This window comes from Cheilinus undulatus, linkage group 1 (genome assembly GCF_018320785.1).
Source record: "Cheilinus undulatus linkage group 1, ASM1832078v1, whole genome shotgun sequence".
NCBI lineage: Eukaryota > Metazoa > Chordata > Actinopteri > Labriformes > Labridae > Cheilinus > Cheilinus undulatus.
The window spans coordinates 35,507,387-35,651,565 of NC_054865.1; the positions used below are offsets into that span (position 1 = coordinate 35,507,387).

The 144,179-nt window shown below is 37.7% G+C and overlaps 4 protein-coding genes and 2 long non-coding RNA genes across 14 annotated transcripts; 2 read left to right on the forward strand and 4 right to left on the reverse strand.

The window, feature by feature from the left end:
• Nucleotides 1-15,302: 15,302 nt before the first annotated feature.
• LOC121512510 lies at nucleotides 15,303-21,196 on the reverse strand. The gene is made up of 3 exons (XR_005992119.1): nucleotides 21,084-21,196; nucleotides 17,606-17,694; nucleotides 15,303-17,481 (listed from the first exon to the last, which is right to left on the reverse strand). It is a non-coding gene; the product is annotated as an uncharacterized LOC121512510 (long non-coding RNA).
• A 160-nt stretch (nucleotides 21,197-21,356) lies between these two features.
• Nucleotides 21,357-88,382, forward strand: tead1b (TEA domain family member 1b). Of its 8 annotated transcripts, XM_041798264.1 has the most exons (15): nucleotides 21,357-21,508; nucleotides 21,972-22,094; nucleotides 39,537-39,789; nucleotides 63,925-63,989; nucleotides 66,144-66,206; nucleotides 66,297-66,359; nucleotides 69,781-69,792; nucleotides 70,595-70,726; nucleotides 71,016-71,062; nucleotides 71,169-71,230; nucleotides 74,375-74,499; nucleotides 78,858-79,031; nucleotides 81,330-81,470; nucleotides 81,566-81,718; nucleotides 85,268-88,382. In XM_041798264.1, the coding sequence occupies exons 3-15, from the start codon at nucleotides 39,633-39,635 to the stop codon at nucleotides 85,379-85,381; spliced, it is 1,308 nt and encodes a 435-aa protein (XP_041654198.1). In that variant the 5' UTR covers nucleotides 21,357-21,508; nucleotides 21,972-22,094; nucleotides 39,537-39,632; the 3' UTR covers nucleotides 85,382-88,382. The 8 variants fall into 8 exon arrangements, with proteins under 8 accessions (XP_041654198.1, XP_041653982.1, XP_041654263.1 ...); XM_041798048.1 differs by having other exon boundaries at nucleotides 66,144-66,359; XM_041798329.1 differs by lacking the exon at nucleotides 69,781-69,792.
• Nucleotides 73,966-109,465, reverse strand: LOC121517200. The gene is made up of 3 exons (XR_005992541.1): nucleotides 109,245-109,465; nucleotides 74,558-74,686; nucleotides 73,966-74,472 (listed from the first exon to the last, which is right to left on the reverse strand). It is a non-coding gene; the product is annotated as an uncharacterized LOC121517200 (long non-coding RNA).
• rassf10b (Ras association domain family member 10b) lies at nucleotides 92,906-94,457 on the forward strand. The gene has a single exon (XM_041798694.1). The coding sequence runs from the start codon at nucleotides 92,987-92,989 to the stop codon at nucleotides 94,307-94,309; it is 1,323 nt and encodes a 440-aa protein (XP_041654628.1). The 5' UTR covers nucleotides 92,906-92,986; the 3' UTR covers nucleotides 94,310-94,457.
• A 13,928-nt stretch (nucleotides 109,466-123,393) lies between the features above and the next one.
• Nucleotides 123,394-131,220, reverse strand: btbd10b (BTB (POZ) domain containing 10b). 2 transcript variants are annotated; one of them, XM_041792244.1, is made up of 9 exons: nucleotides 131,111-131,220; nucleotides 130,579-130,730; nucleotides 128,725-128,918; nucleotides 128,010-128,325; nucleotides 127,743-127,845; nucleotides 125,778-125,898; nucleotides 125,360-125,557; nucleotides 125,155-125,265; nucleotides 123,394-124,454 (listed from the first exon to the last, which is right to left on the reverse strand). In XM_041792244.1, exons 2-9 carry the CDS (start codon nucleotides 130,677-130,679, stop codon nucleotides 124,123-124,125), a joined length of 1,476 nt encoding a protein of 491 aa, XP_041648178.1. In that variant the 5' UTR covers nucleotides 130,680-130,730; nucleotides 131,111-131,220; the 3' UTR covers nucleotides 123,394-124,122. The 2 variants fall into 2 exon arrangements, with proteins under 2 accessions (XP_041648178.1, XP_041648167.1); XM_041792233.1 differs by having other exon boundaries at nucleotides 128,725-128,921.
• Nucleotides 131,221-132,931: 1,711 nt separating this feature from the next.
• On the reverse strand, nucleotides 132,932-133,317 carry pth1b (parathyroid hormone 1b). Its single transcript, XM_041779377.1, has 2 exons — nucleotides 133,232-133,317; nucleotides 132,932-133,097 (listed from the first exon to the last, which is right to left on the reverse strand). Exons 1-2 carry the CDS (start codon nucleotides 133,315-133,317, stop codon nucleotides 132,932-132,934), a joined length of 252 nt encoding a protein of 83 aa, XP_041635311.1.
• Nucleotides 133,318-144,179: the final 10,862 nt, after the last annotated feature.

The following is a 144,179-nucleotide window of genomic DNA, read 5'->3' on the forward strand; positions in this document are numbered from 1 at the left end:
TAGCGCCCTACATGCCCAAAGCTTATGCACATTACTGTACTTTGTGTTAGAATTTAGCAGAATGAGAGAGCCATGTAAAGAGCACAGGTAGGGCAGACACCTCACGTACAGGGGCCCCTAACTTGGGCTGAAAGATTTGCAAAAATAATCTAATTTCAATTTTTTCCCCCAATATTGCGATTGTGATTTAATGTGTGATTATTGTTATGTCAATCTTAAGTATTTTTCAACAATTTCAAAAAAATAAATTATTTCATAAGTAAGACCATGTGCATTTAAAACAATGAAATTACTTCAGAAGCAACTAATACATAGTAGCATGAATCTGAATATGGGGGTGCAACAAGCTTTAAGCTATAAAGAAGGCAGCTGGGGTGGAGGAGGTGAAGATGGCTAGCAGCTGATTGCAGCTGGGATATGACTTTGTGAAGTAATGTTGGACCTCATCAGTTTTATTTAGAATGAGCTCACTATTTTTGCTCATATTGCAAATGTGATGTCATTTGCTTTGTTTAAGGACATTAGCGCTTTTATGTCACTCATTTTGATTAAGAAAAACATACATAAAACACGAAAAGGAGGATTTTTGTAAACCATTATAAAAAAATGACACTTGAATGCTTGCATAATGTGCATAAAATCTCTGCCGCTGCCAAAAAAAAAAAAAAAAAAAAATTAAACTGGTATTTTGACACATTTCAAGTTAAAGAAATATTGCAACTTCTGCAATTTGTAAATTGCAGCAGGCAATATTGTGATTTAGCCTAATCTAATTTGCAATAAATTTCCTATCCCTACTGTTAACTCATCAGCTGCAGATGTGACCTATCTCGTAAAAGCTCTTTGAGTAGCCAAGCAACTAGGAAAAGCTAAATAGAAGCCCACTTACCATTACCATTCAGTCCATCTACTTGGATCATCATTTTTTATGCAGAGGTGTCTATAAAAGACTGAACAAGAGATCTACTGTGAGCCATATCTTCAGATCTCAAATGAGATGTCAAATCAGAAATACAACTTTAGCATGTGCAGGTCAGGTCAACAAAGAGTTAAGATGTACCATTTTGTCTACGGGAGGCACCACTTTGAGTGTACTTCATAGGAGCTTTAATCATGTTTATAGGGTGTGGAAAGTCCTGCCCTACAAATTGTTGTTCAGATACAGAAAAATTTGCAAAAAGAAAAGTAAAAAAATCAAGGGAACCAAAAAAAAAACACTTCTATCACCATCACAGAACAGTAAATACAAAATGACTAAACCTGTTATCACTGAAACAAAGCATTTCCATTTCATACATTTTGCTAACATGTTATTTTCCTTTGCATGATGATTGTTAATTTTTTAAGCCACAGCATACATGTATAAAATATGGTGCCTTATTCTTAGAAAAAAACTAATATGCAAAATATAATCAGCAAGAGTTAGCACAAAGTTAAAGGACTCAGTCAAATGCTACTCATAAATCAATACATAAGGAATAATATAGGCTGCTTTATAAAAGTGCAACAACAATGTGAGACATTTTTCTACCATTAAAGGACTCTATATATATTTGGATTATAATACTCAACTAAAGTAATATAAGTTTAGTAACATTATATTTTTCCACTACATAAATAAAAAAGCCTTGTAGGAACACATGAATATTTTAAATTCAGAAAATATTTTAGGGAAAACATGAAAAATGATTGTGAATAAAAGAAAAATAGATTACGACCTAACTCGTTACACCTGGTGTTAGTTTTAAGCCCCCCCTGCATATCCTGTACAGTCTTTTGTCAGTTTTGCTGCTCTATAGCTGCACACTGTATTCACATTCTTTCCTTTTCAGACCCAATCCCTCTAAATGTGCAGATATGCAGCAATGTTTGTTGCCATCATTCCTTAAACCAGCAGGGTACATTTTATTAACTGAAAGAATGTCGTTAAAGATCCTTGAACGAGTCGTACGCTGCCTTTCTCAATTTAACTGGTGCTCTGAGCATAATGCAAACACTTGTAATTGAATTTTTTACACGCCATACAGGAACGCTTTCAGTACAATCAAGATCCCTCAAATTTTTGCTTTTATATGAGTCTCTAAGTTCCATCAGCCTTCTCTAATCGAGTCACAGCGCTTCTTCGTTGGTTGGATGTTTTCATACATTTTTGGTAGTATTTTTCTGATGCATCAGGCACTTATTATTATCATAATTCTTGTTATTGTTTCCTACACTTTTATTTGGAAGCTCTTAAAATGTTGAGAAAAGAGGCCGAACTAACTATTGCTCTATACCATTTGGATGAAAACACAAATCTGTTTTTCTGTGTTTGATTTTAGTGAACTGGTCCTTTAATAGGAAAACAAAGGATGCCATTCTCATTGGTTGAATTCATACAGATAATTTCATTCAGATATCTCATAGTGACAGTGACATGGACCAGACGTCTCTCAGATGTCATTAAGAAATACTCTGAATGTAGGTCTGCTGCTGTTTGATTATTTGAAGTATCAGGAAACCAAAGAGGGCTGTGAATCGAAAATGAAAACATCTTCCAGTAAAAAGAAAAATGAATACAACATCCAAAAAAAAAAAGAAGTAAACGGTGATGCGGAGAGAATAAGAACAGCATTCTTGTTGCACACATGACAATTTTATTTCCAGTTAAACTCATCTGTTGTGAGGATTTCTTCCTGGAATCGGCTTGGTTGGAATAGAGCAGCTGCATAACACAATCACATATGAAAGCTCTGATGAAATGGGTAAAGCTTAAATCACTATTCTGGTAAATCAATTGGAAATAAGAAATAGAAATCAATTTGGAAAAAATGCCACACTATTACTTTAACAGCATTCCAAATACAGGCAATTTAGGCGCAGTGGGACAAGAAAAAACATTTTTTAATCTGCTGGGCTGCAATCTGTATTAATTTTATCCCTAGTATGCCTTTGATAGCATGAACTAAACTACTGTTCCTTCAGTACATTATTTTTATTTCAGGGTCCATTTTCATATAAAATGAAACATAATGAGGGAAACATTCAATAATGCTGCAGCCTGAAAAAAGAAGAAAAACATGTAAAAACTCTCTCGGACATCTGTAGCTTTGTGGTTGTTTAAGCTTGCAAAATGTACAGAGGTATATTTCCATGAACCATGCAGCCCAAGTTAAAGTATGACCTGTGGCTCTTTTCCCACATGTGATTCCCCAATTTCCCTCTCTTTCCCCAGTCTCCAGCTCTAGCCACTGTAAAATCCGAATAAACAAGAAAAGACAAATAAATAGTCTGACGGGAGAGCAACCCATTGGATTCAGAGGACACCTCTTTTTAAGAGAAATGAAACAATTTAAATCTGGAATTATGGCTATGAAAAGTATTCACCCCTTGGACTCTTTACCCTTTTATTGATATTAGAAATCAGTCGTGGCCAGTGTAGTTTTGACAAAAGAAATGCAAAAAAAACCCTCTTTAATGTCAAAGTCAAAACAGTTTCAACAAAGTTATGTCAAACCAAAATATGTAAGTTGAAGTAAGTGACTGTATAAATATTCACCCCCTCTAAAGTGACTGACTACTTCAAAAGAGGTCCAGCCAATTGCTGCTAGTATTCTCACAATTGGTGAAATGGGGATAATCTGAGTACAGTGAATGTGTCTCAAGAGATTGTAGTATAAAGACGTCTGTGTCTGAAAGGACCCGTCACTGGTTAATCAGTATTCCTGGCTACCATTACACCATGAAGACGAAAGAACACTCCAAGCAACTGAGAGAAAAGATTATTAAAAGGTATAAGTCAGGGAATTGATACAAAAAAATCAAATTCAGTGAACATCCAAAGGAGTTCTGTTTAGTCCATCAAGAAATTGAAATAATATGGCACATGTATAAATCTGCCTAGATCAGGCTGTCCGCATAAACTGCCATCAGACAGGATACTATGTTGGACTGACATCAAACCCTGCCCATCACAAACACACCATCCCCACTGTGAAGCATGATGGTGGCAGCATAGTGTTGTTGGGATGCTTCTCAAGCAGGTGGCCCTGAAAGGCTTGTAAAGCAATAGGGTAAAATGAAAGCGGCAAGTGACCTAAAGCATACAAGCTACACAAGAATGGTTTAAAGACAACAAGGTAAATGTTCTTGAGTGGCCGAGTCAAAGCCCAAACCTCAATCCAACAGAGGATTTGTGGCTTGGCTTGAAAAGTGCTGTTTACGCCCAATCCTAGTGCAGCCTGACAGAGCTTGAGCAGTTTTGCAAAGAAGAATTGAGTAAAATTGCCTGATTGCCTGATTGAGACCTATCCACACAGACTCAGTGCTGTGATTGCACTAAATAGTGACTTGAAGGGGTTAATGAAGTAAATATTTGCCTAAATGTGTAGTGTAGTCTGATATAGCCTTAAGATGGTTTTTATAACTGCTTGTATTTTGTCCATCTTTCCATCCATTATCTATACTGTTTATCCTGATCTGAATCATTGGGGGGCTGGAACAAATCCTATCTTAATCCAGATACCTTCTTGCTGTGAGGTGACAGCACTAACATTTGCACACCATGCAGTTGTTTGCAGTTTGTGTTCAATGAAACAGGAAATTTACCAAAATTGGGTCCCAAGGACTTTAATTTTTGTTGCCATGGTATCAAAACATTTATTGATGTCATGTGATTTTACTGGCATCTTATTAAAGTTCAAAATTGTGGTATCTTGACAGTTGTAGAAGTAATATTAGTCTATTGCTTGACAAGTCAAAGCTTTACTTTTACATTACTGTAAGGTCATTTATTTTAAAATGCACTTAAAATCAAAACAGTGCAGCAGATAAGAGGACGGAGAGCGAGCTTTCTGCTTTGGGTCTGAATCTCACAAGCATCTCTTCCCCACTTCAAGGAAGCATTTCATCAAAAAGACTAGGTGGTGAGGTAGAGCTACTGTGGATCCACCTCTCCAAACCTCTGTGATTGTGCCTGGCTGCTGCAGACATAAACAAGGTCACTGTTGTTGACCAATCTCACAAACATCACCTACTTAAAGACAATTTCCCAAGGATACATGCACCAGCCAGAAGAAAATGGAAATCATTTTAAGAGAAAATAAAAGAGTGTAGTAGAGAAGCAGAGAAAGCACATGCTTTAAAAATTGTTCATAATTTTATTTGTAAAGCACTTTATGAGCCAGGAAAACATGTTTTCTATACGGCACTCTACTATAAATAAAAATTCAAAACAGTAAACTCGAAGATTTTATAAACAAAATGTGTAATCATGTGTCTGGACAATGGTGACAAGTTTAACTTATGACAACTTTTGAAATGAACTCTAAATGATATGTAGGGCTGCACTACACTGGAAATTATAGTGCAATACAGTAGAATAACTGACTGAATTAAGCATTCAGACTTTCAGTTCATGCAAAACAGCCCTTAATTTGCTCTCAACCAACTACACAGATTTTTATACGATCCGTTTGATTTATTAAATTAATTGTGAGACTAATGTGTACATATTATTGAGGCTGCACAAAGTGTATTGTATAGTGAGCGGATATTTACAGCTCTCTACCCTGTTTACATTAAAAACATCTGGTAACATTAAACAGAGTGGCTTCACAAATAAAATGACTCTAAATTAAAGTGTAAGTGAACCCCTAGCTCAGAGCTAACTCTGCCCACTTCAGACCTTTGAAAAATGCTCAAAAAAAATGGGCAGTTTGGCACTGAGAGGAGGGAGGGGAAAAGGACAGGGTTTTCCAGATGAGGCGGAAGTGACAGTGACGTCCCCTCGCCAGAAAGTGACATGGCGTCCCGCAGCACTGCTGCCTCAGAGTGATCTTTTGAGGTGGAGGATTTTTCCCCTTTCAGTTTTCTTCAGTCCCCTGAGGCAGGCTGTGGTGTGGTGGTGGACTGTGGTGGTCCTGAGCACTACCTGGATTGGATGAGGAGTAGACTTCTGAAAAGTTGGACCGGGACACCAATGAAGAAGCCTGGAGGAGGAGGAGGAGGCTGAGGTATGCTGGATGAGATGAGCAGGAGATGTGAGGATCTGGACTAGATGGTGATAAACTGAATGGAGGTGGCTGGGGTGGAGGAGGGTTGCAGTGTCCACTCTGAAATGACAGGCTGACCGCGGAAGTGAAGACAACAGATTTAAAATGTGACAGGTGCATGATGATTGGAAAAATGAGGCTGTGGCAGAATCTACAGACTCTAAAGTCTGTCACCAAATCTGCCTTCTATCATCTCAAGAACATCTCCAGACTCCGACCATCACTCCCTGATTCTGTGGCTGAAACACTCATTCATGCTTTCATAACCTCCCGCCTCGACTACTGTAATGGAGTCCTGTCTGGAGTTCCCAGCAAAACCCTGGACAGGCTTCAGTACATCCAAAACTCTGCAGCTAGAGTTCTCACCCGCACCAGACCCTGGCAACACATCACTCCAACCCTCATCCACCTCCATCGGCTCCCTATCAAGTCCTGTATCAACTACAAAGTCCTCCTCCTCACATTGAAAATCTCTCCATGCTCTGGCTCCCCAGTACCTTTCTGATCTCCTCTATCCATACACACCATCCCGCAACCTTCGATCTTCAGACACTGGCCTACTTTCCATGCCCAAAACCAAACTCCGAACCTATGGAGACAGAGCCTTCAGTGCTGCAGCTCCCACCCTCTGGAACACTCTTCCTGCAGACATCTGTAGCGCTCCATCGCTGGACATTTTCAAAAAAACGTCTCAAGCACCACCTGTTCACCACAGCCAACAGTCTTCACTAAACCACCCCTTCAATCATCCTACCCCTCACATAGTTTGTCCATGTCTATGTGTTCCCGTAAAGTCTCCTTGGGTTTCTTGAAAGGCGCTATATAAATTCAAGATAGTATAATTATTATTATTATTCTTATTATTATCTGATCTGAATGAGTAGAAACAGTCTTCCTGCTTGAAATTTTGCTGATCTCCATTTGTCCTCAGGGGCCACTAAAAACAACACAAAATGTAAGTTTTCTACTGCATTGACTGCCCCATCTTTTCCTAGTTTCCAACAACTTTTTCCCCTCATTTCTCTGTAGGGTTTTTTAGGGCACTATGACTTTCCAACCATGCATTGTTCTCTTGTCTTCAGGTACCTTCAGCCCTCCTCTGTATTCAAACAGGTCCCACATGTCTCCAGTCTGACCTCCTCTTTTTTTGTTTCTGCTCCCTTCCTCCTGCTGATAGTTCAGTTAGCTTTACATAATCTTGTGGTTTAATGCACTGACTATGGCTGCAAAGCCTTTCATTCCTGAAGTCCCTGCCTTTTTTGGCCTTTGGCCATTGTCAGATTCATAGTAAACAGTCTGGGGGCTTTTGGTTGTAAAAAGTCACATTGTTATCCTGATAAAAATTTCCTGCAAACCAATAGCCATTGTTTACCTAATAATGCATGCAGCATTTTGCGTTTAATAAGACAGGCATATTTTCCCATCATTACACTTGAGAGTGCATGTGCATCTTTAGACCCAAACCAAATCCGTACAGTGTTACAAAGATATTTTAGGAGCTGTTAATAGATTACTGTAAATAAGCAAGTGTTTGCTAATATCAGCACATCTAGGAATGTTAATTTAAGGTTGTTGTGATGTAAAAATAATTAGGCTATCTAATGACAATTTTTTTTTCTTTTTTATGTTTAAGTGCTTGAATGATATTTCAAACCACTGCTTTAAGTCAGCTTTTCTTACAGTATTGTACTCCTTACTGATAAGTTAGCATTTTAAGAGTTAGGTTTTCACATATTTCGCTAATGTCCTCTTTGTTCTACACTCATTTAAGTCATTACATGTACTTTTAAACCTAAGGCAGTACTATCTTAAAAGCCCAGCTTTAATAACCTCATTACGAAACTGAGGTAAAATAAGAGATGAAATTTACATTTGTGTTCTTCTAGTATGTTTGTGTGTATTACATGTTGGAGTTGATGGTAAAATCCTCTTCCCAGGCTGTTCGAGGTAAGTGCATCACACCAGCTGCTCTTAGTTTTGGCTGAGGATGCTTTTATAAATTGAGCCCTGGATTTCTTGCCAGCTTTATCCCCTGACATTTAAGCTGGGATAGTGACAATGCATTTCAATAGCCCATTGTTCTGAACCACTATCATCAGTGAAGCCCAGGACTGCCGAGCTTTCTGCTTTTTCACCAAAAAGCAGAAAATGATCACCCATAATCAGACAGCATACGGCAAGATGTCTTCAACAGGAGCATTTCCAGCCATTAGGTGTAATTACACTCCTGTATCTGCCTTTATATACCTCTGTATTCATATCAAATAAGCCTCTCTGCACATGCTAAGACATTAGGCCTGTCTGTCCTTTATGCAGGACAACAGCAGTTTGGGCAGCAGTTAAGAAAAACACCCAGAAAAAGGTAAGGCTGGCAGGAGCCACACTAAGGATGAGTAGTTTATGACTATTAGGGGATCAAAACTCATGTGTGTTTGTCATTGATTCGTGTTTCAATATAAGGGCTTAGTGAGGGAGAATCTACCCAGTGTTATCCAGAATGTTCTGTACTATTATCACTGCTCTTTCTGCATTTCACATGCACATTTGCCAGTCTTTTTACATTCAAAGTCTTTTTACTTTTTAGTCTTTTTAGATTTAACTTTATTTCTCATCACACAGTCTTTTAAAGATTCATTCTAAACATGTGCTTCTTGTTCTGAAGGGAATCATCCCTTCTAAAATTGTTTGTATGATGCTGTAACTCTATTTGTTGCCAGATGGCAGATATTTTGATGGTGCACTGATTCTTTTTGAAGGCAGGGCATAAAACTCTGTTCTAAAAGCATGCATCTGTGTGATATCACAAAATCCTCCGCCTCAGATACAATCTGCGTGCACATCTGGTTCATAATCACATTTTAAACATTGGTTATGCAATAATCTGTCTTTAATGTCTGTGCCCTGCTGGCAGAGGCTTCAACAGAATAGACACGGAGCTGAAACAGAGATAAAGAGATTAGTAGGCAACTAGCAGGTATGCAAACTGTTTGAAACTGTAACACAATATGTGCAAATGGCTTCAGCAGCTTATTGAACAACTGGAAAATGCATTTGTGACAACTTTGTTAGGACTTCATTTCATCAATGTCTCATACAGATGTGCAGAGTATGATTGTGAACATTTTATGGCCTTGTAGCAGTATATGCTGTATTTTGTCATTTCTATATATGTTCTTAAATACATCAGCATGTCTTTATGAGTGCTGAGGTCGAAGGAAAAATCCTATTTCACTTTTTTTATTTAAAAAATGTCATAACATTGTATAATTACAAGTAGAATTGTCCATATGAGCCAGCTCATGATGCAACCTCATTCATGATTAAAAAAGACAATCCGTCAATTTTTCTCATCCTCCTTCATTTATCAAGTGATGTAAATGGCTGTAATTGAACATGATCTCTCACGATATCTTCCTTCCATAGATTTATGAAGAGCAGATACGGAGAACAGTTCTTGTATTTAACACTGTCAGGGTGTGAGGAAATTAATACAAATGAACGACCTGCTCAGAGGACGGACATTTTGATTGAATGAGAAACATTTGTGTAAAAAGCATGACCCATGGCATATCATTTGTTGATTTCAGGATTTTGTTGTGCCTAGACATGCTAAATTCATCTTAAATGTCCAGAAGGCAGCTGTGGTCACAGAATCTGCTTCAGAATATCTTAAAATAACTTGTTTTATTGCAGCGTACAATTCATGTGTGAACAAAGCTCTTACTAAAAAATGCAAGTGAATTAAATTGCAATCAATAATTGTACTGGACTTTTTCACCAGCCTAAAATTGATTCAATGTAGTATTATCATAGTAAATCAGATCTGTCCTTGGAAACATGGTGAGGCAGCTTTGGAAACAGAAACTCTTTTCAAAATCCAATCAGATGCATGAAATCAGAAAAGTAAGCTCAATTTGTCCATAAATGTAGGAAACAGACTTCTCGTTGTCAAAATAAATAAAGAAAAGATGCTCCACAACTGTCAAAATATATAAAGCATATCAGGATTTTACACACTTAAACTAACTAAAAATGTTCTGATAATGTCTGATTTCAGGAGTAAATACAGCACATGCAACCAAATTCATTGTTCTTCTACCACCCACTTTCACAAGCTTCTGCAGTTTTATGTCAGCTGTGCAGTTGAGCTTCAACGGGGTTTTACAGTCTACAGCTATTCCTTCTCAGACGATGCAGGGTTCAGTATACAGAAAAGAAAAGAGGCGAATAGTGACAGGTAATGTAGTGGGACCCAAACACGACAGAGATACAGATGAGAAAGACTACTGACTTAGTTTATCAAAGCCATCTTAACTGAGCCACACAGCTGATCATTTTACTGCTTTAACAGGTTGTATTACAGACATGCCTCTTATTTGTATCATTTTTCATTTATCAAAAAAGTAAGACAGAGGATGTTGAACTTTGTTGAACTTTACTGGATTGTGTTAAAAATATTCCATTATGGGCACCAGTTTAGCTCAGTTGGTAAAGCAGGTGCAAATATGCAGAGGTGGTTTCACCATTAGGTACACAATGGCCTTGGGACACGGGGGGGGGGGGCTGCACAGGACCACATGGGTTAAAAAAGTAAGATCCAGTGCCAGAGGATGGACAGACTCAGCTAATTTATACTGATATCTGACAATGTTAGAGAGCTGGACTTCAGTGCTGTAATTAAGGACTTTACTGCCCTCAAAGCCAGAAGAATTTTAAAAGTAAGAATGCACTCAAGTAGTTTGTGTTTTTGTTCTGGTTTATCTGTTGTGTGATGTATCAGTTTTGTTTTAAACACTGATGTAACTTTATGTGGTGGCCTTCAGACTCTGGCAGTTAAACTGAAGAGGCAAAGCAGCCACTGTATCTGTTTATGTGCGTGTGTTTGTACCAGGAGTTATGTGTGTGTCTGTTGTTGGAACACAAATGCATTATGTGAGGGAGAATGATAATGGCTTGCAAAGCTGGAGTGTACCTTTTGGTGGGGCAGTCTGTATTGAATATAACTGTTTGTCTATGGGCTGAGGGATTATGACAAATAATGGCACAGTGTCTTAAACTTAGCTGCAACCAGTCATGGCTGATTGCTGATGGATTATTAGATGCAAATTAGGGCTGGGCAACTAATCGAATTTTAGATTAAATCGCAATATGTCCTACTGCAATTTTCAGATTCACAAAAGGTGCAATATTACTTTGACCTAAAATATGTGTTAAAATACGAGTTTAATTCAATTTTTGTGCAGCAGAGATATGTTCCACCCATCATGCAAACATTTAAGTGTCATTTTTAAGAATAGTTTACAAAAATCCTGCTTTCCTTATTTTTTGAAGTTTTTTCTTACTCAGAATAAGAGTGGCATAAAAATGTGCATTCCCTTTAATGCAACATTTAATATAGATTTATATATATATATATATATATATATATATATATATATATATATATATATATATATATATATATATATGTGAAGAAATTGCAAATTGGACATTTTTTTCAAAATTGTTCTGCCCCTGTTTAATCTATTTAATATTGTTCTGGTTAAAATATAGAATGATTTATTGCTTGTGTTGGAGGGAAAGCATTGGATGAAGAACTTAAAAATAATTACACATTAAATCGCAATCGCAATATTGAAAAAAATAAATCACAATTAGATCATTTTCTTAAATCGTTCAGCCCTAATGCAAATAAAGTCTGTCTGATGTTTGGCATGGTAGACGGAGTCCTGATAATGCTTGTGAGTGGGGTGTGTAAGGGATACAATGATATAAAATCACCATGCAGTTCATCTATCTATCTATCTGTCTGTCTGTCTGTCTGTCTGTCTGTCTGTCTGTCTGTCTTTCTGTCTGTCTGTCTGTCTACCTATCTATCTATCCATCTACTTTATAGTTCATTACGGTGAAAGCATGATAAATATAATAGTAATAATAACAATAATAAAGAATGTGATAAATAAAAAAGCACTAATTATGGCCTCAATCACATTGTGATAATGCTGAGAGCTAGTTAAAATATTAAGATGTAATGAGTTTGAGCTTTAGTCCCCTTCTAATAGTAAACATGATTGCCATAAGAGAGGTGGTGAACTGGTACTGTTGGGTATTTTCGTATCTATATTTCAGGTCTGGATATAGAGGTTTCTGGCTTTTTTTTTTCCTGAAAAGAGATGTTTCAAAATATTTTATTCCCCACAATGATTGCTTTTAGCTAAATGGGGAAGGGCCTCATGTCACTCTTGCCCGTTGGCTTCCAAATCACGAAAACCACCCCTGGCAACAGTCCTCAGTGCCTGGTTGCATGTTTGAATCCTCATCCTGTCTGGTGATTGTCCTCCTATTTCCTGTCTCATATCAGCTGTCATGTTTACTTTGAATTCCTAATGCCAGAATTAAGGATAATAAGAACTATTTATCAAGAGAATGTGATTCATGAGTAAACTGAATAAGTGGAGTGACTTAAACATATAATGTCATAATTAACATGGAGTGCAATAATGAGAAATACTTTTAAACACAATATTCCTCACTATCATCTTTATAGAAAAGGAACCTGACACAAGGGTAGACTGTAGACTCTCAAGCAAATATGAAGATGAGTTTGTAAGTTGCCACAAGGGGGCGTTTTCAGACTCCTTAGTGTGAAGACTCACCAGTAAGCCTGAAAGCAGCCATGGATTATATCTACTGGTATTTATTTATCAATAAACAGAGAACATTAAATTTTTCTGTATAATTTACTTTTTTTAACATCTGTGATCTTCTGTATATGATAACTTCCATTAATTGTAACAAATCTTTCAGTGACAAACTATAGATTTTTGTTTGTATGTATGTTTTTTAGAATGATATAAAATGCCCACTTTTTTCCACATGTATATAATGTATGTATTTATTGACAAATACATGCACAGAAACATTAACCTGGTGTATGAAATAATCAGAAGCAGAGCTGATTGGGATGTGGGCTCCCCCCTTTCGTTTCATTTAAGCAGTAAGTGGCCCTCACTAGTCCTGCTCTTATCTCTGAATAAAGCGAATCAGTGGGCTGGCTGAGCAGTTCGAACACAGAGCCAGGAGAGCACCTGGCCTTACTCGGCTATCTGATTAGAAGAGGTTACAGGCCAGGCTGAACCAGACCAGGCCAGGCCAGGCAGGGGCTGAAGCAGACCTGCAGAAAAAAATGAACTAAAGCAGGCTAATTCTATTGCACCATGAACTCCCTTAGAGGCTTAAAGCAGCAGGTTCAAATCAAAGCAATGTTAAGAGCACACAACGACCTTATCAACCCCAGAGTCAGGAATGAGGTCTGTGGAGGAGAAGTGGAGCGTTACTGGTTAACAACAGCTGATTGGTGCTCCCTGAAGCATGCTTTTAATGATTAAGCTGTTATTATCTACGACATCCCCAAGCTCCCAAATTGGCTTATGAAAAAGAGTCCTCCTCTGACATATTCTATCTTAGCTGAAAATAGAAAGAAGAGGGACACAGAGTGAAGGCATTAGTGTGGGAATATGGCACACTAGCAGTAAAGAGCACCATCGGGTTTTAGATTTGTTCTGCTTTTATCCCTTCTTGGTTTGGGGAAAATATGATTTATAATCAAGATGAAAACATAATGGACCATATAAGAACACATGCAAAGAGATGGAGCTTAGTGCTGCATGCCCACAAAATTGAAAAATGTATAAAAATAAAGAAGCTTTGATAAAAGATGCTTTAAATAAACAACAATTGAAATTAAAGTTGTTGAAGATATGTAACAATCATTCTGAAATTTTAAGCTATAGATTACACATTGCACATTGTTGTTTGCATGGCATTTTTGATGCAAATTCGCAGGCATTTATGATTGGAAACTGCAACTAAAAGAGGGAAAATCAACATGACTTACTGCTGTAGATTGCAACTTATTATACAAGATTGACAAACAAAATATAAAAATATAATACGAACACTCCTTCAAGATTCTTTGTGAAAAAAATTATATGTGAAAAAACTATTAGGCTTTCCAAACGATAGCATAGCAGCCTGTTGTGTAGAAAGAAAGTATTTATTATTACAGGTGTTGTTCCTTCACCAGTGAGAGGTTATTTCAGGACTGGGTCACTTCTATTTGCTGTTTTTTTATTCAGTTTGGGGATAAATGTGACATTTAAGGGCAAAGGTTACACACATTGAAGTGTAAGTGCAGTTCAGGAAGGAGCACACTGGAAATGCACGAGTAATCTGTGCATGCATGATCAAGGCCTCCTCTTCCTGTTTCGGGGGAGCTATGACACCAAACAAAACTGCCATCTTATCACATACTGTATGTACGTGTTAAGAAACATACCAGCATGTTTCCAAGCCAAGTGGGCTTTCATGTGTTTTGCACTGAGGAGAGGTTTCAGTCTAGCCACTCAGCTATAAACCCAGATCAGTGGAGGGCTGCAGTGATGGTTGTCCTTCTGGAACTTTGTTCCATCTCCACACAGGATCTCTGGAGCTCAGTCTGAGTGACCATCAGGTTCTTCATCACCCCTCTGACTAAGTGGCTTCTCACATGATTGCTCAATTTGGCAGGGCAACCAGCTCTTCGAAGAGTCCTGGTTGTGCCAAACTCCCTCCATTTGAGAATTATGGAGGCCCTGTGCTCTTGGGAACCTTCAGTGCAGCAGAATTTTTTCAGCAGCTTTCTACAGATCTGTGCCTTGCAACAATCCTGTCTCTAATCTCTGCTGGCAGTTTCTTTGCACTCATGTCTTGGTTTTTGCTCTGATATGCATTGTCAATTGTAATGCCTTCTATAGTGGGTGCCTTTCTAATTAAATGTCCAGTTAATTTAATTTACCACAGGTGGACTCCGGTCAAGGTGCAAAAACATTTTGGCAAAGATCTAGAGAAATAGAAGGCCCCCCAGCTAAATTTAAAGTGTGTCTCCAAAGGGTTTAAAAACTTTTGTCAATTTATTATTTCTTTTTTCTTATTTCAATAAACTTTCAAAAATGTCTTAAATTGTTGTTTTACTTTGTTATTATTGGGTACTGGGTGTAGATTCATGAGAATAGAAATAAATGTAGCATCAGGCTGCAACAAAATCAAAAAATGAAGGGGATCTAATTTTTTTCTGAATGCACGGTACATACACTCTAGAATAAAGCATCTGAGGAATAGTGTTAGTGTTCAATTTGATATATTAAGTCAAACCAGACAGAGTAGATAAAGGTTTTTTATTCTTTATCTGAGCAAACATACATATAGAGGCCACTCTTGTCACTGCCACAGCTGGGCCACCCCTGTCAGAAAAGTCTGGCTACATCACTGGTCAAAGTGGCTGAATCCTTCAAAACCCTTAAGGCTCAATGTTTTTTGTGTATTAATGCAATTTTGAAACAGTTCATTCAGGAACATTGACCCCTGCTTGGTATGACATCAATTGATATAATAAGGGTCTTGAAGTGTGTTATGTTGAGTTCCTATTCCAGAAAAGACCTCTATACCACTTTATATACAAACGACTCATTACCGCCACTTAAATGTAAACAGGTGTGTTTATTGATCAGAAACCCTTCATCCCTCATATACTTGCATTTGTTTATGGAACAGTCTTGCCTCTGGCAATATGGTTGACACGCTGACGTATCACAGCGGCAAACACAGTCAATGAGGCGTCTATGTATATTATGTCTATGGGCCTGATACCCTGCAGCCTATTTAAAATGATATTGATAGTATTGTTGTACTGAAGCTTTAAAAACACTCCAGATCTTCATCGTTTGTCATATTTTTTAGCAAAAGTTACAGCAAGTGAAAAAGAGACAGTGCTGTCTAAATTGGATAAATAGATCAACAAGGTATTTGAGCAATTTCACTAGAGTGTAAGAGTTAACCTGCATGTTTTGGTAATGAGAACCAAACATATTTCATATTTTGTCTGCCTTGGCATTCTTTTTTGTTGCCATGGTACCAAAATTGGCATCAACATTGTTTGATTCCCATGTTAATAGTATCAAAATTTAAAATTCTGCAGCTCAAACAAAGAGTTGGATGAATAAAGCATAACAGAACCATTGATCCCTCTTATCAACTGTTGCTTGCCTGATTATATTAATTTGCATAGAACAGCTTGCATCTATGATGACTTTTAAACCCTTGTATAGACTTATTTAAAGATGATGAAATCAGTTATAGAAAAGAACCCCTGACAGTAACAGAGACATGTATATTTAGAAAGGTGTCAATCTTTCCTGCATCTGATATGTGAACATGCATCTGAACATGTGACTCTCTGGCTCCTCATTTATCCATCTTGTCTCATTTTCCACCTGTACAGCTTACACCCCTGCATGGCTCACGTGGCCACACCCTGTTTCACAATATGAGTGGCTGTGCACAAACAGTGTCACTGTAAGACGGGCTTATTTGACAAGTTCTTGGTTCCGGTGTAAGCGTTTCCTCAGAAATGATCAAAAAACAAGAAGTGCACAGTGATCACAGAGATAAGAATGTCAGGAATTCATACATCAATAATTTAACTGTAATCATGTGGCTCAGTAACCTACAAAATGCAGTCTCTTCTAGTGGGTGCACTGACACTGAGGACCTCTCATGTGAGAGCCTCTTCTGAATCCTGACACACGTGTCAAGATTATTTTTAACATGTTGCTTTCAAATACTGTCAGCTGATAAATTACCACTGTTATATTTGAGCTCCTGGAGTTACAAACTGCTGCTGCATTCATCTTTGGAAAAAAAAAACACATCAAGCAGGGATTTCTCATTTAAGATGTCCTAGATACAGCTGCCTTTTTGAAGATTAATAATTTGTTATTTAGGGAACAGTCAAGCCCCAAGACAACAAGGAAAATGATATGCCTGCTAACAGCTGCTTTTAGATGGGCTGCTTCACTATGAAGGGCATTTTCAACAGATTATGGAATAAAAAATAATGATAAGGCACTTAAAGGCAGTCCTGTATGAACATTTAAATCTTACACCACCTGTGTTTCTCTCTCAGCTCAACGTGCACAGACAGGTGTTAAAAGGTGTTGATGGATGTCCTCAGAAGGGCAGTCGTTCGTCTTTATAGATCCTTTTCTTTTGAGGGATTGGTGTCAAAACATTGGCTTCTAATGGATGACTTGTTCAGACAAGACCACGGCTGTGTCTTTGTGTCTGGAAGTGTTTGAACTCGCACTTCTAAATGTGGCAGACACAGCCTTTAAAATAGCATAGAGGGTATGTGAAAATAGTTTAGCATGTCATAAAAGCTTTAAATAAGGCCTGTATTAAATGCATCAACATGGTCAATTACATCTGTAGAAGCTGAACCTTGTTCACCTTTACAAAGTCTCTCCACATTCAGTCTGCTTGATGGCCTGCTGACAACATCCTCGTCTTCTCTCTTGCTTGATTTTGCTCTATCCAGTGATGTTTGCTGCTGCCTTTAAATCCTGCAACCAGCCTAAAAACCATGAATAATAAAAAAAAGGTTTAAGGATAAAAGGAAAATTGAAACAGGCTTTTTTATATATGCTTCTTGTATATATCATTTTAGTCTATGGGAAAATAGCATGATGACCACACACCTATGCAGCTAAATCTTGTCCTGTTGTGTTCATGTCCAGTTTTAACTTCCTCCCAGCTTGAGAAGAAGTCCTCCCTCTTCATGCTATGTCTTTGTTGGCCCCACATAAAACAGACATGCCAGTTAAGCTATAAACATATCTTGCCAGTTCATCATTCAGGTTAATTAAAGTTAAGTGCACAATGCTTTCTCAATTGAACATATGTTTTGAGATGCCCTGCAGGTCTAAGTCATACAGGAATCTGTCCAAACACGTCCTTCATTTTGTTTGATGCAGTTGTGTGTGATTATTTAAATTATTAAGCACCACATCTGTCTGTATTTCACAACAAAAACACATGAGATTAATTAAGACATAAGAAATGTGACATTACATTAAAATTACTAGAAGTTTATAAATCAATTTAGCAAGGATTTTTATTTTTATAGCCTGTAAATCTGAAGAAATTGTAGAGTAGTTTTTCCCTGCTTTTGTTTTTTTTATATTTAGATTTAATCATACATGAGAGTTTCTTTAAAACTTTGCCAGATCTGACCTGAATTCTTCCCAGACATATAGAGATAGATAAATCATTGAAATGAATACAGCTCAGTTATTGTGAACTATGACTAATTAGCTACAACAATAAAGTAATGATTCATTGACATACCAATGCTTTAAAATCAGCATTAAAGATTACAAATATCCTGAAATTGGCATTTATACCATGTATTTTTCTTCTTAAAACCTATTGGTAGGCTGTTCAGCTTTTTGGTTTTAACTTTGAATTATTAGACACAAAGCTATCAAGATGCCCACTTTAGGGCTACTCCATCGTACTCAGGTAAATGGGCTTGCAGTGATTTTATATGAAGTCTTGTCATTTTAACAGCAAATTTAAACCAGATATTTTCTTTGATGTGCAACAAAAAAAACACTGTGAAAACATGTCATGCATGAAGAAACATTTCTTTGAAAATAGATCTACAATTGATCTGATCGTGCATGTGTGAATTGCAGTCTTAACTTTAAGATTTCCTTAGAAATTTAACATATGATGAAATGACAAAAAAAAAAAACAGCTAGAGATAACAACGTTGCAGCTATTGCACCTTTGCAGAGTGACATTTGAAGTGCTCCAAGTCTTTGCTAAAAATTAAGAATTTTTTCTCTTCCCTTTTTTACTAGCCATCCTCATGATTCTCAATGTTATCATACCTCACTCTGTAATTTCTGCTCTGGTTGTATTCCAATCTTCCTTCCTATTCCTGTCTTTGTGTTTTCTCTTGTTCCATTAATGTCTGTCCTCCTGCTATACTATCATGTACTACTGTACTGTACTGTCTGCAACACCATTAAAAAAATAAATAAAGGGATTATTAAGATTTTGCAATTCCACTTATAAACTTGCCTCCCTTCCCCAAATTCCTGTTAAATCCCATGTAAGAGTGTATATTTATGTGGCCCGTTGTGGTTGAAAATCATGGCCCATTTTACCTGAGTGAGCTAAATTGGGCCAGTGTCTAAAATTACGTTTTTCTCAAAAATGAAATTCTATATCCATATCTTAACTTTTTTTTCTTTGAAAGAGTGTTTCAAATAAATGATCAAAGGTACACTCCTTACTTTGTTAACTATCTAAAAATCTCTCTATGCCTCTTATTAGTTATGAATCAGTTTTGCTTTGCAACTGTCCGCACATTTTTTGCTCCTTCACATAACACTCTGCCTCACCCAACTGAGCAACCTCTGGCCAATAAAAATTGTTAATAATTGTCAAAAAGGTTTAAAGCAACAATTCGAGATCAGTCATTGTGAGGTATGATGCTTGAACTTTATCTGGCCCATTTTACCTGATTGCCCACTTTAGCTGAATTCTCCTCACTTCTAGATTGTAGAACCACTTTTTGGCCACTTAAGTAAAAAATAAGACTTTCCATCAAGCCTTATGGTGCCAGGTTATTTTTTTTCTTATAGTCTCAAAATGTTCCAATAAAGCTTAAAGTCCCTATAAACTGAGTTGAAGTGGCACAGAGCTCAACTGATTGACTGAGTGGTGGGCAAGACTGCACAAAAAGGCAGGAACTTAAAATACTTAGTCCCTGCAAGGTCAGATCCAAACTTTGTGTCTTAACACATTAGATATGTTGGAATAAGGTTGATGTAAACATCTGAAAACGCTGAGATCTACATGTGATTGAATTTTCTATTCAAATCATTAGAAAGTTGTTCACCTCTTTCCTGGCTTGGTTTTATTTGGGTGGGGCAAAACTCTAATTCCATGACATCACCAGTCTTGATGGGGATCTACCCCACCCTCGTAATGCTACAATGATATAAAATCACATAGCTGTTCATCTCAGTATAGTCTGTTGTTAGCCGGTCACAGTTACCAGTCAGCTTCATGCTGTGTTTTTGTTCATTGTGAGGTAAATTTGCCAAATCTATCATCCACAGTGTACTACAGGTTATTAAAAGTATCATAATGGAGAGATTTGTGCCAGAAAACAGTAAATTGAATCCCCAACCTCTGTCTCTGGTCAGTCATAAAGCCAGGCAGCTGAACCCTGATCAGAAGCATTTTCTAAAATTAGAGAGGATCATATTTCTGGCGTGGCTTCAGGTCATCCAACCGACACGCCCACACCATCCTAGGTCAGATATTACGGCCTCATTTTTCATGATTTGAAGCTTAATTTGATAAACTTAGAGATGTTTTTCATTTCCGGAATTTGGCCTGGTGGTTCATAACACAGTGGCCTGTAATACAACAAACCTAAAATAAAGATTTATTATCACTTTACAGGGACTTTAATTTACATATTACAATCAAATATTACTGGCATTCTATGTTGTCACATATTTGTCTCACGCTCAGCACAAAACATACACACAACCGGTTGTTAATGTATCTGGTTAGAAATTGAAGGTGCTGAAGGTCTTAAAATGTGTGAAGAGGGTCTTGAAAAGTATTAAATCATATGTCAGATTTTATTCTTGTTGATTTTATATTGTTAAGAGGATGGGGTAATTCCCCAGATATGGTGATGACATGGGCTCCCATTTTTGCCCTGCTTAAATAAAACCAAGCCAGGAAAGAGGTGACCAACCTTCTAAGGATCTAAATCAAAAATTCAGTAACACATCTCAGTGTTTTCACATGTTGACAGCAACCTTATTCCAAAATATCTGATCTGTTAAGACCCCGGTGAAAAAAGAATTAAAAAATATTCAAAATCCGACTTAAGGTGAGGAACAAAAGTACTAAAACATGGCGACTAGAGGATAACTTCAAAAGGGAGCTGTCTCCACAATGTCTAGATGTTTTGAATGCATATATTTGAGTAGAGTTATGAGCAACTATAAGCCAGGCTACAATGTAAACAACTATTATTAGCCTTCAACTTCTACTACTACTACTTACGTAAGCTAAACTAAAGTATGTCAGCAAAATAAAAAATACGCTTTGTATGTTTGTGTTGATATGAGAGGGACATACCTTACGTGTTCCTCTGTTTTAACACGGTTATCATAACCGAGGCTGCATTGCTTACAGTGTAAGTTGCCTTCACGGCCGTGAAGCTGTGATGTCTGAGCTCCGTGGTGTCTTTAAATGCGTCGTCGGCTCTCGGGATGTTTTGTACCCTCCCTGCCCCTGCTGCCTGCTGCCCAGGCTGGCTGCTCGGGGCTCGGGATGACGCCACCTCTCGCTCCGCCCCGGCGCAAACTCGCTCTTTGCGTTCATTTCATTCCTCTTCTCATTCCGAGCATTCTTCGCATCTCTGTCAGTGCGCGAAGCGATTCACCTACACCTTCCTGGCTGGCCCAGAAACACCAGAATAACTTGACATAGTATTAAAAATACCCCGTAACAGCCCATTACCAAAAGAAAGGGACATTTTTATATGAGATATCAATAACGAGGTAAGTTTCAATGTTAGTTGCAGGTATCCAAACTGGTTGTAGACTTATGTTCACGGGGTTTACTTTACGTCTTTACAAATATTTGACATTTTATTAAAAATGTTTGCTTATTAATGGGTTTTTACTCTTTATTTAATGGCGGGAAGTAACGTTAGGTCGTCTGTTACTATCGCTGAGATAGATGGCCGATTCTGGTCGCTGTTGCAACAGGGTGCTCACTTTGAACACTCACTGCTGTAGCCTATGGCTTTGACATAGCAGCGAAAATCTTTGACATTTTTCACATTTTTTGAAAAGAAGCCCGATCATACGCCCCTGTAATACGCCTCAGATGCCGTTTCGCCCCGTGTTAGATCCTCAGAAACTCCCAGAGGGATTCAGGAGGAACTAATAACATTACTGCACGAATAACATTTTTTGGACAAGATGACGGTTGAAAACGTTGCTGTTTTGCTCTCCGTAGTTGGCTCAGCCGGGAGTTGTTGGACAATTTTCGGACCACCTCGAAGGAAACACGGCGGAGAGACTTGTTGCTTCAACACGTTTTGACGGTGCTTTTCTTTTGAAAACGCCATCGAAGTTCAGTGTAAGTAAATGTTTTTACCTTTTGTGTTTCTCTCACCAGCCCGTGTGCTATGTTCTCCATGTTGTTACTGTAACTCTAACGGCTGAACCGGAGGGAAAGGTTAGCCCCAAACTCCTGCCATTAAAGCTCCACTGTGTCCCTCCCAAACTAAAGTAAGTCCACATTTAACGCACTTAGGCTCATTTTAACTAACTCTGGGGGTTTAAAGGCGACATGTAATGAGCTAAACATGATTTTTTCTCAGCTGAATTCTTTGTAAAGTTAAGTCAAATGTATGTTTGATGTTAATGGAGCCGTAGTTTGGGGTGCCTTTCATTGTTTTTCTTTACCTTACTCTACTTTGGGAAATGCATGCTCAGCTAAAACTCAACTCCCCTTCAAACCGTCTGGCCAGCTGTGTTATGGGTGGCACAAAGTTTAATCCTTACAGAGATTCCAGTCAAAACTTTTTGTGGGAAAACTACCCTGACTACTATACAAAAGGAGAGATGAAAATAAGGCTGCAATCTGTTTTGTTAGCAACAGTAAAGTTGGTTTAAATAGAGGATGCGTAGCCTGTTGTACTGAACACTTAATATCTCCTATTTGTTGCAGAATTGTGTTGCACATCCTTTTACCTGACTGAATATTTACCTCTGTAAATTGTTAGATTTGGTGTGCTCTGAACAAACAGCCCTGTCAGGTCATTAGGCCACAGTTTACACAGCTCTGATGGGCTGCTGTGATTCAATCAAGCTCTCCTTATACTTCACTAATTTAGCAGGAATTACAAATACATTCAGACTGAAGCTAATTCATACACTTGTAAGCACTTCAGTAAGTTGTAGTCTAACACTGATCTTGACACTGCATGTTGTTGATTGTGTTTCTTATTGGGTTAAGGGGAAAAAAGTAATTGCCTGTCTTTGAAAATAAAACTTCAGCAAAGTTGCTTTATTGTAATCAGCTTATCTGAGGCTAGACATGTCTGAGTGGTTTATAGACCTGAGCTCACTTCAAAAGAAGGTTCTTGAATTGATATCAAATTTCTTTTCATAATGCTGTTGCAAGTTTTTTTTTTTTGCCGTGGCTGTTTTGCTCTTTAATGTGAAAAAGACCTGGGTGTTTTTGCTTCTCGAAATCTATTCTCAAAGTCTGTTTTAGATCAGATGTTATTCTCTGTAAAGTGGTGACAAAATACACAGAAAAGACAACATTATTAATTTAGTTAACCTGAAAAGGGCTGCTATCATTTCCAAGAAAACAGTTAGAATGCAGCCAGGCGTAACTCCAGACAAGTCACAGTGTAAATCAGCTTGCTTGGAATAAACAAAGAAAAAAAAAAGATTGGGTTTGAAATAGATTCTTTGTTTTCAGGTTATACAACCAGGGGACCTGTTGGAGGGAAGCCTGCATAACATTTGAGCAAGAATAGGATGTAGTCTTTGTTTGATTGAATAAGACTTTACCTCTGAAAGTAAGAGTTTCCAAACTCCCTGGGGCATAATGCAGTACGTTCAACAGTAACCATGGTTTATCAAACAGGATTACAACATAGACATATTGTAGCTATGATGATAATGCGCCTGTGGCTCACTACATTATAATTTGTATTTGTTTTTATTAAATTTAAATGAACCATGAGCTAAAAAAATGTGATTGCAATGAAAGATGCTAATCATTTCTGAATAAGTAGCATGGGTTATGAAAGTGAGTGTTGTGGAAATTAAGCCTCATAGTCTTAACTTTAATGCATTGTTGCCTCATATTTGTCTCTTGTAGAGGTCTGAGGGCAGCACTACAGAGAGTGCAGTCTATCTGTTGTGAAGGGTGGAAAGAATAATGTGCTTTTGTGAAGCACAGAGTGGACCTTGTTACTTCTTGGAGTGAAGTGAGACTCTTCTTTTCTTTAGTTGTCCACACTGGTGGTTGTGTGATGGTTGCCGACTTCAGAGGACTATATTTTGGGCAAACATTTGTTAAATATCTTTGCACAAAGTATGTGCAAGGAAACATGGCAAGTATTGGTTATTTCCTGTTCACAAATTCTTTTACAAAAAATGATCGAATCTGCTAATTTTAGATATTTTTATTAGCAATCAGAACTTAAATTTGGGGAATAGCAATCATCGATAGCATAGTGAGGATGCACTATGTATTTGAGAGTCATGACAGAGTGGTGGGGAGAGGCTTCTGTGTGTCTGTGCAACAGGTGCCACAGAGCAGCAATGTATTTATTTACTCTGGGAGCATCTTGTTCAAACAGCACTTTGATTCCATTTGTATTGAGGATTATTTGAGTCCTTCTGCGCTCCTGATACTAAACAGATTATGATGCATGCAAATGAAGCTTTTATACAAAAGTCACATACTTCCAATTGGTAAAAATGTCAATTTTGGTGCTTTTGAACTGACTAATTTTGACTCAGTGCAAATTTGTGAAGGATTCCTTGTCGGATCTTGTGTGATTTGTCTTTGACAAAAAAGATTGTTGCTTGGCGTTTATATTTAAAAGGAAAAAAATCATTCAATATTGTTGTCTTCATTTTTGTTTGTAGGTTACGCCCTTGTTAGTGGTTAGTTTAGCTGTCAAGTCTTTGATAAGATGCTTTCATGGCTCAGATAATATTTTTGTTACTGTAAAAGTTGAAAGCTGTGTTTTATTTTGAATTGGGTTAAGACTGTAATTCATAATACATGGATTACCAGAAAATTGATGTTAAAAATTAAAGCTTTCACTGACTAAAATAAAATAAATGTACTTCACGCATATTACAAGGAATGTTTTCTAATCGTAGTGCTGGCCCATGAAATTCCTCATGGGAATGTGGACAAATTACATGTCCTGTATTTAATTGAAATGGTAATACACAATAATATTTTTTGTTATGAAAATCCAGGGCTAGAAAAAGATCTGTGATCTGTAATTGGGTCTGGCCACAGAGTCATTAATCGTGTAATTAGATGTGATGTGTGGCAGGGGGAGAATCACATCAAAACATCAGTGTTCGCCTCGGTCAGTGAGCCCTTTAAAAACAGGACACTCCTGCAGGCTTCCAGACTGTGTGTGCCCTGAGGTAAACCCTGGTGTAGAAAGGGAATTTTAGAGTATGCGCTGCTGCTCAGCAGTTTGAGCAGGGCCCACTGAGGCCAGCCGAGAGTGCCACCAAAAAGGAAAAGCTGGCTCAAAGCCACTGACGTCATCTAAGTAAATCTGCTTCACTGCTGCAGCCATAAAATGACTGCCAGCTACCGAATGCACTTTGGCCCTGTCAACCACCTTAGTCAGAGAAACACATTTCTTTTTTTCTCCTTGTGCATACTTATGGAAGACAGGCTGGGTTCAAGTCGAGTCCCCTTTTGCTCAAGAGTAGTAGAGGTCTTTTTCATTCAAACGGAACAACTCATGTTTGAAGCTTTTACTTAAAGCACTAAATGATTGAGCCTCTCTGATCCCTTGAAGTCATACCGCTTTAATATTGCAGCCTTATAATTTTAACCATATGGCAGTCACGTGCCTTGGAAAAAAGTATTTAGACAGCATAATGCCTTAACCACTCATTATTGACGTACACTGCCTTAGAAGTTATTTTGACTGTGAGACGTGCACGTCTTCTTCAGCTATTTGAATAAAAAGACAAATGAATGAGCTGCTTGTGATCACACACAAAGGAAAAGCAATATGTTCACCATGAATCATTCGATGAATCAGTTTCTGAAACCACTATAAACATTTTGAGTTCTAAACCACAATGAAAGCAGGAAATCTCGGCTTCAACAACTTCCCCTCTCAGTAGTAGTGGTGGTGATGTTCAGCTTCCCACTAGTGAAAGGAAAGCAACGGAACAAAAGGCACACAGTCACTTCATTTACTGAAACTGTGTATAATTTGTGGCTTGTATTCAAATGCGGGTTATTCAGTCTCTCTGGCACCGTGTTCCCCAGTCGTTGCTTGTAATAAATTCCCACAAGACCTTTCATCAATGGTCGCTGCATTGTTATCATGGCCGACACAGATCGGGCAGGCTCTCTGTGCCCTGAAGGTGCCCTGGATTCAGTGGAGGCACAGATAGACTGGAGGGTGAGCTCCCAACATTAATATGCAGGCTGTTCTTTCTAAATTAGTTTGGAATCCGAGCCCGGGACACAGCAAAGGAGTATTGTCCAGACTGTTTTTGTCTCTGTTTAGTCTGTTTAATGGACCCAAATAGTACACGTCTTCAACAAGGCGTCTTGTTGGTTTATAATTAAATCATTAGCATGGGTTAGCTGTGTGTCAACAAACAATAAGTCTTTTATCTTCCCTGTTTTTAGAGCGTCTGTTTTTTTTTGGGTGAAATTAAAATGCAAGACATTTGTTCTTTCTTTAATGTCTTTTAATAAAGTCTAGCTGCATACCGCAATGAATTTCTTTGTTACAAAAGTTATAGTGGCACACCACTCAACTGACTGACTGAGTGGTGGGCAAGACTGCAAACAAATACCTAAAGTCCCTGTAAAGTCAAATCCAAACTTTGTGTCTTAACACACTAGATATGTTGGAATAAGGTTGCTGTTACGGTTTGATTCAAATCGTTAGAGCTGTTCACCTCTTTCCTGACTTGGTTTTATTTGGGCAGGGCAAAAATAGGAGCCCATGACATCACCGGTCTGGATGGGGATTTACCCCGCCCCCTAACGCTACATTAATATAATATCTCAGTATGGTCTGTTGTTGTATGTTTTTGTTCATTGTGAGGTAAGTTTGTTAAATTTATCAGCCTCGGTGGACTAGGGGTCATTAAAATTATCATAACTGAGAGATTTGTGCCAGAAAAAAGTAAATTTAATCCCCAACTTTCTTTCTCTCTGCTCTGGCATGGAACCATGCAGCTGTGTTCTGATCAGAAGCATTTTTTTTTAATTTGAGAGAAAGCTTATTTCTTGTGAGTGGGTGTGGCTTCAGCTCTTCAACCGACACACCCACATCATCCACCATCCTAGAATAGATATTACTGCCTCATTTTCTTCATGATTTTGCAGCAAAATTTGACAATCTTAGAAATGTTTTACATGACTGAAATTTGGCCTGGTGGTTCATTACACAGTGCCCTGTCATACTACAAACCTAAGATAAAGATTTTTTTTATCGCTTTACAGGGACTTTAAAAATGTTGATTGACATAAGCACTGAGTTAGTCTTACACATCTTGTTACAAAACATGATATTTAGTGAATGTATATTCAGACTTCCACTCTTTAAAAGGCCACTGTTGGAGGCACACGTACAGTGGTCTTCTAAGTGGGCAAGCCCAGGTTCTAATCCTGCCTAAGCTCCTTTCCAGCTCTCTCTCTCTCTCTTTCTCTCTCTCTCTCTCTCTCTCTCTCTCTCCCTCTCCACAGTTCCCGACTCTGCTCACTTTCCTGTTTCCTTAAAAAGGCAAAAAAGCGCTAATATACATGATAAAAAAGTCCCAGTTGCAGACCATTCAACCATAATAACATGTGGCGAGCAGGTTTGTGTAAACATAGGCAGGAACTTTTTATTATGCAATTTACCATTTTATTTTTGGCAAACTATGTTTACATAGCTACAGTCATCGAGTTCAGATATTTCAAGTTCATTTAAAAGTGTATGCAGCAAAGTTCTATTTCAGATCATTTACTCTTTAACTTGAGTTTTTTGGCCATTACAGATTGGGAGGTTGTGCAGTGCCTACACTGCAAATGAGGATTGTCTCTGACAAGTTAGCCCGTAGTGTTTTACCTCCTGGGCTTAGCTTGCTTGAACAACAAGGTGACATTGAGTACCAGGAAGATTAAAAAGGTACCAGTTCTGATTAAACAAATCACTGCTGATGGAAAAAAACCCAGAAAATAGTAGTAGAATAGTGTTGTTATTTTACAAAAGGCTCATTCCTTTGAAACAAAAAGTAGCCAGAGAAAGTCAAGGAGTTGTTGGGGATAACTACAAATTTGTTGCCATAGTGATATACAATGTAGCAACACAGGCTTATCGATGTGCTACAAGTTGTACAGCACTCTTGCCGTGTTTCAGCCCTTGTAAGAATGTCAAGTATTTTCTAGTTTAATCTCCTGCCAGTATTTGTTAACAGTAAGAAAAAATGTGATATTTTTCTAACCTTTTATGTTTACATGTGGCAGAGGTTTAAGCTTGGTTTGAATTTGTTGTGTGTCGATGGTTACGCTTAGGACGGTTCATTGTGAATGAGTATGGTTTCTGAAGTGATAGCGATTTGCTGAGTGTGTCACGAGAAATGTCAACCTTGGATGCCTTTTTCCATTTTCATCTGATAACCAGAAAATGCCAGTTACTTCAGCCTATACAGGACAACACAACTGAAACATATGTGTTCAGTTTATAGATAGCTGGAACAGATTTTAGCTTGAAAAGTTTAGAAGTTGTTAGAGAAATGTAAACTGTGCAACATTTGTGCAAAGTGTTCAGATTTTCCGATGTTCTTCATAAAAAATCTTCAACTTCATCTTTAATTTTTTTAATAAAGCTTCTTTAAAGAATACTAAGGTAAGCATTTTCTCAAGAAGAACTTAGTTACTGTCAAAATAAAACATACTGTTGCCCAGTTATGCTTTAAGAAGACTGTTTTTGAGCTTTAAGTCTTTTTCAGTAGAAAATCAAATGCATTCACCTGTTGATAATCATATTAGAGTTAATGTTGATGCTATCTCAGAAATATAGGTATGTAAATATATATTGTTTATGCACCCATTTTGTCTTAAAACCCAACCCTACCTACTAAGTAGTAACAAAAAAGACAACTGATTTAATCAGCTTCACCAAGCTGCACAACATCTCTTTAAAGAGTGTTCTCTTCATAATAGAGGGTTTTTTTTAAGAAAAGCAGGGGATTCTGAGGAAAAGAAAGCAGAGACAAGAAAAAAGAAGTCCATAAGGGGATAAAAAAATGGCTGGAGAGGAAGAAGAAAAGACATGAGCGTCAGTATGAATTGGCAGAGCCAAATGCAAATGGCGGCCTTCATGCTCATCACTGTGATTTGTTTTTTCATGCCGATCCGCACGCGTCCTGAATAAGCCAGCGGCCAGCCCTCGGCCTGCGCTGCTCTCATAACTGTCAGGAGATCCTTTATCTGACGGACCTTTATTTACAGCTTTAATTTCCTGAGCTTTATGTGTTCCGCTCACACTCCACACCACTGTGACACCGGCGCACGCCGTCTGGAATGCACTGCAAATTTTTGATAGGCAAATGTCTTCTGAGCTTTCATTACATTTCATGTTTGAATGGTACACTGTCTTATTTATATATTTTTGTATCACTGGCAGGACACGGGAACATTTTTGTCGCTTAGATACACAGTTAATCTTCCCTCTGTTGTTCAGAGTGGAATACCTTTTCGACATGCATCTTTCTGAGCTGCCCACATATCTGATGCTGTCCAGGTCATGTTGTTGCTACCTGCTTCTCAGTCTGCGGCAGGTGGAGAGAGGGCTGCTTTGACAGAACCTGTAAATCAATCCCATTCTCTGGCAAACAAAGATTGATCCCACAGTGGTCTGATGGTTACTGGGCGCTAGGATCCAGGCCTTATGTTTGAGTGGGATGATATCAGACAGATTCACGGCACCTAAGCCTGCCGGTTCAAAGAGGCATGAAATAAACACCAGGCCATTGCCAATAACAAAGACAGCATAAGTGAGATTTCTAGCCTTTGCAGTGGACCTAAGGAAATTGGTATTGAAAACATTGTTTATTCATATGTATGTATGAAACATAAAGGAAAATCCAATGCACAATCAATAGTTTTGCTGTGGCGTTCTGGGGAAGTTTAATAATGGCTTACTGGATGAAGTCTGCTTGAGAGTGACTGTGGTAATTAAAAATTTCCTTCCCATTCAGCCCTTTTTCTTTTTAAAATGAAATTGCGTTAGGTTAAATGTGTGCTCAAAAAGATTTTTTTATGAAACTCCATGTCTCATATTTATCGCTGCACCTGTTTAGTTGTTTTGGATTTATTCTAAGCACTGGCTGCATGCCTCAACTTTACCTTGAGTGTTAATTTCTTCTAAATAAATACATTTCAAAGAGTTTTTGCATTCCAGATTTTTTTGTTCCATTATATTCTTTTGCAATCCCAGCAGCCGCCTCTCAAGGCCCTCAAAGACCTGCTGTCAAACACTTCGTTCCATAAACATGCTCTTCCAAGGTGATTAATTTGTTTTTAGTGACAAAAACAAAATGGAATTTCAGACACGTCTGTCATTGTGAATGTCCTCCGTTGGATACGTGTTGCTCAAAATGGAATACTTCTGACATTGTTGTTGTAATTATGCAAAGGCCAGAATATGTCTTTACAACAGGCGGAAAATGTTGAGTTTTGAAATCACATGGTAATTATAGTTTTACACACTGTGGCCTTAACTACTGTGGGCCATTATGGGGTGCACAAAAGTCATTCACAGAATCATTATTGCACCCTCTGAGATAACGGCACAAAAGAACTCCACATGGAAAATTACATTTGAGACCTCTCATCTGCTATTTCATTACCTTGCTCTGTCTGATGGGTGAAATGGGTTCTCTTAATTTAAGGAGCTGGATTCCAGCTTGCTGAGTGGTTTATGTAATCTCACGGCAAGTGTGATTTCCCATAATGCCATGTCACAGCTACTACTTTGCTTAGCTACCACATTCACTAATTGCATTGCAGCCTATCTTCACCCTGCATCTCACAAATAAAACCATTTCTATGGTGCACACCCTGCAAAAACAGAAGTATGCACTTATCTGTGAGCTACAAGTGTTTCTACGGGTGACATTCATACCTTCTTTTGACAGACATAATTAGTCTGCAGATTCTGCAGTGCTAAGAGACCGTCTTCATTGACAACCCTGCCTGGTTATTCACATGTTGCATGCGACAAAAGCATCCAATAGAGGCCATGGGTTGTAGAGAAGCTAATCAAGGATGGGATGAATTTTAGCCTCTGTGATTTCAGTAGTTGTATGAGGACAGGTCAAGATACCCCATTTAAATGAAAATATATGGTCAATTAAATTCAAAATTTAAGATGATTTTTTCTTTACTGGTTCTGGTATAAAAGAAAAAAGAAACAGTAACTGTTTACTATGTATACATAAGTAACCCTATCCCACATCCTCTCCTTCTGACAGTGCAAACACTCATTTCCTCTTACATTATTTCACCACATCCAACATCCCAGTGATAATAATTTGACATACACTTCCTTGTAGTTTTGACAATGCAGCAACTAAGATCAAGGGCTGGATAGATGGAAATCAGAGGAGCAGTAATCCCACATGTATTCCAAATAGACCAACACCACATAAAGTGTATCATTCAACTTGTAGCAGGACAGTGCAAGAAGAAATTGTTTATTGGAACATTGTCATGTTTAAATGACAGGGAAAGCAACTTAAAATCCTAGAGTCTATAATTCTAGATCTCTCTAATTTATTTAGAACTGGCAGTAGTGACTGTTACAGTTTGTCCATCAAATGTTATTTGGAATTAGCAGGAATGGTTGACACAGTTTATTACACAATAAAGGGAAAACAAATAAAATGGAAAAAATAGGAAGAAAGAAGAAAAAATTACCATTCAAATCCCCCGTAGACTTTTCATAAAATATTTTTACAATGCTTTTAATGTATAATTCAAGCTAACAAGCTACCTGAGAACTCATGACTATAAAACATTTAATTTTGACTTTTGAAAATGGAGAAAAAGGCAAAGTTACAAGACTGTGTACATATTTCTCTACGAAACAGAAGGAACTACAAGCCCCACCATCCATTGCCATTCATTTTTTGTTGTTCAGGATAGTTTTCTCAAGCTTCAAAACCATAGCAGTATCTGTTGTCAACACTTACCTTTATTGTAGAGTTTACATTTTAAATGATACTGTCTTTATATTTTATAGTTTGAGTATTTATTGCTTCATACTATGGCAACATGAATGGATGTCATCACTATCCCACAGCCGTCATTTGTGAGTGCGGTAGACATTTCCATGGTTACTGGAGACTCCACCAATAGAGACATTGCTGTCACACTCCAGGATTGTGGGCACTTTAGTATAGTTGGCAGAGATCGTAAATAACTGAAGTTTTCCTGAAACAGAGGTTAATATCTTATGAACTTTGTCTTGTGCTGGAGTATATACCATATTTTGCACTCAGGTAGCTCATGGTTAGTCTGACGATATTTTGGGTATTATGGTTTATAATCAAATCTGCTATGGAGACAGTCAATGGGATTTTCCCTTTTGGAACCAAACTGTGGAGCTCTATGGCTCTGTTGGGTAGTTTACCTGGACCATTGCCCCCTACTGCTCTTGTTTTATAATGACATCCATTGTAACATCAGAAGGAGCACAGATCTTGAACATGAGTGTCAGATTTTGTGTTTTCAGACAACAGCAGACTACAAACCAAAGGACTGGGAAGGCTTTTCTCCCATTTTGTGATGCTTTCATTATCCATATATGTGCAAAAATTCTGACAAAACGTCAACTATATCTGCATAGTCTGATTCTCCACTCCAGATTGATATGGAAATGACCCCTGGTGAGCCATGCATGTGCTGTGGTTTATGTGAAAGTACTAAAACAAATACAGTGCCTCTCAAAGTATTCAACCCCATTTGATGTTGTACCCTTTTATTGGTTTTATAAATCAATTATGGTCAATGCCATTTGGTATTTTTTGACCAAAAAACCCTCTTTTATGTCAAAGTGAAAAAAGATTTCTGTAAAGTAATATCGATTAAATAAAAATATGGAGGGTAAAATAAGTGACTGCATAAATACTCACCCCCTTCAAGTCAGTATTCAGTAGATGTTCCTTTTGCTGCAATCAGAGCACTGAGTCTGTGTGGACAGGTCTTAATCACGCTCGCACATCTGGACACAGCAATTCTACTCAATTATTTTTTCAAAACTGCTCAAGCTCTGTTAGGTTGAATTGGGATTAGCCCTTTTCAAGTCCGGTTCCAAATTCTCTACTGGATGGAGATTGACTTGCTCGCTCCAAAATGTTCCCCTTGTTGTCTTGAAACCATTTCTGTGTAGCTTTCACTGTATACTGAATAAGATTGTCCTCCAGGAGTTTCCTATATTTTGGCACATTCATTTTACCCCCTATGTTTACAAGCCTTCCAGGGCCGGCTGCAGGGAAGCATCCCCACAACATGATGGTGCCACTATTGTGCTTCACAGTGGGGATGGTGTGTTTATGATGCACAGTGTTTGGTGTCCACCCAAATCGTCTTGTCTGATGGCCATTTTAATTAGGTTTGTCTGATTAGCGTCTTGTCTGATGGCCAAAAAGCACCATTTTGGTCTCATCAGACCAAAGAACTTTCTTCCACTTGATCATGGAGTCTCCAACATGCTTTTTGCAAACTCTAGTTGAGATTTAATATGCTTTTTCTTCAACAGTGGCTTTCTCTTTGCCACCCTCAGAGCTTTGACTGGTGAAGAACCTGGGCAACAGTTGTTGCTTTTAGTCTCTCCCATCTCAGCTGTTGAAGCTTGCAACTTTTTTGGAGTAGTCATGGGTGTCTTGGTGGCCTCTCTCATAGTCTCCTTCTTGCATGGTCACTCAATTTGAGCAGACGGCCTGATCTTGGCAGATTTACACATGTGCCATATTCCTTCCATTTCCTGATGATGGATGTAACTTATCTCCAGGGGATGATCAGTGCCTTGGAATTTTTTTGTATCCATTCCCTGACTCATACTAGGGGTGTAACAGTACAGATAAATGTCAGTTCGGTACGTTCCTCGGTTTTGAAGTCACGGTTCAGTACGTTTTCGGTACGGTAGTTGAAGCGGATAAATAAAATTTAATTTTCTAAATTAAATTGTATTAAAATAAATAGGCTGAAAAAATATATTTAAATTATAGATAATGCAGCGATCTCCTTCCAAAAGTTCTTCAGAGATTAAAAATATTAATGAATAAATATATTTTTTATTTACTAGGTTTTTTTATTGATATATTTTTACCCATTCTTTAAACGCTAAAATTTCCCAGCCAACTTGAATGCATCATCACACAACCGTGAGTTAGCTTGTAAGTATGCAAATTAGCATCTATCCTGCTGATTTCAGCACGGACTTCAGCACTGGATTGCTTTTTTTAACCAATGGGACCTGCTACAATGTTTGGGAGAACTTTTTACAGCCTATCTAGGCAGATAAAGAGGTTAGGGCCATGTGAAATCTGAGGATAACTTTACCTATGACGCTTTGATTGGTCCGCTGGACGATGTGCTGTCAGCTGCTGAATGAAGTTAACGCGATTGTTGTTATCTTTGTCCACTGTTGTATTTTACTGGGCAACAAGGTGTTCCTAAACTGGGCACTTTTATCTGGGAATATTCAGACTGTTGCCATCTAGAGCTGTAAAAAAATATCGGTACGGCAATATATTGCGATACTTTGACATCCGATATAATATCGATACTTCAACTCTTAATATTGATTTTTTTAGTAAAAAAATAAAAAAAACATTTTTTAACCGAGTTGTTAGTAAAATACGACTTCCACACCTCCACTGTGGTAGATGGCACTGAAGAGCTACTCTGCTGTATGTCGCCGCGGCGTTTCCTTTAGAAGCAGTCAGAGTGCAAGGTGAAAGGAGCGAACATGACTGACAAAATAACAACACCTTCACAATTCAAAGCGGATGTTTGGAAGCATTTTGGCTTCAAAGTTAAAACGGGGAGCACAAACAGCAAGTTAGAGAAAGGAAATGCTGTTTGCAAGCTCTGTCTTGCTGCCGTGAAATATAGCAGGAACACCACCAACGCATTGTGTGATTTACATTTACATCATCTCTATATTTTTCTTAGTTAACTGTGTAGAATATCGCAATATATCACAAAATCATGATATCCTGATATATCATGATACTGTCGTATCGTGACCCAAGTATCGTGATGCGTATCGTATCGTGAGGTTCTTGCCAATACTCACCCATTGCTATCGTTTGCTGTGATTGTGTGGTTGCCAGGAATTGTGACAGTGAGTTGCACTCTGGTTTTTCTGTCTGTTTATGAGCTTGGCTCCACATGTATTTGTTCGGTACACGTCTGTACCATACCAAGAGGCCCGTACCGAATCCGTATGGTACGAATACACTTACCTTTACACCCCTAACTCATACTTTTCAGTAACCTTTCCTCTGAGTTGCTGGGAGTGTTCTTTTGTCTTCATGGTGTAGTGGTAGCCAGGAATACTGATTAACCAGTGACTGGACCTTCCAGACACCGGTGTCTTTATACTGCAATCACTTGCAATCACTCGCCTTTATCCTTATTTTTGTCTTGTTTTAGAGGTTGGGTTTAATAATTCCTTGCATGCTATTGTAACTTTGCTTACATCCTGGTGTTGTGTTAAAAGGGAAAGACTTCAAAGAAGAGGGAAACATGATCAGTATGTAAGAACCACTCTAATGAGATGGATAGTCACACAGGGATGATTGCTCAGTAATATACAACTTCAAATTTTTGTTGCAAAAATTTGCTCATTTGTATAACGTCCCAACTTTGTTGAATTTGGGGTAGTTCTGACACTTATGACCTGTTCTCCTAACAGAAATCCATATTGTTCAAAACAGGTTAAAGGGGCAGAAAAGTTTCCAACATGACAAATAAATCATCATCAAACTTTTGTTTTGAATGTTAGAAAAGTTCAGGAATTTGTCCTTAGTTCACATGTTTTAAAGTTTTATTTTGTTTATACTTGCAGCAACTCGGGAGAAAATTTATAATAGTAGATCAATTCAAGTTTTAGCAGTATTACTTTGAATCAGCATTACTCTCAATGAGGTTGGAAATAAATCACCTCTTCCTCCTTCTTGCTCTGAGAATCAAAGCTGGAAGTGATTATGAGGAAAGTTCATCTTTTGGTTGGGAAGAGGAGCACATCTAGAAAGAATCCCGGCCTTTTAGTGGTTGAAATGGAAATTTTTCCCCCTCCCTCATCAGTTTGTGAGTTTGTTCTGCAGTGTCAGCAGTCAGCACACAAAAACGGAATTCAGTAAAAGCTCTCTCTGCTCTCTGGGAGTTTTTTTTTCCCCCAACAGCTTGCTCCCATCCCCCCCTTTCCCCCTCACAAACTGACATGCAGGAAGAAACATATGCTGCTATTCCCACTTCCTGACAGCTTGAGCTGCTTGAATGGGATCTTGCTCAGGGAGGAAGCAGTTGTCTGGAAAGAGTGCAGGGATTTAAAAAAATCCTTGCTAAATGTTAGTAAAGGAAGAAAAACATACAAGTGGATCAAGGCTAAAGACAATTACAGTCCAATCTGTTAAAATATGCAGTAGACATTTTACTGAATGTTAGAGTGACCTAGAGGCACACAGACAAACCTTACAGTTTCTCTGTATGCTTACTGGACCTGCGCAGGCAGAATACAGTAGCTGTGCATTTATTATCAGTTGTCAGACTCCAATCCAGTAGTATCACTTGCTGTTTAGATAGCTGTAGTGAACAGTATAAATTGCAGTTTAAATTAGTGTAGTGTACCTTCTGTGGCTTGCCCACTTGTTGCTTTAATTCGCCCCTTTGGAAACTGATCAGAGAACTTTCCTTCACTGTATGGAAGGTGACAATAGGTTTGCCTGGCTCAGATGGACTGCTGGTGAAGATATGTTCCAGTTTTTCAGAAAATACGTTTTAAATATACATTTTTAAATATTTTGAATTTGTTTATTGTTGTAAAGTCAGTATTTGCAATTGTAATGTGAACTGATTTTTTTCTAGGATGTATAACTTTTCCCCTGAAAGTCCGGTGTGTAGCATTCATATTTGTTGACTGTTCAGTCTTGAATATGGCGGCCCTGAAGGTCAACTGCTAAACATTTGGCTTGTTGCAAAACACATTCACTAAACAGCTAGACCTTTATTAACATGCAAAAACTTTTTCAGTACAAAAATATTTCATAAAGCAAAAAACATTTCCACAAGCAACAAAACACTTTTTTTGTGTTTCATAAGATATTGACTTTCATTGTAAAATGTTTTTGTATTTCATAAAATGTTTTTGTACTTCACAGTATGTTTTTGCGTTGTATGTTTTTCCCTTGCTTTCATTATTTTTTTGTTTTGTGCAATAGTATTTCTTAATGCTTTATATTTCATGAAAAGTTTTATGCTTCACACATTTTTAAAACATTTTTTGGGGTCACTAAATGTTTTTGCTTCATGAAATGTTATTGCATTTAATTGAATATCGTGTATGATAAACTGTTTAAGTTTTATTAAATATATAAAGCTTAGTGTTAGCTTGTTCTGGACACGGAAGTCATATGCCCAGACCTGATCAGCTGATAGCCAGCTGATACAAATCATTGCCTATCTTATAGCCAATCATAGCCCTTTTCTCAACACAGTGATCATTGATTGCGTTAATGCTGATACACCACACTGTTGCTGCTACCAAAGATTCACCTCCTCCACCCCAGCCTTCTCCTTTATAGTACATGCTAATTGCATCCTCATAATCAGATTCATGCTGCTATGGATTAATTGCACATTACACATTGTCAGAAATGTATCTATCCATATGGGGGTTTGTAGCCACCTGCTGGCTCCCTGGAAAGTCAAAGTATGCTGCTTGACTAACCCAGGGAGCATCTTTTGAGCAGAGATTTCTCTGTCAAGTAAAACCGTACAGTGCTTAACAAATTTATTAGACCACCACCCAAAGTCAGGCTTATGCCACAGCTGCCCTAAATTAACAGCATTGGTAATTACCAAAATCATTTTTTATGTTTCTGCAATGGTTAATACACCAATATGTAGAAGCTCTTTAACCCAAACAATATTTTTAATGTTAAAATATCATTTTTATTGTTATCGATGAATTTTCAAATTTACTGATTTACAAAAAACTGAAAAAATAGTAAAGCACATTATTATTTCTTGATTATTATGTCAAATTATAGTTATTTACTTGCATCCCTGAAGAGAAAAATGAGTTTAAGTGGTTGAATGTTATGCTTGATTCATTTCTGACTTCTCAGAGAAGCCCAGTGAAATTCCTTGTTCCTGTTCAAAATGGTTAATCATGGAGAGCTGACTGGAAATGAAAGAGTTCGCATTAAAGCACTTCATGATGCTGGATGGTCTCTGAGACAGGTGGTCTAATAAATTTGTTAAGCACTGTATATCCATTTTGTAATAAAATGGTTGAATGTATGATGAGATATTAACCCCTTTTAGGACTTTTTCAAAGTGTCATGAAGTCTTGAGTGGCACACTGGCTGTTAAAGGGTGCTCTCCATTCATAAAAACTGCATAGTTTTTAATGACCACAACACTACTGAATCCCATTTCCCCACATGCTTTGCTCTTGCCCAGTAAAATGTCCTGATTTTAGTCATGATTTTTACAGTAATTTCCCATAATAGATAGATTAGTTTACCACATTATGCTGTAGATTATTACAGTGCAAAATGGTGCAGTCCATGGTTTTATTAGCAGCAGATTTTGCCAGGAGCTTGTTGGTCCAGTTGCAGGTGAGATTGTATGTTCTCTAGCTGTGAGAGCTCTTTGGTTAAATGCACAAAATGGACTGCTTCTAGGATTGTCTCGTAGGATTCAAATTAGAGTTTTTCTGCATTGCCTTCAGGTCATCTTCAGGCCAGTCGTCAGCCTGGTCTGTCTGGCTTGAGCGCCTGCTTTCCATAAGTTGTCCTGATGTGACAGCTCTGCCTGATGGGCAAAATGGAAAAAGAGCCTCAGTCTTTTTCTAGTGCTTTCATTTGTGTAGTAAACTCTTACTGAACATCAATTATTTTCTTCTTTTTTTGGAAGCAGGCTCTTGTTACACACATTAACACCTGGAAGCTGCCATCCAAAACCACAGTTTGACTTGTTGGCCATTTAAGACTTGGGGACTAAATGCTTTTGTGCAAGGGCACTTAAGTGGTGTTGGTTATGAACTGCCAATGCTGCTTTCTCGTTTCCCTCCTACACTTTTTTCATGGCTTCTGAAAAGGCTGTTGAATTAAATGTAATGCAACTTTGCAGGTGATGACTGACCACAGATACTTTAAACTTCAAATGCAAAAGGCTTTATCCAATATAGTGTAGTGTTTTGTAGAGTTGCCTCATCATTCAAGGACATAACCCATCAGAGTCTGAAGTCCCTAAGCTCTCTTAACAAGTTTTAAATGAAACCATTCATCCTGTGTTCTGTCATTTAATAAGAATGAAGCGCCACACGTCCGTAAGAGAAACTGTGCAACTGTAAAACCCCATAACATCCTCAGTAAATCAAGTCAACAACATTCTTGGTGATGTCCAAGCTTGTTTGGCTGCTTCTTCTCCATATTGTGCTCTGAAATAACCCTCCCTGTGTACTGTGTTGTTTTGGAAGCAGATGTTGTCTGTTTTGTTGTGGAGAGTGACCGTTTGTTGTGTTTGTTTATTTGGGAATTCCAGGTCTCTCCCTAGTCTGCTCCAGGCTTCAGCTTGGAGAGCCCAACCGCCACGATTGATCCCAGCAGCTGGAGCGGCAGCGAAAGCCCTGCCGAGGACATGGAGAGGATGAGCGACTCGGCAGACAAGCCCGTAGACAATGATGCAGAGGGGGTGTGGAGCCCTGATATTGAGCAGAGCTTCCAGGAGGCCTTGGCCATCTATCCTCCATGTGGACGCAGGAAGATCATCCTGTCCGATGAAGGGAAGATGTATGGTAAGTGCAAATGTGTGTCTGTGAATTCAATATCTGTCTTTTCTTAAATATGAAGCTGCTGCCTGAAGGTGGTTAGCATAGTTGAGCATAAACACTGATAACAATAGGAAATGGCCATCCTGGCTCTCTACTACAGTTCCAAAGTCTGCTTACAAGGATATCAAAAGCTCTGGAATGAACAACACTGACATTTGTAGAACTGATTTTCATTTAGATATGCAGCCCAGAATTGATTTGGTTCATATTTCTGGTAAATGTTTTATACCAAACATTCTTTATTTGTTTGGGAAACCCTATTGATCTCCTTTGAATTGTACTAATGCATTGAAACAGTCTGATTCTGCCTCTACACACAGCTTACCTGGGTCTGTCTCTTTTCCCCCACATGGGGACAGAACTAGGATCAGTTCACCTAAAAGCACCTGTATGAGGCATGTGTTAGCCCTGTTTATATGGCAACATTTTCAGGTGAAAACCCGAGAACGGCGTTTTGGGTACCTGAAAATTGAAAAATTTGAAAACAGGCCCCGGAGTGAAAAGTTTTCAGGGCGCCGCCTTCTCTGTCTTCATGTAGACAGGCAAAATGCAACTCTGAAAATACACATGCGCACTATGGTTACATTCAGTTACCATGTTTGAGTAGGGTTTTCGCATGTGCACGGAGAATGAAGGGTCTCTACCCATGCATGTGTTTTGGCTCATTGCAAAATTACACTGCCAGCTACTGTCTGGCATGTATACTACTGCATTTTTGGTGTTTCCTGCAGTCATGTGTGCACTGAGATTGTTTTCAAACATTGCTGTCTGCACTTGGAACTATTTGAAAACGAAGTGGGAAAACAAAGCAGAACATTGTTGTGTAAACAGAGCCTTAGCCTCTGAGCAGAAATAAACAAGTTGAAAGATGTTTGTTCCCATCTGTGTGGACAAAGAGCTGATAACAACAAACTTGGAGGAAAGTTCACTCTTTTAGAAAGTAATTTCTGTCGAATGTATTTACTCAGGATATGTCTAGTTATTGCTACATTATATTCCTTTAATTACTGGGTTGGGTGTGGGACTAGTTTTTGCCTCCACAAAGTAAATGTGACAGGCCAAGAAGTAGACCAGCTAAAAACCCTGGTAAAGATGACAACCTCTCCAGGGACTGATTGCAGGCTGTAGTATGGATCTGTCATTAAAAGGGGATGCACATGAAAAAAATGCATCCACACATGGCTCTACAGACTAATGTAATATTAAATGAAGTGCTCTCTGAGTCTGACCGAACAGTGTCTACTCTGGTTCAAAGTAGTGCAAGTTTGTGAGTAAAGCAGCATGAACTATTAGTCAGTAGCAGATGGTACTGCGGCTGCCACCAGCTGTGCCCCCTCTCCCCCCTCCATTTCCCCCTAGTTTCTGGCTGGGTGATGTCATGGAAAGAGGGGAATTTTTTTTTTCTCTGTGGTGTTGGACCGTCTCGCAGCCTGTCAGTGTCAAGTGAAAGCAGAAAGCCCCTCAGAGCATTCGCCTGCAGCTGTCATGTGACCCCTCCGGCCAAACAAAATGTAAATTCTAGGAGTTGCAGTGAAGCCCCTCAGCTGCCACTACAAAGATGTGGGCTCAGACAACAGGACCCTCCCCACTGTCTCTTCCTCCAATTTTACCCTCCCTCCAAACACACAGTGAGGCTGCCAGAGATGTTCCTCTGCTGTGGATCAAAGCATGACAATTTGCTTTTACTAGAGTTATAAATGAGCAGAGCTAAGTGCAGGCTTCTATGTTACACACATTTGTAATATGATGCAAATGTCCATCTTCCTGGTAGACTGCAATATAAAAATGAAAAATATTATCTTTAATTTAGACAAAATATCGAGCAAGTAGGAAGTCAGCAAGTAATCGTTGTTTTGATTTATTGCATTTAAAACTAAAATGCAAAATACTAAGCTTGTTGGTCTTTTAAAAATCTGTCAAATAAGATGGATAGGAATTATAAGATCAGCATGTGTGTAACATAAGAAGGGTGTAATATACACATGAACATCCTCCTTGAGGTTCATTTTCCTGAACTCTATAAATATTGCTGATTTAAACCTCAAAAATAAACCAGAAGAGATTTTTTGGTGTTGAATCAACCTAAAAAATCTGCTGAAGAGACAACTGCGCTGTTGAATAGAGCTTCATCCTGCCAGATGTGCTCTGTATCTGGTTACACATTGTCTCGACAGCAGCAGAATCACTTGACTGTCTCTCCCACCAGTGCTGAGACATAACGAGAAGACACAATGCAGAAATTATTTTTTATTCATCTTCTGTTATGATGACTGAAAGGATACATTAAAGAAAACCTTATCCATACAGCAACATGATGACAACACTGTTGGCTGATTGTCATATGAAAGAGCTTGTAACATAATGTGAGGATATGGGCACATTATGTTTAGTGGAGGAAGAATCCTTCAATGGGTCAGTGGGCTATGTCGAGCTGGAGTAAAAGCCACTATGATGTTGAATAACTGCTTCAAGGCTGGAACAAATTTTTGAAGGAAAAACAGCTTGTAGATAAAAGGAAAGGTACAACAGACTCCTGGACAGATCTCTACATTGATTCATATGTTACTGTTAGCTATTTTGCCTCAGAGCAGCAGGTTTTGGTCTGTGTAGGAGGTGACAGCAATGACCGAATAAAGTTTGGAAGTCCTCGTTCTTACTATGGAGCTTTGTGTTGTTCTTTTTTTCTATTTATACATTTAATAACCCCCAGTTGCATTATCATCTTATGTTATTCCAATCAGAGCTGATGATAAGTACACCATAAAAAAACAAAGCAGGCTACTGGCAGCGCTGTATGTAAAATATTTTCTTATGATGATTATTAGTTGCAAGTACTCCTTCATTAGGTCATGCAGATACTCAACCATCAAAAATTGATCAGCGATCAGCTGATCTCATGCAAGCCCTCATCACCTGACGGCCAACTGATTTGCTCTAAGCACGCTATTGGCTAATCGCTCTTGCCTGGCTGCACTCTACCACTTTCTCTGCAAGGTGCTCTTGATCCCCTCCTCCACCCCAGCTCCTCCTTCATTCTGCTTCTTACTTAATGTCATTCTGTTTTCACTGATACCTGCTCTACTCTGAGTATTTTTGCTGCTTCTCTCCCTGCTTAAGTCTTTCTCTAGTGGCATAGGAAGAGCAGGAACATGTGCTGTTCCTACTTAATAATTTCCATGTAGGCTTGTAGAAGGGTGGGGGATCCCAGAACAGCCCACCATCAAACATAAATAACAGCATAAATGCTAATTAATAACTGCTATTAAAGAATATTTATAGCTGTAAATCACATGTGTTTCTTTACAAAGTGGTCTGACTGTAAAATCCCATCCCTAGCACCAATCCCAACATGCAACACGCTGTGACTGGCCCCAAAAGCCAGAAACATAGTTAAGGTGCAGTCGTACTGTTTAGAAGAGAGAAAAAACAGCCATGTTTTTTATTTTAAAACAATAGAGTATTTGTTGAAGAACTAAACAACAATGGTGTCTTATGGCTAGTAGTAACATCATTTGTTTGCTTGTGATTGATTTGGCACTCTGTTATTTCCAGCACTGGACATATTGATGTGTATGTATAGGTACAAGGACAATCTAGCTAGACCATGCAGATAAAGTAACCCATGTATTTTATGATCATATCAGTGAATCACTGTTGTGAATATCTTCAAGCTTGCTTTGGATCTGGATCAATTTCTTTTCATCTGACACATTTATGTGCAGCAGAATGTGTAAGGTTGATGATTGGCATTGTGTCAGAATGAAAAACATCTGCTGTCTGCGGGGCAATATTTTGTGATAGCAGTTCCATATATTTCTTTGGAGAAAATATTTCATTTTATGCAGAATCTTTACCATTTTGATTGGATCTCATATTGTTTATGTAATTATCATATTGTTGCATTTCCATGCCATTGATTTAAATATTTGTGTCCGAATGGTGAGTGAATGGTGAGTTTTAAATCCATGTCATAATGGCATTAAGCATTCCCAACTACTGAAACAAATATTAAATCTTTTAACCACGCAGAGGAAGTCAAATACTGGACAAACTTTGATCTGCTTTCATGGTCAAACACAAGAAAAACTGTTTGCATACTACAAGTCTTACACCATAAGAAGTAATGAATAAAACATCACTGATTAGCTACATTATTTTTAACATCAGTATCATGTGTGAGATTAGAAGTATAATGATAAGAAACTGATTAGATCATGGCATATTTATGAAAGGCATTTTTTTTTAGATTTTACTACCAGAAATGCCATTAGAAATGATATGTAACAAATAAAGTGGTCCTCCATGCTGCAAGGGATTGATTTGTCTGAAACAACCAGTGATTTGTCTTGTAAGAGAGGAGTTCAGCTAAGCACAAGGAGGCTGATACTGCGCTGTAATCCAGGTCCATGGGGTTTATAACAGCCGCAGACAGACACCACACAAAACCTCCTGTGGCATCTGAGATGAAAGTTGGCTACAAGGAGGACAGGTATTTTGTAGTTGAGAGACCCTGGGGATGGCATAGTGTTCCATCCACAGAGCTCAACACAAGAGGAGCCGCTCTGAGTGCCCTTAAGCCCTTTGTTATCCTGGGCTAGAGTGCAGTTAATTAGCAACAGTCACTATAGCAACTGTGTTGCAGCACAAAACAATTTCTAATTTCTGCTTCTTAGCTTATTGTGGTGTTTACCTGAAGTGTTTCTGATGTGCTGAGACCAGCGTTGGCTGGCGCTGTGCCCATCCTCTAAGGCAGTGGAAGACATCACATCTGCATAGGCTGCATCACCGGGCACTGTTCATGGCCTCAGAGTTTACTTAAGAGAATATTTTAAAAAGTAAAGTGAAATGGAGGCCACTGGCCCTCAGCCAAAGGCCTAAGACTCTGCACTTGCATAATTCACCTGCTGTGCAAGGCTGCATTCATTTATCCCAGAAATAGAGTTGATAAATGAAACAACACGCTTCACCCAAATTGTATGTTTATTCATTGAGTTATGTATTTGCACTTGCCCCGCAAGCTAAATGACATGGGTGAATTTTTCTCAGTTACTGCTGAAAAAAGGAAGGACTGATTTTTATTCCATTTACTCACAAATAAATATGTAAATACAGGTTCTTCTTGTAGGCTATACCACATCCATGTTGTTGGCTTGTTACTGTTGAAGAAGAGGCAATGACATCAGTTGTGATTTAATATTTTTCAAATGAACATAGAAGGATCTTATTTAGCTTTCAGAGGAATTCTAAAGTATAAGATCTATTGTGTGTATGTGGTTATTCAAACAGTACTTGCAATTGTAATGTTTTAAATGTACATATCGACTCTAAAATTGGTGAAATATCCCCATATGATCTGATATTCACCTGCTGTTAAGAACATACCTCTGTCTGCTTTTGTCTTTTGATGTAAAGCTTTTCCTCTCAACACACTGATGTTTGCTCTGCCACCTCGTCAGTGATCCAGCTCAGACCCCTCCTGCGGGAACTAAGTGGCACTTGGTTTGCAGAGATGCCAAGGATGAGTTAGATATAATGAGCAGACCTGGCTTGCCCCCGATGGCCCAGCGATGTGCTCCTCTGGGGCTCGTCTCACCGGGCCGAGCATGCTCCGAGACAGAGCGAGCAGACCAGATCCTCCCTGCTGGGCGGATAATGAGGAATTCTGGGATCAGCTCAGGCTCCCCGAGTCACCTACATTCACTCAGAATGAAGTGTGAGGAACTTCAATGCAGGAGAGGCATCACACACCTCCAGAATAATCCCTCATTTGTTCCCCTGCCATTGTCAGTAGAAGACTACCGTGTTTTCACACACATGGTAGTGAAAAAAGTCCAATTATTTTATGTCTTCTTCAAAAAGAGTAAGTGTAGAGGGTGTAAATTGCATTGATGCAGGTATGATTAGAGAAGAGGTCATTTTGAATTAAGAGCAAAGAAACTGGTTATGTAGCCATTGTAGGTGGCTATGGAGAAATCTTCCAATTCTTTCAACCTTACACAGAGAGAGGTCTCAAACTTGCAAACAGGTCAACAAGTACGAATCGACCTGTTCTTACAACTCGAGTAAGATGCATTTCAGACACTGCTCTAGTCAACAGGTGTTTCTATTTCAGACAGGGATTTTATGGAACTGACTAGCAAATAATAAAAGAGGAAATAGAAAAGTGAAATAGAAGCTGAAGTTATAAATCTAAAACTTGGTAACTTTCTCAGTTATTTGTGATAAGTAAAGAAATTATAGTAGTAGATATAGAGGAATTATCCTATGAAGGTTTAGTGGTGTGTCAGTTTGTAAACCACCTCCACTTACTCTGTCACAAAACCAGAACTTAAAACTGCTGTACAACTCTTATAGAAATCAAATGATATTTACACCTGTGAAAATCCCATGGCAGCATAAAAAGATGTCCTGATCATAATACTGTGTAATTTCTTCTTTTAGTTATAAAAAATTGACAAATATGATTTTTTTTTGTTGTTTTTAGACAGTTTGCAGGATATGACCTGTAATTTTTTAATGAACTCACACCTCTCCTAAACACCTGTGTTATGGAATACATGTAGTTATTTACAGCTTCAGACTTTCCTACACCAACAATCATCAAAATAACAGAACATATCATTTCAAAAGGAAATAGAAATATCAGAGATTCTGACAAGCTCAATTCATTACATTTACTATCATAAGCTGTTGACCTGTGCGTGCGTTTCTGTGGTTCTTAAAATGTGAAATTAATGAGAGTCAGCCCCAAAATGGATCCACATTTGGAGCTCCCCTGTTGCTGAGCAGCAGAATTGATTTTGAAGTGCATATTATTCCATGGCACTCTGTTCTGGGGGCAGATTTCAGCTCTGACTTGTGCCCATGTTGTGGTGACCAAGCATAGCATGTTGTGTTGTGACTCGTGTCCGTGAGATTCCAGTCTCCTGCACACAGACTCATGTTTTTTGGAGGCTCTATGCTTCACGTGGCTGCAAACATGAATAGTGGTGGTGATGGAGGTGTAGGCAGCAATGATACTGACTACACTCTGACAAGAGTGTTGTAAGGAAAGGATAACTAAAAAGAATCATCTTCGCTTTGCATATTGGATATCAATTGAAGAAAGATAAAGGAAATTGCTTTTTTCAATCAACCAGTGTGTTTTGCCACCCTTCAGAATTTGTTAAATGTAATTCTCTTGCCCAAATTGGCATCCTTTGTTAAATTTGAGTCTTAAAATGTATTATTTTTTCAATTACAGCTTATATTAACAGCAGCCAGAGAAAACTCTCAGTGTGATTTCCTGTCTCTGTGTTTGGAAGTGTTTGCTCTGACTGGTTGGATTGCAGTCTGTGGCTCTCTCCCTGCCAGAATCAGGAGCACACGGGGTGTGTCCCTGCGCTGAGGTCTGTGTGAGGCCCTCTGAGGCGGGCTTCTGGTTTCAGGTTGCATGTTCCCAATTGGCTCCTTTTGTTTGACTAAAACACAGTCGACGACACTCGTGCTTCTTAAAGATGCAGTGTCACTTTCACACTCTCTTCAAGAAATCATCTGTTGGATGCTGATTACATCATATTCTATTGATGAAACACTTTTATTCTGATGAGATCATCTCACACTGATGGGACCATTTTGTGTAATCAACATATGAATGGAATCTGAATGCCAGTGTTATTCTCCCACTGCACTTCACTCCTCATCTGTTCCTCTGCTGTTTGTGAAATAGAGAAAGGTCTCTCAACACTGAACAACAAGCCTGGACACAAAGGGAGACAGTTATCACAGCCATTAAAATTATCATACCTCTTGCTATGTTATGGATGACCCTGTATCATATATGACCAGTCCTATTAGTATGTCTGTAATTAGACAATCTGGATTATTTTCCCTCCAAACACTGATTTTAAGTCTCCTAGACTAGTGGTTTCCACACTTTAATTTGCCCAAGGCACACATACACTATAGATCAAAGAGTTAAAAGGTTGTTAAAACAGTTGAGTTGTTTTAACTTTAAAATCACCAACAGCTATTTCAGCTCAATTTTTCTGAGTTGACAGAACACATTTTTAGTTTTAGGTGACCAGTGCTCAGTAAGGTTTTGTCATTTTACTTAAATTGTTTGACCATCATCCCTAAATCTTCAGAGATTTCCCAAAATGCCCTTGGGCATTAGAAACTTTTGCACCATAACTGAAGTTATCCACTGAGATAGAGAGTGATGCACGTGAGGAACAACTGCTGTATAGCATGGTGAATGCTTCAGAGTGCACCTTTAAGTCATTGTCACTCACAGTCACTCAAGTTAGCTTACCTTAGGTGGCATGAATACTCACGCTCATATATGCAAATTAACCTCTTTAGCATGTGTTAAGAATCTTTAGTTGCGATATAGTTGTAGTAATAACACACAGTTGTACAAATTCCCCAGCTAAGCTTGCTGAGAACCCCTGCCCTAGACTATAAGCTGCTTGATGTGTCAATTCTGATTCCCCCTGTGAACAAAGCAGAACCTCTAGTTTCTCCTATGTCTTTGCTGATCTAAACATATGTTACCTTTGTGTTTTCTGATGAAAAAAATATGTTTTTATAATATGCTGATTTACACATTTATTTTAGCCAATAACAATATTAATTTACACATTAAAGAAAGAGACTTACGATGACATGGGTCTGTTGGTCCTGCCTAAACACCACAAACTTATTTGGACATATTTCTGATATTTACAAACAATATAGGCTGATATATACAGCCTTTATATTGATTGTATATATTGGCAGAAATGTTCATATTTATCACCCGCGATAATAATCTTTTAAAGCTAATAATGAAAAATGGTATGAGAAGAGAGAGTAGGAGAAAACATTACACTGAACAGCAGGGGGATCAAATTCAGTTAAAACCAGTGCAGTGAGGACTGTAGCCTCTGTATATGGGTGCCTGCCCTACTAACTGAGCTAAACTAATACCTGGGTATTGGTATTGTTTTAAGTCTGTTATCAAACATCCAGTGTGCAAAAAAACAGGTGGCATATATTTAATGCTGTAAAGCTAGTATACCTGTTGATTCAGAGAAGTGTTTCTATTGGGCAGATGAAGTGATCTTTTGAACAAATGTGGATTTTTTTATGGTCAAACATGAAAGAAAATGCCAGCTCTTCGGGAGTCAAGCATCATCTGATAAAGATCAGTGGCATGTAGTTTGTAAGACATGTTCAGGAAACATTTCAAGAGCAAGGACTACTAGCAATAATTTAGATAAAGCATATTTCAGTGCCCATTTTAAAAAGTGACACCAAGAATTACAAAGGGATGAAAAACACACCTGACTCCTAGACTGATTAAAATTTCCTCACTTGAAGTCTCTGTAAAGTGACACAAACATACATTTAAGGTTTGTTGTATGACAGATGGCTGTGCTGTTAACCACTGGGCGAACTTTCAGTAATGAAAAACATCTTCAAGTACAAAAAATCGAGTTTCAATTAATGAAAAATGTGGCAGTAAAATCTGCTCTAGTATGCTGAAGTGTCAGATGAAAATGCTGAAATGCGCCCAACTCAAGAGAAAGGTAGTCCTTTCCAAAAAAAAAAAAAAAAAAAAATACTACAGCCTGAATGGGGGACTCATCTGTCTGCTCTGCTGGACCTGTCAACTCTAAGCCACTAAAGAAACAATCAGTCTTGTCATAACAGGCAGATACTTTGGTGCTAAAAAGTGTGTTTCATTTTCTCATCATGCATTTTAAAACTTCGGGTATTCTGACTATTTCATTTTCCGTGTGTAATGTTAAGTTACGTTTGCCTTGCATTTAGGAGACATCTGTCTCTAGTACAGTAAGTGCAAATAACTTCAGTCTTATCTGGTGTGATCTCAAAGCACGGCATCATAACAGCGTTGCTTCCTGGTCTCGCAAACTATGGGATGGGTCAAGGATCACACAGAACGTGTGTGTGGTAATCATGCGACAAAAAAATTGTGGCGTTCAAAGTAATCTGAGTTAACACAATATCTACGTGTTAACTTTGAAAGCCCTAGTTTAAATGCACCTTTATGTTAGTTCCTGCTATGCCTGCTTCAAGGGACAAATTGACAAGCACTCCAGTAATTAGCCTGCACCCTGATATTACAGTGCACTATATGGTCAGAGCGCAGCACTGTTACTTTCTGCCATAGATCACTCTGTTATGTTACTTTCAATGATCTGCAGGCCACGGTGATTGGTAGGTTGGGCAAGTTCACCTGACACTGAACAAGCTGGCTAGCTGGCTGCTAATTTCTAATGAAAGTATAGGTGAATGAAAGACTATAAAAAGATTCAGTGGTCAGTGCTTTATATTGTTGTAGATTGAGGGTAGTGGGATAATTCACTCAAGGCTATGGTGCTTCACAGAGTCCCACATTTACCCTGCCAAAAATAAACCTTGTGGTGAATCATGTTGCTTTACAGGAACTCTAAATGTAAATAGTGCTACTGGCCCTAATTTTTACAACAAGCCATGAATTGAATGGGTGCACTGACTGGCCTACCAGACGATATCTGGAATGTTTTTTCGACAGTACTTGTGATATCAGTGTTTCCCCTACCATTATATTAGGGGGGGGCGCCCCACTCCCCCAACGGCACCCCCCGCCCACCCCTTGAAGGTCGAGTTAATCTTCATTTAACTGTATTTTCTATATAGCACCAGATCACAAAAGAAGTCATTTAATGATACCTTTCCCATAGAGGAGGGTTATACCTAGTCCCTTTATTAAACAAACTAAAAATCCCTGTGTTATTCATCTAGAATGCATGTAATTTCTGAGTCCTGGTTTTTTGCTTGTTCTGTCTGACTTTATAACCAGAGCTGAGCAAGCTCACTGAGCAGAGAGCCCCGCCTCCTCCTTCCCTCATCAGAGCTGCGGTCACATGTGTGCTGGGATGCTTTGACTCAGTATCATGAGGGAGAGTTTTCTAATTCAACTGACTTATCCTCTAAAGTTGTGTATGAACTGATGCCTCGCTTGTTTTACGTCCGAGGTAGTTAGATGAGCGCTGAAGCGCAAGACTTCAGCAATTGTGTGTAATTCATTAAATTGTCAAAACAAGTCTGACACTTGTAATGCAGGAACACACTGCAATCCACTGTATATCACGCTGAACAACCAAACTGACAAACCGGTGGGAAACGTGGTTAAAATTAGCGACAGTTGAGCTCATGTCCCCACCAGCTCCCTCCTGGTCCTCTCACCACAGCAGGCAGAAATATGCATGGTCCCTCACAGGTGTGAGGGGATCAGCTCGGCTCCTATACAGACTGAGCGGCCCATTCCCACCTGATGATCATTTTTAATTTTAAAATTCATTCATCTGGGATCAATAAACTGGCAGACAACCTTTTTGTCTTTTAAACTTTTTTTTTTCTTTTTCTTTTGAACACCATGATTTCTGTAAGTGTTTGTGTCTATGTCTCCCCCTTAGGCTGTAAGCCTAGGGGGAACACTGGATATATAAGGTGCATATATTTGTCATGATTTTTAGGTGTTTTTACACTAATTATGAATACTTAAGGAACTTTCCTCTTCCTTAGCTTTGATTCAAAAACAACTTTGAGTCAAAGCTCCTTCTGGTCACCTTTACATGAGTCTATCATGAACCAAAAGAGCCCATCATGACACCAAAGTTTGACTTCATTTATTCATATTAGTCATAGCCAGCACGTCTTTCTTTGTACTCACCTGCTGAATTGATCCTCAGAGATTGAAAATATTGATTTGACTCAGTGTCTTACTTTGATGTTGTTGAAAGGAGCTTGAAGCGTGTGCACAGGGTGCACCTTGCTGACTGTTAGTGCCGTGTTCACACATTGGACCTGCCACACAGCCGGTTCCTCAGGAGACTCATAATTACAGCCGTCCTTTCAGATTAGTCCAGAAGCCTGTCCAACTGTGGCTTCCCTCCTTGGTCGTTCATTTCATCCCTTTCCCTCTCCTGAGAGGCACACCTCAGCACAATGACCAGGCCTGCTTCTACAATAATGTATGTGATGATAAACACAGTGGCTCCTAATTGATAGAGTGATTCAGACAAGGGCTGCCTGTGCAAATTGGTCCCCTGTGAGTTTATTGCACTGAGTTGGGACTCGCGGGTTTCAGTTCGAGCAGAGAGAGAGGAAATAGAAAAGGCTGGACCTGCTGAGTGATAAAGAGGCTGTCTTTGCCTCCTTCAGCCCTGTCTGAATACATGCACAGTTCAGCAGAGGTTGGCTGCTGTAATCCTCTCAGTGTCTCCAGGAAGGCTCAGGTTAGTGACCTACTGCTTTGTGATGTCTTGTAAGATTTTCAGAGAACACCTCACCTTTAATCCCCCACTGTTCAACTAACACATTAGCTCAACCGCTCCTGACCCAGCCCCTGTAATAAAGCCTTTTATCCAGCTCAATAAGGTCATTTCAAGTTAAGTATTGATTTCCTCAGTGTCTAGAGAAAAATGGATTTATAAAGAGCTGTTAATTACGGCTGCACACTGCATTATATAGAGAACTTCATTTAGCTTTAGCTGGATATTTAAACCTGGGGCTCCTACTCACCGCAAGGGTTTCCATCCACATGTTTACATGCACATTTAATGTTTGTGCATAAATAATATAAAATGTAAACATATTAACAAGAGGATTCAACTTTTCTTAGGTGGAAGAGGTTATCAGAAAGGAAAGAGTGATGACAGACAAACCAAATGAAGCAATTTCACACATGCATTCCAGATCATTTTCCTACTACATCTTCCTTAGTTGATGTAAAAAAAAAAAAAAAACATTGTGGAAAAGGTGGAGGAAGCAACAGAGTCAGCTGTACAATGCTATTGTGATCATTTTTGACTAATCAATGCATTCTGCAGTTTGACACCTTCCCATTATGAACAAAATAGCAGACAAGAGGATACCAGTGAACAGAAAATAAAGATAAGTCCCAATACTTGCTCACCCCGATACAACACCAAAATTGGAGGGTGTGTGTGTGAAAAAAACTAGTCTTTTTCTGTTCACATATGCACCTCTCCCTACTTTGCCTGCCTGTTTCAGTCTAGGATATACAATATCCGATTAAAAACAAACAACTGGCCACAAACAAATGTGAAATAGGGGACAAGCATCATGCAATGTTGAAGAGGAGGACATCTTTGTTCCTCTGTCTTCCTTACAAGTCTTCTACCATAGGCATCAGCCAGTGTTTTGATTGGTTAGATGTGTGGTCCGGTCTTGCTTTACTCTTGTGAGGCCTGAATGTTAGACTGATGACCAGAGGTGATGTCTTGTCTCCTTTGAGACCAGTATACTTTAAGTATGATTGGAAAGTCCATGTCTCTAATACAGATGTGCTCAGGAGAGCAGGGATGGGAATGGCAGCCGCTTTTTTACGGGAACCTGGCCTGCTTTCCTGGTCCTGATCCAGCTCACCTCATACTGAGTGCCCAGGACCTGGTGGGCTGGTCCAGACACCAGGGGTGGCTATGTGAGTCATGGAGGGGGCAGCTCGGAGGATACCTGGAGAGATGGGGCATGGGCCTGGCGTTGGCCATCAGGAGGCCAGAGCAATGTCGGACCATGGTTGATGCAGTGAAGTGCCAAACTGGCAAATGCTACCATACCTGACCTGAGCGTACTTGATGTGTGCTTGTCCAGAGTAAAACTCTGAAAAACCGACCACTTTTTTTAAAAAATAGTTGCTGCAATTTCACCCATTATGTTGCTGGACTCACAACGTGCTTGAAAAAAAAAAATTGGTGTGTATCATTTGCACAAATAATACGTCTGATGTTTGTAGTCCTTAAAGTTTCTTGCACACCAAATGCTTTTTTAGGATTTTTTTTTTTTTTTCACCAGGCCCCATGCACGTACTGAGATTCAAGACTTTTTTCATATATGTTAATTACTTCAAATCTGAAAAAAACTTGTGTAACAGAAAAATAATCCTAAGGATTTCAATAGGGTCCTTCACAGCCTTGGTGCTTGGGCCCTAACTAAACGGCACTGACCTTCTACCTGTGTGTACCATTGCTGTCATGCGTGGACTGGAGGAGAGAAAGGCGGAAACCTCATGTATTGTACTGGGTAAATGTATCTCAGTTTACCAGAGGATATTAATAATAATAATAATAATAATAATAATAATAATAATAATAATAATAACTTTATTTGTATAGCACTTTTAAAAACATGGGTTTACAAAGTGCTTATAAAACCACACTACAGACTTTCGCAACACAAATTTTTTTAAAATATGCATTATTTATTTGCTACTGATGTGCATAGAAAGGGCATGTCAAAATTCACCTCTAAATTGCTCACATTTCATCTTGGATGTGCAAAAGCCTTTAAACTGCTGCTGTGGAGTTGGCATCTGAAGAAATGATTAACTTCCTGTAGCAGAAACATCTGTTTATACAGTGCTTAACAAATTTATTAGACCACCCTAACCCTAACCAAAGTAAGGTTTATGCCACAGCTGCCCTAAATTAACAGCATTGGTAATTACCTAAATCATTTTTTATGTTTCTACAATGGTTAATACACCAATATGTAGAAGCTCTTTAACCCAAATGATATTTTTAATGCTAAAATATAATTGTTATTGTTATCCATGAATTTTCAAATTAACTGATTTACAAAAAACTGAAAAAATAGTAAAATAGTATTTCTTGATTAATATGTCAAATTATAGTTATTTACTTGCATTCCTGAACAGAAAAATGAGTTTTAGTGGTTGAATGTTATGCTTGATTAATTTCTGACTTTTCAGAGAAGCCCAGTGAGCCGGCTCAAATTTGGCTGAATTCAGTTTGAAATTCCTCATTCCTGTCCAAAATGGTAAAACATGGAGAGCTCACTGAAAATGAAAGGGTACACATTAAAGCACTTCATGATGCTGGATGGTCTTTGAGACAAATATGACAGGTGGTCTAATAAATTTATTAAGCACTCTATATCCTCAATTATGTTTCTTTTTAACAGCCCATGTGACAGGTTAAAAAAACAGTCATATTTCTGTGTTAAAAAAATTAAATTACATTAAAAATCACTTAGAAATTTGCAGGACAAAATCAACTAAAACTGCTTTGTCCGAAGGGGTCGACAAAAACGACTCAAACCAGAATTTGATCCCAGGAGCTATTTTCTACATTTTAATTGAAACTTTTTGGTGCCTCTGATCAGATTTTTTTCTCTTTTATATCTAATGCAAATGAGCTAAAACTTCTTGTTATAGAGAAAACCATTGCTCACTGTCCAAATTAAAGGACTCATCACAATGAATAAAATACTAAGCTTCAAGTTAAAACACGTTTCAGATGGCAGCATGTGGATGTTTTATGTCAAAGTTTGGAAAATGAGGCACAGAAAACCCTAAAGAACCTCACTGATCGTCTTGTCCTCTGCTAGCCATCATTTGTTCATAAATTCTCAGCCTTCTGAAAAATAAACTACTCTTAATTGTAGGCCTGCTTATTCTGTGTCTCTGTTACTCTTTTTAAATGAGGCCTGAATAGAGTTGTTTCCTGTGGATATGGGAGGAACACCCATGTACATGCAAGAGCAGAACTAAAGAGCCTGTGAGAATTTTATGAGACATTAAAAAGACTGTACCATAATAATATCCCTTAACTAGATCAAACAAGTGTCAAAGGCTACAACACATGCACAAAAACACCCTACAACACATGCTACAGAAATATACAGTTCTATTTATACATGTGTATTATACTCCCTGGTTATTTTTTGGGGCTAAAACACACATAATACATAAATACAGAAACAATTTAAGGAGAAGCTATACAGTATGGAACTTTCTGTTTAGCCTGCAGGCACTTGGGTGGTTTATGTGTATGCGTGTGAAGCAGGGAGGGATTTCCATTGTGTCTCAGAGAATAGCTTTAGTGTGTATGATCACTGTGGTGTCACGCATACAACGTCTGGCCTTGAAGTCTTTTTATATGGACCCACGCTTTCAGTGCAAGGCTCCAACAATACAGGATGTTAAAGCATTTTTTAATAAGCAGATGGTGGACTGGAGTTAGAAGTTAAGATGAGGAGACATTATCTTCTCATTTCCACACAAGATTTCACTTCCGAAGAAGTTTGAGCACTCAGTAGTTTAGCAGAGAGAAAATTACAAACACTATAGCTGTTATAACACGGGAAACACCTGCAGTCTCTGGACCAGCTGAGGGTTTTTTATATTTAGATGCAATTGTTTAAGCCTACATAACTGACATTGTGTTCCCACCCTGCAGTCCTGCATGATTTATTCCTTTGAAATTATTCGTCACGCAGTAAACTAGTCGTCTTCATGGCCTTTTGCCTCTCAGCCAGAGCTTACATAATGCTAAAGTGATAGCATGGTGCTTTCCCTCCAAAAAGCAACACTGTCAGTTTTCTTCCAAGCCACAAGTCACAGGTTCTCCTCCACTTGGCAGGCGATGGTCTCCCATTGATATTACAAGTACAAAGGCTTCCTGCCCCTGCCTGCTATTCTCAAAACCTGGGACGAATGCCTTCATATTGTTGGTTTACCCTTTTGTGATGCTAATGTTTGCCTGAGACCCTTGAGTCATCTATCACGGATGACAGGAAAGCAGGGCCATTGTGTTGGCTCACCACATGCACGTGTGCACACACACACCTACACAAACACATGCTGGTCTCCTGTCAACGTAACTTTAAAAAAGAAGATGGAAAAGAGAGGGGTTATACAAGAGACTAGATCAATTTTTATAAAGTTAGAGACATGCTCCTTGTGAAGGTTTAAAGCGATTCAATAATTGCTACCTTGAACTATCAATTTATTCATTTCTCATTCTTTTATTTGAGAAGTGGATTGATTAATTTGACACCAAATAGCAGTAAAACCCTTTTTTTAATATAAATTCTCAGATGTCAAGGTAACATCTTCAAAATGATTCTTTGATCAAACACAAGTCAAAAATACTAGATCTGCATTGTATAAAAAAGAGAAAACCAAAAAAATCATTTTTTTGCAGACTGGTATTTTTTTTCTTGTAATATTCAAAAAAGGTCCATTAAAATGTTATAGAATTTGAAATCAGGGTTTTTTGTGTCTATTTTCTTATATTCAGTACTTGATGCCTTTTTAAAATGTAATGAAGTACAATACCTTGAATACCTCCCCAAAATTAACTTAAGTAAAAGTAGGGCTTTGAAAAGTTCCCCAAAAGTACAAGTCCATCCCCTGCTCAGCACAAATTAAGACCCCCTTCACTTTTTTCAGTTTTGTTAGGTTGCAGCCTGATGATGCAGTTGAATGTATATAAACCATACGTTGGCTACGTAAATAATACATAAGCCAATGTAGCTATGTTAGCTTTAGCAACATGAGCTTTAGAAAATGTAGCTACAGCTAACTTAGCTAGGTAGATAATGTACGCATGTTGCTTGCATAGCTGCTTTGTGAGCTTAGCTTTAGCTGTGTAGCTCCGTTAGCTATGTAGCTACGTTACATTAATAGCTCCCGCAGCTTAAGGAGCTATGTAAGCAACACTGGCTGCATTGGAATTTTTTCATGTAAGCAGAATGTTTGGGGAGAATGAAAGGGGAGCAAAGCTCTTTGTCAGGATCAAATTACTTTTAGGACAAATAACCATGTAAGTAGTTCCATCAAAATGTAATCTGAATCGTCTTTGGATTACTCTGTAATGCCTTACTAACATTGCATGTGTTATCACTGAAGTCATTACTGTGTCTGACAGACTGATATATTGTTATTTCCACAAACCACTTTCCTAAATAGCTGTGGACATCTTAAACCTGAATCTGGAGTTTAAAAAAAGATTTACATAAGATATTCAGAGGATCAAGAAAGGAAAGGCAGCTATATTAAGTTTTGATTAAAAACAGCATTAAATGAAGGGTTTATGATCGATGTGTCCTGACAGTCTGGGCTGCAGCACATGTGTACTCTCTGTTCTGTGAGGCTGCCCTCTCAGGGCCTGCACAGACGCACAACCACACACATGCAGGCAATCTGCCGACTGATACTGGGCCAGGCCCAGCGCCGTCTCATGGCAGAGTGCTGGGCCAGATGTGACTGTGGTTGTGCCTGCATTAGAAAAAAGTGCTGTTACAGGAAATGGATGCTTTTATAAAAGGGGAAAAAAAGCTCGAGCTGAGCAGTAAAGTATTGTGCTTCTGCTCAGAGGGTGAAAGAAGGCTGGTTAAATAGTTTAATATGCCATTAGTTAAATTAGCCTCAGTGTTTATGTTACACATGTGCATTTGTGCTGGTGAAGCATTTGTGTTTGCATATAATTCTGCTTTAATTATGACAAACAATGCTCAGTTATACAAATGTAGAGTTAAAAAGTCATGGAATCTCCAGTGTTGACTTCCCTGTCATGTTTACTACATGCTTACCATCATTGGAGCTCTATTTTGGAAATAAGATTTGAAAATGGATTACATTTGTCTTTTTCTGTACAAAAGGACTTAATAATCTTTATTTTTGACAGTCACATCAAGATCTGTCTCTTTGTTTTATTTTGGTTGCAAAATTTATTTCGAAGGAAGACAATTTTTACACCAGTGGACCTTTGGGAGGGAAGTTAGTGGGAGTCTTTCTGGGTGTGGTATCTCTGAGGTTGGTCCACAATGCACTGTGACAGTTCTCTTCATTGTTGTTCACACAGAGACAGCCTTTCCCAGGTTCCTCAGAGAAAGGCTGCTGAGGGCCAAATTGGATTTCAGACTGAATGAGGAGTCTACTCAGGATGGTCTAGGGAAAGTTGGGCCACCCCGTCTTTGTGGGGCTGCTACTGCTGGAGTGCCATTCATATGTCCCACATCCTTTAAAGTCATTGAGATTCAGAGGAGAGTTCACTGTGGTCAGGTGGAGGACTCCTCCAGCTGCTTAACAGCACAAATCTACTCAGGGGTCACACTATAAATATTTAATCCTTTTTTCTGCTGCTTTGAGTGACAGGAACTCCCTACAAAAAGTTCATTTTCTTAGCCCTTTCTAGGATGGCTACATCTGCAGGGCTCGGGTTAGACTTAGTTTTAGCTCTGATGTCCAGGAAAACTAATTCAGGGAAACATTTTTACAAAAGAGGCCTATTTGAGAATGCTGCCAATGGAAAGCTAGACTGAGCATGAGACCAACTCTCAAGAAGAGAGATCTACAGCAGGGACTTGATCTCTAAATGTAATCTAAAACATTTCCTACAAATAGCATTTAATATTTTTGCTGTTTGCTCTCCTGACTGATAAAATGGCTTTTTATTCTTTAGGCAGTATTCAAAGTGACTGCCTTACTGCTACACCAAGACAGGATAAAGTTTATGAAACTATGTACATCAGAATTAAAACCAGCCTTAAGAGTCCCCTAGACCCTGAAGTAACACGTAGGTGCCATAGTTTTATTGTTTACACACTCCATTCAGACGGACAGCTGCACAGCTTGGAGAACCAGCAGTAGTAGATGATGACAGAGAGAGAGAGGGGAAAGAAATGAGAGTATCAGCAGATGATGAGAGGTAAACAGTGAACATCCTACTAACAAAAATATTTAGGTTCAACATTTTGGGGCTCCAATCTTGATTACAATTTCTTTTTAATATTGAATATCTAGAGATTCCGAATCCCATCTGATTCTCATATTTGCCAAGATTAGAGTTTCAATGGTTTTTGCTTACAAAAACAATTAAAGTCAACCTAATAACTACTAGATGTCTCAAGCGTATTCCATTTAACTTAGTACAGTTAGCATTGTTGTGAAACACATGACATCAAATTTCTACTCAGAGTGGTAACGTGGTAAAAACAGCTTGACCTGAGCAGTCAAAAAACATGTATTAGAAAAGTGAATTCAAATAACCTCAGTTCCATGTTTAGTTTGGAGATGTCGGGACAAGTTAGTAGTATTTAACGCAGCCCTGCTGCTTCTGCCTTGCGAAACAGTCGTGACAGATGCTGCAAGTGGCTGTTGGACTGTTTTCACTCACAAACTTGAAGTATTTCCATACCACTGATAAGACACAGGATTACTAATGTTGCTGCGGCTTCTTTGTTGTCTTACTTTTGCATTAATGGTCTGCTGCAAATTATACTGTTTACAACAGCTGACATAAATACTATAAATGCTACGTATACTAATGTGAGTATTATCCAGTTATTGGTTAATATTGGAAAGGTAAACTCCTAGTAACATCATCATTCAGGTTACAGCCAGATAAAATCAGACTACTGCACAGTCCTTTTTCCTTAACAAGCTCAGTATTCTCAGCATATGTGAGTGTGGTGGCTTGTCTTCACTTCCATCAGTCAGGACAGTAGAAAGCCAAATGTCCTAAAGACAAACATACTGTAAGATGCTAACAGTTTTCACATGTTCACAGTGTGGCCGACTCTTATCAACAACATTTTTTAAAGTGTGGCTGGTAACAGAAAGTCTCTGTGTCACAGATAACTTTTACATTTCAGGTGGTAGAAAGCATTGTAGCATTTCCTGAATGGGCCTTTACAGTTTTTGTCAACAATTGTTCAGCAGGGAAAAAAGCCTGATGGTTGTCCTGGACTCGGACGGGTTTTTTCCAGCCTGGTGTAAAGGATGAATAATTCAACAGTAAGCAAGCTTTCAGCTGACCGTTTGTGTGCTTTGATCTGGGAATCAGGAGTTTACATGAATGCCTGTATTGTCATGTTCTGTTTATGTGTGAATTATTGAAACTGCTGCAGCTCCACTCTTCATGATGTAAAGTTTACTGCTCAGACAGGCTGCAGGTGTAAATCCACAGATGTTGTTTATTTGTCCCGCAAGGTCATGTGACTGGGTTCACTCAGGCCGGCCTCGCCTGAGCGTTCAGTGTGAAAAGAGTTTCGGGGTCAACCTTTAACAAACTCCTGCTCAGTGCCAGAGCCCAGCCCTCCGCCCATTCCTTTTAGAGGAACAACAAAGGGTGCAGGTGTGGCACAAAGCCAGGTGCTGCAAGTATCAAAGATCTCATGTTGACAAGTTTATAGATTGTTATATAGTTTGTTTAGACTTTCAGAGCTTTAATGAAGACTTGGAATCAAACTTTGAGCTGTAATAGTACTGAGACAACATAATACTTGATTAGACTTTGACTCGGCAGAAATAAAGAATTTAAACCTCCAGTGAAGAGCTTTAAGCTTGTCATAAAACAGACTGATATTTTAAGTGATATCTTTATATAAACTAAAGGAGCAAAGCCAAACATGAGGAGGAAGAATGATTATTTAAACATTTGTTTGCCTTTAAACATTTTTTTTCATATCAGCGACAGAGATTCTCAGTGATTCTAAAATTTGAATGTTAAAAAAATCAAAAGAATCTTACATGTATCAAAAAGAGAAGAGGTATTTTTGTCCACAGGGGGCGCCAAAATCAACACAAAATAAAGTTTATCATAGAAGGAAAGATTGGTTTGTCTCAAGCCAGTTTAAACTATTTTCTTACAATAAAAAAGTACACTTTTTTTTTTAAACAAAATCATTCTGTTTATTTAAACAGTTTTTAAATGAAGTAAAGCTACAGTAAATAACAAATTTCACTAAATAACACATTTTGATCAAACTTCAATTTAAATCATCCCTGGACAAAATGAGTGTCAGGATTGAATCTGTGAGTGCTCTGCTTTGTATTCTAAGTCTGAATCAAAAACCAATCAGGATTAGATACATATAATGAGCCAATCGCAGTGACTCTTTGAGGAGACTGGGTTGCAAATTGCTGCTGTGACAAAAGATGGGGGTTTCTGTTATTTGCTCCCCTCTGTGGTACTGTAGAAATATGCAAGAGGAAAAAAAATCCAAGATGGCAGACTCTGTGGAGGGGCCCCTTGTTCTGTACAAATAAAAGGCTTATTTTGTGTTATTTAAAATACAACAATTTTAAGCATAAGGAGATTAAACACTCATTCAGATAAGCCTGTTCATATGTTATGTGTCATTTTTACCAAGTTTGTTCTGCTAAATGCTACTAGATCAATATTACACACTGCATCTTTAAAGGAATCCTTTCCTGGCATTATCAGCAGCTAATCAGTCAGCCAGTCAGATCAGTTACTCTTCCATTGCTTTCTGATGAAGTTGGTATATTAAGTCCTGCCCCCTCTTGAATTTTGATTGTTACGTGAAGGAGAAGTGAAATTGAGTGCTGTGATTTTCTATAAATTGAACTGTTGAGAGCTCAGAGAGAGCAGTGATAAAAACAGCTGGCGCTGACGGCACGTTTAGCACCTTGTCAAGTCAAGTCATCTTTATTTATATATCACATTTAAAACAACCAGGGTCAACCAAAGTGCTTCACAGGGTAAAAGGTAGGGTGCTAAGTGCCACAAACACTGGATTACATTGGTTTGTGTTGAAAATGAGAGATTATGGTGCTAAAAGCACCAGCTGTGGCCACAGGCCTTAACTTACAGAGAGAAAGAAAGCAAACAATTCAATCTATTTTTTAAGCAGTTAATCTTTAACATTACTGACAACATTTGCATAAAATCATTTTTAACATAAAATAATAATTTTGTACTCTGAAGTTAGAATCTGAAATATTTGAATCTGAAATGTAATTGGCCCAATAGTTTTATGGTGGTTTGTTGTTTTTTTTTTTGTTTTTTTGTTTTTTTGGCTCTCATATGAAGATAATTAAAGACATGGTAAATAACCCTTCCTTTCATATTACTGACAGTTGAACAGCACACTAGAGCCATAAATATGAATCGTGGCACCAGCTCTCCCATGTTCTCATTAAACAAAAAACAGCAGATAAACCAAACATATATCAGTGTTCCTCTCTATAGGTTTTACAGCATGTCTCCTTTACCCCTGTCCTTTAAACCTCCAAGATGTGTCTTTTTCCTCTGATAGAGAAAGCATTTTCTGTTGATTACCTAAGAGACAGCTGATTAGCAAATACACTGCAGTCCAATTGTGATCTTACAAAAGTGAGACCTTTGATTGATAATGAGGTGAATGTAGAAAAATGTTTCATTGTGTTAAGGTTTGGCTCATTTCATAGAGGAGTTGAGCAGATCCATGGCATTGGTTGGCTACAGCTGGACACATAATTAGAGTGCCTCCTTACCTATAATTTGTGTAATAGTTTTGGTTAGCGGCATGTTATTACCATATGAAAGGGCTAAGCAGGGGTCATGTGCATTGCTGCAGCAATTAGAGCCGAGCTGCGGGCGGAAGAATGTTTAGAGCTGTTGTTAATTGGAAAACTGTACAAAGCTATGCTTTAATTATAATTTAGTCAGAGCTGCACTGTTTTAAACCCAATATATTCCGTTGCCATTATCTTGTGTAATAGTATGAACAGCCAGGTCTGTTTCCTTTCAAAGCGCCATCGCCTTTGAAGAGAATGAGCCTGAATTAGATTAATTTGAAAGGCTGAGCTGCTGTGAGTTTTTTCATGCTAATGTCGCTAGTTGTTTTCACAAACAGACTGGGTCTGGAGTGTTTAAGAGATGTCCATGTAACTTCTGATTTGCATGCACTTAAAATATGATTATAGATCTTACTGTTTAGAGCTGAATGTGTTGTTTTGAGACGTTAGCCTGGGAAGCATTTTGAATAAATATATTGCCACAAGGAAAAACATAAAAAAACAGTCTCACAGTTATCCAGAAAAATAATTAATATTCAAAATTTTATTTTCAGTTGGTGAAGATTTAACCATGCTTAAATTTAAATAAAATATAAAAAGATATAAACAGCTTGATGAGTGATTTTACAAGCACAGCCTCTCTTATCTTTTTTTTTTTTTAAAGATTTCTTTCTGTCCTTTATTTGATAGGGCAGTGGATAGAGTCGGAAACAGGGAAGAGAGCGGGGAGGGACATGCAGGAAATAGTGCCACGGGTCAGACTCGAACCCTGGTCGCCTGCGTACATGGTGTGCGCCTTGACCACTCGACTACCGGCGCGCCCCACCTCTCTTATCTTTTTTAAAAGCCTTCACAGTTTTCATCATTTTGACACCTTAAAACAGTTTCATAGTCTTCAACTTAGAAATATCCATTCCTCTCCTGATATTCTGAATGTCTCAAATTTTTTCATGTTAGAGAATATTTTAAGAAATTTCTCCTCTTTCTATTTTCGTTAGGTCGAAATGAGCTGATTGCCAGATACATCAAGCTACGGACTGGAAAGACGAGGACTCGTAAGCAGGTAAGACGAGAGTCAAGATGTCAGTTTCATGGGTATTTGCGTTTTTTCTGTAAGAGACAATGAAAGAAAAACCCCCGATGAGTCTAACATTTCTTAAACTGTCACTCTTCCTTGCACTTATACGTGCACAAATACTGTACCCACAGTAGATTTGTCTTTATATGCTTTAAAGTCTTAAATATTAAATGTGAATAATTTCTAAATAGATTCATTTTCTACAGTAGATACAGAAGTTTAATGTAGCTTGGCGGTTCGAGTATTCTTCATCATAAGTAAATCCTGGAGGCCGTGCCCTTGGTCAGAGTAAAAGCATTGATTAAAAGGAAGGTGGAGGCTCTAATAGATCGGTTCCTCCTCTGATCAAAGCGAGTATCTGCTGCAGTCAGTGTTGAAGAGTGCATCCTGTTTTCTCCAGTATAACTCTCACAACAGAGCTGGAGTCAGATTTCAGGCTCAAACTGTGATGTATTTATTAGCCTGTGCTGTCATGTCATGATAATGAAGGAAAACCCAACAGAATTTTAAGCCTTTCAGTCTTTCTGTTCCATTTTCCAAAAGTTGTTATCATAGTATTTAGATAAATGAAAGGATATTGGGGATTGTCATGTTGAAGTGTACACTCTGATGATGCTTCAGTGACACACTGACTGACCATGCTCCTAAACAGGAAATTCCCTGTATGACCACTGACTTGCATGACCGTGATAAACAAGCTGGTATCTGCAGAATAACATCTGATCAGTGTGTGTGAATTGATCAGTCTGGACCAGAGAGACTGTTTTTTCTCGATCTCTCTCCTCACTGTGCTGTTCTTTAAAGGATGAAAATAAGGGATGCTTTGTTTTACAACTTAAATAGTAGGATGAAAAAAATATAAAGCAGCATTTAAGTATTTTGAATTTTTTAACTCTTTTCCTAACTGGTTTTCAGAATGTTTAATAAAAATAAATTTAACATCTTTAGATTTCAACAGACAGTACGTCATGAGTCTATATAACACGTTCTTTTTTCTGTACAAGCATTAAAGAGTTGACACTTCATTCAGGCAGAAATAGGCTTTGGCGGCTCTTGTTTTCACAAACAGTCAGAAGATTTTTTCCTGTATTCTTTGTCTTTAAAATGTTAGAAATTTTGAATTATTTCAGGTTTAATCAGCAGCCCATGATGTAGTGGTTTAAGAATTATATCAACACACAAAAAATTAGTTTTAACAATATTTTTTTCTAGATTTATTTGCAAGAAAATATGTTTAAAAAAGAATGATTTGCAAAAAAAAATATGATAAATGTCCACATTATATTCAAAAACAGTTGGTCAAAAGATGATTTTCTTTACTCTTTGTCTTCAAAAATGCTTGAAATCTTGAATAATTCTAGGTATAAGTTTCCAGAACCAAAAGCAGCATCTTTAAATTTTTGTTTTATTCAATCAATGGCCCACAACACTGAATTTAAGTCTTTATCAACACAAAAAAACATCAAATTTGAGTTGTTTGAATTACTTTTTCTGGATCTTTGCATTGAAATACAATGGAAATTGTTGATTTGTTTTAAAAAAGATACATTTCCATTTTGTAATGCCTATATAACTTTCCAACTTGAGTTTATGCATCAACAGGAAAAAATATTTGAATATCATAAATGTTACACTGCATTGAAAACCCAGCACTGTCAGCATTACTCATGTGATTAGAGTCAGAGAGAAGATACGAAGCATTTTACCCTCCCTTCTCCACAATACTTCTCATTCAAACTGCCTCTGTTTTGATACTTCTAAATGTTTCAAGTGAGAATTATTAAATAACGTTAACTGTGTGAACGTCAGAGATAAACTTGGCTGGTGAAATGCCTCGCCCGGCTCCCGGAAGAATACAAGACCAGCCGATTGTGATTCAGCACACAGCAGATCACATCTGGGTGCTCTTAATGTGAGCTAAAGGGGCCTGCATCCTCCTTAATCAGTTCACTTACATGACGACTGCACACAGCAAAGCGCATGATTGGCTGTTAGCTTAGTGTGAGGTTTTAAGTTGCTTTTTCTCTGCACATTTTCACATTCAAGTGTTTTTTTAACTAAGAAATTAATTACCGACATCATAATTTTTTGGGTTGTTCTTGTTTTTTTATTTTCCATTTTCTCTTTCTTTGAATGGAGGTGTCTAGTCACATACAGGTCTTAGCAAGAAAGAAAGTTCGAGAAATCCAAGCTGCCATTAAGGTACGTCTGGCTTTGCCCAGTTGCAGGGGGCTTTTCATTGCCATGGTTACAGGCTCTTCCTTTGTTTTCCTCCCCTCCCCTACCCTGCAGGTGTCTAGTCACATTCAGGTTCTTGCCAGAAGGAAATCTCGTGAGTTTCATTCCAAGCTAAAGGTATGCGCTTCTCTGCTTTTGGGCTTGTGGGTTGCTGTGCGTTTTTACTTCCTGTTTCCCGTGGTGACAGAGTGAATGCCTGTTGCTCTGATCCCCCCTCTCCTAACCCCCCAAAATCCTCTGTTGACTGTAGTCTGTTTTCCTCTTCTAACATCCTTCACTCCAGCTTCACAGTCTCTCACCTGTCCTCAAATCTTGCTCTCACTGTCCTGTCTACTTTTTTCATCTTTTTTATTCACCTTTTCCTCACCAGCGTAAGAGCAGCTGCTCAACATACACATGGTGTAGTATTAGAAAGTGATCTCTTAAAAATATCTAAATACAATTAAATGGTGAATGTCTTTAAACTTTTTTTATTGCTACAATATACTGACAAATATCTAAATTTTTTAGGTAAATACCGGTGCTAAGGGTTTAATCTATTAACCATTTATCTGCCAATGACATGCAATAGGTAAAGATATTTAAAATTCCTGCGAGGAATTTTTAGTGGGTTATATAATGGACTGAACTTGATTCTTAGACATCTCAATGACCTAGTAAAGCAAACAGTTGATGACTAGGTTCATTATCCTAGTATGTTTTTTATGATGGTAGTAAATCCTTTGCAGGGTTTCTGTCATACAGAAAATAAAAGTACATTTTGCTGAAGCAGTCTTTTTAAGGCAATACAGCAAATACTTTGATCAGTTACACTGTTCAAAGAAGCAGGATAGGAACTGTAATAAAAATACAACTTAGATATGAACTTAGATATGAATTTTGAACAGGACAAAATTAACAAACAGAAGTTCTCCACAGGGGGTGCCATAATAAACACAAAATTAAAGTCTCTCAAAGGAGCTTTAAAAGCATTGATTTAATAAGTCTTTAGATCTTTTACTTTTTTGTAAAGATACAAGGCATTTACACATAATTTACTGTTATGCTAGCAGTGCTCTAAGGCAGTTGCACAGTGGTGTTTTAAGACATCAGCCAAGACAGTCTAGCTGCAGACCGTTCATCTGAGATCCTAAATATATCATATTTTAATTTGCTGGTACAGCATACTTCCAGTTTTATAATAATAATAATAATTATAATGAATTTTATTTTAAAAATTGCTTTTCAAAAATTTGGTTACTGTACAAAAAAGATTTTTTTGGAAGAAATTCTACTTTATTCATAAACAAAGTCTTGCAGCTACACCCCTGAAATAACCACATATAAAACATTACACACAAATCAAGATTTCATAAATAAAACAGAGAAAAGATCAGAGGTGTAATCTGGATTTAATTATGTATTGACCTGTTTTAGATATATTTACTTGCTCGCTTTTAGCTGTGTTAACTTTACTTTAAGCTAACATAGCTATGCTGGTTATGTAATTAATGTTACTACATAAGCCAATGTAGCTAAGTTAGCTTTAGCAACATGAGCTTTAGCAACTGTAGCTAAAGCTAGGTAGATAACATATACATAGTAAATGTAGCTGCTTTTTGAGTTTAGCTGTAGCTATGTTATCTATGTAGCTCCGTTAGCTTCATAGCTTATGAAGCTAACGGAGCTTCTTAAACTATGTTAGAATGTTTTCATGGGAGGACAAGCTTTTTTCCTGTCAGTAGACAGTTTACTCTGCTTTATTTAGCATTTTGAAATCAGATTTGTAGGTCAGGTTTTTAACTTTTAACTTTTGTAATCCTAACCATGACCTTAAAGGTGCAGTGTGTAAATTTGCAAATATCAGCAACATCTAACAGTGAAGTCTAGGCTTTGATGCTCATTTCCTTGGTAGAAACTGTGGCAGCTAATTTAGTAAAAGAATAAAATGTATATCTGTTATTTGGTTCCTTCTGTGATACCATAGAAACATGTAAAATGCAAAATCCAATATGGTGGCATCCTTGGAGGAGACCCTCCCAATTTATGATTAAAAGGATTATTTTGAATTGATTAAAAAAAATGTATTTAGGTGATTAAACACTCACTTAGATAGACTGACTTTTACATTTTATTTTAACCAAGTTTGTACTGCTTAATGCTTCTAGGCTAACTATTACACACTGTACCTTCAACACTTGCCCTTACCCTAAATGGAAATTTAAGCTGATTTTATTTCTAGAGTTTTAGTGTGTATTTCTGTTCTGATATGATAAGATGAATGGTCTGTGAGGGTGGCCATCAGAGATGTACGGTCTGCAGCTAGACCCCTCTCAACATTAGCTCCCTAACGTTCTCAGAGTAACAATAACACACTTATGGTGTGTGTTTAATTTCATTGATGTATTTCACAGAGATGCATGCAATTAACATTGCTTTGTAATGCAACCCCTGTCCTTGGCTTGGCTTTTATGATTAAACAGAAGCATGAGGCCTAAAGAATTACAATCAGAGACATTTTAATACAATACAAATGCAAACATTATAATGTAAGACTAAAATAAAGCAATAAGGATGAAGCAGATGAAAATAGTGATAAAGTTCACATAGTTTGCAGATGTGGGGAAGCATGCTGGCGTTGGCTGTTGGTGTGAGTGGCTGAAAGCTGAGGGTCTGAGGTTTGATGGCGGCTGGCTATTTACTGAAATGCCCTCTCTGCTTTCCTTCAACCAGTTGATTATGACAGATTAATGATAATCAGTAGCTTCCCTTCCTTCAAGTTCAGATGTCATCATTTCAGAGCCTACTTTGTCATTTCAGCAATAGTGAAATTTGTTAACAATCACAAATGTGTGTAATAGAAATAATTTTGTGTAATACTGACCTGTTATTTCAGGCATTTATGAAGTAATCTCTTTATGTATCAAAGAAAAAAACTCCACCCATGTACCACTCTCCTCTGTTTTTGGAGAGTCGACTTCATTTTGACTTTCACACTTTACTCCACTCCCAGTATTCAGCACAAATTAATGACCCCTCATTAATCTGTGCGTGTGTAAGTGTGGGTGTGTTGAGAAACTGAAAGAGTCAAACAGCTAGCTACATGAATGCCTTTTTTCCAAGGGAAAAGACAGCTGTGTGAAGAAAAACAGACAGCTTTTGTATGAATCGCTGTCTTTTCTCATTTAAAGCAAATTAGAGTTCTCTGGCAAAGAGAAGCACGAGTGTGCCCTTCATTTAAAGGGGCATCAATGAAAACCTGCTGTTGCGAGTCTTGTCTGTGGCATTTCAGTGAAATAACAGTCATTACGTTGCTGTTCTGGAGTAATGACTTTTGATCAGATTGTGAAAATTATAGAGTGAAACATCCTCAGAAGAATGAAAAAAAAAACATTCATAATCCTTTATTATTTTTTTCATGACACATCTGTGTTCTGTGTGAGGATGGCTGAATGAAATAGTTTCGTATTGACTCAGATTTGAACAGTTTAAAAATGTTGAATCACTGAAAATGACTGAAATGCATATCTATAATGAATCCATGTTTGTTTGCATTTAGGTTACAAGTATGGTAAGTATTTATTTTGTTTCTGCTTTGATTTTGGGCTGCCTCGTCCTTCAGCTGCTAGTGTTGCCTTTGTGCTCCTGCCATAGCTGCTGTCCCATGTTTCTCAGTGTAATGGTCCTTCTTTTGGCCATTACATGTTATCATATTGTAGCTTGAGTCTGCTCCACCAGTGTCTGCTGCCAGCATGCTTATATTTGCTGTCTGCCACCAGTCAGTCTGCATGGGTCTGCTCCTGTTCACTCTGCTTCAGGAAAACAGAATAAACTTCATCTGTATAAACTTATTTCCTAACCAGGATACAGTTTATAATGGTTATTTTTAATTCTGACGAAAACTCCCAATAGTTGAGCATTTCCTTTACTAAATATTTCCCCCCGACATTATGAAAAAGGATGATAAGTAGTGAAAACACTTAACCAATGGGATCTGTGTCCTTCAGATTTACTTGAGAATTCTTTACAATGTTTAGATGTGTTTTGACATGCAGACAAATGCAGCCTTGGTAGAAGTGCTGCTGAATTAGTTTCTTAAAAGTACGCCAATGGTAGATGTCAACACAAACTTTTCTAAGTGCATACCTCTGCTAAGCATTGTATATCGGAATTCAGCTGTGATTGTTTGGCACATTCCTTTTAAAATAGCAAAGTAGAGATGCATCTTCTTTTAACCTGCTCGCTGTTTACTGTGAGAGGTCAGTGCTGCTTTCAGTGTGTTGTTAGGAGTGTGCTTGTTGCTACCTCTGCAACATAGTCCACCTCCCCCACTTTCTGTGTGAGTGCTAAGCCTTTTGTGACTGCTGTTAAAGGACCAGGCAGTGAAGGACAAAGCCCTCCAGAGCATGGCCTCCATGTCCTCGGCTCAGATCGTCTCTGCCACGGCTATTCACAACAAGCTGGGACTGCCAGGCATCCCGCGCCCAGCCTTCCCTGGAGCAGGGGTAAGACCCTTGTCTGCACCCCGCTATTGATCCCTCCTGTCCAGCTTCACCCAGGGCAGCCACAGGGCCAAACACTCCGGCGCCCGGGCCAAATCACATTACACACCACAGCTTTGCACAACCACCCCTATCAGATAAGCACATGATCAAAAGGAGTGGTAGTCAAGATAACTACATGCACTGAACATGGAGCTAAGAGCCAGTTTGATCTTGTTGCTAACAGCTGCTCATAATTGGATACTCTTTGTTGTTTGTTCTTTGTCGTCTACTTATACATCTAATTCTCTAGTTATGGCAGGGAATGATATCAGCCGGTCAGCCTGGATCCTCGCAAGAGTAAGTATCAGAGTTGCTCACATCATTTGAACTTTTTTAAGCAATATATTCATAATATTGTGCTGCTGAAATGTTTTTAATTAGACTTTGTAATTGTCTGTTCCAGTATTAAGCCTTTCACCCAGCAAGCCTACTCCATCCAGCCAGCTGTCACAACAGCCATTTCAAGTGAGTATTAACCAACAAGAAAACTAAACTTTATCATAAATAATACAATATATTTTCCATAACTGTTGGATTATTCTAAAGAACTTGTGTAACTTTATTCTTCTGATGTCCACAAAAGAGTAAAACTGCTCTTTTAATCTTCAAACCACGGTACAGAGCAGACTTGTGAACTTCAGCAGCTATTTTATGTTCCATCTTAGCTTTTACCCTTCGGTCAAATTGTTTATCCTCTTTAGATAAACATAATTGGCCAAGCTGTAAAATTGTATAAAACACTTGTATTAATGGACCACCAACATTTTACTTAATTTAATATAATCTGATGAAAATACTGACTAACCTAAAATGAAGACGAACGTAAAATTAGAGAACTACCCATATTGATACCCTTAGTGATCTGAATCTTTATTGATAATATCCATAATTCTTCATTATTTGGTTGAAGATGAGGCAATATTACATTTTTGGGAGAACTCATACATCTGTTTTATACTGCTAGGTGAACAATATTAAAAAAATTAATATTTACATGTGTACACCTACGCTTGTGGAAGGACCAGATTATAAATAAAAACACAAACAGTGTGTATGGTGTTGATCTGAAGGAGGGACTAAAAATTCAGGGTAAACATTACACATCAGAAAAATAATAAATGTAACTTGAAGTTTGAGATTGAAGAAAAATACACATTTGGGAAGGTTGCTGCAGCATCTTTGGGACTGTGGGAGTATATACAAGTGTTCTTTTACATGCTTGTACATATGAGTTTCTGCAATGGTTAATACACCAATATGTAGAAGCTCTTTAACCCAAATGATATTTTTAATGCTAAAATATAATTATTATTGTTATCCATGTATTTTCAAATGTACTGATTTACAACAAAACTGAAAAAATAGGAAAGCACATTAATATTTCTTGATTAATATGTCAAATTATAGTTATTTACTTGCATTCCTGAACAGAAAAAATAGTTTTAGTGGTTGAATGTTATGCTTGATTCATTTCTGACTTCTCAGAGAAGCCCAGTGAGCCGGCTCAAATTTGGGTATAAAAAGGTGAATTCAGTTTGAAATTCCTCATTCCTGTTCAAAATGGTAAAACGTGGAGAGCTCCCTGAAAATGAAAGAGTCCGCATTAAAGCACTTCATGATGCTGGATGGTCTCTGAGACAAATATGACAGGTGGTCTAATAAATTTGTTAAGCACTGTATACATACCAGCATATACACATACATACATCTATGTACACGCATGTTTATGAGGTGAAGTGTAAATTTCACCTGCTTGTGTTAAAAACTTCCCAAGCTGCAGGGTAAGTGGATGGGTGCCAAGTAGAAAGATAAATAGATCTACTTTCCTGAGGTAAAAGCAAGGTATCCAGTAGCAGCTTACAAACACGACATGAGATGTCACCTACATTTAACGCAGAAATATGTTTTGAACTGTAGAAGAACAAAATCTGTGCAAGACCTTAAAGCTACATAGCACTGTTTACAACAGGAGACATCGTTTGAATATGGACCAAACAAATGTCTTACAACTTTGTTACTGTTTTTTTAGTATATACAGGTCTGTGAGTATTAGTATGATAGTGTGATAGTATGGATACAAGAATGCTGACTAGACATAATCAGAAGTATACCATGTGTAAGGCTGTGGGTAGTAATGAGATAAGATCATTTCACACAGTTGATTACTGCAAAATATACATATGAGGTGAGGGAGCCTTCTTACAGTCTTTCAGTTACAGTGAAAGAGTCATTACTGCAACATCTGAGTGCAGTACATACATAAAATTACTAATTAGTACAGTAATAGGTTGACTGGTGCACATATGCATATGTAATGAGACATTTTTCCACAGTTATTTACATTAAAGTAAGTATAATCTATCAGTGCAAATGTGCATGGGATTTTACCACAGTAATTTACGTTACAGGTGGGAGATGAATGTGTGCACATGTGCACATGAGATGAGTGAGATGTATTCCTGATACTACAGAAGTCGGTGGGCATACTGAGGTGTAGTCCTGGGGCTAGAGCGGGCTAGAAATCACAATCAGCTTTAGTGGCCCAGTACACTTACGCAATAAGGACTTTGACTCTGGTTAGCTTTCCTCTCAATGTGCAGGAATTACACATCAAATACAAAAATACTTAAACTTGCAAATTATCAACATTAAGATTTAGATATGTACAAGCTGTTTTGTTATTATTTCTAGTTATTTTAATTATCAGTGATCTAGTTCAGATTGTAATAACCTTGTCATCCTCATGGAAAAAGGTTGTAAACAAAAGGGGAAATTTAAAACTGGTTTGCTCTGAAGCAAGTGTGTTGATAGAGGTGAAATGTGTTAGCAGCAACAACCTTTAGGAGGAAGGAGTTGGGATGTTCATGTTGGTACCTAAAAAACTGTTTGCAGTCTGAGCCTATAGAACATTATTTGTGAATTAGTATTCAAGCACTTCTGTGCTTGCAACATATTCTATCAAAAAAGAGGTTTCACTGCTCTGCAGAAAATCCTGTCATGCAACATCTTCAGCCAAATTCATCAAGTTTTTGTGTTTGTGTATTTGGTGACTGTGTGTGCCAAAGTAAAAATAGAAACATTTGTTGGCTGTGGATACAGAACTTCTGAAGATGGAGAGTTATGTAACACCATGCCAAATCATCTGATGTCAAATAAATCACAAGACATTTGTTATTTAAAAGACACAAACATTCAGAAACAAAGTTGAAAATTGGTTCATATTTCTTAAAAGTACTTATTTCTTTCAGTTTCTTTTGTTGTCTTGCCTTGAAGTTAAATAATTTGAGCTCATAAGAACGTGTTTTTTTTCCCTGAAACAATATGCCCCATAGAGTGCAGGCGGAAAGCTATCTATGCATACAAATGTTTCCTGAACGACTCACAATGTGCAGATGCAGCTGTGATAGACATTTTTTAACTGTGTTTTGGATTAGAAGTAATTAGAATAAAAGTTAGTAACATCAATAAGAAAAACTGTATCCAACCAGATGTCCCTGTCCCTGAAACCACTTAAAGAAAATCTCTAAAATTATCTCAGGACCCATGTTTATGCTGTGGTGTCAAACAACCCACAGACAGGATGGCTTTGATTTTTTGGTGCATCTCCAGGTTATGAGCCCACAGCAGCTCCGGCTCCCACGGCACCAGCATGGCAGGGCCGCTCCATCGGTACATCCAAACTCCGGCTGGTGGAGTTTTCTGCTTTCCTAGAGCAACAGAGAGACCCCGACTCAGTGAGTAGAGAATTATACTACAGCATGAAAAATCACTATCTCATTTGTTCATTCCCACCTCTTATCATCTGCTCCTTTCCTGTGTGAATACACTGGGACATTTTCCCAGGCACCGAGTCAGCTGAGAGGAGGCCAAAACAAGCTGAGAGGAAGAAGCCTGGCCTGTAGGGACACACAGCATGAAAACCTGCAGAAATAATGGAGTGTTTATCAAGCATGCTCTTAAATTGCATGCCAAAGTAGATTTATGCAGTCTAGCCGATCAATAGATTCACAGAATCCGGTTTGAAAGAAAAAGAAGTTCCAAACTTCTGATTTGCTTCAGCCATTTTAAAATGTTTGTTTACATCTCCCTTTCTATCTTTGGGTATAAATACTTTGTGACAACAGCCATTAGCCTTACATTCAGGGTAATGGTTGAAATTGTTGTATTTGGCCTAAAGGCTACGTGCTGGAGAGACTGCTCTGTGAGCTTTTAAACTCAGTGTGCAGTGCCACATGACAGGGTTTTCAACAGTCACAACAAGAAGAACGAACCTCTGAAAATCAAATGTTCCTTCTTCTCACTGAGCTGCATCATGGATTAGAGGTTTTAAGAAAAAATGTTCTCAGGTTAAGAGCTAAAGGAACACAGCTTATGTAAAGTTTTCTATTTGTAAGCATGCCAGGTACATTTTGTGAGTTCAGACTGATTGTATTTATTTTCAAGTATTTTAGCAAATGCAGTATTTTTGCTTATCTGCATTTAACTAGAAAATGCATAGTTTTAGCAAAGGGTTTTTCAGTATTCAATGATGATTAATGATAATCTGCAGCTTTAAAGATTTACAGCCTGATGATAATGATATATGGACCCTCACAACTTTGTATACATTCAGCCACAGGGTGTGTTTATTTTATTTATTCATTTATTTATCTAATTTACTTTATTTGTAAAGGGACCATGTACAATGAACATAAATGTTGCCATCTGATGCGTTGGACCAGAGATTACTAACGGCTAATTTGCATCTGCCCCCCTTTGGCAGGTCACATCAAAAAAACAGTTTTGATATATCACAAAGAAAGCTTAACTATGAAACACATAAAACATTAGCATAAAGCTGTAAAGACACACACACCCACACACACACACACACACACACACACAGGCACATTCAGATTGAAAGCAGAGTTGAGTGTCTTTCAGGAGATATTTTGTTTGTTTTTAAAGCTGCTCACAGTTGTTAGAGCTGACCGAGTCGTTAACCTTACAAAACATACACCTGTTTCCGTGTTTCTCACTGGCGAATCCATCTTGCAAAGCTCCCGTCCGAACCGTTTGGGTCCGGTTAGAAAGTGACAGGACCAATCAGCGATGAGGGGCAGTACTTTCAGGCACGGCGTAGTCATGACGTAAGCAAGCAGCAGCAAGAGGCCAGTGCAATTACGGCGGAAGAGCTTAGCGTGAATGCTGCTAAAGTGAAAGTTTTATGAAAACTTGACGACATTTCTTTGTTAAAAGAAGAACAAAGAACAGCAGTGAGTTATTTTCTTTTCTAAAAATGACAAAATGTCGTGTACTGACATGTCTATAGTCGCCATAGTTCGCGTTATTCCTCGGTAGCTGCGCACGCACACCTTGGTCGCGGCTACATCACGTGTTTTATTGCTCTGATTGGCCTGTAAAGATGTGACAGACAGAACGTTCATCCAGTTACACTCTGAGTTTTTTTCAAAGCCTCTGCCTTTCCCAGACGCTTAGTATAAAGGTTTTCCAGATGGATTTGTTTTACAAATCCATCTGGCGTGTCAGGTTACGGAGTCGTGGCTTTCACAGAGAAAACTAAATGGCTAAAGGCAGTGTGACAGAAGGGTACATAACGATCTCTTAATTAAGATATTTTCTTGGATTTTATGGACTCCTCTGAGAGAAAGTTAATAAAGCGTCTTTTTTTTTTAAACATGCAACTCAAAATAAAGATTTGAATCGATCATTACATCAAGATATTTAAACTTGCTCATAATTCTAGTCCCCTCAGCCTTTATGAAAATGTTAGCACTGGCAGACTGTTTAGTTTTGCCTCTGTAAACATGACTGGTCAAGCCACTCTGTGATACTTTTCATAGCAACTGTCAACATCCTAGCTGCTAGCTCAAGCTGTTTTTACATGTGTATATTCAACTTTATCATCAGCATACATTTGAAGATCAGTGCCATGACACACACAGGGCAGACCATTGATGTAGAGACTAAAGAATAGGGGGCCTAAGACAGTACCTTTGGGCACACCATTGTACACTTAATATTACCACACAATACACTGTTAATTTTAACACATTGCATCCTGTCAAATAAGTAAGAAGAAATCCATGGAGGTGCTTTAGATGAAAAATTACATCGTAAAGTTTTGAGATAAGAATATTATGTATAACCATATAAAATGCTTTTCTAAAATCTAAAAATACAGGACTACCCACCCCTCCTTTGTCGGAGATTTATCTGAGACTTTATCTGCTTGATTAAATGTTTCAGTGGAGTGACTGGGCTTGCAGCCGAACCGCAAAGGATGTAAGCCAGAGTTACTGTTTGTAAGACAAAAAAGCTTAATTCCAACTGATGAGGCTATGACCATAAACAGATACTGGCTATCAGCTATGATGTGGGCATGAATAGTTGTTAGTAGCAGATATTCATCCGTTGTTTTGTATCAATTTATTTCCTGCAACAGCTGATTCGAAAAAAAAAAAAAAAAGTGTTATTATTTGGTAAATGATGTTACCTGTTCGACAAACTCTCATCTGTTTTCTTGAGAAAATGAAGGTGCTGTGTGTTTTACACCAAAAGAAGCAAAGAAAAAAACACTGGCATTGAGACTGGCCATTGGCTAAACTGTTATAGTAAACACTGGTATTGACATTGGCCCTGAATTTTTCAATCTGTGCATACATACAATGAAGGGAAATCACAGAAGTCTTGTATTGTAATTTTTAGAGAAGTTCAGTAATTTGAATGGTAACCATTAATTGAAATCTTGATTGAGTTTTAAAAGAAAAAAATCCAAAATTTAGGAAATTGATCATGGAAAATTTAACAAGCTTTCCAAAATGTTGTGAAATTTTGGTGGAAATTTTCAAAGAATCTTGGAAATATTCAGAAGATTTCAGGAATGTAAGTTGTTTTCAGTGAAAATTTCAGATCAAGGCAAAAAATTGAGCACCCTCAAACTCACACTCAAAATCAGCTTCTTAAGGCACACAACCAAAAAAAAACAAAACAAGAAAACTGAGAGGTCAACACTTCATAAAGTTCTTTTAAATACTTTTGGGTAAGGTAGTATGTCAGACACAAGGAACACATTTCAACAAGCAGTCTTCTTGAGTGTTTTCAGTGAAAAATTGCCAAAACTACACAAATTTTCCATGTAAATTTTCATGAGTTTTCTGAAAGTTTCAGTGATGTTGATGTGAATGTGATTTTTTTTTTATGATTTCAAAAGAAGTTGTTGGCTATTTTAATGAACTTTAGGATTTTTTTTCAGGATCTTATTAACTAACTTGAAAATTGCAAGAATTCTCAGAACCTTTCCTCCCCTGTGCATGATAGATGTGTTTATGCAAATTTCAAAAAGCATTAAACCATCACCTCCAGCCTTGCCCTTCAGTGATTACCTTTCATGACTTTGAAACTTCACAATGTCTAAAAGACGCAGCCTGAATTAGGGCAGGATCAGATGACGTCTAGGTTGAATTTCAATATGAACGCTTCAAATGGCTAAAAATGGGCATTTTCATAAAAATCAAATAAAAATGGCTGACTTCCTACTGGCTTTTGGGAAATCATTCAAGAAGTGCTTTTGCAGGTTTTGACGTGCTCAAAATCATACCAGATTTCATTCATGTAGGTAAAGTAACCTCGATGGGGACCCCTTTTTAAAAAATTCAGGGGTTTAATACAATTCGAGGAGGGATCAGCTTGTTTTCAGTTTTAGTGAGGCAGAGCGATATCATCCAATTTGTCTGACATGAGAAATTGGCTGAATGGGATACCAAAAACCATGCAGACAGCCCCATGCAACATTGCTTTTTATTTGCCATTACTCATCAGAGTGTATTTCTACCAGTATAATTTCAGCTTCCACATGCAATTGTGGTGGTGATTTGTCAAAATTGACTTGTTTTATCTGTGATCCTCTCTGTCTAGATAATGACAGTCAATACTGCTTTGTATTATTTCATTGCTGTTCTTTGTGAGGTGATTATATTGAAATTCAGACTGAATGGACTTTTATTTTACTGTAACATCAAAGGGAAAGAGAAAACTTAAATCCAACAATGTATTTGAAAATGTTTCTTATTTTGTTTATTCACTTTTTCAGTACAACAAGCACCTCTTTGTACACATCGGACAGACAAATCATTCCTACAGTGACGCCCTGCTGGAGTCGGTGGACATTCGTCAGATTTATGACAAATTCCCAGAAAAGAAAGGAGGGCTGAAGGAGCTTTATGGAAAAGGTCCACAGAACTCCTTTTTTCTTATAAAATTTTGGGTGAGTGCCATCTCTCAGTCACTTTGGTCTGAATTAGAAGCGTAATATAAAATGATAATTGTCTAAAAGCTTGAAAATGTTTAATAGACATCAGTATTAAGATCGTGTAATCCTGTGTACATAGATCTAGAATCCTGCCCAGTCTGTTGAGGTTTTCCTTCAATGATTTGCTGTAATTATTCTACACAGAGAAGATTGCTCTCTTAATGTTTGCAGAATGCACTCTGCTGTATTTGGACTTGCATAGCAGGAGAGCTTTTGATCAAAGCACTCACTAATTCAATGTAATATCTCCAAACAATGGAGTGACCTGGTTGCACTCCTAATGGCTGTTTAAACATTGCATGTATTTCCTCCCTGATGCAAAATGCTAACTAGCGGCAGGCAACAAAGTAGGCCCGTATGCACTTGGACCAAGTCCCCTCAAATTCCTTTTGAAGTGACCGGCCAATCTAAATTTCAAATGAAAGACAGAATCTGCACAATAATGAAAGTATAACTGCTTTGCTTAATGAAGGAGGAGAATGCTGTAGGAGGATGTCTCCTCTTTTTGTATCCATAATGAACAGGATGTTCAGGGCATAGAAAGGCTGCCCTCCAGGAGAAGACCCCGCTCAACCCTGTAAATCAGTCTTTTAACGCAACTTCATTTAATCCTCTTTAAAATCTAGTTTCCATTTGGAACACATTAACATGCTTATTCAGATGTGGCCAAGATATTTCAATTTAACATTCAATGTACAGATTTAACCCTGACAACTCCAATAGTCTGTTACTAAAATATTCTTAAAGCTGAGTTTGATTTAACATTTTAGAAAATACATTTTAATCAAATCATTTCTGCTTAAAAATACAAGGACAGATGTGACGTTCTAATCTTACACAGCATACAGTTTTTACTATTGTGTTTTTATTGATTCCTTTGCTTTTTTTTAAATGACTAATCAGCTTTTAATGATAACGTGCCAACTATAACCATTATGGAATTATATGCTCCCATCAAATGGTAATGTGTGAACTAAGAGATTTTGGGAGTTATTTGTAGCTACAGAGCTCATGAGTTCCTCATAATAAGAGCTAAAAGTGAGCAATTAACAGTGTTAAATTCATAATTAGGCCAAAAATACAAGACTACAGTTAAATGATGCTACACTGTTATCACCAGCGGTGAAAATAAGCCTTTGTTTAAACTTGATCCTTTCTACTCACTGTAATCGATTACGACAAATTAGAGCACAGAATTTCCACTGACACCAAGTACCCCAAATGGTTGAATCAGGTATTACAATTAAAATGTTCTCTTTATTTTCCAGGTTCTCTTTAAATTCCCATGGCATATGTGCTCATGGAAACACAGACACACAAATGATAGAAAGGATTATCTAGAGCTGGGCGATATGGCCTTTAACTAATACTGCAATATTTGAAGGCTTTATTGCAGTACACTATATATATTATATATATATATATATATAGTAATATTTTAAAATCTTCTCTAAATTACTGTAGAAATGTTTAATCCAGCCCTTTGATGCTTAGCCAAAACACGAGAATGATGATTAAAGTAGACCCTTCTATTGGATTTTTAAAATTTGAAAGCAGAAAGTGTAAAAAGTCAAAATCAAGTTAAATTTAGCATTTCTTTTTAATTTGAAAAAAATTTCATTCACAAGCTTTTACAAATAAAATAATGCCATGACAGGCCTCAAAAATAAAATAAATAATGTCACAGTCTTTTACAGTGTATGGAAAGTTATGGACTGTTTTCTCTGTTACATTTACTTTTGTTGATTATGAAATGATTATTATTTTTCTCATTAAGGGTGTTCACAAGATGCAGCTGATGGTCAAAACACAGCAGACTTGTCCACCCATTCAGGCTCACAGCTTTGATTACATTAGTCCTGTTATCTGTGCTGATGCTTATTTGATAAGTTCCTGACAAGTTTCATGACATGAGAGCATCTTTCAGGCCTTGTGCAAAGAGCTGGGATCATTGGGGGAAAAAAGCCTGTTTGGAGAAGTGGGTCACATCTTTCAGCTGCTTGGCCACCTTTTCTCTTACAAACATGTGTGACTCTCTTATGACAAGTGACAAAGCTCGAGATACCATAACAAAATGTCCTAGTGGTTTGGTTTCCTACAGCTCACTCAAAACTCTTGGTACAAGAAACCGTATCTACACTTCATTTAACCATTTTAAATGTTTATATTTAACTTCTTCAACCACAGTATACTTGTTTTTCCCTGTTCACCAAGCTGGGCCATCTTATCAGTGAATGTTCTTGTTTCTCTTAGGCTGACTTGAACTGTAACGTTCAAGATGATTCTGGATCTTTCTACGGAGTCACCAGTCAGTATGAGAGCTCAGAGAACATGACCATCACATGTTCAACAAAGGTCTGCTCCTTTGGCAAGCAGGTGGTCGAGAAAGTTGAGGTATAAGCTCAAAAGTCTTGTGAATATTCAGAAGATCTGAAAATTACTTTCTTACTGTAACCCCCTGTTGTCTTTTTTCCTCTGTTTCTCCTCAGACTGAATATGCACGGTTTGAGAACGGACGCTTTGTCTACCGGATAAGCCGGTCTCCCATGTGTGAATACATGATCAACTTCATCCATAAGCTAAAACATCTGCCAGAGAAATACATGATGAACAGTGTACTGGAGAACTTCACTATCTTATTGGTAATCACCTCTTTGACCTGAGGGGGCCATGTCCCCCTGTAGGACTCACATTCTTTTTCTCCTTGCTGTCAGTGTGTTGGTGGCTTTATAAACAACAGGGATGTGGGAGGTGGATGGGGCCTTCAGAAGAGGTTTTCTCTTGCTGGTCCTACATTTCTGCCATTCCTGAGGGGATGAAACTCAGTGTGAGGAGCCTCATTATCTGCATGAGGAGTGGACTATAAGAAGGGGTGGTATCCCCTGTTATTAGCATCACATGGAGTCTTAAAGTGTTATTGATCATCACTAAGAAAGCAAAAATAGAATACAAATCTTTCTAAAAATACACCTTTTAACTATTTTACATAGAGCTATTAAAAATGATGACAAAAAACGTTGAACAAAAATAATCACATAAATTACTGTCCATACAACAGTCAGCATTGTCTTATAAAATTACTTGATGAAGACTTTTATGGACTTTTTATGACTTTATCCATTCAGATCAACACCATCTGGGGTTGATCAATAAGACAACCTGCCTTTATCTCTATCCTTCAGTCTGACGCTCACTCACAAAGTCAGGCAGAGTTACAGTCAAGCTTTATGTACGTATACATTAATATTATTTTCCCATCTTTCCTGCTCAATATAAATATACTACAATTGCGCTTTAAAAACCTTGTAAAAACTTCTAAAGCCGTTCAGAGGCATGTTCTCCCTGATCGTTTGGAAAAGAAGCTTCTTTGTGCGCATTCTCACATGCTGGAGAGGGAAAGATGTCACTTTACTAAAGATTATTTTTAGGCTTTTTGCCCTTTTTTTGATAGAGCAGCTAAAGAGACACAGGAAATATGAAGAGAGAGAGTGGGTTGAGACAAGCACTTTACCCGTGACCAGTGCATTGAGGACTATAGCCCCTGTATATGGACACCTGCTCTACCAACTGAGCTAAACCGGTGCCAAAATGCAACTTTTTACACAAAACACATTAATGAGAAGGAAGGAAGGGAGACTGAAAGAGGGAAGGAAGGCGACCCTGTGCAGAAAATAGAGCTACAGTCGGTGTTTGTGTGTTTGTGTGAGTGTTTGTGTGAGAACAAAAGAGAAGGAAACTGATCAGATAAAAGTAAATCGGAAATTCACGCATGCTAACATGAACAGAGTAAAATAAAGATGACAAGGTGGAAACTTTATGTCAACAACTTGACGCTGTTCTTCTATTATTGTTACATGTGATAAATCAAAATTAATTATAAAGCCTGTAATTAGATCAATTTTCTGTAATCAGTTGACAGCACTGATTTTAAGAGGAGGGTTTCTTAGAGTGGTAGAAGCTTTCTGAAACTTTTAAAAACACCTTAAGAAGTGCTGAAATCTGCAGAGAGAACCAAAAATTAGAGTTTTTTTGTTTAAATTGACAAACAGCACCTTTATATCTGTACCTTATTCCTTTTATTGATGGTGTTTGGAAGTAGCATTGGAGAAAAAATGGTTGAAATAAGAACATGAGGGGTGCAAGTAGCCTCATGGTTTTTCCAGTGCACTTCATGTACTGAAGCTGTTGTCCTCAAATTAAAATCCAGCCTTTGGCTCCTCTCTGCTTAAAAGTAGAGCAAAAACATTCCCTGCCTTTTTCTGAGTCAAGAAAGCTAATTTTGTTGTTGAAATAGGCCTGAAAATTTTGGAGTAAATAATCTAATTGCAATTTTTTGCCCCAATATTGCAATTTCGATTTAATATGTATTTTTTTAAAGTTCCTCACCTTATGTATTTCTCAACCATCAAGCAATACATCATTCTATATAATAACATAGTATTTGGTGAACTAAAATGAGGCTGAAAAGTTTTAATAAAAATATCTAATTGACATTATTATGACTCGTATATCAAACTCCATTTGAATTGTTGTATTAAAGGGAATGATTTGATGTCTCACTTTTAATGAGACAGCTACAAAAACAATGAAAGTAGGATTTTTTTGCACATATTAGTAGAAAAACTGACCCTTGAGGTTTGTATGATTTGTAAAGGATAACATCTCTGCATCAAAAAATGTATTAAACTGGGATATTGAAACAAATTTCAGATCAAAGAAATATTGCACCTTCTGTAATTTGAAAATTGCAGTCTGTCATATTTTGATTAATTGCCCAAACCTATGCTGTAATGCCAGTTTCCTGATTTTGCCATACATCCTTTATTATTCTCAGTACCAAGTTTATCATAGTTCACTAAAACTAACTAAATATGAAAATCATTTCAATCAACTGAAAAAAAAACCAATAAAAAAAGAAAAAATGACCTTAGTTTTAGTCTTTGTCACAACCATTCTGACTGGCACCTACATCCAAGCCTGGGTAGTGTAAAATGGCCTGATTTGATTTGTTAGGACTTTACACAGTGGTAGTTTTATGCCTGGAGTTGTATTTAAACAACAGCTTTAAATCAATAAAGTGATAAATAAAGAGCAGCCTGTTTGAATATGTTTTTAAAAATGTGTGATGTTCACTTAGCCCTGACATCTACTGAAAAAAAAAAAAAAAGACCTAAAACGAAGCATTTTTGCAAAAACTAATATAACTAACCAGCAGTAAAACTAATTAAAACTAAACTCAAGTTGGACACAGAAAATGAAAACGAAATAAAAGTAAAAACTAATGAAAATTCCAAAGCTACTATAACCTTGGTATGAGCCCTGCTCTTGCAGCCCAGTACCAAAAACAATTAACAGCATACTTATAGATTTTATAACATCGCTGCTTAACCAATGAAGAGTGGCATCCTTAGCTGCAACTAAATCATGTACTTTTAAACCTAAAGATCACGTGGGAAAATCTCAGTCTGTGCTGATTTTGTCCCCCATAATTTTTTAGTTCCCGGAAGCTCAACAAACCTTTGTCAGCTTAAGTCTTTTTATTTGTTCATTCTTATCTCTTGTTTTAAGGACTGGAGTTTTAGGTGTTAACTACATTTATATCTATATCAGTATTTGCGAAAAGTAATTTGAAAATTTTGGCATATTTGATATCAGTAAACATCCAATATTACCCACCTGCACTGTCACATTTTTCAGGCATTGAAATAAATAAACAGAGATAGCCAAACTTGTTGCTTAGGGTCTTGTTTCTTTTGGTTGTATTTTCCATTTCAAAGCTTCATGTATTTCAGTCTAGTTCATATCCAGATAAAAGTCTTAATAGGAGTTTTAAGCTTGGTCTAATTTTCAAACTAAAGGATCGAACATTTAAAGAATTCTAATGCATCCTTTAAATCAAAATGCTTTAAGATGTGTTGATATTTTGCATGGCCTTGTGGGAATAAATACTTGAGTAACTTTAAAGTATTTACATGTTTTATTCAGCCCATTCACTGATCTAAGGAAAATGTGCAAACTTTAAGAACCACGAAAACCACTCAGCGCTTGACAGCTAAGATTTCTTCTCAATAGACAGCAGAACCAGCCTGTAATCCTTTCCTTCTGATTGGTGTTTCTAAAATACTGATTGCACATTTTAGTAACTTTATAAATCTTTTTTTGCAACAAAGTGACTGTGTGTTGTCTTGCAGGTGGTGACAAACAGGGACACACAGGAGACGCTGCTATGTATGGCGTGTGTGTTTGAGGTCTCAAACAGCGAGCACGGTGCTCAGCATCATATCTACAGACTGGTAAAGGAATGAGACCCCCACACACAAGCCTTTAACCCTCCCCCCCTTCATAGACTTATCAACCTTGAAACGAGTGGCAGTGCCTCTACCTGAAAGTCACCCCCACACTGCTTTCTGCTCATGGTATCGGGTGAAGTCGGTTGTTTGAAAATTTGTTTTAATATTAAGTGTTTGTTATTTGACTGCAGCTGTGAATTGCGGTACAGTTGTTTTATTCTTAAATATGGGAACTCTTGTTTAAAATATGTTGAGTTGGTCTCTGTTGGGTATAAATGTGGCCGTTCTTAAAGAGTTTACTAGAATAATTTGGTAAATGGAAACATGTCTGTCGTCTTCTTCTGCTTTGTTCTGTAGAGTAAGAAAAAAAGGATGCTGGCCTTTTCTGTCAGCGGCCTCATGTGGTCTGTGTAATGTTTGAGTGTATTTTGTACGTCTGTACTTCATAAATTTGTGAGTGTCCATACTGTGGATATACAGACATGCACCCACAGCCAATAGATTTTCCAAAGAACCTAAACTAACACATCACTACATGGGCAGTAAGTGCAAGCAAGATCAAGAATATCGCAACATTAGTTTATCTTTAAAAACTCTAGCTTTCATTTGTTTTATTATTCCTGTTAAAGCACTCCAAGTTTTAGACATTAATCAAAGGAATGCACTGTGAAACAATCATTTTGCCTGCTTTCTGCTCCACCATGTATAAATACTGAGCATTTATTTGCAAATATGTCTGTGACCTGAAAAATTCAGATCAAGTACAGCTGAGAATTGTTCTGTTCTTCTCCAGAAGCACTTTGTCCCCCTTCCTGGAGTCTGTTTTTCCTGTTAGATCTGTGGTTTTAGTCAACAGTATGAAGGATCATAACCCTATAAATCTCTAGTAGTAAGCAGGCCTTGTGGGGTTTTCCTGTGGCTCCCCTTCTTTAAGACTCTCAGAATACCGCCCCCCTCTGGAACAACTGTGTAATAACTCCAAACCAGAGTGTTGCTGCCTTCATGTACACACTTCGTTCACATTTCTGTGGCCTACACCAATCCCCAGCCTTATAACATGTTAAAGCTGTGTGAGCTCCAAAAGATGCCACTAAAACTGTGATCTCCCAGAGAGGAATACTCTTTATATGTTGTGTAAGAAATTCAAAATACTATCTGCCAAAGTGTAGATGTACAGTGCCTTAAAATCTACTCAAACATTAACCCTTTATTTTGCTTCTAAAATCAGTTTGTGGATAAAAACAGGTAAAAAAAAAATACTCAAATCTTCTTAGTGGTGTAATTCCTGGTACATCTTAAACTCTAAGATGTTTCCTTTAGTTTGTACACTCCAAGAAATACAGTTTTTACTGTTCAGAGGCAGTAGACTTTGTTAAATCAAGTTCAACGGTTAAGAACAGGTTATATTATTCTGTAACACTCTTATGTTTAGAAATTCAGCATTTGTGAAAAAAAAAAAAAAACTGTACCAAGAACACAGACTGACTGCCTTTCCTGTTGTTAAAGACCAAAAATATTAAGATAAAGTCACTCTGTCATGTCCTGCTTGGTAGCAAGGAAGTGCCTTTGGTTAAAAATGTCCAGCTTAAAAAAAAAGAAAAAGAAGTAAATTAAAAATCAAATGTTACAAGACCAAAAAAAATAGACATAAGTGAAACTAATCACCACATTGCCTTTTTAAAGGATTGTAATGACAAAGGGAGAGCTGGTTCATGGAAAAGAAAATGATATATATATACATTTTTCTTACATCGAGTTCATATTTTGTGGATTTCTTTACTTGAGGTCAAAGAGAGAGACCTGCTGATGAAGTACAGCCACTGACTGCACGCAGGATGTCAATACAGTTAGAAAAACACTGCAGATTCTGCTTAGTATACACTTGCAGGTTCAAGTGTCAAGTGATTAAAAAAAAAAAAAAGCATTTTGGTTTCCATTTCCCACAACCCGCACAGTGTGAAACTTCACTAGAATTGATGCTTTTCATGATGTTGACAAAGTAGAGAATGATAAAAGCTTTTTATCATTTCTGTTTCAAAAGAAAAATCAAAGTTTATTTATAGGTTATGTATAAACTGAGCTGAATTCTCTTAAATTTGGTTCAATCTGAAATTCTTCACATTTGCTAGTGTGGACGAGGCCGTCAAGGTTAATATTTTCGCTGTAAAGATCATAACTACTCAAACTTTTACTGTTTTTTCTTTTTTTAGATGTATAATCATCTCAAGTATTTTAATGGAAGAAGCTCTGAATAGTAGCTGACAATGTCTCTGGTGGATGCAGAAAAAGTTCAATCATTCAGTATTGTGCCACAGTCCTGTGGACACTGGAGGCTTTCTTTTTTGTTTACCCTGTGTATCTGTTCACATTTATTGATTACTTAGAGTGATGTCCCTGTTTTATTATTGTACTTGTATACAGTTGTACTTGGTTTTGTAATGACATTGTCTGTTAAAGCCCATTGAGATGGTAAAGGTGTTGCTGCTGCGCTGCTGCACTGTGCTTTTAACACTAAAACAGCAGGACTGATGCGTCTAACGGCATGAATGTCACGAGGACCGACTGAAGAGAATATGGACGTTTAAAAAGAAAATAAATAAAAGCAGCCAAGTTGAGGAATCATGCTACAAACATATCAGCAGTTTAGCTCTTGTTATTGTCATTCTGTTGAAGCGTAGGTACTGGTACCTTTCTGTTTTATTACCTTTTTGTTTTTGAACGGCGGCTTTAAAGTGATTTTTCACATAGCTCACATATAGTCATCAAACACACGTTTGGGTTTTGTGTGCAGACTCGTTTTTGTAAAAAGGTGCTTTGTACAAAATGATATCTTAGCTTTTCTTGGTACAGATGTGTGATATCTTTTCGTATCCATGATAAAGTGTTGGAGCAAAAAGGGGAGAAAAGAAGCTCTGCGATGTTTCTGTGTTCTGCATATGGTCTTGTCTTTGCTCCGTAACATTATGATGCCTTCTTGATAATAGATATTTTGTAGCTTTCTAGACACTTTGTATGTATGCAATATTGAAGTTAAATAAATCTGATAATATTGCCTCCTTTGTTTGTTGCCTTCATTAAACAAACAAAATACTGTGACCACAACCATCACTGTGTGGACCTACAGAGGAATCCTCTCCTCACAGATTCAGCTGTAAAAACCTCACATCAACAGTAGATGGAGCCCAACACTTTTTTAAAATACTCAAAAACCCTCAAACATTAGGGAAGTACTATTTTAATCATACATGGCTGCAGGAATGGAAGACACCACAAGAGGGAGACATTGTGGGATACAAAAAATAGTGGGGGTCATCCATTTAAATTTAACCCATGGATTAAGGAACAAGCAAATAAATTCTTTAATCAAAGCGCAACAAATTAAAAAAAATTAAAAGCAAACATTATATAGAGGAGCATCTTCAGAAATTACAAGGTCATTTTTTGCTGTGATTTTGTTCAAAATGTTAAACTTCCATGTATTCTGGATTTATCTGATACTGAGAGAAATATTTCAAGAACTTGTTTTTATCTCGATGGTTATGGCTTACAGCTCATGAAAACAGACAAAAATCCACTATCACAAAATACGAGAATGTTGTGGTAAAGTCCAGTTTCTTATCAGTTATTTTCCCTCACTCTGGTTCACAACCACAATCATGGGGAAGACTGCTGACTTAGCAGTTGTCCAAGAAGACAGTCACTGACACCCTCCACAAAGAGGGTAAGCCACAGAAAGCCACTGCTGAAAGGGTAAGCTATTCTCAGAGGTTTTATCAAAGCACATTCATGGAAAGTTGACTAGGAGGAAAGCGAAAAGTATGGTAAGAAAAGGTGCACAGGCAACATGTGCAAGCTCGGTCTTCAGAGGATCACCAAACAAAGCAGATTCAAGAACTTAAGTGAGCTTCACAAGGACTGGACTGAGGCTGGAGTCAGGGGATCAAGAGCCACCACACAGAGGTCTCCAGGAACTGGGCTACAAGTGTTGTGTTCCTCTATTGTCAAGCCACTCCTGAACCACAGACAACATTATAAGCACCTAACCTGGGCTAATGAGAAAAAGAACTGGACTATTTCTCAGTGGTCCAAAGTAGGGCTGGGATATTGCTTGAAATTTAGATTAAACTGCAATATGGCCTGCTGCAACTTTTTTAATCCCAGAAGGCGCAATACTTCTTTAAACTGAAATGTGTGCCAAAGCACTAGTTTAAAACTTTTTTGCAGCCGAGGTATCATGCACTACCTGTCATGTAAACATACAAGTGTAATCTTTTTAGAATGGTTTACAAAAATTCCTACTTTCCTTATTTTTGTAGAGGTTTTTCTTGATAAAAATAAGAAAATAAAATGATCATTCTCTCTATACAATAATACAGTCCTGTTGTCAGATGAAAGTAATTTTAGTATTATATTTGGAAATTAAGGTCCTACAGTCTGGAGGAATATCAGAGAGGCACAGAATCCAAGGTGCTTGAAGTCCAGTGTTTTCAGTTTTCACAGTCAGTGATGGCTGAGGGTGCCATGTCATCTGTCTGTTTTTTTCCATTGTGCTTTATCAGGTCCAGAGTCAACGCTGTCAGCCATCTACTAGGAGATTTTAGAGCACTTCATGCCTCCATCTGCTGGGAAGTTTAACAGAGATACTGATTTCCTTTTCCAGCAGGGCTTGGTACCTGTCCACAATGAAGCCAAAACTACCAGGTGACCATGGTGTTACTGTGACCAGCCAACTGGTCTGACCTGAACCCCGTAGAGAATTGCTGGGAAATGTCAAGAGGAAGATGAGAGACACCAGAATCAACAATACAGAGGAGGTGAAGGCTGCTATCAAAGCAACCTGGGCTTCATAACACCACTGCAGTGCCACAGACTGATTTACTCCGTGCCATGTCACTTTGATGCAGCAATTCACGCAAAAGGAGCCCTGACCAAGTACTGAGAGCATACATGGAAAAAGAATTCCAGATAGTCAACATTTCTGCATAATAAATCCTTTGTGTGTGTGTGTGTGTGTGTAATATTCTACTATATTGAGCTTTAAGCCATAACCATAAAGACTGAAACATAAAGTCTTCAAATATTTCACTTTGTATAAGATAAATCTAGAATACAAAGAATTTTATCTTTTTTAATTCAACCACAGCAAAAAAACTTTTACTTTTTCATGGTATTCTATTTTTCTAGATGCACCTTTATTTAAAACTGCAGTGTGTAAAACTGAATATCAACATCTAGAAGTGGGTTCTAGGTTGCATTTCTCTGCTGGAAACTGTGGCAACCAGTTGAATTTAATGTGCATCTGTAATGTGAATACAATACAATACAATACAGTAACTTTAGTTATCCTTTTTTCCTTTTATTCCTCTATGTTACCATGGAAACATGTAAAAATCCAAGATGGCGGCATCCATGGAGGGGAACCTCCCTATGTATGAATTAAAGGTTTATTCTGAGTTGTTTTTTTCAAAATAGCTATTTTTGAATTTAGATGACTAAACACTTATTTAGATAGACCGTCTTAGAAATGTTTTGCTTTATTTTACCAAATTTGTTCAGCTAAACGATACTAGGCTAAATATTACACACTGCACCTTTAAAGCCTGACTGAGAGCAGAGATGGGTATCAAATATTGAAACAGCACAGGTGTTATAATCTTTGAGAGGTGGAAGAGGATGTTTCTATATTGGATATTTTAGGCCATTGGACACAGAAAACTGAATGTAAGAGTTTGTCAAACTAAACTACTACCAAGCTTCACAACTGCAATTATTTCAACAAAGACCTTTGTAAATTTCTGTAACTCAAAACAGAAAATTTTCCTGAATATATTGCATCATGTTGTCTTTTTAGACAATTTTACCGTCTGTAGGTCGAGGTCAATCATAATTGCACACCACCGCTTAAACTTTTCCTAATCATATATGTTCAACTTGACTAAAACTTAGATACTGGTTTATTTATATTTCTTATTCCTCACAGCACAAAGCTGACTGTAACTGTCATAACAGTATTTTGAAGGAGAAAAGTAATGATGCGTTTTGGCTGAATGACAACAATCAAACAATTTTAACAGCAAACACCCACTGTCAGTATGAGCATCATGATGATCAGTCTGCCTGATTGAACTTCCACTAAGCTTCATTTTAATCAGGACAGACTTAAGCTTAAAAGATCCATCCATCCCTTTTCTTTACGCCTTCAAGCATCTGGTGGCCAGGTCAAGACCTACAGGGGCCATCCTCAAAGAATGACATATGGGGAGGCTGATCAAGCTGACCTATGAATTACATCTGTGGGCGTAAAAAGTGATCAAGCTTATCAATGACATGTTGACTATCTTTGTTTCAAGAGGTCATTAATGATGTGGAATGTGAAGGAATATTTAACCCTTAGAGCAGCAGTTTCCTTATTGAGTATGTAACATTAACGTCTGGACACAAATGGAATAAATAACGGGATCAATGGTTAAATTAATTTGATCAGAATTAATTTGTATACTCTATTCATAACTTCTGTCTGCCCACTACAGTGGAACCTTTTATCAATTCAGATGTGTCCATCGTGCTAGATGCCATCAGGAGAGCAATTGCTCACTTAAGCCTTTAACTAGAACATCCACTGCAGTCTTTTGGACTCAAACAATGGGCTCTAAATGTCTGTGCAGAAATGATCTGGTCTTAAATATCAGATGTTGTATTAGCTGTCTGCTGCAGTTGAGGAGGAGGGATGTGGTCTGGTGATTACATAATCTTTACTACAGCCAATCAAAGCTAACAAGTTCAAGATTTATTAAGAACAAAACTGATCCAACAGAAGAAGAGTTCTCCTCTGCTGCATTTCTGACTGGATTCCTGGATTTAAAATGTCTATTTCTCTGCTATACAGCTTTAGTGACTGCATGAGCCCTGAAATAAACTCAGTGTGGCCTTCCCTTCTGTATTAGTATGTAAACTATGCCTTAATATGATTACACTTTCTTCAAGGATTGTGTCTGAATTTTCAAGTATAACTTTCTTTCTTTTTCTTAAAACCATTTTAAATGTGTTTATCTTTTGGCACTGTTAAGATAAGATATTCCTAAGATAAGATATTCCTTTATTAGTCCCACAAGGGGAAATACCAAAATTTCCCCTTGTTGTTAATTTGACTGATTAAATTAAAAATATAAATCATTTTAACGTAATAATTCTAATCACCTAACTCATGGTTTAAACAGATTGGAAATTAAAATACATAACCTATGACTTCTATCTTTGTGGAGGATAAAGTGAACATCACATCTCAGAAACCACCAGCATACCAGCACCAGGAACTGTTTTTTCAACCCCCAAATCCCTCCACAGACTCTTCTTCCTGACACATGCCAGTGTTGGTCACGTGAGGGCGCAGCATAACACTCCACAGGAGTTTCCTGAATTTGGCCTCAGAAAAAAAAGTGCACATAGGGACTCATGGACCTCGAAAGCTCCCGTACTTTTTCAGACTGGTCTGAGGTGCAGCGCGCAAACACGCAGAAGAAATGTGTCTGGCCACAGCTGCGTCTTTCTCCCTGCACGTAGATTTAAATCCATCATAAGAGCGACTTTGTCTCATGTCTGGTTAATCTATGGACATTGACGATGGAGTCAGAGGAGAGCAAGATCTCAGTGTGGGTCTGTCGGGAGGAAAAAATCGTTCTCGGACTGTCAAAGCGCACAACCTGCGCGGATGTTGTCAGAGTGCTTCTGGAGGACAAGCACTCTCAGGACGGCCTCTCCACAGTTTCACTCTCCGGATGCTCTCAGGATTACTGCATCGTGGAGAAATGGAGAGGCTTCGAGAGGATTTTACCGAACAAAACCAAGATCTACCGGCTGTGGGTCGCGTGGGGAGAGGAGCAAGAGGACGTGAAGTTTGTGTTGGTAAAAAATGAAGCGTCTCTGGCGAACAGCGGAGCCAGGAGCGCGGAGGCGCGCGTGGTGCCAAGCAAACACGGTCCCTGTGTTACCAAGGGGAGCGCACGCAGCTCCGTGGATGGCATTTCACCCGAGAAACAGCGTCGAATTGTGAGGAAAGCCTTCAGAAAGTTGGAGAAGATGAATAAAAAGAGGGCGCGAGCGGCGCACAGGGACGCGTCCTCTGCGGAAAAGATGGAAACTTTGGTTCATCTCGTGATTTCTCAGGACCACACCATCCGCCAGCAGGTTCAGAGGATTACTGAGCTGGACTCAGAGATCGAGAAGCGCGAGGCAAAGGTGCATTTTGACAGGATGAAGACACATGGAGTGAATTATGTGCAGGATACGTACTTAGAGGATAACGCTGCTTTGGAGCTAGAGGGAGACAAACTGTGTTCAGCTGAGACGCTCTCAAAGTTTGAGGAGTATGTCCGGCAGTGTGAGGAGGTGGTCAAAATACAAGAGGAGCTGTGGGAGCAAGAGAAACTTCTGGACATGATCACACAGCAGATGCAGGAGGAACTGAACCAGCGCTGGATGCAGCGGAGGACAGAGGAGCTGGAGAGCAAAGACGCGGAGCGCGCAGAGGACGCGGCACATGTTCAGTGCACAGAGTCAGAAACAGAGCTGCTGCTGAGAAGAGAGAGGATCAGGACGCAGCTAGACGTCAGTTTATACATCGGTCTGCGCCTCAACACGGATTTGGAAGCTATTAGGAGCGATTTAGAGCTGAACGAGGAGATTTGCGCGGAGAGGGAGAAGGAAATGAGGGATTTGCTGGAGAAAGTCAACACTTTAGACATAGAGGAGGAGAGATGTCAGCATGGGACACATGATGATGAGACGGGGATGATGAGCAATTTGGAGAGGAAGAGTGAGTGGGTGGAGCAGGCCAGGGGTCTGTCAAAAGCTCACAGTGTGAACGACGACGACTCAGACACAGGCTTAAGTTCTCTGCACAGTCAGGACTCAGACAGCCAGCCTGTGTGGGAGTCTCTGGTGTAGAACAAGTCTTTAAACTACAGTCTCAGGGATCATAGTTTTCTGAAATATATGAAATTCACTCTTAGATTTCTGAATAGCGACTTTAAACTGATCCCATCATGTTAATCCCTACATGTTCCTATATATCCTTCTTAATCTGGGTTTAGAGCAACAGTTCTTTTTGGTGGATGAAGTGTTAATCTCCCCAAGAAAGTTGTGGTTTTGACATAAAAATACAACTCAGCTCTGAAGATTGACTTCACTTGTTTCTCTTCTCTTTTTAAAATGACCCAGACAGTAAAGTGATTGACGATGTTAGACGGCAAGATCGAGAGAGTAGGGTCATTACTGTACCAGAATTTAGACTTCAGTATCATAAAAGTCAGAGTAAAAAATGTTGATGCTGGTTCTGGGGTCACTGAACCAAGAAAGTCTTAGGCAGCCAAAATAAGAAAAAACAATATTTTTAATAATGAAAAATTGCAGGCAAACTGTAGAAGTTTTCCTGCAGTTTTTCATGGATTAATTAATCTCCAACTAATCTGTGCTATTAAACAGATGTTGTTTTTAAATTTCCCTATTTTTTATATAATCAAAACAAAGATCATATCATTCTTGAACTTTGGGGAAAAATGAAGTCTCCAAGGATTCTGTGTCATTCAAACACATTTAACCACCAGCATCCAAAACATCAGGACAAGTCTCTGAAGTGTGAACATGTCAGCTTTCACTGTGACCCAGACTGAGTGATAAAGGAAACACAAGTCATAGCACTGACAGTCAAAACAGACAGTTTGGATTAAAGAGCTGATATCCTAGACATAAAGGACCACTCTCTTAGTCATGATTTTTACAGTCAACACAAAGAAAACACTAGTTCATTATTCCCCCTATGATAGCATCTCAATGCAGCATGATTGCTGCTGAACACTGAGGCCCAAAAACTACCCAGGAGTTATAACTGGTCAGTGTTTTTTTTAAGTCTTTCAGAAGTTTAAGAATGACACCACTACCAAAAGCCAGCAGTTAAAAAATGGAAATGAGCTAATAAAGGGAAGTTTATTTCTTTGATGAACACATAGTGTCAGAAAAATGTGTCGGGAAAAATGCCAGCGTGTCAAACATGTATGTATGGGAAAAATACTTCTGTTTGTTCCACTCTTCAGTCCACTTTACAATAAAATATGTTTCACAAAGTATTTGTGGTTTATTTGCTTTTTGACAGATTAAGCTCCATTGATTTGTGAAATCTAATCTATTTTTGCTTTATTATGAATGGTTAAACAGCCAAGAAAAAAGTTGTCTATATGAGTTCTTCCCACTGGTGGGCCACAGAGGTCCTGTAGGTGGACAGGAGAGGTCATTTACAATAACTGAGAATCCTGGGAAAGGCTGGTCTAGATCATTAAAACTGACAGTCAGTGAGTGGTAGTGAAGTGTTAGTGCAGTTTTGTCGACTGAATCTATCCATCCTCAAAAGAATTCTAACAATGCTCTGAAAGCCTGGACAGATTTATAAAAGTGCTATTGGCTCAGGAGGATCATTTTTCATAATGAGGTTGATTAGTGCTGATAAAAGGTGTGTTTTTGATGACCTATATGAATGAATTAGTCCAAATCTGCCCTCCAGCTCTTTTTCCAGTGTCACATAATCTCTGACTCTGACCTTGTGTGACTTTATCTGAAAATGATTCCAAGTTCACCACAACCAGCTATGACACTTTAAATGGTGAGAAATAAGCCCAGTGCTATTAGATCAATATTTGGATGAGCATCATCAGGGAAAAATTGTATTTATATATGCTTTATAGGAAATTCAAACCCTTACTTTACTTCTCTGAGTCTAGTTTATTTTATCTGTGATTTCCTGAAGTACTGGACGTTTTTTTAGATGTAGTCTTTATAGCTTCATTGTTCTCATATTTCTGGTCTTTTACACGAAACTACTCAGCTACATGTGTGAAAGCAAATGGCAGAATATTTCACCCAGATTTTATTGGGACCTTTTCCTGTCAGCTTCCTGTTTCTCCACATTGAAGTGATGATGAGCTGATGTGAGAATGCAGCAGGAAATACTCAAACATTCACAGAGAGAAAGTTGGAGGGGTTGATGAACATGCAACTCATGCGATCTCAGTGCGTGCAGTTTCACTCTGTTCAGCGTGTTTGTTTTCACACTCTTGTTGACATAATGGATGCATCCAATTACACAGTGTGACTGTGCTGCTTTTAGGAATGCCACAGTCACTTCTGTTTGCCACATTCTGCCTCTTGTCCAATAGATATGAAGGTCAGACTGTATGTAAACAAGCATGCACTTCTAGTCTCTGTCTTAGTCTGTACTGCAAACTATCTACCAAACTTTGCAACCATGTGAGACCATGGGATCCAAAAATACCAGTGCAAATCAGCCTCAGTGCAAAAAATAATTTAATTCATAAACTTTAGCTGGCACTAATAGCTAAGTGCAGTCAGAGTGAAAAAATTATCTGCTGAGAGCTGCCGATAACTGCGCTGCAGTATGCAGAGATGCTGCACACACCGACACACTGTGCAGTGATTAATTCCACCTGAGTATGACTTAAAAATAAAGATCTGAGAATTTATTCTAAAGAGAATTAAACTAAAAGTTTTACTGTCACCATCCATCATGCTTATTTTAAATAATTCTGATCTTAAACAAGGCCTGAAAAATCATTTCATTAATGAGAACATGGTTCAAGCAGTTTTATTGATCAGTGAATAACAGTAATTTGATCTGATGTTATTGTGTTGGAAGTCTACATGTTTTGATACCATGTTAGTGTTTCACATCTTATTTATTAACCCTATGATATTTGTTGACACAGACAGGAGGAAGCAAGGAAAGCTTTCACTGAGCCCTACAGAGGACTGAGAAGTCTTCCATTGACTACGTGACTAATAAACACCAGGCGGTGCTGATTGGGAGGGACATGTTTAATTTAGCTCCAGTCCAACTCAATGTTTCGTTTTGTAACTTTCGCTTACATAACATCTCTGTTGACTTGTAGCGCAGGATGGTGTTTTGACACTTAAGCCTGACTTTTTCTGTGTAGCTTTGCAGACAGCAGCTCTGTCATCTTGGATTACTCAGGTCATTGTTGCTGTGCCAGTAATGCCTCTGCTTTCACTCATTTTTTTCAGTGGATACAAACGTCAGCCATAGTAAAGCTAATGCAGCATAGCTCAAGAAGCAATGCTGCTAACAGGCAGCAAAGCACACCCCAGCTGGTGTCTCATTGTGTTGGTTGCTTGCGCCGAAAATAATGATTTGCACCATTCTGCAATCGTGAATACAAGCATACATGTTGCAGAGCCTTTAGGATTAATAAACTAAGTTTTTACATCATGGTAACAAGTGACACTGTATAATAGCCTCATCCCTACTGCCGACTTCATTCACATGTGTGGACACAGTCTGGAGTCATTACAAATGGTAGGGTTGAAAATTTTTCTTTTTCTTTATGATGTCTTTGCTTGCTCCAGAGAGAAAACTTTGACTTTATGGGTTAAAAAAGTGAATTGTCATGCAAGGTGCTTAAATTTAGTAAAATCAATATTTTCATTCATTTAGATAAATGCAGCTTTTTTTTTTTTTTAATTTCTTGTATAAATATTTAAATTTGTGGATGCAAGTAGTAATTGTCAGAAATCCATCAGACAGGAGTGAGTTTAAGAAGACTGTCCTACACAGGGCTCTAATTGGATCTTGCGTATCCAGGAAGATTTTAATGAATTCAGATTTTTTTCTACAACAGAAGTTAAGGTGGAGGATGCATGCTGCTAGTGTGTGTTATAAAGCGCTATAGGAAACACTGATCTGATAGTATGTCAAAAACTGCAATAGAATGAGATTTGTCTGTTGCTGCACTTGAGCGATGCATCTTTTTACATGCATTGAAGGCAAGAAAAATAATTCATAATTAAATATTTTTTTCAGTCAGATTATTTTGCACAGAGAACATTTTTGCAGCAATTACGTTTATGCATCACTGGTCATTAACAGAAAATCTGTATAATTGTATTAAATTCTAAACAAGATGTTGGGAAAGTAATCTCCTTCAAATCTTAAGTCTGCAATCTTTTTAACACCGACATCTCAGAGACATGTATGGCACAAATGAATACATCACTGTATTCCAGGAGTTGGATTCCTATATAATAGCTGTATTGAATTAACCTAAACCACAGACAGGATAAAAAAAACCACAGGAAGAATAATGAAGAGGGAAGTGGTTTCTCAGCAGATATAGTGACTGACATGACACTAAAGAAAAGCTTACATAACCGTCATATATGTGTGAAAATGTCAGGATCATTCGATCCCAGCGTACTTAGTAGCACCCTGATGAAGGTTTTGTGACATCTCAGATTACAATAACATTTTCTTTGAGCTCCTCAGAGGAATTAGGTGGGTTCTTATAATCTATGATGTGCCGTAAATCAGACTTTAGTTTATAGTTCCTGTTTCATAGTACTGGCATAAGAAAACAAAGAGCTGCTGTTTCAAAGTTTAAACAAGGACACATAATGCTAAGAAAGAACATTTAACCTAGCTAAGAGAATAAGCATTTTTAAAAGCTGCTGCTAAAATTTCTGAAATTTAATATTATTAATATCAAGGTGTTTATGTAATGACTGATAGCACATTTTTCTCATACTTTAAATTTTGTTAATGTGTTTTGCTTTTAAATATCTCAGTGCTATAATGTCTGATGCTCTAGCACGCTGCACTGGTGAAATTATTTGTACAAGTCTTTAATAAACAGAGACAAACAGCAGCTGCAGTATTTAGTGCAGTATTCAACAACCTTCAGTTACTGGTGGAAAACTGAAAAGAAAAATGGCAATTTTCTCAGTTTTGGACAGCTAAACTGGGGTTAAAAAAACTGCTTGTTAAAATGAATCGTCTTGCCTGAACTTGATTCTGTAAACTACCATTTACGGCTGTAATCTGCAAACTAAAATCAGAGGTAGAAAAAAATCAAGATGTAGAAGGTACTTTAACCATCTTATCCTCAGGGGAAATCAAGACAGTTCCTGAGGATCTGGTTCTATTTCAAAGGTTTTCCAAGTATTTCCTAAATATCATAAGGCACATGATTATTTTCAACCAAGACAAAAACCCTTAAATGAAAACACAAAGACCTAAAGCTCAAACTGTAGCTCACCAACAGACGTAAACAAACTAAAGGCCACCTTAAGTGTCTTTGTTCTCTGAATTTAGGGCAGCATCATTACCATACAAGGGGAAGTACTGTATTACATCTTTGTGAATGGCAGCCTTCCTGCCCCGAACACCCTCTCTCATATGTCTCTTTCATTTGTTCCATAGAGGAACATAAATTAGCCTGACCTGAAAGAATAAACCCCTTTTCTCACATGTGACAAGTGCAAATGTAAATCCACGCACATTATTCTCAGAGGAAAACACGAGCACATTCCTCACCTTTTGTTTCAGAGGTGGAGTCTGTGTCGAGTGTTTCCCACATGGCTGAATAGTGCAGCATAAATGTCAAGTTTGGATTACGTGGAGTGTCCCAAGAACTCTACAGCCACTTGAGAGGAAATTCAGGAATCTGAAGTGTCCTTCTCTGACGTTCTTCACTATGCTGGTTTTATTAAAGAGACAAAAGGTTTGGAGGAATGTCACTCGTAGTTTGGGCTTTTCTCTCTAATATGCAGTCAGTGTTTCCTGCTGCCTGTCTGATAACCTCAATGTCTCCATCATCACATCTTAAATTCAACATACTGTCTCATTATTTCTGGGCTCATACAGAAACATGCACAACTCACATCCCTGTGCATGCAAACAAAACATGCCAGAGCATAACAAAGACGATGTCACAGTCTTTGTTCAGGGGTCATGGCAGGGTTCAAAGGTCACACTATCAGAGGTCAAAGTTTCTGTAGTGTTGCTGCCACCTGACTCTCTCTACTGGGGGGGAGGTCATGAAGGTAACCAGTGGGAGAGCAGGAGCCAATAAAGGAAGCACGCTTTAAGCTGCAGGGCCCCCAAACTCTGGCTCTACACAGACCTAGCAGAGGGTTTTAATTAGGTGTTGCATGAGTATTAGGGGACCAGAGGTCACTGGACTGCCACTTAATCATCAGGGACGTCAGCAAATGGCATAAAGAGCTGGGATTCCATTTTTCAGGCATCAACTCTGTTTACATAAATTGTGATTATCAACTTCATCAAGGGCAAAAGGTCCATCAGTTAGGCCTATGTCTCTGCAAACAGCAGTACAATACAAGTTAACTTTCCAGTTAATAACTTAGAGCTCTTTCACTTCATTTACCATGAGAGTGTGGTAAATGAAGTGGGTGATTAAAGTGAACCTTGAGAAGCTGAAAAAGATTATACGTCACATTAGTGAGTCCCTGCTGAGGCCAGACTTCATCTTGGCCTTTGAGGACACCAATCAGCAGTAGAGGGCAAAACAACCAGAGCTGCTGAAGGACTGCCAGTGGGATAGTTGGATGACAGTTTGCATACTTGACAAGGTGGAGAGTTTGCTATTTGCTCAGTTTTGCAGGTGATAAACTTGCTGTTTTACCTTGCGTTTACTTATGTGTCTGACTGCGTCATGAGCATTCTTGTAAATATACTTGCCTGTATTGGAGGGCACCACTAGAGGGCATAGCAGAGAGCTCAGGCCATCAACAACTACCTAATGTGTGGGATGCATAGTATATAGTATATATTGCCAAGCCTGTATGTGGTGCTGTATTGCTGCCACGGAAATGCACCAAAAGAGAGAAGAAGATTACAGCAAAAGGCCACAAACTTTCTCCTAGTTGCCCTTCTGGTTGTTCTCAGTGTTGGATTTAAAAACATCTGGTGTATGCTGTTCTCTGTGGTGGTAAAGGAGCATCAGATTTTGCTGTAAAAGCCACAAAAAGCTCAGTAGCTTATGCAACACAACCACAACCCTGTAACACGCCATTGTTGTTTTGGTTCGACTGCGCATGTGGCTACATTATGTATGACATAATCGCTTCAAGAAAGATGCTGTTGGCTGTCAACACGGAGATGAAACAGTAAGCGTTTACAGATTTGTTCACTCTGGGACCCGGTTTCAAAAAGTAGCGTATACAGCCTCCCAAAACACAGTTTTCGTTTGGATGAAATGCCGATACAACTAAAAACTTTTGCGTATACTCCTGAATTCATCTCCGTGTTGACGGAGCCGGAGTTAAAGCCTTCCTGACAGAATCCTTAGTAACAAACATGATTGATGTTTGTAATTCCAGGTTGGACTGCCCATGACAGAAAACTCACAGCAGCCAGTGAGAGTGAGTGTCCCCAAACCGATGCTTCATACTTCAGCAGCTCACAAACAAGCACAACTACACCATTTGGAGGATTATAATGCTGAAAACTGGTTAAATTGTACTTATTTCTCTGAAGGTTTTCAAAATTTGTTACAATTTGAAAATCTTCTTGAGTGAAGCCATCCTAACTAGAATAGCCTTCTGTGAAAACATGGAGGTGACAGAGGAGGTGCAAACATCATCTTGGATGAAGCTTAATCAATACCTTGTTGAGTCAGTTTATTATACTGATGTCAGCTATGACTATGTGCTATTTAAAATGGGTATGTAAAATGAACACAAATATTGTACAATATCCTTAATCAAAAAACAAAACAAAATCACTGTTACAGTTCTAACAGTCTGCTCTACTATTACATTAGGCATAACAAGACACTGTTTATATTAAACATATAAATAATCACTGCAGGGATACAGTAATACTGTGTGTGTTAACCCATACTCTAGTGTTGAATGTTGTGTATCTGTGATAATATAAACATATGTAGTAAGGTTGGTGATTGTTTGAAATACCTGATCCATACAACCACATTCTCTTTCATGTTTACACTGAACAGGTCAGCCTCAGACACAATTCAAACAATGAAAGAATAATAATCTAAGAAAATGTATGTCTATGTTGTGTTTGCTGTGTATGACTGCTCTTTGTCTGAAACTCTGTAAATTGCTGCTGTCTTGGCGAGGTCACTCTTGAAAAAGACATTTTTTAATCTTAATGATTTTTTTTTCTGGTTAAATGAAGGTTAAATAAAAAATATAAATATCTTTCCTGATGTGACTCATCAGTCTCTGAGATTGCCAGAAATTTTGTAGGAACAAAAATGAGCCTGGTACAGTTAAATATGTCAACACTAATTCAAACTACATCAAACTGTTGTGTTCAAGTCAAATTAATTAAACTGAAATCTAAGATTTCTCCTGTGGTCGAAGAAAATTCCTCACCTGAAAAATGAACCTTTCCTAATGGCACAACCTGCCAGAGTTGGCTAATCCCTGGAATGTGTCACTTTGTGTTCCTGAGCCTTTTGTTCGGCCTCAGAGAGTGATCTGCCATGAAGTCACTAATGAAGGTATTGACTCCAGAGCCAGGACTTCAATACCGGCGCTGAGGTGCGAGTTGCTCAGAGAGCACTTGGCCTGCTGCTAACTGACTGAGGCAGCCAGTGTGTGCTCATTAAACCTCATTGTGCCGGTGGCAGGTGTGTTAATCCTGTAAGGCCGAGTGCTGACCCCTGGACCTCGCCTGTGGGATACTGTACAACCTCTCTCTGAGCATTTCAAGGCCTGTCACCTCTTGTAGGAGCAGATGTAGCCCAGATCTGTCACCAACAGGCTCTTTACCCTCCAATAACCCTCTTAACAGGAGCTAAATCACAACCAATGGAAGACAAGCTAATGCTACTATTTAATTACCAAACGACATGGAGTTATATCCTCAGTGACATTGTATATATTCAAGAGAATTTAGAAGTTATTTGTTTTCATAGGGAATCAGCTGTTTTTGGGATAATTGGCATTTATGAAAGTTACTCCAGGAAGATATCGCCATGATTCATCCCACAGGCACAAAGACACCATCTCAACTCTATACAGTAGAATATCAGACATTTTGAGGCTTTTTAAACCAAGACAAATTACACTCAAATATTTTGCTTTACTTGTAGAGGCCACTGAAGAGGCCACATTTCTCAGAGAGTGATAAGACATCAGGTTAATTGGTGTGTCTGAATTAATTTAATTGCACAGCACATGCTGTGAAATAATCATGGAACATTATGAGACGAAGATGTTTTAAAGCTAAATGCAAAACCGGAACTACCAAGTAACTACGGCACTGCCACAGGCGCGCACTGTGTCACTCCGCCCAGTGGTTTACTCGGGAAGTAGTCCCAAGTATTTGCTTCATGTGACGTAATGTTACATAATTAAACATTATTATTTCATAGCGTGGCGAGGTCACAACTTGTCCACGAGAGCGTTTTGGAGTTGTTGGATTGTGTATTTGATGAGTTTGATGAGGGAAAGCAAAAAATACCGTCTGCTTCCATAGCTTTAGCTGCGCAGCTGGTATATCAATCCTCCCAGATCTTTAGTTGCGCCAACAACTAAAGGAAACAAACCTATTACTAAGACTATAGGAATTACGGCAATGGGCAAATTTGCCAAAATGTTGAAGTATCCCTTTAAGCTTGAGGTGATCAGAGCATTCCTAAAAAAGGTAGAGCATCTAGGGTTTTTTGCAGCATACAAAGCAATAACTGCCAAAAGGAAAACTGTGAAAAGATGTCTGCATACTGCTTTAAAGTAGCCTCAATCTTTTCTTTCTAAAGCAATGTCTATTAAGATGCCACTCCCATGATCACAGAAAAGAAAGCAGTTACAGTAGAAAGTGTAATACAGCAGCACATTGGCTCTGTTATCTTCCTAAACAACACTCAGACATGCTCTCATCATGCAGAACAGAAGATTTCATGGGTGTGCTGGATGTATCAGTTGCAGAAACTCATGAAGACGTCTGGGTGTTTCTGAAATCCTCTAAGTTCTCTTCTTCTCTATAAAAGTGAACGGATTCCGCTTCAGGCAATTATCACAAGATCTTTTTTCCACAACAATTGCTGTAACCCTCTCTCTTCATCACCTTATGGGAGAGTTCGACTTCTCAAACAATAGTGATGGATTGTGTTGCAGTATTTGTGTGGGTCACGCCATCCCTCCTTTTCAAACATACACACTGTGTACAGTGGGAACTACAATACAGTCTGTTCAATGCAAAGAGTACTGAATATGACGGGAGCAGCTGTTGGTGTTTAGATTTCAGATTAACCTAAAAAGAAGATATTTGCTCATTTGTGCATTCTATTAATATGGTTTTGACATTACACACCCTGAGCAGACTGCATTGCCTCTGTGCAGACCTCTTTGTCTCACTGGTCTTTAAGATGTTTTTTTCTTTTTTTTTGCATTTAGTCCTCCTGTCCAGATGCTTGCTTGTGATGTTCATCCCTTTGGATATAGATGCTCTGACTGCTAAAGGATTATAAAAAAAGAGGATAAAGTGTATTTGAAAAGATAATAAAGATCTGTGTATTGCGATGAGAACATTTACATTCTAACTCCGTTAAATATGTGACCACTGCAGCCACTAAATGCATGAAATAGACATTTTTTTCAGACAGGCACTTTGCTTTGTCTTTAAATGAGAAACGTATCAAATATTGCATTATTATTTATGTCTGACTTGTATTTAGCTTTAGTTGGATGAGGAAGCCATTTTTTGTCAGTGATTTTGTGATCATGTAGATTAATGTTCACAAAAACCCAGAGTGCATCCTATTAATCACTACTTTGAAAATCAAAGTTAATTAGGATGATTTTAGCTTTTGTGTAAAAAGAAAGTCTGTGTTTGATCATCTTCTTTTAAAAGAAACCAAATCTTGTCAGTTGTTGGACAAAACATGACATTACAGAGTCAGTGTTGAACATGAACTAAACTTGTTGTAAGGCTTGAAAAATCATTACTGTCATTATATTTAAGACACTTTCAGCTCGCTCATTGCTGATACTATCCGCTTATCTTTAAGTCCAGCATCACTATTGACAAACTGCAGGACTCATCTGTGGATAATCAATGAATTTACTTTGCTCAGTGAAGACAAAGAGCATTTAATTGTTTGGAAAATAAGGCAGAATACATACAGGTATATTTGATAAAAGTATCTTTCTTTATTTCTTTTTAAAATCACAGCTTTGTTTAAAGTGAAAGCATGATATTAACTAGAAAAGCACTCAGAGAGAATCTAATTCACCAATTACTCCTTCCCCGGTGGGGTGGAGTCATGGTGAAGCAAAGCATTGGCTTCACTACGTGTGGACTGTCATGGCGGAAGCATTGCCTGCCTAGCCAACAGATGCACTGACAGTCTCACCTATGGTCTCACCAAACGACTGAAAGTCATGGCAGAGGGTGAATAGTCCACTATTCCTCCCAGCATTGTGAGTATTCTTGCTACAATTCGCTGTCTTTCTCTCTGCTAAGCTCCGACACGTCTCCTTGACCACGCATGCGTCTTTCAAACTCTATAAACTCCAAAACTTGCTTCCTCAGCCATAACGGGTGGAGTGTTTTGATCTGTGAACGATCTCATACGGCGGTTATATACAGATAAAGACGTAGATGTAGTTGGCAAACTAAGGGGAGAGATCAGTCCTGCAGTAGCGTCTGTCTGAAATATATCCACACAGCAGAGAGAGGAGAAGATATCCTCTTTCCCTCAACCGTGAAACTTTAAGCCACGGCTGCTACTTAGTTAGCTTGCAGCTAACTTGTTGAGGATGCTCCCTGGGGCGGAAACTGTCAACGGGCGTGCGGGGGCAATTTCAAAATAAAGGCGTAGCTTGAAGCATCCATTTAGATTGATGTTTTGACTTTCCATCAATCTGATTGGATCATCAATCAACCAATCGATATATCGATATACATCGATGAATCGTTACACCCCTAGCAGCCAATGGGAAAGATTGGGTCATTAGGGATTTAAAAGCTTAAAATATGAAAAACATACTGTTAAACGTCTACTGAGAGCCAATGGTGAGTTATATAAACATATAATAATAGGACATTTATGAAAAAAAATACTAGCATCGTAACAAAATAAAATAAATAAAATTATAGATGTGCATGAGGGTGTGTTCAGGCTCCCTCTGTCAAACTGGATGACCAGTCAGATCTTGTGATAGGGCTATGATTGAGATTAGGGCTGAACGATTTGGGAAAACAATCTAATTGTGATTTTTTTCCCCAATATCGCGATTGGGATTTGATATGCGGTTATTAATCAAGTTCCTCATCTTATGTATTTTCCAACCAACAAGAGCAATAGATCATTTATATATTATAACAACACAATACAAGATTAAACAAGGGCTGAACAATTTTGAAAAAATATCTAATTGTGATGATTTTGACTCATATTGCAAACTGGATAGGAATTATTGTATTGAAGGGAATGATCACTTTATGTCATCCTCATATTTAATCAGAAAATAGGATTTTTTCTGTAGACTATTCAAAAAATGGGTCTTGAATGTTTGCATGATATGTTACGCATAAAATCTCTACTACAAAAAAAGTTCTAAACTGTTTGTTTCCCCCCTCAAATTTCGGGTTAAAGAAATCTTGCAACTTCTGCAATTTGAACATTACAGCAGGCCATTTTGCGATTTAATCTAATTTTTGATTAATTGCCCAGCCCTACTGGAGATTTCATAAACCAACATCACATATCTTATGTGTGTTGGATCTTATCACTTGAATGTGGTTACTAAGTTAATGAATGTGTGAAAAAGCTCCTAGCAGGCAGACAGACTTCTGCTCCTGCGATCGTTAGCTTAAAGTCATTAAGAACACACTCCTTTCACTTTGCCTTTTGGCTTGTTGTGATGGCTGCACGTGCAGCGTGATCTGTGCTAGTATTGTTCAGCTTCACTGACATGATTAAACAAATCATAGATGGCAGGACAAAAATCAAACATGCTAGACCTTCTGTTGGGATGCTGCAAGGTGTGTCAGATGTGTTCTTGATTGCCATATATACATATATACATATATTTATACTTTAAAGTGTAATTTCCTTTCAACACTTTCCTTTTTCGACATAATGTGACTTGTAGAGGATGAAATCAGACCAACAAAAAATATCTAAATCTCTCTTGTACTCACTCTTCCTCCACACATCTGCAGATGTAACTGAAATATCCCCATTTGACTGTCATCCTCAAGGTCACTTGGAAAATAACTACAGAGAAGCTGATCAAAGAAACAAATATTAGATGTCAAGACTTTAAAGCTAGGATCTCTGATGATATCTAACCATGCATACAGATTTGTATTCTTTGTTATAACATTGAAATAAAAATGCATCCATTTCCTTATAGGATCACATTCAGAAATTAAAATTCCAATAAAATGTAAAATGGGTCATAATCTAAGACTGCTGCTTTAAAGACACCTTCTGAAGAACAATAGAAGACTGCTGCTCTTTCAAGGAAATACAACATTCTCAGAGTCCAAACAAGGAATTTCTGTCAGATCAAAATGTGCAGGCAGGAGAGCACTCTTAACACTCAAGTGCCAATCTCCCAAATATAATGAAAGGTGCTGCATACTATCAGGTGAAAAGGATTGTTGTCAAGGTAACCAGCCATCTGGACATCTGTGGGAGCCCACTAAACTAGACCTAGAGGAGAAACTTGAGAAAAATTGAATTAATTTCACCTTTTTATCCTCCTTATGTTGTACTGTTCAAATTGCAGAGGGTTTCATTGTTTTGGGATGGGCATTCATCTAATCTACTGTGAGTGTAGCGTAAAATCTCACTGTAATTGGGCCTTAGGGCAATTATAGCAAGACTTCTTATTGGAGACAAAGAAGAAGAAGGGTGTTGCAGCCCTGGCATATTTCAGCATATGCATGGTCAGCTGTTAAATTATTCAGGGTTTACAGAAAATCTGACTTCAAATCTAATACGTTTCCAGACCTTTTCGAGACCCTCCTGATATATCTTAAGACCCAGTTACACTGGTGACACAGATACATGCATGCTTTGTGCAGATTGTCCGATAAAAACAAAACAACAGTCAAGAAAATGCAGATTTGTTACTGCAGTATGCAAATAAAGCTTTCTTTGAGATGGTGGAGTTAACATTAACAGACTCTATGCTTCCATAACACTTGACTGCAAATCTGCTTTTAATTTGCAAAATCCTGTATTGCAAGTATGGGTCCCAGCCTCAGTGCCAACACCTTCTCCTCCAACCACTTCTCAAAAGCTTGCATTCACCCATAACTTACATGCATTGGATCACATAGTTAAGTTGCTAGCTAGAGACACAGCAGAGCTTCAGGGACGCACTAATAGCCCAACAGGCCAGAACACAAACAACCGTCCAGACTTAGGTCGAATCTGGTCTTCTATGAGAATCTCACTTGTGGTTAAAAGTAAATGTGGGCTAAAAAAAAAGCAGATGAACAACCTATTTTGACAAATAGAAAAATGAAAACAGCTACAAAATTTCAGACCTTATGTTCCAGTATCCAAGACACTTTAATCCCTACATTTTACTAAATTGATTTATCAACTTTTTAAGACTCTGCATAGGCTAACTCTTGTTATTTTGAAAATAAATGTCTTTTTCATGTCAGATAGTTCATCAGAGAAACAAAGTATGATTAGGTAGCCTAAATGTTATTTTGGTACCTATGGTCTAATGTTTTAACTGTCATCTATGTCAAAACATAAAAACACAATCAAGGTTAATCTTCAGAGCACTTTAGCTATAGTTGAGACAACCTAAGCTAAAAAAAAAAAACTGAAATTAACTTGAAGCATACACAAGCACAGATTCAAACAAGCAACTAGTAGACCCAATTCAGCATACCCAAAGGCAAACATGGGTCCGTTTCACACTTCTCAGAGCTATTCATGTAAGCAGCAGTTAAACCAGATATGCCTAGATCCTACAGCAACCAGGTTAAGTTAAAACACGATTCAATCGGGGATATCTCTACATACTATCATTAGCAACAAACCAAACTCACCTCCACTGAAGTTAAGACCACTTCCTTCGTCTTCACAAAGGTGAACAGGTCCTCAACGATGAAGCGTTTTGGTGTCATCTCCTCCCTACCTTTTTGCTAGCTAACGGCCACTCCGTGAAAACACTGTTAGCCTTTGTGTATTAAAATATGAAATATATTTCATAAAGCTGTTGTTTCTGCGTCGGTTCATCTCCAGAGTCTCAAGCTAGTAACTCGACAGCCGTTTGAGAATTAATTATTAATTTAATTAGTAACACCTGGTTTCACCCTCGCCTGTATGGCAACAGACGGTGACCGGAAGTAGGCCTACAGATTTTTTATTTTTAAACACATAAACAAGTCAAACACGTCAACAATGCTACAGCGTTTAAATATCTGCTGAAATTAAAAGTCAATGTCTTAATATAAATGAACTAAAAACTCTTAAAGATTCAATTTGTGATAAAATGCCAATTTAAAATTTCTTTGTTTTCAGGGATAAAAGCTCTAATATTTCAAATTCATTCAACAACAACTTGAATTTAAATGATCCTACACAACTTTTATGGGCCCAATTTAAAAATGACCAAAAATGGAATAAAATAAACATGATTTGATAGTATCTAACAAAAGCATTAAAGATGTATTTAAACCATTGTCAAAATACTTGTCAACAGCCAAAGTTTCCAGGCCTACATAACACACAATAGCAAATCACTTTAAGTCAGTGGTTCTCAAATGGTGGATTGGGACCCAAAAGTGGGTTGCGGAGCAGTTTTCAGTGGGTCGCGGCTAGGTGTCTGAAAAAAAATGGTGGCAAACTTCCTGAAGTCCTTATTGGACATGCGTGATACCTTTGTTACTGTGAAATTGAGTAAATTTAAATGTTTGATCAAAATTTCAACTAATTTATCTCCTCTTCTTGCAATAAATGGTTAATTTTCCCGTTAAGATGAAGTAATTTCACATGTTTGGAAAGTTGGCAAAAATGTACTCATAATGATGGGGAAAAAGGGTATAAAATGTGTCATTTTTGTCCCTTTTCTTTCTTTCTTTTTTTATATCAGGTGTTTTGATCCAGTGATGTTCCAAACTGCCATTAACTAAACATGGATTGTTGAACTCTTTTTGGAAACTTGGGTCGCGATCTGTCATAAGACAGACTGGTGGGTCTTGAGGCAGGACCAACTGAGAACCACTGCTTTAAGTCCCGATGGCACAACTGGAGAAGACTGGAGTAAGAAGAATAAAATACACATAATATATTTAGTTGAGTAAATTTATATGATTTATTTTCATAATGCCAAACTCATTTTAATCTTTTTTAATCAAGATGACAACATAAATTGATCCAGCATAAATTTGACTGAGTACAGATTTGACTGGCTTGCTCAAACATGTGATACCCTCCTCTTTTGTAGCCTGACAAGCCAGATAAACTGTTTCATATATACTGCATGGATATAGTCCACATTCATCTGGAAAGGCTCCCATAGAAAGCATTTGGGAAGGGACGGTCTGGGCTTTTCAAAAAATGCTCAGAAGGTAAAAAGGAGGTATGTTCTGTCTCATTCATGACAGGCCAATCAGAGCAGCAAGAGAAAACTAGAAAAGCACTTGGAGAGCGCAGACCTCCGCCATTAGCCCTATCTCCCAATAGTGAAGAATCCTTTAAAAAATTCCTGGTTCCAGACGGTGATCCGGATCACTCTCAAAATCAAACCACTTTTTCCTTAGGCCATTTGTGACATTTCCTGAAAATTTCATCAAAATCCGTCCATAACTTTTTGAGTTATGTTGCTAACAAACAAACAAACAAACTTACAAACTAACAAACCCTGCCAATCACATAACCTCCTTGGCAGAGGTAATGAGTTTGTGTGCATGTGCAACTCCTGGGCTGTTAGGCTACCGCTGTCGTAGTTGTGAATGGTGAAGGTCCTCAGTGAATAAAATTCAACCTTTATTCTGCCCTGTAAGGGGTCCCAAAAGTTTGAGAACCCCTGTTCTAACTAAACTCAGCCTGTAGCTTTGGCCTTGTTCACCTAAAATGATGCTGATTGGTTCAAACAGCGTTCCACGTTGTAGATTGAAGCTTTTTATGATGGATTTGCCTGATGACTGACATGGAGTCTTGCAAATCCACTGCTTTGCAAGGTTCCTTCTTTTGTGGCTGCACAGTAATTTTTTCACTTTAAGTGTACCCTAACTATGCATCACACAATCAGATTTCTCCAGTGAACAGAACCTTGGTAAACAGGTAAGACACTGTATGAATCAAACTAGTAAGATATAAGGATTCTCAACAAATGTATAATGATTTTGATCAGATACAGATTATGTATTTATTTAAAGCTCTATATTGAGCCACCCAATGCCTTCACTGAAAAACGTAAGCAGTTTGAATGCATGGAGTGCATGAAGATGGTGTAATAGGGAAGTGAAGAACACATTTAGCTCCAAGCAAACACATTTAGTCATAAGCTTTGGTTTTGACTAGTTTTTGATCAGATAACATTTATGACTTGATCTCCTCTATTCAGCAGCCACAACAATTTTAACAGTGTGAAAACACACAGACATTGAACCACAATAGCAGTTTAGTCATCATCAGATCACCAATGAAAAATATCTGTAAAGACACCTAAACACTGCCACAAGAGTTTTGCCTACTCGTCTTGTTGTCTTGTGACTCACTCCTGATGAATGATGTGGTTACTCTGGGGTTCATGATAACAATGAAGAAGATTTTCAGGGCTAGACTGAGGTTTCACTCCAAAGGAATACTGGAGAATCGTGAGTTTGAAAGTTCAGACAAAAAAGCAAAAGCAAATACTTTTAGTTAAGAATACAGAGCACACACAGTAGCTTTAGTAGAGCGAACAAACAACCTTCCTCCACAGTTTTGTGTGCAAAAGGATCCAGACACACAAAATGCATATCATGAATACAATACTGTTTAAAACTCTAACATGATAATCACATTAACAGGATTATATTCCACTGAAAAGTATCAGCCCATTAGCACATTTAGTCTCAGATTACATTTGTCTCACTTAGACATTTAACCTTTTGTGTTGTTTCTGCATCTCTGGTTTCAGATTGAAGTGCTTTATTTTTCTTTCACTCCTTTTTTAGGCAAGCATACAAACAGCCTCTGGACATATTTTGGTTGAAATGGGCAGACAGGAACGTTGTATATATTAACAAGAGCTTGCAATGTTGCAAGATTCCTTGTTTGGACCTCAGGATACTAAAGATTAAACACAATCTGAAGAACCTAATGCAGTGTAAAGATGTTCCTCTGTTTAGAAGATATCTAAAACACGGAGAGATTGATATTCTTTCTGTACAAACATAAGAACTAGGAGAAACACTATACATAACACTGATATAATGTGATTACTGAGAAGACTTTATTTGAGGAGTCGGCATCAGTGCAGGCTGCACATTCCAAAGTTTAATATAACTTCCTAATGTGGGCACTGATATTTTATCCTACAAAGAGAGCAGATGGTTGGATTAGGTTGAAGATAAATAAGGTGTAATGTTGCATGTTAAAAACTCTCAGCCTGAATTTTAATTAGATTATGAGACAACCAGCTGTCAGAAAGAGGGGAAACTAAAGAAAAGCTAAATAATTGTCTCTCAGTGCACTTTCTAGCAGCTTCCATGTCCCTTAGGTTCCCTCTATGGTGTGGACGGCATGCTCCTATGGACTTGACTAACTCTAACAACTACAAATAAACTTAGCACAAAAGTAAGGAAATTTGTGTTTGGTAGATTATTTCCTTTTTGTAACAATGTTTCTTGGCAATCTTATACTGTTGGAAAGCCTGTTTATTACCCTTTTAAATGGCGTCACATTTGTAAGGAACATGCATTTGTGGGATGAGTAGCAGAGCTGAGTATGTAAGTTGCACCAATGAAAAATGTGCCAAATCTTCTCTGCCAATGCCAAACAGCTTATTTTGCTGCCATTGACTCTTGTTCAGTGTTTGGTTGATTGAAGTTTAGGGGTTGCGGGGGGGCTGGAGCCTATTCCTGCTGTCATTGGATGAGAGGCGGGGTACACCCTGGACTGGTTGCAAGTCAATCACAGTGCTGACACATGAAGACAGACAACCAGGTGCACTCACATTCACACCTACAGCCAGTTTAGAGTCACCAATTAACCAAATGAGCATGTTTTTGGTGGTGGGAGGAAGCTGAAGTACCCAGAGAGAACGCATGTGCGGAGAGAACATACAAACTTCGCAGAAAGGCCCTGGCTGAGATGAGAACCAGGGACCTTCTTGCTGTGAGGCAACAGCGCAAACCCCTGCGCCGCCATGCAGCCTGACAACAAATCAAAGAAATTTTATTTATGTAACTGTAAAAAACTGCAAAACTGATTCAGAATCTTTGTTTTGCAGCTATTAGTCTGTAGCAGCAGCTGGTTTAGTCTCTGAGTAAACTCTCCAGAAAAATGAACTGTTCTGGACTCAGTGACTTCTCTGTGCAAACTGGAAAGACCCCCTGCTCTAGCCTGACTGTGAAACTGTTAATGTTTCCGAGGACTTTAAACTGAGAATTAAAGCTGAGCAAGAGCTGCTGTCATTAATGAAGAAATGGCAAGCCAAAATAGGTATGAGCAGAGAGACTTTGAGTGGATAAAAGAGAAATAACAAGTCAGGACTAAATACAGTTTGAGTTATCACTACTTTTGAATTATGCAAAGGCAAAGAGGACATGCTTAAAGCTGAGTACAATGACATATTTTTTCCAGGCCTTTGTTGCTGGCATTTAAAATTGCTCATAAACACATATCTATGTACAGCACTGGAGATTTCTTGACATGTTGGTTACAAAAGAGGGATGCATACATTGTAACATTTGCATTTAAGACACACTCAAAAAAAAAAAAAAAAAAAAAAAGTGATGGTTTCTCTGGACTTTTATACACAATGAAACCACTTTCAGGGAGAATAATTAATTTTTGAGTCACTGAGTCATTTTATCAAGCACCTATTATAGTGATTTGCTGTTTTCCTAACAATGAGTTGATTCTTGATTAAAAAAGGAAACAATTTGAGGCATGCCATATTCAAAACCTGATTCAAAACCACTGTAAGGTAATTGAGAGGAAAATAAGCATGTTTTTGGCACTCTGCTGCCATCATGTGATGAGTAGAGGTAATACAAAAAGTTGCAGCTAAAGAAATAAATAAAAATAAATAAATAGCATGACATCATACAGAAACTGGTTTCCACAGCTGCCAAGACAGTTAAAAGAGGAGGTAATGCTACAGAGACATGACATGCCACAACATGACACTATTCCAACTTTTTTGAAACATGTTGTTGGCTTTGAAAATTACACAGGTTTATATTTCTATAAAAATAATGATATTTCTCCCTTTCAGCATTTAAAATGTGTCTTTGTGCTGTTTCTGCTCAAACTTAGAGTTTCCTTATTTTGCAAGACATCACTTTTTTTAAATTAACATTTAACAAAACGCCTAAACTTTTAGGAATTAGGATTCTGTCTAACCGAGATTAAATGATTTAGAAATTTATCAAACTTTTTGTCAAATAAGTAAAAGGGTGATAGATAATTTTCTAATCTTCTTCCTGTTTTTTTCTCACAGCAGCAGAACTAAAATAACAATACCATAAACTATCACTGTCACACAGACGTACACCACCAATGTCAGATCACAGTAAGTCCAATCATGTTGGCCGCATGACTGCTCTGGTTGGACAACTTTATAATACTACTACTACTACTTCTACTTCTAATACTACTACTACTACTACTACTACTACTACTAATAATAATAATGTCAGGAACACTCTTGTCAGACTGTTTTGCCATTTTATTGCAAAATGGATATACAGTTACTTGACAGAGAAGGTTCTGTTCAAATGATGCTCCCTGGGTTTTTTCAAGCAGCCTGACTTTCCAGGGAGTGCATGGCTAGAAACCCCCATATGGATAGATACATTAATGACAATGCATATTGAATACAATAAAATTAGTTCAAAAGCAATTAATCAATAGTAGCATGAATCTCAATATGAGGGTACAACAACCTTTTTGCTATAATGGAGGAGGCTGGGGTGGAGGAGGCGAAGCTTTGATGGCAGCAAAAGCATAATGCATGAGTATAAATGCAAGAAGGAATAGTGAGAGGTATGCCATATTTAAATGGACCACTGTGTTGAAAGAAAGAGCTGTGATTGGCTGTGGAAGCTGGGAGGCGATAATTGGGATCGTCAGCTGATCACAGCTGGGTGTATGACTACTGTGTCCTGTATGAGCTAACATTCAAAAAAGTAGTTCTTTGGGTTTACTGAACAACGTTATATCAATAATTTCCACCAAAGTTATGTTAGATATAATTTTATAGTTTTATTAATATGGCCAAAACTGACTTATGTACAGTCAACATGACTGTGTTAAGTAATACCAACATTATGTGGTCAACTTGGATTTAGTTAATAGATTCATGTCTGTTTAACTTAACTAGGTGAATTTAGCCCAACTTAAATTTATTTATTAAAGCTAATGTAAAGATGTATGGATATATTTACTTATCTTACTCATGTAAATGCAGCTAAATAGTATAACATCTATGTTACTCAGCTGTGTTTAGTTAGACCAACATAGCTTTAATTTTAGTAAACACATACCAACTTCAACAAAAAAAAATTAGTAAAAGCATTTTCAATTGTTTTGTATTCTAATTTGAAATCTGAAAACATTATTTTTTGCAAAAGTAAGTTTTTTGCACTATACTATTCAGCAATTTTGCAGCTATAGTGTTAATTAACCAGCCTACTTGCTAGCTAACAAAAGTTGACTACATGACTATATTAACTGATTTGAGCATAGGTACATTAATTTACTTCAACAACTCACTTGGTTGATTTTTTTGAGTGTGAGCTTCATTAATAACATTGTTATTTCAAAAGCTAGTTTTAAATCAATTTCCTGGACTCAAACGAAAGTAGATTAAGGAAGGGATAAATGCTTTCCTCCATTTGATAAAATCATAAAACCTGCTTCATGTCTGTTTAACAAAAGGCAGAACAGTAGAGTTCCTCTAAGGTGGGGGAATGGGATGTAGTAGATTCTTTTTAAAACTGAAGGGTCACTTTTGTTTGTTACTCGGTAACCAGGGAGGATTTAGTGACAGCAGTGTTTGGTTAAAACATATTGCCAAAGCAAAAACATCAAATGAACTCTCTTTCTGTAAAGGACCAGTGAAGTTTGTAGCGAAAGAATCAGAGCTAAACCTTGAATGAACGATAGACTTTCTCAGTTTGTAGTAGCAAACAGAATTTAGGATTAGGACTTGTGCTAATTAGCATTACCTAACAGGCACTTCTCTGCCTGCACAAGTAGCCAAAAATCTCTTAGTGAAGATTTTCATTGTTGGCAATGTTCAAGGGGAATTAGGATCAGCAGAGAGCAGCCTGTTCTAATGAGAAATGCTGCATTTGTATCAAACTGAGAGGGTAAAAACAAACCTTTGCTGTGAAACATTGTTTGATAATGACCACTTAAAGGAACCCTGCATGATCAGACAAGTTCCTCTTGTTGGATAGATATTTGTATCTCTAGTGTGTATATTGAACTAAAAAACTCACTAGATATCTGCATTTTGAGTAATTTGAGTTTATAAACTCACCAGGAAGCCGCCATGTTTTGGTCCGTGCAAGCGGTGTGACGTCACAGTTCAGCAGCGCTCCTTGCTGTTTCTATGCAGAAACCAGTGTTTCAGAAACGCGGCATGTCTTACGCACAAAAATTTTAAAATTTGAGGTCTCTTCTATTTGTTATTTGCACCATGAGCAGTTATCTGTCCATGTAGACAGGAAAATGATAACTACAGAGCCATATTTACCTTCTTGTAGAAAATATTTATGTCTATATCTGCAGAATGTATTCGAACTCTGTTTCTTGATGAACCAGATGAAGGCCACGAGCTAAAATGCGTCTGTTTACTAAAGTTGTTCCCCAGGCATCGACTCTTTATGAAACTTTCTGTTCCCACACAGTATAGGTAAAGGTAAGCACAGTACGAAACTTCTGTTTTGCGCTTTTCAAAGTAAAAGTCCCCTTTAGTATTTCTTTGGAGAAACTCCCTTCTTATGTACATAATGCTTTTATTTTGAAAAGCTCCTGTCACACTTCCACTATACACTGAATTCAGTCACTTGCAGGAAGTTTTACTGAGGTAAAACTTAGGAGGAATGACAGAGCCTTGACAGCAGGGAGACAATACCAACACACAGCAAACTCGTGTCTGATATGAAAGCTGTTCTGGCAGCAACAGCTGCAAGCAGCAAAACCATCTGAAAAGCAGTTACTGCATAGGAACGGAGAGCAGTGCTCATGGGGAGCTGCGGGAATGTGATGTCACACTACCAGCACGGACCAAAACATGGCGGCCTCCTGGTGAGTTTATAAACTCAAATTTACTCAAAATGCAGATATCCAGAGAGTTTTTTTTTTAGTTCAGTATACATTTGAGAGATATAAATATCTATCCAACAAGATGAACTTTTCTGATCATGCAGGGTTCCTTTTAGAGAATTTTGCAGATTTGACTAATTAAACTTATTTATTCTGTCCCATCACTTATGTTCTGTCTATGGTCCAAATGTAAAATTTTTTCACTAAAACATTTAAGTGATGGAACATTTTGAAGAATTTGGGGTGCTATTTCTCTGAAGGAGGTGGTGGTGGGTGTTTCAACCAAAACATAAAAGATGAAACTTCTTCCTCTCCTTTCTTGTTAAACACCACGGCCACACTACCAAACATCTCATCTGTCTTGTTTCATTTATTAAGAATCGATCCTTTGATGAAATAATTCCAGGTTATTGTGCTGTTTTTATTTAAATGCTCAGTCATCTTGGCTTCAGGCCGTCAGTCTACTAATGCTACTGAACATTCAGCAGAATGTCTCAACATGTGTGAATCTCAGACGTGGGACAGTGCAACTCTCAATGTACTGTTAATGCTCACATCTGCAGAATAAACAGGATGTTAGAATCCATGTACAATGATTACACTGCCCTGATCCGCTCTGCTGGTGTCAGTGACAATAGCACTGATGTCGATTGTACCTGTGGACAGTTAATCCATTACATGTCCTTGTCCCCTCTGTGCTGTCTGCTGGAAGTGCTGCAGTGGAGAGAAAAAGATCAATAGCTACTGCTTCAGGTTAAAAATCAAAGATGGCTCAGTCATCACAATAAAAAGCTGCTGGCTCCATTTTCTGGAACCTTTTCTCCAAAAATGCTGTGGTAACATGGGTGAAACTGTCATTTGAAATGTAAAAAATGGTTCTGGAATTGACCATCTTTGTCTAAAATTACTCTGAAATGCAGAGGTGAAGATATATTATTTTCTCTGTCCTCCATGTATCTATAAAGGTTGACTGCAGGGATTGGATGCTCTTAACTGAAACAGGTGTTGGAGGAAAACTCTATGACATTATTAAAACGATGTGCACTAATATGAAGTGTGCTGTTAAAATTGGAGAAATGGGAACTGACTTTTTCTCCCAGAGTCAAGGGGTGAAACAGGGATGCAGTCTCAGCCCCACCCTGTTTCACATTTACATCGCTGATTTGGTGAACTCTCTCCCTGGTGTCACCCTCTCTGACTCAGACATGAACTTTCTCCTGTTTGCAGATGATCTGATACTGCTGGCTCAATGCAAGGAGGTATTACAACGGCAACTTGATCATCTGCAAAACTTCTGTCAGACCTTGGCCCTGACAGTAAATTTGGACAAAATTAAAATTCTGATATTCCAGAATCGATCCAAAGCTCAGGGAAACCAACAGAGATTTACTTTGTGATCTACATACATAGAACACACACATGCATACACATATTTAGGTCTAAAATTACAGGCCAATTTCTACTTTTAATCCCCATCCAAAAAATAGCCATCACATTTTACAAACACCTAAAAACCAGTAACCCCAGCTCCTACCATCACAAAGCTCTACTTTACCAAGAGGAGACCCTGGAGAAGAACCCCCTCAGCGAATCCTTAGGCTCAGCTCACCTTACAGTGCCAGGCCTCAGGACAGCCCTGACACCATCTCAACCAATCAGGTTACAAAGAGAAAAAGACAATTACGTGAATATTGGACATGCACAACAAGAACTCAAAGTAAACTCTAGTGTTATTGGGCTCTAAACAGACAGTACACTGTAGCAAATTATTTAAGCACAGTGGCTGATGAGAAACTGAGGAAGACATTGTCTACTATAGCTTCTTAGTTAAACTCGGGATTACAGGCAACAGGGACAAAAATCTACCAAATGAAGAACAAAATGCAACAGCATAGTCACAGTCATAAGTAACTCCTGTAATGCCTTTAAAGAGCATTTCTCTGCATTCAGTAGGATCAGAGTGCCATGATGTGTTTGAGGACCCTTTGCACCTGTATCTTTGGTGTCTAAAGGTACAAAGTGGGGAATACAGTGCATATTAAAAGCATTTACCCCCTGGATGTTTGACCTTTTAATTGTTTTATGAATTAAACATGGTCAATATAATTTGGCTTTTTGACACAAAACAAAACGAAAACACTCTTTAATGGCAAAATGAAAACACATTTCTACAAAGTAATGTCATTGAAATCATAACGTGTAATATAATGTAATGTAGTAATTCATAAACATTCACCTCCTTCAAGTCAGTATTTAGTAGAGGCACCTTTGGCTGTAATCACAGCGCTGAGTCTGTGTGGATAGCCGTCAATCTGGCTTGCACATCTAGAAACGGCAATTTCACTCCATTCTCTTTTGCAAAGCTGCTCAAGCTCTGTCAGGTTGCATGGGGATTGGGTGTGATCAGCCCTTTTTAAGTCCAGCCACAACTTCTCTATTTGATTGAGGTCTGGGCTTTGACTCGGCTACTCCAGAACATTCTTTATACCCTTTCTGTGTAGCTTTCACTGTATGCTTTGGGTCGTTGTGTTGCTGGATACAAATCTTCTCCAAAGCCCTAGTTCTCCTGCAGGATGAATACGATTGTCCTCCAGGATTTTCCTATATTTTGCTGCATTCATTTGATCCTCTACTTTTGAAAGCCTTCCAGGGCCAGCAGCTGAGAAGCATCCCAGCAGCATGATGCTGCCACAGTCATGCTTCACAGTGGGGATGTGTTTATGGTGATTTGCAGTGTTTGGTGCCTGCCAAACTAGGGTCTTGTTTGATGCCAAAAAGCCCCATTTTGGTCTCACCAGACCTAAGAACTTTCTTCCACTTGAACATGAAGTCTCCCACATGCCTTCTGGCAAACTCTAGTCAAGATTTAATGAGTTTTCCTCAACAGTGGCTTTGTGTGGATGTGCAGTGTTTTGTGTCTGCCAAACTAAGCATCCTGTCTTTTCTTCAACAATGACTTTCTCTTTGTCACTCTCCTGAAAAGCTTTGACCGGTGAAGAACCAGGGCAACAGTTGCTGTATGCAGATTCTCTCCCATCTCAGCTGATGAAGCTTGTAACTCCTTCAGAGAAGTCATAGGTGTGTAGTCTCCTTTTTGCATAAGCACTCAGTTTGGGGGACGGCCTGTTGTAACATATTTTCACATGTGCCATATTCCTTCCATTTCTTGATGATGGATGTAATTGAACTCTGGAGGATGTTCAGTGACTTGGATTTTTTTGTATCCATCTACTGACTTATACTTTTCAATAACTGTTTCTATTAATTGCTTTGCAGTGATCTTTTCTCTTCATGGTGTAATGTTAGCCAGGAATACTGATTAATCAGTGACTGGACCCTCCAGACACAGATGTCTTTATACTACAATCACTTGAGACACATTCAGTGTGAACAGGTTAACCCACATTTCACTAATTGTGAGACTACTAGCACCAATAGGCTGGATCTCTGTTGAATTAGGTCAGTCACTTTAAAGGGGGTGAATATCTACAGTGCTTAACAAATTTATTAGACCACCTGTCATGTTTGTCTCAGAGACCATCCAGCATCATGAAGTGCTTTAATGTGGACTCTTTCATTTTCAGTGAGCTCTCCATGTTTTACCATTTTGAACAGGAATGAGGGATTTCAAACTGAATTCACCTTTTTACACCCAAATTTGAGCCGGCTCACTGGGCTTCTCTGAGAAGTCAGAAAATAATCAAGCATAACATTCAAGCACTAAAACTCATTTTTCTCTTCAGGATTGCAAGTAAATAACTATAATTTGACATATTAATCAAGAAATAATAATGTACTTTACTATTTTTTCAGTTTTTTTGTAAATCAGTAAATTTGAAAATTCATGGATAACAATAATAATTATATTTTAGCATTAAAAATATCATTTGGGTTTGAGCTTCTACATACTGGTGTATTAACCATTGCAGAAACATAAAAGATGATTTTGGTAATTACCAATGCTGTTAATTTGGGCAGCTGTGGCATAAACCTTACTTTGGGTGGTGGTCTAATAAATTTGTTAAGCACTGTATGCTATCACTCATTCTGCATTACACACAGCAATTTTATTCAGTTGACCTTAATTTGTAAAAATCTGTTTTAACATTAACATTAAAGAGTTTTTTGTCATGTAAAAAAAAATTGACTTTTATTTATAAATTCAATAAAAGGGTAAAACATCCAAGCAGGTAAACACCTTTTAAAGGCATTGTACACTAACCCTCTGGTATTATATAGACATTATTGACAAAAATGTAGTATTTTTTCACTTTTTTATTTTGCAGAAGTTTTGGCATTATGATAAATGGCATGATTTTTTGGAAAGGTTTGTTTCTTGATACATTTTGAAATTCCAATTTAAATTCATATGAACAGGTCTATAATATTCTGTATATTTACTACCATTTAAACTATTACAGGCAAAAATGCCAATTTCCTGAAATATTCCTAAGAATATATAAACTAATTTTGGGGGGTAAAACCAACAATCAACATTGGTCCTGAACCAAATTACCAAACATTCCAACATTTTCAAGTTTTTAACCCTTTAGATGCCAGCCTAATTGAATATACCAGTGTTTTCATATGAAAAACCTCCAAAAATCAGAGTTTTGACATAATGAATGACGGGGGCTGGGGGAGTATTCTTGAAAATAATTGAATATTTGGTAGTTTTGATCAAGAATGAAATTTACTTTCAGATTGAACCCCCAAAAAGTGGAAAAAAATCTGTAAAATTTTCTAGCTGGGTATAGAAGTGGACATTTTTGGCCTTAGAAGCCTTAATGTCAGGAATTGAAGTGATACCTGATGGTTATGGGAAAAAAGCAGTGGAACATGCAGAAGATGTCTGGACATCACAGGAGGAGGCAACATCAGATGAGGATGAGAGGTTTTTGAACTGCTTCAGGCTGCACTAGACATTTAAACTGAAGGCTGTGGACTTTAGCACTGAACATAAAATACCTACACTATCAGCGGCAGCAGAAGAGGAGGAGGCCAGAGAGCAGACAAACACACCTAATAGGAGCAGAGGGTGCTATATGAATGCTTACTTCTCTCAGAGAATGTACTTCGGAGTTAGGACTGACAGCATCAAGAAACCCTGAACAAGTTCTTCCTCCATCATTAAGAGAAAAAGCAGGAAAAAAGACAAGTAGTTCCTTTCATCAAATAAAATTGACAACAGTAATGTATGATTGTTTTTCCTGCTAAGAACCTCTGTAGTTTTCCTGTGTTCAGTGAAGGCCGGTATTTATTTGTCTAAATATTAAGGCACACAACTCTGATGTATACGTTTGCCTGAATTAAATAACAAATTACTCATTTATCTAAGTTTTTGTTTTTCAGATTGCTTGGTAAATTAAATCAGATATGCTCTATTTTTGTTGCTTTTAAATTAATGCTATTTATCTCTTGATGAGAAAAAGCATAACTGTCCATTGCTCATGTAGTTTAAGATTTCTTGTATTGCGAACTGGAATTTTGACTCTGTATCAAGCTAGAAGAGCTGGGTTTCCCTTTATGCTTTGGCTTTCTTTCTCGATAGACGGGGTATGCCAGAGTAGTGATAGAAATTCTAAATGATCTATGACGTTCCTCCTCACTGTTCATCATTGTCCTCTCATTGTCTTTATCATTATTTACATCAGCGGGACCAACACTTTTTCAGTCAGTTCTCAAAATCAAAAATAATATGGAAAATTGCCATTTGGATGTCTTTATTTGATGATTTTAACCTTTATTTTTAAACAACAATTTCAAGCTTTGCACAAAAAGATTCGGACCACGACAGCCTGTGCTCTGCTTAATAATCTCGGCTGTGGGAGGAGCATAACATCACATATCAGATCCAGCCAATGAATACATACCCAATTACAAGATTCAAAGACATCTGAGGAGCTCAACTGGAAATTGTGACACTAAGGTGGTGAGAGCTGATTTTCTCCAAGATCAAATAGTCACATTTTCTCTGAAGCTAATCTTGTATTCTTCCCCCAAGAGTACGTTGAGTAGGTAGGCCACCGAAGGGAATTAAAAACAATTTTATCTTTTAAAATAAAAACTGTGAGAAAACAGTGACCCCACAAAAGTGCTCAGCCAAACCCATCAAATTAAAGTACAATAAAATAGTAGAGAATAAGGTTAATAGTAAGTGTTTTACTTATCCCCCCCCCCCCAACAGAAAAATAAATTCCTTTGGTCAAGTAAAAAACAAAATGAAAATAACAGTGAACTTTTCATTTAACCAGTCTCATGTCCTTCATGATTCTTTCTCCACAGTCACCCAGGTTCTTGAGGCTCTAAGGCTGCAAAGGAGGTGTAAAGGCAATATGGTTATGGTGCCCCTGGTGCTCCATGCTGCAGCATGCTGGGAGGAGGACTAGAGGAGGAGGAGAGGGGCAGAGGCATTGAGAGAGGACCAGCGTGTCCTCACACAGCAGGTGAAGGTGCATCAGGGTCAGGCTCGTTGCTGTAATTGTTGCTGTAGTGATTCCCACTGGGTGGGTGATTGGGTAGGATGTCCAGTTCATCCACCTGGGGGCCGGGGTGCATCACCACCAGCTGGTCCTGGGGGATATCTGCTGCTGCTGCAGCCAGGTTAGTGATGGACTTAGACTTCACACACTGGAAGTCCACATGGCGGCTTTTCCCCTCTTCCTTCTCCCAGGACATGCGGATGAAGGGCCTTTGGACATAGTTGTAAATGACCTCTGGGCGACCTCCGGGTCTTTTTTTGACCTTCTCCTTATATGTCGGGTAACCTGCAGTAAAGTGTTGTATCATGAGCTCTGATTGTGATGACTATGAAAAGTTAGCTTCATGTCCTTAAATATGCATTATAATATACTGTTGTCTCCCTGTTATTAGACATTGAAACATTCTATAAAGCTTATTCAGTTTTCTTCCACACCCATTAATATTAATAACAATCACTGACCAGTTTGTAGCTAGAAAAGTCACTAAGAACCAGGAGATTTCAAACATTGAGCATTTCACTAAGCACTGTTCCCCGTAACAGGAAAGAAAACATCTGCTGTTCTCTTGATCATTTTAAAAATAATTATTTGTATCTGACTCCTGTTCTATAATTAGTATGTCCTCAGTCAGCCTCTTCACTTTTAAAATGTATCTTGGCTATTTTAGTTTAAAACCAAATGACTGATGTCATTTTCATGCACACTGACACTTTACCTGCCTCACCCAATCTGCAACAAACAAAAAGATCTGTCTTATCTGTAAAACTATTTTTCATGAATACAACACAGCCCAAAATAACTCTGACTTCAGGTGAAATATTTTCTTCATCCTTTGTGCTCTACATTTTAGCTTTGCTCCTCTCCCTGAAAAGATAGCTTTCCTGTCTGAGTGGCATGAATTTCTTCCATACCCCTCACAAGGGACATCACTGCTAATCACACAGAAAAAAAAAAACAACCAAAAAACAATTAGATTTCAACTTACCTTCAATGCCAAGTCTTATTTTCTTCAATCCTCTCTCCTTTAAAACTGATTTGGCAACATCTCGGTTCTCAATATACTTGAAAAATCTGTACAGTTTTGTGCTGTAGATGACTGAAAAGAGGAAAGTAAAAGCTTTTTGATGAAATCTGTTTTTGTAAATAAATACATGGTCCGTGTATCAGTATTGTGTTTAGTATTTTCTTACTCTGTGAATACTCTTCTCCCATCTGTGGAGGATATTCTTCATCCCAATCAACCACATCATCATCAGTAAGGACAACAATGTGACATTCCCTCTCTCCACTTTGGGCGCTGGCAACCATCAATGGCAAAACCATTTCCTCCAGGTAAAACTCAAACTGTCGCCGAGCTCCGTCGTTGGACAGCTCATGCATCAGGGCACCTGATTAAAAGGCAGAAAACAGTTCATCAATTTATCAATTCGCAGTCACCCTCAGAGGCCATAACTAGAAAGTATTAACATTTTTAAAACAAACAGGATAAAAATATGACTATACTGTCTTTGCTGCTTGACTTGCTTTGTGATGAACATAAGAAGAAGGCATCTGCCCTTCAATGTAACAATACAACACAAGAACTTCAATGTCCAGAGGGATACTCACTAAGGTCTCTGCATTTGATGGTACTGTAGTCGAAGGAGATGCATAGATAATCACACGCCTCCCGCAACTCAGGGATGGAGATTCCATCAGGACAGCGGATTATCCCAGATTTGTAGTAATCCTTTCAATTAGAGGGAAATAATATCAAACATAGCAACGCTATCGTAGCTCATATCGAAAATATAGATTTGAAAGTCAAGTGGCTACTGTTAAGAGTGATAGGCAACGTTAAGTTTCCTCTGCTTTTGTTTCTTTTTTCTCCATATTGTAAATTGTTTCAGACTGGTTTTCATGTGTGAAACAAACAGTAGGTTTAGGATGGGTTGAAAAATCACTGGATTGTCTGATAGTCTTAAATGTACGATGCCTGAGGTACACAGGAGGCAGTTGCCTTGTCACCTTTTAAATTATATCACAAAACTCAGGTAGATGACTGCTGTTGAGATGGTGAGAAGTTGAGAACTTGCTGAAGTTACCGGACTCCAAAGCCAACCTTCACCTATGAATTGCGTGAAACTTGCCATTTCTTTTTATAAATATACCGTGCTTAACAAATTTATTAGACCACCTGTCATATTTGTCTCAGAGACCATCCAGCATCATGAAGTGCTTTAATGCGGACTCTTTTACTTTCAGTGGGCTCTCCATGTTTTACCATTCTGAGCAGGAATGAGGGATCTCAAACTGAATTCACCTTTTTATACCCAAATTTGAGCCGGCTCACTGGGCTACTCTGAGAAGTCAGAAAATAATCAAGCATAACATTCAAGCACTAAAACTCATTTTTGTCTTCAGGAATGCAAGTAAATAACTATAATTTGACATATTAATCAAGAAATAAGAATGTGCTTTACTATTTTTTCAGGGTTTTTTTGTAAATCAGTAAATTTGAAAATTCATGGATAACAATAATAATTATATTTTAGCATTAAAAATATTTCGGTTAAAGAGCTTCTACATGTTGGTGTATTAACCATTGTAGAAACATAAAAAATAATTTTGGTAATTACCAATGCTGTTAATTTAGGGCAGCTGTGGAATAAACTTTACTTTGGTTAAGGTTAGGGTGGTCTAATAAATTTGTTAAGCACTGCATATATTCAAAATTATTTATTATATAATTTTTTATATATATGTATTTTTTAACCCAACCAAACAAAGAGTGAAGTCCAATAAAGCCCAGGCTTGTTGCTTACTGCAACACCCTCCACAGCTAACAAGATCTGAGGCCCAGCTGACCAGTGTGCAGGTAAACGTACCCAACTTGTGTCTCCCATCATGAAAACCAGTCCTCTCCTTCTGCTCTCAGTCTTTTTCTTTAATTCACTCTTCAGGTTATGTTATGTCTTCATTTATATGGTCAGAGCCTAGTGTGCAACACTGCCCTTAAAACACTTAAAAGTTTACAGAAAAGTCTACAGTCTAGGTGTCTGACTGGGCGGATTTACTGGTGAGACTTTACTAGTTGCTCGGTTTTTCATTACTTTATCCATCAAACATTTACAAGATGGACCTTCAGTTAGCCAGCAGTTACAAGAAGGAAGGAGGAAATAGTTTCGTATGTGTTATCTATCCGGATTAATAAAATGTAATGAATATCTTCCTCCCAATTATTTCTGTCACAAAGGAATTCTGATCTTGAATAATTATTCCAAAGAGCAGTTTCCGATGCGACTTCATTAGCAGCAAGTTTTTTTCTTTCCCATAAAATTCTAACACAGTCCCCAAACCAGTCACCAGTTTTCTATTTATAACCTATGATGCTAAATGCAGTGAAGGCAACATACAAAAACTGTGCTATAACACACTCAGTTAACATCTATAGTGGGGGCTTCTGTCATGGAGGAGACTGTGGAACTTTTAAACCGTAATGTGTTACACTTTGAGACATCTCTATTAAATCAGTATCACTACATCATTATCTAAAATCAGTTTAAATACAGGAAAGGTTGAGACGAAACCTACCAGGATTGCCCTGAAAACTGTTGAACTAATGCCCTCAGCCACCTCGTACTCCCCCTTCTCATTGGGCCGTGTGAAATTATGTTCCCTTCCAGATCCAAACATTCTACAATAAAGAGGATTAGGTTTAGTTTCAGAGCTGAAATCCAAAATTTCAAGAGCACTTCTGCATCACTGCAAATACATTTAAACTAAATGACCACATCTTTCAATCACTGATGTGGAAATCAGTTTAAAAAAATCTACATTTTTGTTTGAAGAGCACTGTACCTGCCCAACATTGTGTTAGGTTGTGCTGTGAAGATGGAGGGATCAACTACAAAGCGTGTGTTGTCCACAATCAGAGTCACTCTTTCTGATGTCCTAATGTTTCGGTTTCCAACAGTGGCTCCTGCTCCTCCTTCCTTGGGATTCTCATAGACAAAAACCATTTCTCCAACTCCCAAACTCTTGAAGGTGCCTTCTGTACTGGACAGACTGCTGTTGCGACTGCTCACCACCCCGCTGCTGCTGGAGCCGCTGGGAGAGACTCTTTGAGGCCGTGGACTGCTGGGCCTTGATGATGGGCCACCATCTCGTTCACGGTCTACACACAGGAAAAATAACATCCCATCACCAACCAGATGTTACAGGTATGTTTCTGTCTATTTACAGCTGTTAAAAGAAAACTTTGTGCATAACCAGTTTTGACTCCATCTATATAAGTAATGGCATGCTGCTAGAGTACATCATCTAAACAAACTCAAAGGAAAGTGCATGTGTCTAACACCTAGCATCTAAACTTCAAGCTGTCTTTTGGACAAACACGTGGATAAGTGTTGACTTTTTCCCTCCACAGGAAAAAATAAGAGAGATATAATAAACCATGCATGAGCTGAAAGTTAATAAATGCAGTCAGCTGTTTTTCCTGCAGTAGCTGCCAAGAGCAGTGGACCTCTAACACAACTTCCATATAAGCCCTTCTATTCTTTCCATGCACACTCACCGCTGTTGTGTTGGCGGGTGGGTGAGGTGACGTTGCGAATGCAGGGGGTGAGCTGGCCCTCTCTCTCATGTGAAGAGTCCCTGGAGCGATCGCTGGAGCGGCGGCGGTCACGTGAGCGGTCACAGCCTCCACTGGCACCATGCAGGCTCATCTTCCTCTCTTCTGCCTCCACTCGAGATGCTCGGGCCTGACTGCTGCTTTACAAACCAACAACATGCATAGCATTCTTAACACTTTCTTCGGGCCAAAGGATTACTTGTGAATAGTAATTCAGTTACTTTTGTAATAATTTTAAAGGTTACAGCACGGGACACAATGGTTCACCAATTCCTGTTGAACAGAACTTAGCATATTACAGATGTATCTCAAAGTATTTGTGTATTAAAATCCAAACACCAAAAAGATTCAATCTAACAGAGCATGAGCTAGATTACATGCTGCAGGTTATGTTTGTCGTTCAGTTAAGCTGTTACTACTCTAAGAGGTTAATTAATGTCATGCTATCATTAATAAGGAGTTCATATCTACAACAACCCCACATATGAGGCCTTATGAACTATTTAACAACCAGATCTCCCACATTCTGTAAGCATGTTATGAAAGGATGACACAGACACAAAGAATGCAGCCAAGTCTTGTTGCCTCCTCTTTTGATATCTAATCTGACACAAAACTAAATTCAGAGATGCATGAACTTTGATGCACTTCTACAATAATTAAGTCAGTCTAAGCACAGTTAATGAAAGACATGTCAGGTTAAGCATTAAAAACTGAACACAAGAAAACACTTGGTATGAAACTAACAGCTCCTTCTAAATTGTTTCCTAGAAATCATACTCAAGTTTTTAATTTCACAAAAAAGAGGTGATTGCATGAGTTGACAAACCCAACCAGATGAAAACATCACAGATACAATCCCCCTTTGCTTGAGACCAAGTAAAGGTCTTAATCTACCATCAGTTTAAAAAGGGAATAACAGTGTTGTTAACAATAGCACCTCCTCTGTCAAGTCACTTTAGACAACAGGAGTTGAAAGGAATACATTTCATAGCATGCAGCAAATTTCTCTAGAACAGCAAACAGTTTTTCTCAATATCATATTAAAACATCTTTATAGTCTATAAACAAACAATGACTTAGTGCTTATACTGCTGACCTAATTAAGAACAGCTCCTTAACCCACATGGATATTATGACACATAAGTAATGATGTTAATTATTTATGAAACACACCTTTGTTATTTTTAAGGGTAGCTGTCATAACATTCATAAAAATTCCCACCATGTTTAACTGTTAGACCTTCATGTTCATTTTATTTCATATTCACACTCCCTAAATAGATCAATTTGTCAAATTTGAACTTTTTTTTGCTAATCCAAGGGAACTGTTTCCCCCTGCCAGTTGAAGGGGCTCAAATTAAAAAAATTTAACGAATTTCAAACAATACTTATAAAAAGCAGCTGCTGATTTACTCGGAATATATCCAAAACTGGCAGTCTTCACCATTAGAAATAATGGGGACAGTCTTCTGGGCACAAATTATTAAACCGTTCTACAGCTGACAGATTTTACGCACCTAATTATTTGAATTACTGCTAACATCTGATGATAAACGTAATCATTACACAGTATCGTCTAATGTAATGCGAGATCTTTGTAAATGATCCATTCAAATGCTACGATGATATCGCATGGTCTCGTCTCGTCTATTAGCGTTGAGAAATTCTCTTTAATCCACAAACGTGTTATTAATCAATAACACTGCATCAGCCCTGCCCCTGTAACATTATATGACACTAACTGGCTTTTATGGACTTTTTCTTCTATGTCTGACAGATTGACAACAAGCTTACCTCGAATGTTTGCAGAGTTTGCGTGGTCGGCTTGTTGCTTTTCGATCCCAGTTTTCAGTGTCACTGGAGTTACTGTCATATGACTGCAGACGCTCTGCCATCACCCGAAAAGGGGGGAGTCCGGTCTGGATCTTTCACCGTTCATCATCTGGCTAATGGCGAAATCAACAAGTCAGTCCGATACCCTGGTAAACCCCTCGCCAACCCTAATTAGCCTATGGGAGCTAACACAATTGTTCGACAGTGACTTCAAGTTTGCTTAAAGACTTTCTATTCAGTAATAGTTCCAAAAATCTGATAGTTGAAAACAAGATCTTGTCAACGTTGCGGCTAGAGCTAGACTGAGTCAGCCTACACTACGGCTAGCTTGTTAGCCTAGCGAGCTAACAGTAGCTGGCATCGCTAGCGAGGATTAAACACTATTAACCTCATATTATAAGATAGCTGTTCGGCTAGTAAAGTTCATCTAGTAATAGTGGCACAGAGGCTGTTACAATGAAGCTATAAATAGCAAAACATAATTCATATCTACCCTGTTGGCAACGTTTCCGTTGTAGTGTAATCCCAGAGGCTCACCAGCTAACCAGCCATCTCCTTTCAAAACACTTACCGAGCTGACGTCGTACGTGACGACCGTTAGGGGCTTACGTGCTGACGTACACAGCTAGACAGAAACGTTGCCGAAACGTTAATCACGAGGAGTCAAAAAATTAAGAATCTAAAAAAAAGAAAGAAACGTAGAAAACAACGGATTGAGAGGTGAATTAGGTAAGATTTGGTGCTTCACTGCGTGGATATAGTTCTCCTTTCTTTTTGTATCGTTTTTCAGGTTATAATGATGGCACTCACGACGATTTACAAGATATTGTTTTTTTTAACATTAGGAAATAACCAACCTAATTATATAAAAACAGATGGTAATGGATAATAAGTTACCAATGGTACCAAAATTGATATACTCATAGTCCAAACAGTTTAAGTAAAAACCCAACCCAAATGTTGCATTCAGATAAAACCCGTATCACATAACCAAATTTGCAAGGTCTCTAACTCTCTCTCTCTTTTTGCTCTTGTTAAAATCTGAGGGAAATATAGGATGTAGTCTAAATGGCCTATTATAGTAAAAAGATATAATCAAGAATTCATCAAACAGCATCTTTTGAAAAAATTGTTCGGAAGAAGAATTGTAGATTTTTACATTACATTAGTTTTTAGTGTGCATGTATGTGGTCTTTTTGTGTAATGATTTGGATTAAATATCAGAGTATAAAACAGCCACAAAAGGTCCTTTAATACAGTTGTTGCCATTTTTTGTAACACTATTCAAACAAAATTTTGTTCCGTGCTTAGAGTAACCCAACAGCAACTGTCAGTCAAATAAGGATATGCTCTAGAAATATTACCTGTTTTCAAATGAAAGTTTACCAAACTGCACTGTGAAGACTTCTTACAGCTACAGCAGTTTTTTGGGCAATTTGACAGGCAGCCAGTACAAACCAGTCAAGCCATACCTGCTGGCCAAGACACTGGTGAAACAGTTGTGTGTTTTTCTATTTATTACAAACAGAGATAACAGAATTAACTTGAACTACCAGAATCAGTAAACATTTTATAAGGATTTTTAGACTTATGCTCCCAAAAGTATATTGAAAATAGGGGTGAATACTTAATAAGCAATGCAGTGTTCAAGACAGTGTCACTTTTACATGAGGATAAACATAAAGTGAGGAATATGGAGTCAAAACAGATTTATTTTGAGGATTTGTTAAAAGAAGGAGAAAAGTTTAAAACACACTGAATCATGTTCTACCAAAGTAGAACATACACAAAAAACTAGTAAAAAATAAATAAATTAAATATAAAATACATACAATAAAATAGATCTACTCTTATTAATATTTCTTAGTGATTATAAACAAGGTTCATAAGACTTGCTTCTTATAGTTGGTCCTTATGGCACATTAGAATATACAATAAACAACACTGACTCCATATAGTGAATATTTATACCCTCAAAAAGAACATTAAACTGTATAGTACTGAAATAAAAAAAAACCTCAACCAAACCAACAAAAACCTTACGTATGTGGCTCTATCCTTTAGCATTGAATAGGGCGATAAATAACTTTAATATCTGTAATAATGTTGTTGTATTTAAAAAGTAAGTAAACAATTGAAGTTAATGAAATAGAAAAATATCAGGAAAAACTGAAAAACAAAGAAATAAAAACCTAAATGAAAATAAACAAACAAACAAACAAATTAATTAATGACTTAATAAATTAATAAATAAAATAAAATAAAAAAGTAAATTGTTTGTATTACAATTGTCCACCTTTTTGTTCCAGGAAAATCATTTAGGCAAAAGGTTTTTAATATTCCCTGACTGTCCTTGTTGCGGTTTAACACTGGCAACAATGATGTCCTTTAACTTTTCCTGTAGCCAGTCCTGTCTGTCCCCGACTTGTTTGTGTTCTCGAACGTTGTGCATGAGCTGAACCTCGCTGATGGTTCTTTTTCTGTAGAGTTATAGAATATTACAAAAGGGAAACTTCCATTAATAAAATTAAAGTATTTCAAGTTTTTATTATCACTTCCTTATGTTCACTTCAGAAATTACATTTTAATTATGATAGATAATAAAATATCTTACCTGACTGGTTTAGCCTCAGTGTAAAAACTGGCAAGGAAAAGTATCGCTATCAGAATGAGGGTTTCCACTTGCCTTAATGACAACATGTTGAGTTACTGAAACAAATGAGACATGAAATGGTTACAAACTTTACTCAAGTGATTTTCAATCTTTAAATAGAGATCAAGTTTACAATTGAATATTTAAATTCTGACCCACTCTCGTGCATTTCTTACCAGATTTTTTTGTCCTTATATCCAAGGAAACGTAGGGCAGATTTTCTTCAGTATTGGCAAAGAGGTCAAACTTGTTGATCAGTCTTTGGTGCGAGGACGCTTCCCTCCTTTATATACGACGTAGCCCTCCCCTGGTCATCAATGAGCCATCTTCACTGTTGATGCTGAGGTCACTCTTCCAATGCATCGATGGGCCCAGGCATCTGCATGACACCACCTCCACCACAACTCACCGCTAACTCTTCTTTCAACACCTCTGCAACACGCCCCACTCGTCAAACTGTGTGTGAACTTTTCACACTTTGTGCTGAATAATATCACTTTTGTCGGAATACATGTATGCACATATACGTGTGCATCATATGTGAAAGAAATGGACATCTCTAATTAGACATGTCTCATGCAGATGGACTGCAGTGAAAACATATACTCTCTGAAAAGGCAATGACTGTCATGTTTAATTTATTACCAATGCAATTTATTTTATGGTTCACCTCATGCAAGCATCTAAAGGTCGTGAAGAGGTGCAGCTTGGCCAGCCTGAAGGAAAGGGAGGAAGGGGACGATTCCAGGGCAGACTGCTCTCAAGTAGAGAGATAGGCTCTCATATTAAGAGCAGGATGTTCATATTGTCAGGAGGCTGCACCTGCTCTTTGTCTGTATTTCTACAGATCATCATGCAGCTTTCCCTTACATTTTACACTGATTATCTGTCGGTGTTAAGATGCCAACAAAGAGCCTGTCAGTGATGACATCTTGCATCAGCTGTGGGGCTGTTAGAGGCCTCTGGCCATAACTGAAAGTAGAGAAGAACCTATAATACACATTTAAATAACAAAAAAAAAACAAAAAACACATGCCTTTTTTATTCCTAAGCAATGCTTTACTCCTTTTTCTTGAAAGAAATCAGCTGTTTTATGCACATTTGTTTGCTTGTGTATGAACTCTCTATATGAGTGACCTTGTCTCTAGTTTCAAGCTGATATCAGTACGAATGGTTTAAATGAAAGAAAACATGCTTTGGCAACATGTAGTTATTTTGTTTAAATGTGTAGCACACCGTTGGTTGATGTATGAGTTGTGTATAACCTTGTCAGGGTGTCACAAGGTGCATTAGGTAACCCTGAGAGACATTTTCTAAATGTGGCAAAGGCATGGCTATGCTGTGACTGAAGGAATAGGTGCCACACATCTTACTGTCATTAAGGATCTCTGCATAATATGCTCTCTTTTTTAAAGTGTAAAGTGAGAAAAAGCACATTTCATGTTGTGTTTTACATTTGAGAGGCATCAATCCTCTCTGACCTTTAAATTTGAGTTTTTTTTTAAAGAAGTGCCTCATTTATCTTATGATTTGATTTTATGCCCATGTTGCACTGCTTGAATTGGTGCCATATCACCCTAATTAAAACAAATATATGTCCCATAGGTTCAAAAGAAAATTAGATTAGTCTGATCTTTCATAGAAATCCATTTAAGGATCTAAGGTTGTTAAAACAGACCAGTACACCTGACTCATGCAGCCCCTCCTCAGGTAGAAAAAAAACAAAAGCAGAGTACATGTAAGGCTCTTTTGCCACCATGCTGACCTGTGTCTTTATCAGCTCCATCCATCCTGCACGTAAACAGCACTCAGCACCACCTGTGCTTTCAACTAGGCTAGATTTTTGGTGCATGTGTAGTGCACTCAACCGAGTCTCTCTCATTACCTCATGCTCTCACAATGTGAGCCATCTCAGCTATGGTATGTTACTGGTGTGCAAGAGAACCTGACAGGGATTGATGGGAAGAATTGCACGCAAATCATTAACTTGGGTCACCCCCATGTCACAAAGAAAGTAACGCACATAAAAGTGACTCATCCCTTTGAACTATATATAAATGTTGGCGCTGTAAATAGGCTATGCCAGGACTTATTAGGTTCTTAGGCTCCTTTTATAAGTTTAGAATTGCTTTATTCAACACACCTTTGGCTTGTTTAGTATTTTAAATATCCTTTATCAGTGTGCTGAAAAAACACAGTCAATATATGAGAAAATCTATGAAATTTAATTTGATCCTAATTTCTCACAGCTGTGTGATATCTTTTGAGCACGCATTCTAAATTCTTTATCCAGAAAGCAACATATTTATTTATCTTGCTTGAGTTTTGTAGGTTTAAATACACTGGGACCATGCTTTCCCAGAAATCTAAAAATGGAGTTACTTTTTTCATGAAATGAGGTCACCTCACTTGAAGATATCACATAACGAAACAGGATATATTTAGATCGCCGACATCATCCCTCCTTTGCCAGAGAAACCAAACAAACACACGGAATACATATCTCAATAACATATTGCTTATGGAGCCGACAGAATCCAGAACAGCAATAAATCATTCAGACATCTTCACATCCAAGTTTCCTTGGAGCTACTCAATGGTTTGTTTGCCAAACCAAATGTTTTTATTCCTCCATGAAACCAGTTTACAGGGATGTGCCGGTGTCATTTCATCCCAATGCCCACACTCACATTAATCCATCACATCACTAGTGCAGTGTTGATCTGACTACCAGGCACAGGTGCTGGAGTCAGGTTTACACCTATCTGTTTACTGTTGCACAGTAAGCATTGAGTCCACTACAAAGACCCACAAAGACAGAGCTGCCTAGCTGTTATTATTAATTGTAATATTGCTAAAGTAATCTTACATCCTTCTGAGTCCTGAGCCTTAGTGCTGAATCAGTCAGTCAGTAATTCACGGTGTCAGAGCCGTACGGTTTAGTCCTTTTTCTGATAGACCACAAGAACCTGTACCAAATTTCTCCTAATAGTTCTGGAGATCCTGGAAAATTCCTTTTAAAATGATAGATTTCCAAAACATAAAAATCACCCTAAAATTCCTAACACATAACACAAATGTCTCTGTAAATTAAAAAAATCTCTTTAAAATGGCCCAAAATGTCCTCAAATATTATGCAAATGTTTGTTGGCTTCTCTGAAAAAGTCTAAAGATTTACATTAAATGTTCACCAAAAAGATCCATGAAAATTCCTGAAAATTTTCAAGCAAATTCCCCCAAATTTCTAATCAAATTCACAAAAATATACCATTAAATGCCATGGAAAATAACGCAAAATGCCCAAAAATATACCCCCTAAAAATCTAAACAAAGTCCTCACTCAAAATAAAAGAACTAAAAGATTTTAAAGCACAACACCCACTCCTTAAAAAATAATGATATTAATACTAATAACCTACAAATATTCAAATATATTAAAAAATATATTCAAGAAATTATCTGACATTTTCAAAGATAATTCTCCAGATATTTGAAATTATTCCAGTTACTTTGGTAATTGGAATAATTTAATGGAAAAAGTACAAGAGTATAGTGCTCAAGTAAAAGTACATTTACTTAAGTAGAAGTAGAAGTACTGATTTTAAAATGTTCTTAAAATAATTGAATTTATTTGCTGATGATCTTTTGACGTACCTAAATAATTTTGATGAATCCATTCAACCTTTGCCTGCAATATTTACAGAATATTCAGCGGCCTCGGGCTATAAGATTAATTTAGGAAAAAGAAATAATGGCAGTAGGGAAATCCAAAAACACAGTGCATACCTTACAACAGACATTTAAATGGACGACTAAAATTAAGTATTTGGGATGTGCCAATAATAATAGTAAGCAACAGATATACAAAGACAATTATATTCCACTACTTAACAACATGAAATCTGATATGAATAAATGGTTGAACCTTCCTTTAAATCTCACTGGAAGAATCAACTTATTTAAAATGATGTGGCTTCTGAAATTTTTGTTTCTTTTTTCTGCAGTTCCTGTAACCCCACCAAAAATGCTCTTTAGAAAAGCATATTCCATTATTTCAGAATTCATCTGGGAAAAGAAAACACCAAGAATAAAAAGGAAAGTTTTACATATATCAGAAGGTAAGGGAGGATTTAATCTTCCAGATTTAGAACTGTATTACCTTGCCAATCAAGCATTATACCTACACCATATTGTTAAACATACTGAAGAACAATGGATTCAGGTTGAAAATGTCCAGGTCTATCCTCAAAATCTGTTTTTTTTATGTGTTTTCTAAAACTGAAAAAAATCCTCTGTTCATTTTATGGTTAGAGATTTATCAGCAACATGAAAAAAATGACGAGTCTTTTAAGGGAATCTATAACACTGCCAAAGCATACTTCATTGTGGAATAATCCTTGGATAACTCTGCAGAATAAAGTGTTAAATTGGTCTGCATGGAGGGAGAGAGGTATAGAAACGGTGGAGGATTTAATGAATAGTAACAAATTTATTTCCTGGACTGACTTTAAAGGCAAATATTGTCTGTCCAATGGGGAATTCTTCAGGTACATGCAGCTGAGGAGTTTATTTCAAAGTTTTGACCTTGGATCTTTTGGACAACACAGTGAGTTAGAGGAAGTTATATTCAAGTCTGAAACATGCAACAAACTGACAAGTCTATAAAATCTTGCAGAAATCTTATTTGGTTGACGCTTTGTTGAACCAGGATTTAGGAAGGGAGGATATAAATTCCAAGTGGGAACAATGTTGGAACATGACAAATGATATTACAGTCAATGAAAATTTACGTTTGATTCAATATAAAATAATGTATAGAATTTATTGTACCAGAGATAAAATGCAGAAGTATGATGGGAAGGTTTCAAAGAACTGCTTTAAGTGTGGAACTGCAGACTCTTTGTTTCATGCGTTCTGGCAATGTGGTAAAATTCAGACGATATGGTTGGAAACAGAGAACTGGCTATCAGAGGCTCTCGGTACGAAGCTTAATTTCCACCCATCACTTTGTATCTTACAAGATGTTTCAAACAATAGTGTGCAATTTCCACAAAAATGGATCATTCTCCTTTCCTCATAGATATTAAAGAGACTTATTTTAAAACAATGGAAATCGACATATCCTCCATCCCTTAATCACTGGAAAAACGAATTGTCTTATTATTTGAATATGGAAAAGCTTATTGCCATTGAAAAAAAAACCAAAGTGACTCAATTTGAGAATTTATGGGGAAAAATAATACAAGGGCTGAATTCATAAAATTACACATTTAACAAATAAGTAGTCTGTGTCTTACTAGTATAGCATTCTGGTACTCCCTGTTGTTTGTGTATGAGTTGTCTGTGCTTATGATGGAGTATTTATTTATTTTTTCAGTAGGTTGAATCAGTAGCAATGCCTGATATATGGAAATTTATATGAGTTGTTCAGAGAGATGAGTATATTCAATTTGATGGATTATAGTGATTAAAGTTATGATAAAGGACATGAGAGGAGGAAGTTGAGCCTTTTTGTTTTTCATGTGGGTCTGTTGTACTTCTATGTTGTATATTTACTTATTTATTTTTGTGGAATGGTTTTGTTTGGTTCTGTTTTTTGTTTTTTTGTTTTTGTGTGTTTTTTTTTTGTTTGTTTCTTTTTTTGTTTGGGCTGTTTTTATGATAATTGTATATTTCTGTTGGCGTCTGTAATTTTTTTGTTGCTTGGAAAATTTAAAAAAAAAAAATTTATATATATATATATATATAAGTTCTTAAAATAGTACAAGTACACTAAAAAAAACCCTCAATTACAGTAATTTGAGAAAATGTAATTAGTTACTATCTGCCCCTGCTGATAACAATCTAAGTTGTTATTATGTTTATAAAATTTGGGATTTTTGATTTTTTTGATTAAAGATAAAGCTAGACATGTTTGATTCAGTGTCCTTAAAACATTGCTGGGGATTTTAAAGGTAAAATCTTGATATTAATTGTGCAACCAATTAATATAAAAGGCACTAACATGCAGCATGTGAGGGATTTGAGAAACATTGATACTGACAGTGAATCTCATATTTAAAAAAAAAAAAACAGGTGAAGAAGACAGAAAGTACATTTATAATAGAATAATAGAGCTGCATTCACGGGGATTGTTTCTGCTGTTTGTACAGATTTAGTAACTGTTTGAGATGTAAAATCATCAGCATCATACATCCTAGACCTTTTTTTTCAAATGGTGTTTCTTTTTGAATTATGTTGTCTCTCATACCACACCTGCGTGCCATAATATTAGATTTCATCCACAAGAGGTCGCTGTAATCCAGTAGTTCAGTATTGCAACCAGGTTATTACTGAACAACTTTGTTGTAAAGACTTTTTAGATCAATATGTCTGGAGCAAAACTTTATACTGTGCACTTAGACAGCCTATTAAAAAGAGATGAGGCAGAGCAGCATGAAAAGACAGTAAGGATTGATCAAATAATGAAAGCAGGCAGTAAGAAAGCAGAATAAAAGTCTAGATGTCAGAATTACAACCCTGGTTTATGTTCTCTACTGTCACTGAATCCAATACAACATGGTCAAGGGTAATTTGATCCATATATGGCCTTGAAATTCATCTCTGAATCACTGTATCTCTACCGCTTTTATTTGATTTTATGAAGTAAAAAAAAAAACTGAATGGATTTAGCTTCAACTGTTGCAGTACAGAAAGGCTTCTTTTTGATTGTTTCCTGACCATTAATTCAAATCTACTCGTTCTCTATTCAGTCATTCTCTATAACTGTGCACATTGACAGCAGTTTACTGCAGTATTTTCAAAAACCCCACCAGCACCACAAATTTAAATGAGTTTGCACTGCATAAAAGACATAAAGACATTCAAGGCAATTAAAGTGCTTCATTTGAGTCTGAAATTTCTTAAGAAAATATATAAAAAATCACTGTTGTGGCAAATTAGAGGAAGAGAAAAAGGGAAATGTAATTAGGTTTTAAGAAAGTTTTCTAAGATGAGTGGTGCGTTACAAATAAAAGCTGGGTGCTGGTAGCCTGGTGGTTTTGTATGTACGGAGGCTGTTGACATCCTAACAGGTAGATTAAAATCAACCTTTTGCTCCTTTTGTTAACATGTCATCTCCCACTCTCTCTTTATCCCCTGTCCTGTCTCTCGAATAAAGACATAAAATCCCCACAATAAATCAGGAAATTGTTTCTCCATGTTTAGATTGAACAGTGAGCAGACTGTTTACAACACTATTTGAAAGGTTTCGACAGTCCTAAATCAATCAAGTCTTTATAAACCAATTATAGTGATTCAAAATCAGTGTATTTCTCTCAGGCAGGTAGACAGTGAAAAGATCCAGGAACTAGAAGTAAATTTGATACTCTCCTTGTTTTATTGATGACTCAGCAAGCAGCACTCAGACTTATCACTCAAGTCATTTTTTTCAGTATTTATTGGACCATATTCAACAATGATATGTGATAATATTGATAGAAACAGTGTGGGTATGTGTCATCACTGAATACTAGCTGTGGTGTAAACATTTTAATGGCAGAGGTCCAAGAACAGAGCCTTGGGGAACTCCTTCTGTCAATCAGTGACTGCGTTTACATGGACTTGAGTTTTTGAGGATGAGTCCCGTTTATTATATACAGTTAATTTAAAATATCAAGTAATATTGAGCTTATTTATTTGAGACTTCCTTTTCACTGCTCGCCATCCTCTCAGTCTCTCTTTATCTGCAGATTCTTTACCTGTAAGGAAGCGTTCTTAATATAAACAAGATTATTTTTGTTTACTCCCGTTGTTGGATGAGGTGGATACCATTTCTGCAATGTGATACTTGCATTTAACTGTGTTAAGCCCAAAATATTGTTGTAAACAGTACCTGCTGCTCAAGAATGAAACAAGACTTTGACAAAATGTCAGTTAGATCTGATAAATCCAAAATAATAAAATCAAATATATTAAAAATACTTACATGTGGAGCTTTACTTGCAAATGGTGTATCTGGCGACTTGCTGAAATGTTCAGGGCTTTGTAGAAAGTCATCTAAAAGAAGAGAAAATACAACTATTTACAGGCAAATTAATGGGATGAGATTCAAAATTTTTCGAAAATGCTTTTTAATCGGGAACTAGTGCAGGATTCTAAATGCTGTCAAATTACTCCAAATTTTTATTGATAGACTCCAATCTGTCATGACAGATACACTCAGAATAAAGAAACAGATAAGTTATCTAACATCCAGCTTCTTATTAAAGAATAAGGTCAATCCATTGCATGACTCATTCACCTCAAGCCCAAGAGCTTCTGAGAAAGAAATGTTTGTCAGCCTGTAGACCCTCTTGCATCATATAGCTCTGACAGAAACCCTGATAGAGATAAATGTGATAAAGCTTAAGACAGACAGCGCAGCCAGAGTTTAGACTCCCTGCCACCTGTGTTTACTTTTTAGACTTTTATTTATTTTTTAACACTGGGCCCTTTTTTTTCTTACCAGAGTGTACTTCACCAAAGAAAAGTAATGATGCCAGTATCATTAGTGATTTTAAGACTTTAACTGTTTCCAGGATAAGAATGAGTCTAGTGCCAGGTGGGTCTGGATGAGAAGACTAAATGAATAATTTGATTTCTTTTACAAAGATTTTGCATATTTTTCTGATTAAATCTAGGTGACAGAGATACAATTCTACAAGAAGAAGCAAGGTGATCAAAAAGGCCTACATCATTCGGTAACAGCCAGTCAGACAGTGGAGGAACTTATCAAGAGATTATAGCATAATAGTAAAGATAAGATAAATATAATTAAGAGTTTAAACATTGCAATGGACAAAGTGCACTTAGTCAGTTTGTAAATAGAAACAGTAAGTAGGGCTGAAAATAACAGTGTAACCCATGATAATACGATACAGTATCATACAATACGCTACTATACAATACAATAGACTGAGATACAGCACAATACAATATGATATGATAGGTTAAGATAAGATACTACAGGACATAATGCAATAGGTTATGAAACAATAACCTTGCAAAGCAGTTCGGTTTGCCAGACTCCACCTCTTTTGTCAGGCAAATCCATCTTGAAAATCTCCAATCCCCCATATTTGTGCCTAACTGAGCACTGTTCAGACCAATCAGCATCATTTGAGGAGAACCAGGCTGTACTCAAAGTACTCAAAGCTGTTTGTAATGACTGCCTCCCCAGTGTGGTGGTTACTAGTGTTGTGCTCAAGACCGCACTATCCGAGACCAAGACTTTCCCAAGACCAGAGCGCACTGTGTAGTGCAGCGGTAGCTATTTGTTGTTTTAGCAAGTGCTTCTCCTTATTATCACATTATTGAAGTCGAAGAATAGCGTATCGATGCTGGTCTCGACTGGTCTTGTTGGAAAATCCTGAGTCTGGCCAGTCCGAAACCTAAACAAGACAGAGTACAAATGTTCTCGAGACAAGACCAAGACATTCAAAATGTGGTCTCGAGACTGGTCTGGTTGTTGTGCGAGTGGGTATATACAATGGTTGCTAGTAGAGTGATTTGCTCTGACTTAGCTGATATCGTATGGTACAATATGGCACAAGATGATATACAGTAGGTTATGATACAATACATTAAATATAACATGATGCAAGAAGACATAATATGGTATCATATAATAGGTTACGATATTATAAAAGATAAAGCTATAATACAATGCGATAACGTAAGATAAGACATACGACAGGACATGACAAAATAATTTAGGTGCAAACCATATGATACAATATGATAGGGCTCCATAGTATACAATATGAAACAAAATGATACGATATGATACTACATGATATGATGGGGTATGATAAAATACAATACAATATGGTATGATACAATATGACAGGATAAGGTATCATATAGTATGGTATGATACAATAGGGTATGTTATGATATGACACATGACCCACTTTAAGAGTGATATTAAACCACTATAATAGAACAATTCTATGGTGATTGATAGTTTGCAGTGCAATCATTTAATAAAATTAATCAATATCCATTTATCTAGGTAACTGGAGAATATAAAATTCCTCAAAAAAGGGAAGTATTTATATTTTTTCACTGCAGCTTGATGTTAGTTACACTTGTTTTTACACTTCATCCTCTTTTGATTACTGTCCAAAGTAATCCCACAGCCTTTTTCTCCTCTTTCTTCTTCTTGTGCCAACTTCTTCAGTCATTAAACACGACCATCATTCATAAGCTCTACTGTAGGGAGTCATGAGGTAGTGACAGAACTGCCAGGGAAATCTGTTTGCAGTCCCATTTGTTATTTTCTAATATCAATATTTAGAACCAGCAATTTGATCACAGTATAGATAAACAGATTCTTATTCTAAGTCCACACCAAGCTACAGCCAGCAATATTTTTAATCAACTGAACAGTATCCTCATACATATTATAGAATACAAGGCAGGGAAGGTCTGATAAAGGACAGCTTCAGTTGTGCGACTCATGTAGGTACCACAGCTGCATTATCAGGGCAGAAACACAATGCAGAAACCTCAACAGTATGACACTAAGATCCATTTTTAGATCAAGTGAAAAACACCTCCTGCTGGGTTTCTCCAGCAGATCTACGTACTCAGTGAAAGTTAGCACTAAGGTCTCATGTGGGTTGTTATTCATGTAATGCAAAGGCAGTATGAAGGTTTCAGAATTAATGGAATATGAATAGAAGTACGTGTATCTAGCTTTATGAATATACAGGTATGAGTGACTTGTACAGTGCATTTAAAGACGTGCTTACCAGTCACATATTTCGCTGTATTTTAGACAGTATTGTGTAACTAGTCACACTGTTTCCCTGTATTGTCATATTCATCTCATGTTGTGTTCCATATGATACATTGTATCAGCCTGCTTTTATTCAGCTGTTCATGT

Bases quoted from the DNA above. Each gene is read 5' to 3' on its own strand.
- pth1b (XM_041779377.1), bottom strand. From the start codon at position 133,317: ATGTTGTCATTAAGGCAAGTGGAAACCCTCATTCTGATAGCGATACTT. The intron at 133,098-133,231 runs GTAAGATATTTT...ATAACTCTACAG, and splicing joins ACTGAGGCTAAACCAGTCAG to AAAAAGAACCATCAGCGAGG.
- tead1b (XM_041798048.1), top strand. From the start codon at position 39,633: ATGGAGAGGATGAGCGACTCGGCAGACAAGCCCGTAGACAATGATGCA. The intron at 70,727-71,015 runs GTAAGACCCTTG...CTAATTCTCTAG, and splicing joins CAGCCTTCCCTGGAGCAGGG to TTATGGCAGGGAATGATATC. The intron at 81,471-81,565 runs GTATAAGCTCAA...GTTTCTCCTCAG, and splicing joins AGGTGGTCGAGAAAGTTGAG to ACTGAATATGCACGGTTTGA.
- btbd10b (XM_041792233.1), bottom strand. From the start codon at position 130,679: ATGGCAGAGCGTCTGCAGTCATATGACAGTAACTCCAGTGACACTGAA. The intron at 127,846-128,009 runs GTACAGTGCTCT...TCTTTATTGTAG, and splicing joins CCTAACACAATGTTGGGCAG to AATGTTTGGATCTGGAAGGG. The intron at 125,266-125,359 runs GTAAGAAAATAC...TCCTCTTTTCAG, and splicing joins GGGAGAAGAGTATTCACAGA to TCATCTACAGCACAAAACTG.
- rassf10b (XM_041798694.1), top strand. From the start codon at position 92,987: ATGGAGTCAGAGGAGAGCAAGATCTCAGTGTGGGTCTGTCGGGAGGAA.